The 144,179-nt window shown below is 39.3% G+C and overlaps 3 protein-coding genes across 4 annotated transcripts; 1 reads left to right on the top strand and 2 right to left on the bottom strand.

The window, feature by feature from the left end:
• Positions 1 to 57,610: 57,610 nt before the first annotated feature.
• On the bottom strand, positions 57,611 to 126,010 carry psmd1 (proteasome 26S subunit, non-ATPase 1). The gene is made up of 25 exons (XM_083767467.1): positions 125,860 to 126,010; positions 125,216 to 125,259; positions 124,842 to 124,915; positions 123,229 to 123,398; positions 122,429 to 122,637; positions 121,103 to 121,246; positions 120,352 to 120,578; positions 119,360 to 119,420; positions 118,961 to 119,086; positions 117,901 to 117,989; positions 117,574 to 117,652; positions 117,280 to 117,453; positions 115,004 to 115,115; positions 114,087 to 114,283; positions 112,722 to 112,817; positions 109,086 to 109,150; positions 83,498 to 83,612; positions 79,377 to 79,493; positions 77,552 to 77,654; positions 71,646 to 71,815; positions 62,811 to 62,903; positions 62,351 to 62,437; positions 60,589 to 60,882; positions 59,222 to 59,372; positions 57,611 to 57,808 (listed from the first exon to the last, which is right to left on the bottom strand). Exons 1-24 carry the CDS (start codon positions 125,873 to 125,875, stop codon positions 59,226 to 59,228), a joined length of 3,009 nt encoding a protein of 1,002 aa, XP_083623593.1. The 5' UTR covers positions 125,876 to 126,010; the 3' UTR covers positions 57,611 to 57,808; positions 59,222 to 59,225.
• htr2b (5-hydroxytryptamine (serotonin) receptor 2B, G protein-coupled) lies at positions 95,181 to 105,303 on the top strand (the record flags this gene model as incomplete). 2 transcript variants are annotated; one of them, XM_083766388.1, is made up of 4 exons in its annotated part: positions 95,181 to 95,223; positions 95,727 to 96,359; positions 101,768 to 101,968; positions 104,345 to 105,303. In XM_083766388.1, the coding sequence occupies exons 2-4, from the start codon at positions 96,098 to 96,100 to the stop codon at positions 105,301 to 105,303; spliced, it is 1,422 nt and encodes a 473-aa protein (XP_083622514.1). In that variant the 5' UTR covers positions 95,181 to 95,223; positions 95,727 to 96,097. The 2 variants fall into 2 exon arrangements, with proteins under 2 accessions (XP_083622514.1, XP_083622515.1); XM_083766389.1 differs by lacking the exon at positions 95,181 to 95,223 and having other exon boundaries at positions 95,690 to 96,359.
• Positions 126,011 to 126,840: 830 nt separating the features above from the next.
• On the bottom strand, positions 126,841 to 130,019 carry LOC310860976 (uncharacterized protein C2orf72). The gene is made up of 3 exons (XM_083768201.1): positions 129,111 to 130,019; positions 128,658 to 128,771; positions 126,841 to 128,071 (listed from the first exon to the last, which is right to left on the bottom strand). Exons 1-3 carry the CDS (start codon positions 129,877 to 129,879, stop codon positions 127,980 to 127,982), a joined length of 975 nt encoding a protein of 324 aa, XP_083624327.1. The 5' UTR covers positions 129,880 to 130,019; the 3' UTR covers positions 126,841 to 127,979.
• Positions 130,020 to 144,179: the final 14,160 nt, after the last annotated feature.

The following is a 144,179-nucleotide window of genomic DNA, read 5'->3' as shown; positions in this document are numbered from 1 at the left end:
CGGTATGGGCTATAGCCCATGGTCAAAAATGGGATAAAAAACGTCTAAAAATAGACGTCTAAAACACGTCTATTTTTAGACGTGTTTTAGACGTCTATTTTTTGACGTTTTTATCCCATTTTTAGACGCTCGTCTAATAGCCCATACCGTACGGCATACTATAGCACGCCGTTTTTCAACTTTTTGAAATTTAGAATTTTTTTCAAATCCTCAAAAACGATGGGTTATAGCCCATCGTTTTTTGATTTTTTTATTTCTTTTCAAATCCCATTTTTAGACGCTCGTCTAATAGCCCATACCGTACGGCATACTATAGCACGCCGTTTTTCATCATTTTTGAGGATTTGAAAAAAATGAAGAAAAGAAAACGATGGGTTATAGCCCATCGTTTTTTGATTTTTTTTATTTCTTTTCAAATCCTCAAAAATGTTGAAAAACGGCGTGCAATAGTATGCCGTATGGTATGCGCTATAGCCCATGGTCAAAAATGGGATAAAAAACGTCTATTTTTAGACGTTTTTATCCCATTTTTAGACGCTTGTCTAAATAGTCCATACCGTACGGCATACTATAGCACACCGTTTTTCATCATTTTTGAGGATTTGAAAAAAATTAAGAAAAAAAAAACGATGGGTTATAGCCCATCGTTTTTAGATTTTTAGATTTGACCAGTATAAATGACCTTGACCAGTATGCGGTCCGTGACCATGGACTATAGCCTCTCGCTTTTCCCATTTTTAGACGGACGTCTAATAGCTGGCTATTGCTCAGTGGGATAGTATGCCATATGATATGGGCTATAGCCCATGGTCAAAAATGATGAAAAACGAGGATAAAAAAAACAAAAACGATGGGCTATAACCCATCGTTTTTTTTCAAATCCTCAAAAATGATGAAAAATGGCGTGCTATAGTATGCCGTATGATATGGGCTATAGTATGCTGTACGATATGGGCTATAGCCCATGGTCAAAAAAACGAGGATAAAAAATAAATTCTAAAATTCTAAAAACAATGGGATATAACCCAACTTTTTGAAATTTTGATTTTTTTTCAATTCCTCAAAAACGATGAAAAACGGTGTGCTATAGTATGCCATACGATATGGGCTATAGCCCATGGTCAAAAATGATGAAAAATGAGGATAAAAAATTTAAACAAAATTTCAAAAAACGATGGGCTATAACCCATCTTTTTGAAATTTTGAATTTTTTTCAAATCCTCAAAAACGATGAAAAACGGCGTGCTATAGTATGCCATAAGATATGTGCTATAGCCCATGGTCAAAAAATCAAAAAAGAGGATTAAAAAAAAAAATCAAAACACGATGGGCTATAACCCATCTTTTATTTATTTTTTATTTTTTTCAAATCCTCAAAAACGATGAAAAACGGTGTGCTATAGTATGCCATACGATATGGGCTATAGCCCATGGTCAAAAATGATGAAAAATGAGGATAAAAAATTAAAACAAAAATTCAAAAAACGATGGGCTATAACCCATCTTTTTGAAATTTAGAATTTTTTTCAAATCCTCAAAAACGATGAAAAACGGCGTGCTATAGTATGCCATAAGATATGGGCTATAGCCCATGGTCAAAAAATCAAAAAAAGAGGATTAAAAAAAAAAATCAAAACACGATGGGCTATAACCCATCTTTTATTTATTTTTTATTTTTTTCAAATCCTCAAAAACGATGAAAAACGGTGTGCTATAGTATGCCATACGATATGGGCTATAGCCCATGGTCAAAAATGATGAAAAATGAGGATAAAAAATTAAAACAAAAATTCAAAAAACGATGGGCTATAACCCATCTTTTTGAAATTTTGAATTTTTTTCAAATCCTCAAAAATGATGAAAAACGGCGTGCTATAGTATGCCATACGATATGGGCTATAGCCCATTGTCAAAAATGATGAAAAACAAGGATAAAAAATTATTTCAAAATTTCAAAAAACGATGGGCTATAACCCAACTTTTTGAAATTTAGAATTTTTTTCAAATCCTCAAAAATGATGAAAAACGGCGTGCTATAGTATGCCATACGATATGGGCTATAGCCCATGGTCAAAAATGATGAAAAACGAGGATTTTTTTTTCTTCAAAAATAAAAAAAACGATGGGCTATAACCCAACTTTTTGAAATTTTGAATATTTTTCAAATCCTCAAAAATGATGAAAAACGGCGTGCTATAGTATGCCATACGATATGGGCTATAGCCCGTGGTCAAAAATGATGAAAAACGAGGATAAAAAATAATTTCAAAATTTCAAAAAACGATGGGCTATAACCCAACTTTTTGAAATTTTGAAATTTTTTCAAATCCTCAAAAATGATGAAAAACGGCGTGCTATAGTATGCCATACGATATGGGCTATAGCCCATGGTCAAAAATGATGAAAAATGAGGATAAAAAATTAAAACAAAAATTAAAAAAACGATGGGCTATAACCCATCTTTTTGAAATTTTGAATTTTTTTCAAATCCTCAAAAACGATGAAAAACGGCATGCTATAGTATGCCATACGATATGGGCTATAGCCCATGGTCAAAAATGATGAAAAACAAGGATTCTTTTTTTTTTCAAAAAATTCAAAAAACGATGGGCTATAACCCAACTTTTTGAAATTTTGAATATTTTTCAAATCCTCAAAAATGATGAAAAACGGCGTGCTATAGTATGCCATACGATATGGGCTATAGCCCATGGTCAAAAATGATGAAAAACGAGGATAAAAAATAATTTTAAATTTTAATAAAACGATGGGCTATAACCCAACTTTTTGAAATTTTGAAATTTTTTCAAATCCTCAAAAATGATGAAAAACGGCGTGCTATAGTATGCCATACGATATGGGCTATAGCCCATGGTCAAAAATGATGAAAAACGAAGATTTTCTTTTTTTCAAAAATAAAAGAAACGATGGGCTACAACCCAACTTTTTGAAATTTTGAATTTTTTTCAAATCCTCAAAAATGATGAAAAACGGCGTGCTATAGTATGCCATACGATATGGGCTATATATAACCCATGGTCAAAAATGTTGAAAAATGGGGATTTTCTTTTTTTCAAAAATTCAAAAAACGATGGGTTATAACCCAACTTTTTGAAATTTTGAATTTTTTTCAAATCCTCAAAAATGATGAAAAACGGCATGCTATAGTATGCCATACGATATGGGCTATAGCCCATGGTCAAAAATGATGAAAAACGAGGATAAAAAATAATTTCAAAATTTCAAAAAACGATGGGCTATAACCCAACTTTTTGAAAATTTGAATTTTTTTCAATTCCTCAAAAACGATGAAAAACGGCGTGCTATAGTATGCCATACGATATGGGCTATAGCCCATGGTCAAAAAATATGAAAAACAGGGATTCTTTTTTCAAAAATTAAAAAAACGATGGGGTATAACCCAACTTTTTGAAATTTAGATTTTTTTTCAAATCCTCAAAAATGATGAAAAACGGCGTGCTATAGTATGTCATACATTATGGGCTATAGCCCATGGTCAAAAATGATGAAAAACGAGGATAAAAAATAAATTCAAAAATTAAAAAAACGATGGGCTATAACCCAACTTTTTGAAATTTTGAAATTTTTTCAAATCCTCAAAAATGATGAAAAACGGGGATTTTTTTTTTTCCAAAAATTCAAAAAACGATGGGGTATAACCCAACTTTTTGAAATTTAGATTTTTTTTCAAATCCTCAAAAATGATGAAAAACGGCGTGCTATAGTATGTCATACATTATGGGCTATAGCCCATGGTCAAAAATGATGAAAAACGAGGATAAAAAATAAATTCAAAAATTCAAAAAACGATGGGCTATAACCCAACTTTTTGAAATTTGAATTTTTTTCAAATCCTCAAAAATGATGAAAAACAGCGTGCTATAGTATGCCATACGATATGGGCTATAGCCCATGGTAAAAAATGATGAAAAACGAGGATAAAAAATAAATTCAAAAATTCAAAAAACGATGGGCTATAACCCAACTTTTTGCAATTTTGAATTTTTTTCAAATCCTCAAAAATGATGAAAAACGGCGTGCTATAGTATGCCATACGATATGGGCTATAGCCCATGGTCAAAAATGATGAAAAACGAGGATAAAAAAATTTATTCAAAATTTAAAAAAACGATGGGCTATAACCCAACTTTTTGAAAATTTGAATTTTTTTCAATTCCTCAAAAACGATGAAAAACGGCGTGCTATAGTATGCCATACGATATGGGCTATAGCCCATGGTCAAAAATGATGAAAAACGAGGATTTTTTTTTTTCAAAAATTCAAAAAACGATGGGCTATAACCCAATTTTTTGAAATTTTGAATTTTTTTCAAATCCTCAAAAATGATGAAAAACGGCGTGCTATAGTATGCCATACGATATGGGCTATAGCCCATGGTCAAAAATGATGAAAAACGAGGATAATATATATTTTTCAAAAATTCAAAAAACGATGGGCTATAACCCAACTTTTTGAAATTTTGATTTTTTTTTCAAATCCTCAAAAATGATGAAAAACGGCGTGCTATAGTATGCCATACGATATGGGCTATAGCCCATGGTCAAAAATGATGAAAAACGAGGATAAAAAATAAATTCAAAATTTCAAAAAACGATGGGCTATAACCCAACTTTTTGAAATTTTGAATTTTTTTCAATTCCTCAAAAACGATGAAAAACGGCGTGCTATAGTATGCCATACGATATGGGCTATAGCCCATGGTCAAAAATGATGAAAAACGGGGATATATTTTTTTTCAAAAAATCAAAAAACGATGGGCTATAACCCAACTTTTTGAAATTTGAATTTTTTTCAAATCCTCAAAAATGATGAAAAACGGCGTGCTATAGTATGCCATACGATATGGGCTATAGCCCATGGTCAAAAATGATGAAAAACGAGGATAAAAAATAAATTCAAAATTTCAAAAAACGATGGGCTATAACCCAACTTTTTGAAATTTTGAATTTTTTTCAATTCCTCAAAAACAATGAAAAACGGCGTGCTATAGTATGCCATACGATATGGGCTATAGCCCATGGTCAAAAATGATGAAAAACGAGGATATTTTTTTTTCTTCAAAAATTCAAAAAACGATGGGCTATAACCCAACTTTTTGAAAATTTGAATTTTTTTCAAATCCTCAAAAATGATGAAAAACGGCGTGCTATAGTATGCCATACGATATGGGCTATAGCCCATGGTCAAAAATGATGAAAAACGAGAATAATTTTTTTTTTTCAAAAATTCAAAAAACGATGGGCTATAACCCAACTTTTTGAAATTTTGATTTTTTTTCAATTCCTCAAAAGCGATGAAAAACGGCGTGCTATAGTATGCCATACGATATGGGCTATAGCCCATGGTCAAAAATGATGAAAAACGAGGATATTTTTTTTTCAAAAATTCAAAAAACGATGGGCTATAACCCAACTTTTAGAAAATTTGAATATTTTTCAAATCCTCAAAAATGATGAAAAACGGCGTGCTATAGTATGCCGTACGGTATGGGCTATAGCCCATGGTCAAAAATGATGAAAAACGAGGATAAAAAATTAATTCAAAATTTCAAAAAACGATGGGCTATAACCCAACTTTTTGAAATTTTGAATTTTTTTCAATTCCTCAAAAACGATGAAAAACGGCGTGCTATAGTATGCCATACGATATGGGCTATAGCCCATGGTCAAAAATGATGAAAAACGAGGATAAAAAATAAATTCAAAAATTCAAAAAACGATGGGCTATAACCCAACTTTTTGAAATTTTGAATATTTTTCAAATCCTCAAAAATGATGAAAAACGGCGTGCTATAGTATGCCATACGATATGGGCTATAGCCCATGGTCAAAAATGATGAAAAACGAGGATAAAAAATAATTTCAAAATTTCAAAAAACGATGGGCTATAACCCAACTTTTAGAAATTTTGAATTTTTTTCAAATCCTCAAAAATGATGAAAAACGGCGTGCTATAGTATGCCATACGATATGGGCTATAGCCCATGGTCAAAAATGATGAAAAACGAGGATATTTTTTTTATTCAAAAATTCAAAAAACGATGGGCTATAACCCAACTTTTTGAAATTTTGAATTTTTTTCAAATCCTCAAAAATGATGAAAAACGGCGTGCTATAGTATGCCATACGATATGGGCTATAGCCCATGGTCAAAAATGATGAAAAACGAGGATAAAAAATAATTTCAAAATTTCAAAAAACGATGGGCTATAACCCAACTTTTTGAAATTTTGAATATTTTTCAAATCCTCAAAAATGATGAAAAACGGCGTGCTATAGTATGCCATACGATATGGGCTATAGCCCATGGTCAAAAATGATGAAAAACGAGGATAAAAAATTATTTCAAATTTTCAAAAAACGATGGGCTATAACCCAACTTTTTGAAATTTTGAATATTTTTCAAATCCTCAAAAATGATGAAAAACGGCGTGCTATAGTATGCCATACGATATGGGCTATAGTCCATGGTCAAAAATGATGAAAAACGAGGATAAAAAATAATTTCAAAAATTCAAAAAACGATGGGCTATAACCCAACTTTTTGAAATTTTGAATATTTTTCAAATCCTCAAAAATGATGAAAAACGGCGTGCTATAGTATGCCATACGATATGGGCTATAGCCCATGGTCAAAAATGATGAAAAACGAGGATAAAAAATAATTTCAAAATTTAAAAAAACGATGGGCTATAACCCAACTTTTAGAAATTTTGAATTTTTTTCAAATCCTCAAAAATGATGAAAAACGGCGTGCTATAGTATGCCATACGATATGGGCTATAGCCCATGGTCAAAAATGATGAAAAACGAGGATATTTTTTTTATTCAAAAATTCAAAAAACGATGGGCTATAACCCAACTTTTTGAAATTTTGAATTTTTTTCAAATCCTCAAAAATGATGAAAAACGGCGTGCTATAGTATGCCATACGATATGGGCTATAGCCCATGGTCAAAAATGATGAAAAACGAGGATAAAAAATAATTTCAAAATTTCAAAAAACGATGGGCTATAACCCAACTTTTTGAAATTTTGAATATTTTTCAAATCCTCAAAAATGATGAAAAACGGCGTGCTATAGTATGCCATACGATATGGGCTATAGCCCATGGTCAAAAATGATGAAAAACGAGGATAAAAAAATATTTCAAATTTTCAAAAAACGATGGGCTATAACCCAACTTTTTGAAATTTTGAATATTTTTCAAATCCTCAAAAATGATGAAAAACGGCGTGCTATAGTATGCCATACGATATGGGCTATAGCCCATGGTCAAAAATGATGAAAAACGAGGATAAAAAATAATTTCAAAATTTCAAAAAACGATGGGCTATAACCCAACTTTTAGAAATTTTGAATTTTTTTCAAATCCTCAAAAATGATGAAAAACGGCGTGCTATAGTATGCCATACGATATGGGCTATAGCCCATGGTCAAAAATGATGAAAAACGAGGATATTTTTTTTATTCAAAATTTCAAAAAACGATGGGCTATAACCCAACTTTTTGAAATTTTGAATTTTTTTCAAATCCTCAAAAATGATGAAAAACGGCGTGCTATAGTATGCCATACGATATGGGCTATAGCCCATGGTCAAAAATGATGAAAAACGAGGATAAAAAATAATTTCAAAATTTCAAAAAACGATGGGCTATAACCCAACTTTTTGAAATTTTGAATATTTTTCAAATCCTCAAAAATGATGAAAAACGGCGTGCTATAGTATGCCATACGATATGGGCTATAGCCCATGGTCAAAAATGATGAAAAACGAGGATAAAAAATTATTTCAAATTTTCAAAAAACGATGGGCTATAACCCAACTTTTTGAAATTTTGAATATTTTTCAAATCCTCAAAAATGATGAAAAACGGCGTGCTATAGTATGCCATACGATATGGGCTATAGCCCATGGTCAAAAATGATGAAAAACGAGGATAAAAAATAATTTCAAATTTTCAAAAAACGATGGGCTATAACCCAACTTTTTGAAATTTTGAATATTTTTCAAATCCTCAAAAATGATGAAAAACGGCGTGCTATAGTATGCCATACGATATGGGCTATAGCCCATGGTCAAAAATGATGAAAAACGAGGATAAAAAATTATTTCAAATTTTCAAAAAACGATGGGCTATAACCCAACTTTTTGAAATTTTGAAAAATTTTCAATTCCTCAAAAACAATGAAAAACGGCGTGCTATAGTATGCCATACGATATGGGCTATAGCCCATGGTCAAAAATGATGAAAAACGAGGATTTATTTTTTTCCAAAATTTCAAAAAACGATGGGCTATAACCCAACTTTTTGAAATTTTGAATATTTTTCAAATCCTCAAAAATGATGAAAAACGGCGTGCTATAGTATGCCATACGATATGGGCTATAGCCCATGGTCAAAAATGATGAAAAACGAGGATAAAAAATAATTTCAAAATTTCAAAAAACGATGGGCTATAACCCAACTTTTTGAAATTTTGAAAAAATTTCAATTCCTCAAAAACAATGAAAAACGGCGTGCTATAGTATGCCATACGATATGGGCTATAGCCCATGGTCAAAAATGATGAAAAACGAGGATATTTTTTTTTTCTCCAAAAATTCAAAAAACGATGGGCTATAACCCAACTTTTTGAAATTTTGAATTTTTTTCAAATCCTCAAAAATGATGAAAAACGGCGTGCTATAGTATGCCATACGATATGGGCTATATAGCCCATGGTCAAAAATGATGAAAAACGAGGATATTTTTTTTTCAAAAAATCAAAAAACGATGGGCTATAACCCAACTTTTTGAAATTTTGAAATTTTTTCAAATCCTCAAAAATGATGAAAAGCGGCGTGCTATAGTATGCCATACGATATGGGCTATAGCCCATGGTCAAAAATGATGAAAAACGAGGATAATTTATTTTTTTCAAAAATTCAAAAAACGATGGGCTATAACCCAACTTTTTGAAATTTTGAATTTTTTTCAATTCCTCAAAAACGATGAAAAACGGCGTGCTATAGTATGCCATACGATATGGGCTATAGCCCATGGTCAAAAATGATGAAAAACGAGGATATTTTTTTTTCAAAAATTCAAAAAACGATGGGCTATAACCCAACTTTTTGAAATTTTGAATTTTTTTCAAATCCTCAAAAATGATGAAAAACGGCGTGCTATAGTATGCCATACGATATGGGCTATAGCCCATGGTCAAAAATGATGAAAAACGAGGATAAAAAATAATTTCAAATTTTCAAAAAACGATGGGCTATAACCCAACTTTTTGAAATTTTGAATATTTTTCAAATCCTCAAAAATGATGAAAAACGGCGTGCTATAGTATGCCATACGATATGGGCTATAGCCCATGGTCAAAAATGATGAAAAACGAGGATAAAAAATAATTTCAAAATTTCAAAAAACGATGGGCTATAACCCAACTTTTTGAAATTTTGAATATTTTTCAAATCCTCAAAAATGATGAAAAACGGCGTGCTATAGTATGCCATACGATATGGGCTATAGCCCATGGTCAAAAATGATGAAAAACGAGGATAAAAAATTATTTCAAATTTTCAAAAAACGATGGGCTATAACCCAACTTTTTGAAATTTTGAATATTTTTCAAATCCTCAAAAATGATGAAAAACGGCGTGCTATAGTATGCCATACGATATGGGCTATAGCCCATGGTCAAAAATGATGAAAAACGAGGATAAAAAATAATTTCAAATTTTCAAAAAACGATGGGCTATAACCCAACTTTTTGAAATTTTGAATATTTTTCAAATCCTCAAAAATGATGAAAAACGGCGTGCTATAGTATGCCATACGATATGGGCTATAGCCCATGGTCAAAAATGATGAAAAACGAGGATAAAAAATTATTTCAAATTTTCAAAAAACGATGGGCTATAACCCAACTTTTTGAAATTTTGAAAAATTTTCAATTCCTCAAAAACAATGAAAAACGGCGTGCTATAGTATGCCATACGATATGGGCTATAGCCCATGGTCAAAAATGATGAAAAACGAGGATTTATTTTTTTCCAAAATTTCAAAAAACGATGGGCTATAACCCAACTTTTTGAAATTTTGAATATTTTTCAAATCCTCAAAAATGATGAAAAACGGCGTGCTATAGTATGCCATACGATATGGGCTATAGCCCATGGTCAAAAATGATGAAAAACGAGGATAAAAAATAATTTCAAAATTTCAAAAAACGATGGGCTATAACCCAACTTTTTGAAATTTTGAATATTTTTCAAATCCTCAAAAATGATGAAAAACGGCGTGCTATAGTATGCCATACGATATGGGCTATAGCCCATGGTCAAAAATGATGAAAAACGAGGATATTTTTTTTTCAAAAAATCAAAAAACGATGGGCTATAACCCAACTTTTTGAAATTTTGAAATTTTTTCAAATCCTCAAAAATGATGAAAAACGGCGTGCTATAGTATGCCATACGATATGGGCTATAGCCCATGGTCAAAAATGATGAAAAACGAGGATAAAAAATTATTTCAATTTTTCAAAAAACGATGGGCTATAACCCAACTTTTTGAAATTTTGAAAAATTTTCAATTCCTCAAAAACAATGAAAAACGGCGTGCTATAGTATGCCATACGATATGGGCTATAGCCCATGGTCAAAAATGATGAAAAACGAGGATAAAAAATAATTTCAAAATTTCAAAAAACGATGGGCTATAACCCAACTTTTTGAAATTTTGAAAAAATTTCAATTCCTCAAAAACAATGAAAAACGGCGTGCTATAGTATGCCATACGATATGGGCTATAGCCCATGGTCAAAAATGATGAAAAACGAGGATATTTTTTTTTTCTCCAAAAATTCAAAAAACGATGGGCTATAACCCAACTTTTTGAAATTTTGAATTTTTTTCAAATCCTCAAAAATGATGAAAAACGGCGTGCTATAGTATGCCATACGATATGGGCTATATAGCCCATGGTCAAAAATGATGAAAAACGAGGATATTTTTTTTTCAAAAAATCAAAAAACGATGGGCTATAACCCAACTTTTTGAAATTTTGAAATTTTTTCAAATCCTCAAAAATGATGAAAAGCGGCGTGCTATAGTATGCCATACGATATGGGCTATAGCCCATGGTCAAAAATGATGAAAAACGAGGATAATTTATTTTTTTCAAAAATTCAAAAAACGATGGGCTATAACCCAACTTTTTGAAATTTTGAATTTTTTTCAATTCCTCAAAAACGATGAAAAACGGCGTGCTATAGTATGCCATACGATATGGGCTATAGCCCATGGTCAAAAATGATGAAAAACGAGGATATTTTTTTTTCAAAAATTCAAAAAACGATGGGCTATAACCCAACTTTTTGAAATTTTGAATTTTTTTCAAATCCTCAAAAATGATGAAAAACGGCGTGCTATAGTATGCCATACGATATGGGCTATAGCCCATGGTCAAAAATGATGAAAAACGAGGATAAAAAATAATTTCAAATTTTCAAAAAACGATGGGCTATAACCCAACTTTTTGAAATTTTGAATATTTTTCAAATCCTCAAAAATGATGAAAAACGGCGTGCTATAGTATGCCATACGATATGGGCTATAGCCCATGGTCAAAAATGATGAAAAACGAGGATAAAAAATAATTTCAAAATTTCAAAAAACGATGGGCTATAACCCAACTTTTTGAAATTTTGAATATTTTTCAAATCCTCAAAAATGATGAAAAACGGCGTGCTATAGTATGCCATACGATATGGGCTATAGCCCATGGTCAAAAATGATGAAAAACGAGGATAAAAAATTATTTCAAATTTTCAAAAAACGATGGGCTATAACCCAACTTTTTGAAATTTTGAATATTTTTCAAATCCTCAAAAATGATGAAAAACGGCGTGCTATAGTATGCCATACGATATGGGCTATAGCCCATGGTCAAAAATGATGAAAAACGAGGATAAAAAATAATTTCAAAATTTCAAAAAACGATGGGCTATAACCCAACTTTTTGAAATTTTGAATATTTTTCAAATCCTCAAAAATGATGAAAAACGGCGTGCTATAGTATGCCATACGATATGGGATATAGCCCATGGTCAAAAATGATGAAAAACGAGGATAAAAAATTATTTAAAATTTTCAAAAAACGATGGGCTATAACCCAACTTTTTGAAATTTTGAAAAATTTTCAATTCCTCAAAAACAATGAAAAACGGCGTGCTATAGAATGCCATACGATATGGGCTATAGCCCATGGTCAAAAATGATGAAAAACGAGGATAAAAAATAATTTCAAATTTTCAAAAAACGATGGGCTATAACCCAACTTTTTGAAATTTTGAATATTTTTCAAATCCTCAAAAATGATGAAAAACGGCGTGCTATAGTATGCCATACGATATGGGCTATAGCCCATGGTCAAAAATGATGAAAAACGAGGATAAAAAATTATTTCAAATTTTCAAAAAACGATGGGCTATAACCCAACTTTTTGAAATTTTGAATATTTTTCAAATCCTCAAAAATGATGAAAAACGGCGTGCTATAGTATGCCATACGATATGGGCTATAGCCCATGGTCAAAAATGATGAAAAACGAGGATAAAAAATAATTTCAAAATTTCAAAAAACGATGGGCTATAACCCAACTTTTTGAAATTTTGAATATTTTTCAAATCCTCAAAAATGATGAAAAACGGCGTGCTATAGTATGCCATACGATATGGGCTATAGCCCATGGTCAAAAATGATGAAAAACGAGGATAAAAAATTATTTCAAATTTTCAAAAAACGATGGGCTATAACCCAACTTTTTGAAATTTTGAAAAATTTTCAATTCCTCAAAAACAATGAAAAACGGCGTGCTATAGTATGCCATACGATATGGGCTATAGCCCATGGTCAAAAATGATGAAAAACGAGGATAAAAAATAATTTCAAAATTTCAAAAAACGATGGGCTATAACCCAACTTTTTGAAATTTTGAAAAAATTTCAATTCCTCAAAAACAATGAAAAACGGCGTGCTATAGTATGCCATACGATATGGGCTATAGCCCATGGTCAAAAATGATGAAAAACGAGGATATTTTTTTTTTCTCCAAAAATTCAAAAAACGATGGGCTATAACCCAACTTTTTGAAATTTTGAATTTTTTTCAAATCCTCAAAAATGATGAAAAACGGCGTGCTATAGTATGCCATACGATATGGGCTATAGCCCATGGTCAAAAATGATGAAAAACGAGGATATTTTTTTTTCAAAAAATCAAAAAACGATGGGCTATAACCCAACTTTTTGAAATTTTTAATTTTTTTCAAATCCTCAAAAATGATGAAAAGCGGCGTGCTATAGTATGCCATACGATATGGGCTATAGCCCATGGTCAAAAATGATGAAAAACGAGGATAATTTATTTTTTTCAAAAATTCAAAAAACGATGGGCTATAACCCAACTTTTTGAAATTTTGAATTTTTTTCAATTCCTCAAAAACGATGAAAAACGGCGTGCTATAGTATGCCATACGATATGGGCTATAGCCCATGGTCAAAAATGATGAAAAACGAGGATATTTTTTTTTCAAAAATTCAAAAAACGATGGGCTATAACCCAACTTTTTGAAATTTTGAATTTTTTTCAAATCCTCAAAAATGATGAAAAACGGCGTGCTATAGTATGCCATACGATATGGGCTATAGCCCATGGTCAAAAATGATGAAAAACGAGGATAAAAAATAATTTCAAATTTTCAAAAAACGATGGGCTATAACCCAACTTTTTGAAATTTTGAATATTTTTCAAATCCTCAAAAATGATGAAAAACGGCGTGCTATAGTATGCCATACGATATGGGCTATAGCCCATGGTCAAAAATGATGAAAAACGAGGATTTTTTTTTTTTCCAAAATTTCAAAAAACGATGGGCTATAACCCAACTTTTTGAAATTTTGAATATTTTTCAAATCCTCAAAAATGATGAAAAACGGCGTGCTATAGTATGCCATACGATATGGGCTATAGCCCATGGTCAAAAATGATGAAAAACGAGGATAAAAAATAATTTCAAAATTTCAAAAAACGATGGGCTATAACCCAACTTTTTGAAATTTTGAATATTTTTCAAATCCTCAAAAATGATGAAAAACGGCGTGCTATAGTATGCCATACGATATGGGCTATAGCCCATGGTCAAAAATGATGAAAAACGAGGATAAAAAATAATTTCAAAATTTCAAAAAACGATGGGCTATAACCCAACTTTTTGAAATTTTGAATATTTTTCAAATCCTCAAAAATGATGAAAAACGGCGTGCTATAGTATGCCATACGATATGGGCTATAGCCCATGGTCAAAAATGATGAAAAACGAGGATAAAAAATTATTTCAAATTTTCAAAAAACGATGGGCTATAACCCAACTTTTTGAAATTTTGAAAAATTTTCAATTCCTCAAAAACAATGAAAAACGGCGTGCTATAGTATGCCATACGATATGGGCTATAGCCCATGGTCAAAAATGATGAAAAACGAGGATAAAAAATAATTTCAAAATTTCAAAAAACGATGGGCTATAACCCAACTTTTTGAAATTTTGAAAAAATTTCAATTCCTCAAAAACAATGAAAAACGGCGTGCTATAGTATGCCATACGATATGGGCTATAGCCCATGGTCAAAAATGATGAAAAACGAGGATATTTTTTTTTTCTCCAAAAATTCAAAAAACGATGGGCTATAACCCAACTTTTTGAAATTTTGAATTTTTTTCAAATCCTCAAAAATGATGAAAAACGGCGTGCTATAGTATGCCATACGATATGGGCTATAGCCCATGGTCAAAAATGATGAAAAACGAGGATATTTTTTTTTCAAAAAATCAAAAAACGATGGGCTATAACCCAACTTTTTGAAATTTTTAATTTTTTTCAAATCCTCAAAAATGATGAAAAGCGGCGTGCTATAGTATGCCATACGATATGGGCTATAGCCCATGGTCAAAAATGATGAAAAACGAGGATAATTTATTTTTTTCAAAAATTCAAAAAACGATGGGCTATAACCCAACTTTTTGAAATTTTGAATTTTTTTCAATTCCTCAAAAACGATGAAAAACGGCGTGCTATAGTATGCCATACGATATGGGCTATAGCCCATGGTCAAAAATGATGAAAAACGAGGATATTTTTTTTTCAAAAATTCAAAAAACGATGGGCTATAACCCAACTTTTTGAAATTTTGAATTTTTTTCAAATCCTCAAAAATGATGAAAAACGGCGTGCTATAGTATGCCATACGATATGGGCTATAGCCCATGGTCAAAAATGATGAAAAACGAGGATAAAAAATAATTTCAAATTTTCAAAAAACGATGGGCTATAACCCAACTTTTTGAAATTTTGAATATTTTTCAAATCCTCAAAAATGATGAAAAACGGCGTGCTATAGTATGCCATACGATATGGGCTATAGCCCATGGTCAAAAATGATGAAAAACGAGGATAAAAAATAATTTCAAAATTTCAAAAAACGATGGGCTATAACCCAACTTTTTGAAATTTTGAATATTTTTCAAATCCTCAAAAATGATGAAAAACGGCGTGCTATAGTATGTCATACAATATGGGCTATAGCCCATGGTCAAAAATGATGAAAAACGAGGATAAAAAATTATTTCAAATTTTCAAAAAACGATGGGCTATAACCCAACTTTTTGAAATTTTGAATATTTTTCAAATCCTCAAAAATGATGAAAAACGGCGTGCTATAGTATGCCATACGATATGGGCTATAGCCCATGGTCAAAAATGATGAAAAACGAGGATAAAAAATAATTTCAAAATTTCAAAAAACGATGGGCTATAACCCAACTTTTTGAAATTTTGAATATTTTTCAAATCCTCAAAAATGATGAAAAATGGCGTGCTATAGTATGCCATACGATATGGGCTATAGCCCATGGTCAAAAATGATGAAAAACGAGGATAAAAAATTATTTCAAATTTTCAAAAAACGATGGGCTATAACCCAACTTTTTGAAATTTTGAAAATTTTTCAATTCCTCAAAAACAATGAAAAACGGCGTGCTATAGTATGCCATACGATATGGGCTATAGCCCATGGTCAAAAATGATGAAAAACGAGGATAAAAAATAATTTCAAAATTTCAAAAAACGATGGGCTATAACCCAACTTTTTGAAATTTTGAAAATTTTTCAATTCCTCAAAAACAATGAAAAACGGCGTGCTATAGTATGCCATACGATATGGGCTATAGCCCATGGTCAAAAATGATGAAAAACGAGGATATTTTTTTTTTCCAAAATTTCAAAAAACGATGGGCTATAACCCAACTTTTTGAAATTTTGAAAATTTTTCAATTCCTCAAAAACAATGAAAAACGGCGTGCTATAGTATGCCATACGATATGGGCTATAGCCCATGGTCAAAAATGATGAAAAACGAGGATATTTGTTTTTTCCAAAATTTCAAAAAACGATGGGCTATAACCCAACTTTTTGAAATTTTGAATATTTTTAAAATCCTCAAAAATGATGAAAAACGGCGTGCTATAGTATGCCATACGATATGGGCTATAGCCCATGGTCAAAAATGATGAAAAACGAGGATATTTTTTTTTCAAAAATTCAAAAAACGATGGGCTATAACCCAACTTTTTGAAATTTTGAATTTTTTTCAAATCCTCAAAAATGATGAAAAACGGCGTGCTATAGTATGCCATACGATATGGGCTATAGCCCATGGTCAAAAATGATGAAAAACGAGGATAAAAAATAATTTCAAATTTTCAAAAAACGATGGGCTATAACCCAACTTTTTGAAATTTTGAATATTTTTCAAATCCTCAAAAATTATGAAAAACGGCGTGCTATAGTATGCCATACGATATGGGCTATAGCCCATGGTCAAAAATGATGAAAAACGAGGATAAAAAATAATTTCAAAATTTCAAAAAACGATGGGCTATAACCCAACTTTTTGAAATTTTGAATATTTTTCAAATCCTCAAAAATGATGAAAAACGGCGTGCTATAGTATGCCATACGATATGGGCTATAGCCCATGGTCAAAAATGATGAAAAACGAGGATAAAAAATTATTTCAAATTTTCAAAAAACGATGGGCTATAACCCAACTTTTTGAAATTTTGAATATTTTTCAAATCCTCAAAAATGATGAAAAACGGCGTGCTATAGTATGCCATACGATATGGGCTATAGCCCATGGTCAAAAATGATGAAAAACGAGGATAAAAAATAATTTCAAAATTTCAAAAAACGATGGGCTATAACCCAACTTTTTGAAATTTTGAATATTTTTCAAATCCTCAAAAATGATGAAAAACGGCGTGCTATAGTATGCCATACGATATGGGCTATAGCCCATGGTCAAAAATGATGAAAAACGAGGATAAAAAATTATTTCAAATTTTCAAAAAACGATGGGCTATAACCCAACTTTTTGAAATTTTGAATATTTTTCAAATCCTCAAAAATGATGAAAAACGGCGTGCTATAGTATGCCATACGATATGGGCTATAGCCCATGGTCAAAAATGATGAAAAACGAGGATAAAAAATAATTTCAAAATTTCAAAAAACGATGGGCTATAACCCAACTTTTTGAAATTTTGAATATTTTTCAAATCCTCAAAAATGATGAAAAATGGCGTGCTATAGTATGCCATACGATATGGGATATAGCCCATGGTCAAAAATGATGAAAAACGAGGATAAAAAATTATTTCAAATTTTCAAAAAACGATGGGCTATAACCCAACTTTTTGAAATTTTGAAAAAAATTCAATTCCTCAAAAACAATGAAAAACGGCGTGCTATAGTATGCCATACGATATGGGCTATAGCCCATGGTCAAAAATGATGAAAAACGAGGATAAAAAATAATTTCAAAATTTCAAAAAACGATGGGCTATAACCCAACTTTTTGAAATTTTGAAAATTTTTCAATTCCTCAAAAACAATGAAAAACGGCGTGCTATAGTATGCCATACGATATGGGCTATAGCCCATGGTCAAAAATGATGAAAAACGAGGATAAAAAATAATTTCAAAATTTCAAAAAACGATGGGCTATAACCCAACTTTTTGAAATTTTGCATTTTTTTCAAATCCTCAAAAATGATGAAAAACGGCGTGCTATAGTATGCCATACGATATGGGCTATAGCCCATGGTCAAAAATGATGAAAAACGAGGATAAAAAATAATTTCAAATTTTCAAAAAACGATGGGCTATAACCCAACTTTTTGAAATTTTGAATATTTTTCAAATCCTCAAAAATGATGAAAAATGGCGTGCTATAGTATGCCATACGATATGGGCTATAGCCCATGGTCAAAAATGATGAAAAACGAGGATAAAAAATTATTTCAAATTTTCAAAAAACGATGGGCTATAACCCAACTTTTTGAAATTTTGAAAAATTTTCAATTCCTCAAAAACAATGAAAAACGGCGTGCTATAGTATGCCATACGATATGGGCTATAGCCCATGGTCAAAAATGATGAAAAACGAGGATAAAAAATAATTTCAAAATTTCAAAAAACGATGGGCTATAACCCAACTTTTTGAAATTTTGAAAATTTTTCAATTCCTCAAAAACAATGAAAAACGGCGTGCTATAGTATGCCATACGATATGGGCTATAGCCCATGGTCAAAAATGATGAAAAACGAGGATATTTTTTTTTTTCCAAAATTTCAAAAAACGATGGGCTATAACCCAACTTTTTGAAATTTTGAAAATTTTTCAATTCCTCAAAAACAATGAAAAACGGCGTGCTATAGTATGCCATACGATATGGGCTATAGCCCATGGTCAAAAATGATGAAAAACGAGGATATTTGTTTTTTCCAAAATTTCAAAAAACGATGGGCTATAACCCAACTTTTTGAAATTTTGAATATTTTTCAAATCCTCAAAAATGATGAAAAACGGCGTGCTATAGTATGCCATACGATATGGGCTATAGCCCATGGTCAAAAATGATGAAAAACGAGGATAAAAAATAATTTCAAAATTTCAAAAAACGATGGGCTATAACCCAACTTTTTGAAATTTTGAATATTTTTCAAATCCTCAAAAATGATGAAAAACGGCGTGCTATAGTATGCCATACGATATGGGCTATAGCCCATGGTCAAAAATGATGAAAAACGAGGATATTTGTTTTTTCCAAAATTTCAAAAAACGATGGGCTATAACCCAACTTTTTGAAATTTTGAATATTTTTCAAATCCTCAAAAATGATGAAAAACGGCGTGCTATAGTATGCCATACGATATGGGCTATAGCCCATGGTCAAAAATGATGAAAAACGAGGATAAAAAATAATTTCAAAATTTCAAAAAACGATGGGCTATAACCCAACTTTTTGAAATTTTGAATATTTTTCAAATCCTCAAAAATGATGAAAAACGGCGTGCTATAGTATGCCATACGATATGGGCTATAGCCCATGGTCAAAAATGATGAAAAACGAGGATAAAAAATTATTTCAAATTTTCAAAAAACGATGGGCTATAACCCAACTTTTTGAAATTTTGAAAATTTTTCAATTCCTCAAAAACAATGAAAAACGGCGTGCTATAGTATGCCATACGATATGGGCTATAGCCCATGGTCAAAAATGATGAAAAACGAGGATATTTTTTTTTCAAAAAATCAAAAAACGATGGGCTATAACCCAACTTTTTTAAATTTTGAATTTTTTTCAAATCCTCAAAAATGATGAAAAGCGGCGTGCTATAGTATGCCATACGATATGGGCTATAGCCCATGGTCAAAAATGATGAAAAACGAGGATATTTGTTTTTTCCAAAATTTCAAAAAACGATGGGCTATAACCCAACTTTTTGAAATTTTGAATATTTTTCAAATCCTCAAAAATGATGAAAAACGGCGTGCTATAGTATGCCATACGATATGGGCTATAGCCCCTGGTCAAAAATGATGAAAAACGAGGATAAAAAATAATTTCAACATTTCAAAAAACGATGGGCTATAACCCAACTTTTTGAAATTTTGAATATTTTTCAAATCCTCAAAAATGATGAAAAACGGCGTGCTATAGTATGCCATACGATATGGGCTATAGCCCATGGTCAAAAATGATGAAAAACGAGGATAAAAAATTATTTCAAATTTTAAAAAAACGATGGGCTATAACCCAACTTTTTGAAATTTTGAAAATTTTTCAATTCCTCAAAAACAATGAAAAACGGCGTGCTATAGTATGCCATACGATATGGGCTATAGCCCATGGTCAAAAATGATGAAAAACGAGGATATTTTTTTTTCAAAAATTCAAAAAACGATGGGCTATAACCCAACTTTTTGAAATTTTGAATTTTTTTCAAATCCTCAAAAATGATGAAAAGCGGCGTGCTATAGTATGCCATACGATATGGGCTATAGCCCATGGTCAAAAATGATGAAAAACGAGGATAAAAAATAATTTCAAAATTTCAAAAAACGATGGGCTATAACCCAACTTTTTGAAATTTTGAAAATTTTTCAATTCCTCAAAAACAATGAAAAACGGCGTGCTATAGTATGCCATACGATATGGGCTATAGCCCATGGTCAAAAATGATGAAAAACGAGGATTTTCTTTTTTTTTCAAAAATTCAAAAAACGATGGGCTATAACCCAACTTTTTGAAATTTTTAATTTTTTTCAATTCCTCAAAAACGATGAAAAACGGCGTGCTATAGTATGCCATACGATATGGGCTATAGCCAATGGTCAAAAATGATGAAAAACGAAGATATTTTTTTTTCAAAAATTCAAACAACGATGGGCTATAACCCAACTTTTTGAAATTTTGAATTTTTTTCAAATCCTCAAAAATGATGAAAAACGGCGTGCTATAGTATGCCATACGATATGGGCTATAGCCCATGGTCAAAAATGATGAAAAACGAGGATAATTTATTTTTTTCAAAAATTCAAAAAACGATGGGCTATAACCCAACTTTTTGAAATTTTGAATATTTTGAAATCATCAAAAATGATGAAAAACGGCGTGCTATAGTATGCCATACGATATGGGCTATAGCCCATGGTCAAAAATGATGAAAAACGAGGATAACATTTTTTATTCAAAAATTCAAAAAACGATGGGCTATAACCCAACTTTTTGAAATTTTGAATTTTTTTCAATTCCTCAAAAACGATGAAAAACGGCGTGCTATAGTATGCCATACGATATGGGCTATAGCCCATGGTCAAAAATGATGAAAAACGAGGATATTTTTTTTTCAAAAATTCAAAAAACGATGGGCTATAACCCAACTTTTTGAAATTTTGAATTTTTTTTAAATCCTCAAAAATGATGAAAAACGGCGTGCTATAGTATGCCATACGATATGGGCTATAGCCCATGGTCAAAAATGATGAAAAACGAGGATAATTTATTTTTTTCAAAAATTCAAAAAACGATGGGCTATAACCAAACTTTTTGAAATTTTGAATATTTTTCAATTCCTCAAAAACAATGAAAAACGGCGTGCTATAGTATGCCATACGATATGGGCTATAGCCCATGGTCAAAAATGATGAAAAACGAGGATTTTCTTTTTCTTCAAAAATTCAAAAAACGATGGGCTATAACCCAACTTTTTGAAAATTTGAATTTTTTTCAAATCCTCAAAAATGATGAAAAACAGCGTGCTATAGTTTGCCATACGATATGGGCTATAGCCCATGGTCAAAAATGATGAAAAACGAGAATACATTTTTTTATTCAAAAATTAAAAAAACGATGGGCTATAACCCAACTTTTTGAAATTTTGAATATTTTTCAAATCCTCAAAGATGATGAAAAACGGCGTGCTATAGTATGCCATACGATATGGGCTATAGCCCATGGTCAAAAATGATGAAAAACGAGGATTTGTTTTTTTCAAAAATTCTAAAAACGATGGGCTATAACCCAACTTTTTGAAATTTAGAATTTTTTTCAAATCCTCAAAAATGATGAAAAACGGCGTGCTATAGTATGCCATACGATATGGGCTATAGCCCATGGTCAAAAATGATGAAAAACGAGGATAAAAAATAATTTCAAAATTTCAAAAAACGATGGGCTATAACCCAACTTTTTGAAATTTTGAATTTTTTTCAAATCCTCAAAAATGATGAAAAACGGCGTGCTATAGTATGCCATACGATATGGGCTATAGCCCATGGTCAAAAATGATGAAAAACGAGGATAAATTTTTTTATTCAAAAATTCAAAAAACGATGGGCTATAACCCAACTTTTTGAAATTTTGAATTTTTTTCAATTCCTCAAAAACGATGAAAAACGGCGTGCTATAGTATGCCATACGATATGGGCTATAGCCCATGGTCAAAAATGATGAAAAACGAGGATATTTTTTTTTCAAAAATTCAAAAAACGATGGGCTATAACCCAACTTTTTGAAATTTTGAATTTTTTTCAAATCCTCAAAAATGATGAAAAACGGCGTGCTATAGTATGCCATACGATATGGGCTATAGCCCATGGTCAAAAATGATGAAAAACGAGGATAAAAAATAATTTCAAAATTTCAAAAAACGATGGGCTATAACCCAACTTTTTGAAATTTTGAATATTTTTCAAATCCTCAAAAATGATGAAAAACGGCGTGCTATAGTATGCCATACGATATGGGCTATAGCCCATGGTCAAAAATGATGAAAAACGAGGATAAAAAATTATTTCAAATTTTCAAAAAACGATGGGCTATAACCCAACTTTTTGAAATTTTGAAAATTTTAAATTCCTCAAAAACAATGAAAAACGGCGTGCTATAGTATGCCATACGATATGGGCTATAGCCCATGGTCAAAAATGATGAAAAACGAGGATATTTTTTTTTTCCAAAATTTCAAAAAACGATGGGCTATAACCCAACTTTTTTAAATTTTGAATATTTTTCAAATCCTCAAAAATGATGAAAAACGGCGTGCTATAGTATGCCATACGATATGGGCTATAGCCCATGGTCAAAAATGATGAAAAACGAGGATAAAAAATAATTTCAAAATTTCAAAAAACGATGGGCTATAACCCAACTTTTTGAAATTTTGAATATTTTTCAAATCCTCAAAAATGATGAAAAACGGCGTGCTATAGTATGCCATACGATATGGGCTATAGCCCATGGTCAAAAATGATGAAAAACGAGGATAAAAAATAATTTCAAAATTTCAAAAAACGATGGGCTATAACCCAACTTTTTGAAATTTTGAATATTTTTCAAATCCTCAAAAATGATGAAAAACGGCGTGCTATAGTATGCCATACGATATGGGCTATAGCCCATGGTCAAAAATGATGAAAAACGAGGATATTTGTTTTTTCCAAAATTTCAAAAAACGATGGGCTATAACCCAACTTTTTGAAATTTTGAATATTTTTCAAATCCTCAAAAATGATGAAAAACGGCGTGCTATAGTATGCCATACGATATGGGCTATAGCCCATGGTCAAAAATGATGAAAAACGAGGATAAAAAATAATTTCAAAATTTCAAAAAACGATGGGCTATAACCCAACTTTTTGAAATTTTGAATATTTTTCAAATCCTCAAAAATGATGAAAAACGGCGTGCTATAGTATGCCATACGATATGGGCTATAGCCCATGGTCAAAAATGATGAAAAACGAGGATATTTGTTTTTTCCAAAATTTCAAAAAACGATGGGCTATAACCCAACTTTTTGAAATTTTGAATATTTTTCAAATCCTCAAAAATGATGAAAAACGGCGTGCTATAGTATGCCATACGATATGGGCTATAGCCCATGGTCAAAAATGATGAAAAACGAGGATAAAAAATAATTTCAAAATTTCAAAAAACGATGGGCTATAACCCAACTTTTTGAAATTTTGAATATTTTTCAAATCCTCAAAAATGATGAAAAACGGCGTGCTATAGTATGCCATACGATATGGGCTATAGCCCATGGTCAAAAATGATGAAAAACGAGGATAAAAAATTATTTCAAATTTTCAAAAAACGATGGGCTATAACCCAACTTTTTGAAATTTTGAAAATTTTTCAATTCCTCAAAAACAATGAAAAACGGCGTGCTATAGTATGCCATACGATATGGGCTATAGCCCATGGTCAAAAATGATGAAAAACGAGGATATTTTTTTTTCAAAAAATCAAAAAACGATGGGCTATAACCCAACTTTTTTAAATTTTGAATTTTTTTCAAATCCTCAAAAATGATGAAAAGCGGCGTGCTATAGTATGCCATACGATATGGGCTATAGCCCATGGTCAAAAATGATGAAAAACGAGGATATTTGTTTTTTCCAAAATTTCAAAAAACGATGGGCTATAACCCAACTTTTTGAAATTTTGAATATTTTTCAAATCCTCAAAAATGATGAAAAACGGCGTGCTATAGTATGCCATACGATATGGGCTATAGCCCCTGGTCAAAAATGATGAAAAACGAGGATAAAAAATAATTTCAACATTTCAAAAAACGATGGGCTATAACCCAACTTTTTGAAATTTTGAATATTTTTCAAATCCTCAAAAATGATGAAAAACGGCGTGCTATAGTATGCCATACGATATGGGCTATAGCCCATGGTCAAAAATGATGAAAAACGAGGATAAAAAATTATTTCAAATTTTAAAAAAACGATGGGCTATAACCCAACTTTTTGAAATTTTGAAAATTTTTCAATTCCTCAAAAACAATGAAAAACGGCGTGCTATAGTATGCCATACGATATGGGCTATAGCCCATGGTCAAAAATGATGAAAAACGAGGATATTTTTTTTTCAAAAATTCAAAAAACGATGGGCTATAACCCAACTTTTTGAAATTTTGAATTTTTTTCAAATCCTCAAAAATGATGAAAAGCGGCGTGCTATAGTATGCCATACGATATGGGCTATAGCCCATGGTCAAAAATGATGAAAAACGAGGATAAAAAATAATTTCAAAATTTCAAAAAACGATGGGCTATAACCCAACTTTTTGAAATTTTGAAAATTTTTCAATTCCTCAAAAACAATGAAAAACGGCGTGCTATAGTATGCCATACGATATGGGCTATAGCCCATGGTCAAAAATGATGAAAAACGAGGATTTTTTTTTTCTTCAAAAATTCAAAAAACGATGGGCTATAACCCAACTTTTTGAAAATTTTAATTTTTTTCAAATCCTCAAAAATGATGAAAAACAGCGTGCTATAGTTTGCCATACGATATGGGCTATAGCCCATGGTCAAAAATGATGAAAAACGAGAATACATTTTTTTATTCAAAAATTAAAAAAACGATGGGCTATAACCCAACTTTTTGAAATTTTGAATATTTTTCAAATCCTCAAAGATGATGAAAAACGGCGTGCTATAGTATGCCATACGATATGGGCTATAGCCCATGGTCAAAAATGATGAAAAACGAGGATTTGTTTTTTTCAAAAATTCTAAAAACGATGGGCTATAACCCAACTTTTTGAAATTTAGAATTTTTTTCAAATCCTCAAAAATGATGAAAAACGGCGTGCTATAGTATGCCATACGATATGGGCTATAGCCCATGGTCAAAAATGATGAAAAACGAGGATAAAAAATAATTTCAAAATTTCAAAAAACGATGGGCTATAACCCAACTTTTTGAAATTTTGAATTTTTTTCAAATCCTCAAAAATGATGAAAAACGGCGTGCTATAGTATGCCATACGATATGGGCTATAGCCCATGGTCAAAAATGATGAAAAACGAGGATAAATTTTTTTATTCAAAAATTCAAAAAACGATGGGCTATAACCCAACTTTTTGAAATTTTGAATTTTTTTCAATTCCTCAAAAACGATGAAAAACGGCGTGCTATAGTATGCCATACGATATGGGCTATAGCCCATGGTCAAAAATGATGAAAAACGAGGATATTTTTTTTTCAAAAATTCAAAAAACGATGGGCTATAACCCAACTTTTTGAAATTTTGAATTTTTTTCAAATCCTCAAAAATGATGAAAAACGGCGTGCTATAGTATGCCATACGATATGGGCTATAGCCCATGGTCAAAAATGATGAAAAACGAGGATAAAAAATAATTTCAAAATTTCAAAAAACGATGGGCTATAACCCAACTTTTTGAAATTTTGAATATTTTTCAAATCCTCAAAAATGATGAAAAACGGCGTGCTATAGTATGCCATACGATATGGGCTATAGCCCATGGTCAAAAATGATGAAAAACGAGGATAAAAAATTATTTCAAATTTTCAAAAAACGATGGGCTATAACCCAACTTTTTGAAATTTTGAAAATTTTAAATTCCTCAAAAACAATGAAAAACGGCGTGCTATAGTATGCCATACGATATGGGCTATAGCCCATGGTCAAAAATGATGAAAAACGAGGATATTTTTTTTTTCCAAAATTTCAAAAAACGATGGGCTATAACCCAACTTTTTTAAATTTTGAATATTTTTCAAATCCTCAAAAATGATGAAAAACGGCGTGCTATAGTATGCCATACGATATGGGCTATAGCCCATGGTCAAAAATGATGAAAAACGAGGATAAAAAATAATTTCAAAATTTCAAAAAACGATGGGCTATAACCCAACTTTTTGAAATTTTGAATATTTTTCAAATCCTCAAAAATGATGAAAAACGGCGTGCTATAGTATGCCATACGATATGGGCTATAGCCCATGGTCAAAAATGATGAAAAACGAGGATAAAAAATAATTTAAAAATTTAAAAAAACGATGGGCTATAACCCAACTTTTTGAAATTTTGAATATTTTTCAAATCCTCAAAAATGATGAAAAACTGCGTGCTATAGTATGCCATACGATATGGGCTATAGCCCATGGTCAAAAATGATGAAAAACGAGGATAAAAAATTATTTCAAATTTTCAAAAAACGATGGGCTATAACCCAACTTTTTGAAATTTTGAAAAATTTTCAATTCCTCAAAAACAATGAAAAACGGCGTGCTATAGTATGCCATACGATATGGGCTATAGCCCATGGTCAAAAATGATGAAAAACGAGGATAAAGAATAATTTCAAAATTTCAAAAAACGATGGGCTATAACCCAACTTTTTTAAATTTTGAAAAATTTTCAATTCCTCAAAAACAATGAAAAACGGCGTGCTATAGTATGCCATACGATATGGGCTATAGCCCATGGTCAAAAATGATGAAAAACGAGGATATTTTTTTTTTTTAAATTCAAAAAACGATGGGCTATAACCCAACTTTTTGAAAATTTGAATTTTTTTCAAATCCTCAAAAATGATGAAAAACGGCGTGCTATAGTATGCCATACGATATGGGCTATAGCCCATGGTCAAAAATGATGAAAAACGAGGATAAAAAATTATTTCAAAATTTCAAAAAACGATGGGCTATAACCCAACTTTTTGAAATTTTGAATATTTTTCAAATCCTCAAAAATGATGAAAAACGGCGTGCTATATTATGCCATACGATATGGGCTATAGCCCATGGTCAAAAATGATGAAAAACGAGGATAAAAAATAATTTCAAAATTTCAAAAAACGATGGGCTATAACCCAACTTTTTGAAATTTTGAATATTTTTCAAATCCTCAAAAATGATGAAAAACGGCGTGCTATAGTATGCCATACGATATGGGCTATAGCCCATGGTCAAAAATGATGAAAAACGAGGATAAAAAATTATTTCAAAATTTCAAAAAACGATGGGCTATAACCCAACTTTTTGAAATTTTGAATATTTTTCAAATCCTCAAAAATGATGAAAAACGGCGTGCTATATTATGCCATACGATATGGGCTATAGCCCATGGTCAAAAATGATGAAAAACGAGGATAAAAAATTATTTCAAATTTTCAAAAAACGATGGGCTATAACCCAACTTTTTGAAATTTTGAATATTTTTCAAATCCTCAAAAATGATGAAAAACGGCGTGCTATAGTATGCCATACGATATGGGCTATAGCCCATGGTCAAAAATGATGAAAAACGAGGATAAAAAATAATTTCAAAATTTCAAAAAACGATGGGCTATAACCCAACTTTTTGAAATTTTGAAAATTTTTCAATTCCTCAAAAACAATGAAAAACGGCGTGCTATAGTATGCCATACGATATGGGCTATAGCCCATGGTCAAAAATGATGAAAAACGAGGATAAAAAATAATTTCAAAATTTCAAAAAACGATGGGCTATAACCCAACTTTTTGAAATTTTGAAAATTTTTCAATTCCTCAAAAACAATGAAAAACGGCGTGCTATAGTATGCCATACGACATGGGCTATAGCCCATGGTCAAAAATGATGAAAAACGAGGATAAAAAATAATTTCAAAATTTCAAAAAACGATGGGCTATAACCCAACTTTTTGAAATTTTGAATATTTTTCAAATCCTCAAAAATGATGAAAAACGGCGTGCTATAGTATGCCATACGATATGGGCTATAGCCCATGGTCAAAAATGATGAAAAACGAGGATAAAAAATCATTTCAAAATTTCAAAAAACGATGGGCTATAACCCAACTTTTTGAAATTTTGAATATTTTTCAAATCCTCAAAAATGATGAAAAACGGCGTGCTATAGTATGCCATACGATATGGGCTATAGCCCATGGTCAAAAATGATGAAAAACGAGGATAAAAAATTATTTCAAATTTTCAAAAAACGATGGGCTATAACCCAACTTTTTGAAATTTTGAATATTTTTCAAATCCTCAAAAATGATGAAAAACGGCGTGCTATAGTATGCCATACGATATGGGCTATAGCCCATGGTCAAAAATGATGAAAAACGAGGATAAAAAATTATTTCAAATTTTCAAAAAACGATGGGCTATAACCCAACTTTTTGAAATTTTGAAAAATTTTCAATTCCTCAAAAACAATGAAAAACGGCGTGCTATAGTATGCCATACGATATGGGCTATAGCCCATGGTCAAAAATGATGAAAAACGAGGATATTTTTTTTTTCCAAAATTTCAAAAAACGATGGGCTATAACCCAACTTTTTGAAATTTTGAATATTTTTCAAATCCTCAAAAATGATGAAAAACGGCGTGCTATAGTATGCCATACGATATGGGCTATAGCCCATGGTCAAAAATGATGAAAAACGAGGATAAAAAATAATTTCAAAATTTCAAAGAACGATGGGCTATAACCCAACTTTTTGAAATTTTGAATATTTTTCAAATCCTCAAAAATGATGAAAAACGGCGTGCTATAGTATGCCATACGATATGGGCTATAGCCCATGGTCAAAAATGATGAAAAACGAGGATAAAAAATAATTTAAAAATTTAAAAAAACGATGGGCTATAACCCAACTTTTTGAAATTTTGAATATTTTTCAAATCCTCAAAAATGATGAAAAACTGCGTGCTATAGTATGCCATACGATATGGGCTATATCCCATGGTCAAAAATGATGAAAAACGAGGATAAAAAATTATTTCAAATTTTCAAAAAACGATGGGCTATAACCCAACTTTTTGAAATTTTGAAAAATTTTCAATTCCTCAAAAACAATGAAAAACGGCGTGCTATAGTATGCCATACGATATGGGCTATAGCCCATGGTCAAAAATGATGAAAAACGAGGATAAAAAATAATTTCAAAATTTCAAAAAACGATGGGCTATAACCCAACTTTTTGAAATTTTGAAAAATTTTCAATTCCTCAAAAACAATGAAAAACGGCGTGCTATAGTATGCCATACGATATGGGCTATAGCCCATGGTCAAAAATGATGAAAAACGAGGATATCTTTTTTTCAAAAAATCAAAAAACGATGGGCTATAACCCAACTTTTTGAAATTTTGAATTTTTTTCAAATCCTCAAAAATGATGAAAAGCGGCGTGCTATAGTATGCCATACGATATGGGCTATAGCCCATGGTCAAAAATGATGAAAAACGAGGATAATTTATTTTTTTCAAAGATTCAAAAAACGATGGGCTATAACCCAACTTTTTGAAATTTTGAATTTTTTTCAATTCCTCAAAAACGATGAAAAACGGCGTGCTATATATAGTATGCCATACGATATGGGCTATAGCCCATGGTCAAAAATGATGAAAAACGAGGATATTTTTTTTTCAAAAATTCAAAAAACGATGGGCTATAACCCAACTTTTTGAAATTTTGAATTTTTTTCAAATCCTCAAAAATGATGAAAAACGGCGTGCTATAGTATGCCATACGATATGGGCTATAGCCCATGGTCAAAAATGATGAAAAACGAGGATAAAAAATAATTTCAAAATTTCAAAAAACGATGGGCAATAACCCAACTTTTTGAAATTTTGAATATTTTTCAAATCCTCAAAAATGATGAAAAACGGCGTGCTATAGTATGCCATACGATATGGGCTATAGCCCATGGTCAAAAATGATGAAAAACGAGGATAAAAAATAATTTCAAAATTTCAAAAAACGATGGGCTATAACCCAACTTTTTGAAATTTTGAATATTTTTCAAATCCTCAAAAATGATGAAAAACGGCGTGCTATAGTATGCCATACGATATGGGCTATAGCCCATGGTCAAAAATGATGAAAAACGAGGATAAAAAATAATTTCAAAATTTCAAAAAACGATGGGCTATAACCCAACTTTTTGAAATTTTGAATATTTTTCAAATCCTCAAAAATGATGAAAAACGGCGTGCTATATTATGCCATACGATATGGGCTATAGCCCATGGTCAAAAATGATGAAAAACGAGGATAAAAAATAATTTCAAAATTTCAAAAAACGATGGGCTATAACCCAACTTTTTGAAATTTTGAAATTTTTTCAATTCCTCAAAAACAATGAAAAACGGCGTGCTATAGTATGCCATACGATATGGGCTATAGCCCATGGTCAAAAATGATGAAAAACGAGGATATTTTTTTTTTCCAAAATTTCAAAAAACGATGGGCTATAACCCAACTTTTTGAAATTTTGAATATTTTTCAAATCCTCAAAAATGATGAAAAACGGCGTGCTATAGTATGCCATACGATATGGGCTATAGCCCATGGTCAAAAATGATGAAAAACGAGGATAAAAAATTATTTCAAATTTTCAAAAAACGATGGGATATAACCCAACTTTTTGAAATTTTGAATATTTTTCAAATCCTCAAAAATGATGAAAAACGGCGTGCTATAGTATGCCATACGATATGGGCTATAGCCCATGGTCAAAAATGATGAAAAACAAGGATAAAAAATAATTTCAAAATTTCAAAAAACGATGGGCTATAACCCAACTTTTTGAAATTTTGAATATTTTTCAAATCCTCAAAAATGATGAAAAACGGCGTGCTATAGTATGCCATACGATATGGGCTATAGCCCATGGTCAAAAATGATGAAAAACGAGGATAAAAAATTATTTCAAATTTTCAAAAAACGATGGGCTATAACCCAACTTTTTGAAATTTTGAAAAATTTTCAATTCCTCAAAAACAATGAAAAACGGCGTGCTATAGTATGCCATACGATATGGGCTATAGCCCATGGTCAAAAATGATGAAAAACGAGGATAAAAAATAATTTCAAAATTTCAAAAAACGATGGGCTATAACCCAACTTTTTGAAATTTTGAAAATTTTTCAATTCCTCAAAAACAATGAAAAACGGCGTGCTATAGTATGCCATACGATATGGGCTATAGCCCATGGTCAAAAATGATGAAAAACGAGGATATTTTTTTTTTCCAAAATTTCAAAAAACGATGGGCTATAACCCAACTTTTTGAAATTTTGAATATTTTTCAAATCCTCAAAAATGATGAAAAACGGCGTGCTATAGTATGCCATACGATATGGGCTATAGCCCATGGTCAAAAATGATGAAAAACGAGGATAAAAATTTATTTCAAATTTTCAAAAAACGATGGGCTATAACCCAACTTTTTGAAATTTTGAAAATTTTTCAATTCCTCAAAAACAATGAAAAACGGCGTGCTATAGTATGCCATACGATATGGGCTATAGCCCATGGTCAAAAATGATGAAAAACGAGGATAAAAAATAATTTCAAATTTTCAAAAAACGATGGGCTATAACCCAACTTTTTGAAATTTTGAAAATTTTTCAATTCCTCAAAAACAATGAAAAACGGCGTGCTATAGTATGCCATACGATATGGGCTATAGCCCATGGTCAAAAATGATGAAAAACGAGGATATTTTTTTTTCAAAAAATCAAAAAACGATGGGCTATAACCCAACTTTTTGAAATTTTGAATATTTTTCAAATCCTCAAAAATGATGAAAAGCGGCGTGCTATAGTATGCCATACGATATGGGCTATAGCCCATGGTCAAAAATGATGAAAAACGAGGATAAAAAATAATTTCAAATTTTCAAAAAACGATGGGCTATAACCCAACTTTTTGAAATTTAGAAAATTTTTCAATTCCTCAAAAACAATGAAAAACGGCGTGCTATAGTATGCCATACGATATGGGCTATAGCCCATGGTCAAAAATGATGAAAAACGAGGATAAAAAATAATTTCAAAATTTCAAAAAACGATGGGCTATAACCCAACTTTTTGAAATTTTGAATATTTTTCAAATCCTCAAAAATGATGAAAAGCGGCGTGCTATAGTATGCCATACGATATGGGCTATAGCCCATGGTCAAAAATGATGAAAAACGAGGATAAAAAATAATTTCAAAATTTCAAAAAACGATGGGCTATAACCCAACTTTTTGAAAATTTGAAAATTTTTCAATTCCTCAAAAACAATGAAAAACGGCGTGCTATAGTATGCCATACGATATGGGCTATAGCCCATGGTCAAAAATGATGAAAAACGAGGATAAAAATTATTTCAAATTTTCAAAAAACGATGGGCTATAACCCAACTTTTTGAAATTTTGAAAATGTTTCAATTCCTCAAAAACAATGAAAAACGGCGTGCTATAGTATGCCATACGATATGGGCTATAGCCCATGGTCAAAAATGATGAAAAACGAGGATAAAAAATAATTTCAAAATTTCAAAAAACGATGGGCTATAACCCAACTTTTTGAAATTTTGAATATTTTTCAAATCCTCAAAAATGATGAAAAACGGCGTGCTATAGTATGCCATACGATATGGGCTATAGCCCATGGTCAAAAATGATGAAAAACGAGGATAAAAAATTATTTCAAATTTTAAAAAAATGATGGGCTATAACCCAACTTTTTGAAATTTTGAAAAAATTTCAATTCCTCAAAAACAATGAAAAACGGCGTGCTATAGTATGCCATACGATATGGGCTATAGCCCATGGTCAAAAATGATGAAAAACGAGGATAAAAAATAATTTCAAAATTTCAAAAAACGATGGGCTATAACCCAACTTTTTGAAATTTTGAAAATTTTTCAATTCCTCAAAAACAATGAAAAACGGCGTGCTATAGTATGCCATACGATATGGGCTATAGCCCATGGTCAAAAATGATGAAAAACGAGGATATTTTTTTTTTCCAAAATTTCAAAAAACGATGGGCTATAACCCAACTTTTTGAAATTTTGAATATTTTTCAAATCCTCAAAAATGATGAAAAACGGCGTGCTATAGTATGCCATACGATATGGGCTATAGCCCATGGTCAAAAATGATGAAAAACGAGGATAAAAATTTATTTCAAATTTTCAAAAAACGATGGGCTATAACCCAACTTTTTGAAATTTTGAAAAATTTTCAATTCCTCAAAAACAATGAAAAACGGCGTGCTATAGTATGCCATACGATATGGGCTATAGCCCATGGTCAAAAATGATGAAAAACGAGGATAAAAAATATTTTCAAATTTTCAAAAAACGATGGGCTATAACCCAACTTTTTGAAATTTTGAAAATTTTTCAATTCCTCAAAAACAATGAAAAACGGCGTGCTATAGTATGCCATACGATATGGGCTATAGCCCATGGTCAAAAATGATGAAAAACGAGGATATTTTTTTTTCAAAAAATAAAAAAACGATGGGCTATAACCCAACTTTTTGAAATTTTGAATATTTTTCAAATCCTCAAAAATGATGAAAAGCGGCGTGCTATAGTATGCCATACGATATGGGCTATAGCCCATGGTCAAAAATGATGAAAAACGAGGATAAAAAATAATTTCAAATTTTCAAAAAACGATGGGCTATAACCCAACTTTTTGAAATTTTGAAAATTTTTCAATTCCTCAAAAACAATGAAAAACGGCGTGCTATAGTATGCCATACGATATGGGCTATAGCCCATGGTCAAAAATGATGAAAAACGAGGATTTTCTTTTTTTTTCAAAAATTCAAAAAACGATGGGCTATAACCCAACTTTTTGAAATTTTGAATTTTTTTCAAATCCTCAAAAATGATGAAAAACGGCGTGCTATAGTATGCCATACGATATGGGCTATAGCCCATGGTCAAAAATGATGAAAAACGAGGATAAAAATTTTAAATCAAAAATTCAAAAAACAATGGGCTATAACCGAACTTTTTGAAATTTTGAAAAATTTTCAATTCCTCAAAAACAATGAAAAACGGCGTGCTATAGTATGCCATACGATATGGGCTATAGCCCATGGTCAAAAATGATGAAAAACGAGGATAAAAAATAATTTCAAAATTTCAAAAAACGATGGGCTATAACCCAACTTTTTGAAATTTTGAAAAATTTTCAATTCCTCAAAAACAATGAAAAACGGCGTGCTATAGTATGCCATACGATATGGGCTATAGCCCATGGTCAAAAATGATGAAAAACGAGGATATTTTTTTTCCCAAAATTTCAAAAAACGATGGGCTATAACCCAACTTTTTGAAATTTTGAATATTTTTCAAATCCTCAAAAATGATGAAAAACGGCGTGCTATAGTATGCCATACGATATGGGCTATAGCCCATGGTCAAAAATGATGAAAAACGAGGATAAAAAATTATTTCAAATTTTCAAAAAACGATGGGCTATAACCCAACTTTTTGAAATTTTGAAAAATTTTCAATTCCTCAAAAACAATGAAAAACGGTGTGCTATAGTATGCCATACGATATGGGCTATAGCCCATGGTCAAAAATGATGAAAAACGAGGATAAAAAATAATTTCAAATTTTCAAAAAACGATGGGCTATAACCCAACTTTTTGAAATTTTGAAATTTTTTCAATTCCTCAAAAACAATGAAAAACGGCGTGCTATAGTATGCCATACGATATGGGCTATAGCCCATGGTCAAAAATGATGAAAAACGAGGATTTTTTTTTTTCAAAAAATCAAAAAACGATGGGCTATAACCCAACTTTTTGAAATTTTGAATATTTTTCAAATCCTCAAAAATGATGAAAAGCGGCGTGCTATAGTATGCCATACGATATGGGCTATAGCCCATGGTCAAAAATGATGAAAAACGAGGATAAAAAATAATTTCAAATTTTCAAAAAACGATGGGCTATAACCCAACTTTTTGAAATTTTGAAAAATTTTCAATTCCTCAAAAACAATGAAAAACGGCGTGCTATAGTATGCCATACGATATGGGCTATAGCCCATGGTCAAAAATGATGAAAAACGAGGATATTTTTTTTTTTTCAAAAATTCAAAAAACGATGGGCTATAACCCAACTTTTTGAAATTTTGAATATTTTTCAAATCCTCAAAAATGATGAAAAGCGGCGTGCTATAGTATGCCATACGATATGGGCTATAGCCCATGGTCAAAAATGATGAAAAACGAGGATAAAAAATTATTTCAAATTTTAAAAAAATGATGGGCTATAACCCAACTTTTTGAAATTTTGAAAAAATTTCAATTCCTCAAAAACAATGAAAAACGGCGTGCTATAGTATGCCATACGATATGGGCTATAGCCCATGGTCAAAAATGATGAAAAACGAGGATAAAAAATAATTTCAAAATTTCAAAAAACGATGGGCTATAACCCAACTTTTTGAAATTTTGAAAATTTTTCAATTCCTCAAAAACAATGAAAAACGGCGTGCTATAGTATGCCATACGATATGGGCTATAGCCCATGGTCAAAAATGATGAAAAACGAGGATATTTTTTTTTTCCAAAATTTCAAAAAACGATGGGCTATAACCCAACTTTTTGAAATTTTGAATATTTTTCAAATCCTCAAAAATGATGAAAAACGGCGTGCTATAGTATGCCATACGATATGGGCTATAGCCCATGGTCAAAAATGATGAAAAACGAGGATAAAAATTTATTTCAAATTTTCAAAAAACGATGGGCTATAACCCAACTTTTTGAAATTTTGAAAAATTTTCAATTCCTCAAAAACAATGAAAAACGGCGTGCTATAGTATGCCATACGATATGGGCTATAGCCCATGGTCAAAAATGATGAAAAACGAGGATAAAAAATATTTTCAAATTTTCAAAAAACGATGGGCTATAACCCAACTTTTTGAAATTTTGAAAATTTTTCAATTCCTCAAAAACAATGAAAAACGGCGTGCTATAGTATGCCATACGATATGGGCTATAGCCCATGGTCAAAAATGATGAAAAACGAGGATATTTTTTTTTCAAAAAATAAAAAAACGATGGGCTATAACCCAACTTTTTGAAATTTTGAATATTTTTCAAATCCTCAAAAATGATGAAAAGCGGCGTGCTATAGTATGCCATACGATATGGGCTATAGCCCATGGTCAAAAATGATGAAAAACGAGGATAAAAAATAATTTCAAATTTTCAAAAAACGATGGGCTATAACCCAACTTTTTGAAATTTTGAAAATTTTTCAATTCCTCAAAAACAATGAAAAACGGCGTGCTATAGTATGCCATACGATATGGGCTATAGCCCATGGTCAAAAATGATGAAAAACGAGGATTTTCTTTTTTTTTCAAAAATTCAAAAAACGATGGGCTATAACCCAACTTTTTGAAATTTTGAATTTTTTTCAAATCCTCAAAAATGATGAAAAACGGCGTGCTATAGTATGCCATACGATATGGGCTATAGCCCATGGTCAAAAATGATGAAAAACGAGGATAAAAATTTTAAATCAAAAATTCAAAAAACAATGGGCTATAACCGAACTTTTTGAAATTTTGAAAAATTTTCAATTCCTCAAAAACAATGAAAAACGGCGTGCTATAGTATGCCATACGATATGGGCTATAGCCCATGGTCAAAAATGATGAAAAACGAGGATAAAAAATAATTTCAAAATTTCAAAAAACGATGGGCTATAACCCAACTTTTTGAAATTTTGAAAAATTTTCAATTCCTCAAAAACAATGAAAAACGGCGTGCTATAGTATGCCATACGATATGGGCTATAGCCCATGGTCAAAAATGATGAAAAACGAGGATATTTTTTTTCCCAAAATTTCAAAAAACGATGGGCTATAACCCAACTTTTTGAAATTTTGAATATTTTTCAAATCCTCAAAAATGATGAAAAACGGCGTGCTATAGTATGCCATACGATATGGGCTATAGCCCATGGTCAAAAATGATGAAAAACGAGGATAAAAAATTATTTCAAATTTTCAAAAAACGATGGGCTATAACCCAACTTTTTGAAATTTTGAAAAATTTTCAATTCCTCAAAAACAATGAAAAACGGTGTGCTATAGTATGCCATACGATATGGGCTATAGCCCATGGTCAAAAATGATGAAAAACGAGGATAAAAAATAATTTCAAATTTTCAAAAAACGATGGGCTATAACCCAACTTTTTGAAATTTTGAAATTTTTTCAATTCCTCAAAAACAATGAAAAACGGCGTGCTATAGTATGCCATACGATATGGGCTATAGCCCATGGTCAAAAATGATGAAAAACGAGGATATTTTTTTTTCAAAAAATCAAAAAACGATGGGCTATAACCCAACTTTTTGAAATTTTGAATATTTTTCAAATCCTCAAAAATGATGAAAAGCGGCGTGCTATAGTATGCCATACGATATGGGCTATAGCCCATGGTCAAAAATGATGAAAAACGAGGATAAAAAATAATTTCAAATTTTCAAAAAACGATGGGCTATAACCCAACTTTTTGAAATTTTGAAAAATTTTCAATTCCTCAAAAACAATGAAAAACGGCGTGCTATAGTATGCCATACGATATGGGCTATAGCCCATGGTCAAAAATGATGAAAAACGAGGATATTTTTTTTTTTCAAAAATTCAAAAAACGATGGGCTATAACCCAACTTTTTGAAATTTTGAATATTTTTCAAATCCTCAAAAATGATGAAAAGCGGCGTGCTATAGTATGCCATACGATATGGGCTATAGCCCATGGTCAAAAATGATGAAAAACGAGGATAAAAAATAATTTCAAAATTTCAAAAAACGATGGGCTATAACCCAACTTTTTGAAAATTTGAAAATTTTTCAATTCCTCAAAAACAATGAAAAACGGCGTGCTATAGTATGCCATACGATATGGGCTATAGCCCATGGTCAAAAATGATGAAAAACGAGGATATTTTTTTTTCAAAAAATCAAAAAACGATGGGCTATAACCCAACTTTTTGAAATTTTGAATATTTTTCAAATCCTCAAAAATGATGAAAAGCGGCGTGCTATAGTATGCCATACGATATGGGCTATAGCCCATGGTCAAAAATGATGAAAAACGAGGATAAAAAATAATTTCAAATTTTCAAAAAACGATGGGCTATAACCCAACTTTTTGAAATTTTGAAAAATTTTCAATTCCTCAAAAACAATGAAAAACGGCGTGCTATAGTATGCCATACGATATGGGCTATAGCCCATGGTCAAAAATGATGAAAAACGAGGATATTTTTTTTTTTTCAAAAATTCAAAAAACGATGGGCTATAACCCAACTTTTTGAAATTTTGAATATTTTTCAAATCCTCAAAAATGATGAAAAGCGGCGTGCTATAGTATGCCATACGATATGGGCTATAGCCCATGGTCAAAAATGATGAAAAACGAGGATAAAAAATAATTTCAAAATTTCAAAAAACGATGGGCTATAACCCAACTTTTTGAAAATTTGAAAATTTTTCAATTCCTCAAAAACAATGAAAAACGGCGTGCTATAGTATGCCATACGATATGGGCTATAGCCCATGGTCAAAAATGATGAAAAACGAGGATTTTTTTTTTTTTTCAAAAATTCAAAAAACGATGGGCTATAACCCAACTTTTTGAAATTTTGAATATTTTTCAAATCCTCAAAAATGATGAAAAGCGGCGTGCTATAGTATGCCATACGATATGGGCTATAGCCCATGGTCAAAAATGATGAAAAACGAGGATAAAAAATAATTTCAAATTTTCAAAAAACGATGGGCTATAACCCAACTTTTTGAAATTTTGAATTTTTTTCAATTCCTCAAAAACAATGAAAAACGGCGTGCTATAGTATGCCATACGATATGGGCTATAGCCCATGGTCAAAAATGACGAAAAACGAGGTTTTTTTTTTTTTTTCAAAAATTCAAAAAACGATGGGCTATAACCCAACTTTTTGAAATTTTGAATATTTTTCAAATCCTCAAAAATGATGAAAAGCGGCGTGCTATAGTATGCCATACGATATGGGCTATAGCCCATGGTCAAAAATGATGAAAAACGAGGATAAAAAATAATTTCAAAATTTCAAAAAACGATGGGCTATAACCCAACTTTTTGAAATTTTGAAAATTTTTCAATTCCTCAAAAACAATGAAAAACGGCGTGCTATAGTATGCCATACGATATGGGCTATAGCCCATGGTCAAAAATGATGAAAAACGAGGATTTTTTTTTTTTTTCAAAAATTCAAAAAACGATGGGCTATAACCCAACTTTTTGAAATTTTTAATATTTTTCAAATCCTCAAAAATGATGAAAAGCGGCGTGCTATAGTATGCCATACGATATGGGCTATAGCCCATGGTCAAAAATGATGAAAAACGAGGATAAAAAATAATTTCAAAATTTCAAAAAACGATGGGCTATAACCCAACTTTTTGAAATTTTGAAAATTTTTCAATTCCTCAAAAACAATGAAAAACGGCGTGCTATAGTATGCCATACGATATGGGCTATAGCCCATGGTCAGAAATGATGAAAAACGAGGATTTTCTTTTTTTTTCAAAAATTCAAAAAACGATGGGCTATAACCCAACTTTTTGAAATTTTGAATTTTTTTCAAATCCTCAAAAATGATGAAAAACGGCGTGCTATAGTATGCCATACGATATGGGCTATAGCCCATGGTCAAAAATGATGAAAAACGAGGATAAAAAATTTAAATCAAAAATTCAAAAAACGATGGGCTATAACCCAACTTTTTGAAATTTTGAATTTTTTTCAATTCCTCAAAAACGATGAAAAACGGCGTGCTATAGTATGCCATACGATATGGGCTATAGCCCATGGTCAAAAATGATGAAAAACGAGGATAAAAATTTTTAATCAAAAATTCAAAAAACGATGGGCTATAACCCAACTTTTTGAAATTTTGAATTTTTTTCAATTCCTCAAAAACGATGAAAAACGGCGTGCTATAGTATGCCATACGATATGGGCTATAGCCCATGGTCAAAAATGATGAAAAACGAGGATATTTTTTTTTTTTCAAAAATTCAAAAAACGATGGGCTATAACCCAACTTTTTGAAATTTTTAATATTTTTCAAATCCTCAAAAATGATGAAAAGCGGCGTGCTATAGTATGCCATACGATATGGGCTATAGCCCATGGTCAAAAATGATGAAAAACGAGGATAAAAAATAATTTCAAAATTTCAAAAAACGATGGGCTATAACCCAACTTTTTGAAATTTTGAAAATTTTTCAATTCCTCAAAAACAATGAAAAACGGCGTGCTATAGTATGCCATACGATATGGGCTATAGCCCATGGTCAGAAATGATGAAAAACGAGGATTTTCTTTTTTTTTCAAAAATTCAAAAAACGATGGGCTATAACCCAACTTTTTGAAATTTTGAATTTTTTTCAAATCCTCAAAAATGATGAAAAACGGCGTGCTATAGTATGCCATACGATATGGGCTATAGCCCATGGTCAAAAATGATGAAAAACGAGGATAAAAAATTTAAATCAAAAATTCAAAAAACGATGGGCTATAACCCAACTTTTTGAAATTTTGAATTTTTTTCAATTCCTCAAAAACGATGAAAAACGGCGTGCTATAGTATGCCATACGATATGGGCTATAGCCCATGGTCAAAAATGATGAAAAACGAGGATAAAAATTTTTAATCAAAAATTCAAAAAACGATGGGCTATAACCCAACTTTTTGAAATTTTGAATTTTTTTCAATTCCTCAAAAACGATGAAAAACGGCGTGCTATAGTATGCCATACGATATGGGCTATAGCCCATGGTCAAAAATGATGAAAAACGAGGATATTTTTTTTTCAAAAATTCAAAAAACGATGGGCTATAACCCAACTTTTTGAAATTTTGAATTTTTTTCAAATCCTCAAAAATGATGAAAAACGGCGTGCTATAGTATGCCATACGATATGGGCTATAGCCCATGGTCAAAAATGATGAAAAACGAGGATAATTTATTTTTTTCAAAAATTCAAAAAACGATGGGCTATAACCCAACTTTTTGAAATTTTGAATATTTTCAAATCATCAAAAATGATGAAAAACGGCGTGCTATAGTATGCCATACGATATGGGCTATAGCCCATGGTCAAAAATGATGAAAAACGAGGATACATTTTTTTATTCAAAAATTCAAAAAACGATGGGCTATAACCCAACTTTTTGAAATTTTGAATTTTTTTCAATTCCTCAAAAACGATGAAAAACGGCGAGCTATAGTATGCCATACGATATGGGCTATAGCCCATGGTCAAAAATGATGAAAAACGAGGATATTTTTTTTTCATAAATTCAAAAAACGATGGGCTATAACCCAACTTTTTGAAATTTTGAATTTTTTTCAAATCCTCAAAAATGATGAAAAACGGCGTGCTATAGTATGCCATACGATATGGGCTATAGCCCATGGTCAAAAATGATGAAAAACGAGGATAATTTATTTTTTTCAAAAATTCAAAAAACGATGGGCTATAACCCAACTTTTTGAAATTTTTAATATTTTTCAAATCATCAAAAATGATGAAAAACGGCGTGCTATAGTATGCCATACGATATGGGCTATAGCCCATGGTCAAAAATGATGAAAAACGAGGATAAAAAATAATTTCAAATTTTCAAAAAACGATGGGCTATAACCCAACTTTTTGAAATTTTGAAAATTTTTCAATTCCTCAAAAACAATGAAAAACGGCGTGCTATAGTATGCCATACGATATGGGCTATAGCCCATGGTCAAAAATGATGAAAAACGAGGATATTTTTTTTCCCAAAATTTCAAAAAACGATGGGCTATAACCCAACTTTTTGAAATTTTGAATATTTTTCAAATCCTCAAAAATGATGAAAAACGGCGTGCTATAGTATGCCATACGATATGGGCTATAGCCCATGGTCAAAAATGATGAAAAACGAGGATAAAAAATTATTTCAAATTTTCAAAAAACGATGGGCTATAACCCAACTTTTTGAAATTTTGAAAATTTTTCAATTCCTCAAAAACAATGAAAAACGGCGTGCTATAGTATGCCATACGATATGGGCTATAGCCCATGGTCAAAAATGATGAAAAACGAGGATAAAAAATAATTTCAAATTTTCAAAAAACGATGGGCTATAACCCAACTTTTTGAAATTTTGAATTTTTTTCAATTCCTCAAAAACAATGAAAAACGGCGTGCTATAGTATGCCATACGATATGGGCTATAGCCCATGGTCAAAAATGATGAAAAACGAGGATATTTTTTTTTCAAAAAATCAAAAAACGATGGGCTATAACCCAACTTTTTGAAATTTTGAATATTTTTCAAATCCTCAAAAATGATGAAAAGCGGCGTGCTATAGTATGCCATACGATATGGGCTATAGCCCATGGTCAAAAATGATGAAAAACGAGGATAAAAAATAATTTCAAATTTTCAAAAAACGATGGGCTATAACCCAACTTTTTGAAAATTTGAAAATTTTTCAATTCCTCAAAAACAATGAAAAACGGCGTGCTATAGTATGCCATACGATATGGGCTATAGCCCATGGTCAAAAATGATGAAAAACGAGGATATTTTTTTTTTTTCAAAAATTCAAAAAACGATGGGCTATAACCCAACTTTTTGAAATTTTGAATATTTTTCAAATCCTCAAAAATGATGAAAAGCGGCGTGCTATAGTATGCCATACGATATGGGCTATAGCCCATGGTCAAAAATGATGAAAAACGAGGATAAAAAATAATTTCAAAATTTCAAAAAACGATGGGCTATAACCCAACTTTTTGAAAATTTGAAAATTTTTCAATTCCTCAAAAACAATGAAAAACGGCGTGCTATAGTATGCCATACGATATGGGCTATAGCCCATGGTCAAAAATGATGAAAAACGAGGATATTTTTTTTTTTTCAAAAATTCAAAAAACGATGGGCTATAACCCAACTTTTTGAAATTTTGAATATTTTTCAAATCCTCAAAAATGATGAAAAGCGGCGTGCTATAGTATGCCATACGATATGGGCTATAGCCCATGGTCAAAAATGATGAAAAACGAGGATAAAAAATAATTTCAAATTTTCAAAAAACGATGGGCTATAACCCAACTTTTTGAAATTTTGAATTTTTTTCAATTCCTCAAAAACAATGAAAAACGGCGTGCTATAGTATGCCATACGATATGGGCTATAGCCCATGGTCAAAAATGATGAAAAACGAGGATTTTTTTTTTTTTCAAAAATTCAAAAAACGATGGGCTATAACCCAACTTTTTGAAATTTTGAATATTTTTCAAATCCTCAAAAATGATGAAAAGCGGCGTGCTATAGTATGCCATACGATATGGGCTATAGCCCATGGTCAAAAATGATGAAAAACGAGGATAAAAAATAATTTCAAAATTTCAAAAAACGATGGGCTATAACCCAACTTTTTGAAATTTTGAAAATTTTTCAATTCCTCAAAAACAATGAAAAACGGCGTGCTATAGTATGCCATACGATATGGGCTATAGCCCATGGTCAAAAATGATGAAAAACGAGGATATTTTTTTTTTCTCCAAAAATTCAAAAAACGATGGGCTATAACCCAACTTTTTGAAATTTTGAATATTTTTCAAATCCTCAAAAATGATGAAAAGCGGCGTGCTATAGTATGCCATACGATATGGGCTATAGCCCATGGTCAAAAATGATGAAAAACGAGGATAAAAAATAATTTCAAAATTTCAAAAAACGATGGGCTATAACCCAACTTTTTGAAATTTTGAAAATTTTTCAATTCCTCAAAAACAATGAAAAACGGCGTGCTATAGTATGCCATACGATATGGGCTATAGCCCATGGTCAGAAATGATGAAAAACGAGGATTTTCTTTTTTTTTCAAAAATTCAAAAAACGATGGGCTATAACCCAACTTTTTGAAATTTTGAATTTTTTTCAATTCCTCAAAAACGATGAAAAACGGCGTGCTATAGTATGCCATACGATATGGGCTATAGCCCATGGTCAAAAATGATGAAAAACGAGGATAAAAATTTTAAATCAAAAATTCAAAAAACGATGGGCTATAACCCAACTTTTTGAAATTTTGAATTTTTTTCAATTCCTCAAAAACGATGAAAAACGGCGTGCTATAGTATGCCATACGATATGGGCTATAGCCCATGGTCAAAAATGATGAAAAACGAGGATATTTTTTTTTCAAAAATTCAAAAAACGATGGGCTATAACCCAACTTTTTGAAATTTTGAATTTTTTTCAAATCCTCAAAAATGATGAAAAACGGCGTGCTATAGTATGCCATACGATATGGGCTATAGCCCATGGTCAAAAATGATGAAAAACGAGGATAATTTATTTTTTTCAAAAATTAAAAAACGATGGGCTATAACCCAACTTTTTGAAATTTTGAATATTTTCAAATCATCAAAAATGATGAAAAACGGCGTGCTATAGTATGCCATACGATATGGGCTATAGCCCATGGTCAAAAATGATGAAAAACGAGGATACATTTTTTTATTCAAAAATTCAAAAAACGATGGGCTATAACCCAACTTTTTGAAATTTTGAATTTTTTTCAATTCCTCAAAAACGATGAAAAACGGCGTGCTATAGTATGCCATACGATATGGGCTATAGCCCATGGTCAAAAATGATGAAAAACGAGGATATTTTTTTTTCATAAATTCAAAAAACGATGGGCTATAACCCAACTTTTTGAAATTTTGAATTTTTTTCAAATCCTCAAAAATGATGAAAAACGGCGTGCTATAGTATGCCATACGATATGGGCTATAGCCCATGGTCAAAAATGATGAAAAACGAGGATAATGTATTTTTTTCAAAAATTCAAAAAACGATGGGCTATAACCCAACTTTTTGAAATTTTTAATATTTTTCAAATCATCAAAAATGATGAAAAACGGCGTGCTATAGTATGCCATACGATATGGGCTATAGCCCATGGTCAAAAATGATGAAAAACGAGGATAAAAAATAATTTCAAATTTTCAAAAAACGATGGGCTATAACCCAACTTTTTGAAATTTTGAAATTTTTTCAATTCCTCAAAAACAATGAAAAACGGCGTGCTATAGTATGCCATACGATATGGGCTATAGCCCATGGTCAAAAATGATGAAAAACGAGGATATTTTTTTTTTTCTTCAAAAATTCAAAAAACGATGGGCTATAACCCAACTTTTTGAAAATTTGAATTTTTTTCAAATCCTCAAAAATGATGAAAAACGGCGTGCTATAGTATGCCATACGATATGGGCTATAGCCCATGGTCAAAAATTCAAAAAACGAGAATAAACTTTTTTTATTCAAAAATTCAAAAAACGATGGGCTATAACCCAACTTTTTGAAATTTTGAATTTTTTTCAAATCCTCAAAAATGATGAAAAACGGCGTGCTATAGTATGCCATACGATATGGGCTATAGCCCATGGTAAAAAATGATGAAAAACGAGGATAAAAAATAAATTAAAAAATTAAATAAACGATGGGCTATAACCCAACTTTTTGAAATGTTGAATATTTTTCAAATCCTCGAAAATGATGAAAAACGGCGTGCTATAGTATGCCATAAGATATGGGCTATAGCCCATGGTCAAAAATGATGAAAAACGAGGATAAAAAATAAATTCAAAAATTCAAAAAACGATGGGCTATAACCCATCTTTTTGAAATTTTGATTTTTTTTTCAAATCCTCAAAAACGATGAAAAACGGCGTGCTATAGTATGCCATACATTATGGGCTATAGCCCATGGTCAAAAATGATGAAAAACGAGGATAAAAAATAAAATCAAAAATTCAAAAAACCATGGGCTATAACCCATATTTTTAGCCCATGTTCAAAAATGATGAAAAATGAGGTTCATTATTTTTTCAAAAATTCAAAAAACGATGGGCTATAACCCATGTTTTTTTTTTCTTCATTTTTTTTAAAGCCTCAAAAATGATGAAAAACGGCGTGCTATAGTATGCCGTACGGCATGGGCTATAGCCCATGTTCAAAAATGATGAAAAACGAGGTTAAATTTTTTTTCAAAAATTTAAAAAACGATGGGCTATAACCCATGTTTTTTTTGTTTTTTTTTTCAAATCCTCAAAAATGATGAAAAACGGCGTGCTATAGTATGCCGTACGGTATGGGCTATAGCCCATGGGCAAAAATGATGAAAAAAAAAAATCGAAAATTAAAAAAAAAGATGGGCTATAACCCATGTTTTTTTTTTTTTTTCATTTTTTTCAAATCCTCAAAAATGATGAAAAACGGCGTGCTATAGTGTGCCGTACGGTATGGGCTATAGCCCATGTTAAAAAATGATAAAAAACGAGGTTAAAAAAGAAATAAGAAAATTCAAAAAACGATGGGCTATAACCCATGTTTTTTTGTTTTTTTTGAAATCCTCAAAAATGATGAAAAACTGCGTGCTATAGTATCCCGTACGGCATGGGCTATAGCCCATGTTCAAAAATGATGAAAAACGAGGTTCATTCTTTTTTTTTCAAAAGTTCAAAAAACGATGGGCTATAACCCATGTTTTTTTTTTTTTTTCACATCCTCAAAAATGATGAAAAACGGCGTGCTATAGTATGCCGTACGGTATGGGCTATAGCCCATGGTCAAAAATGATGAAAAAAAAATCGAAAATTCAAAAAAAGATTGGCTATAACCCATGTTTTTTTGTTTTTTTTTCATTTTTTTCAAATCCTCAAAAATGATGAAAAACGGCGTGCTATATATAGTATTCCGTACGGTATGGCCATACCGTACGGCATACTATAGCACGCCATGTTCAAAAATTATAAAAAACTAGGTTCAAATTTTTTTTTAAATGATGGGCCATGTTTTTCGTTTTTTTTCAAATCCTCAAAAATGATGAAAAACGGCGTGCTATAGTATGCCGTACGGTATGGGCTATAGCCCATGTTCATAAATGATGAAAAACTAGGTTAATTTTTTTTTCAAAAATTCAAAAAACTATGGGGGTTTTTTTGGGGGGTTTTTTCATTTTTTTTCAAATCCTCAAAAATGATGAAAAACGGCGTGCTATAGTATGCCGTATGGTATGGGCCATAGCCCATGGTCAAAAATGATGAAAAACGAGGTTAATGTTTTTTTTTCAAAAATTCAAAAAACGATGGGCTATAACCCATGTTTATTTTTCTAATCCTGAATGATGAAAAACGGCGTGCTATAGTATGCCGTACAATATGGGCTATAGCCCATGGTCCAAAATGATGAAAAACGAGGATAAAACAAAAATTCAAAAATTCAAAAAACGTTGTGCTACCCATCATTTTTTTTCTTTTTTTCATTTTTTTCAAATCCTCAAAAATGTGGAAAAACGGCGTACTATAGTATGCCGTACGATATGGGTTATAGCCCATGGTCAAAAATGATGAAAACGAGGATATTTCTTTTTTCTAAATTTCAAAAAACGATGGGCTATAACCCATCGTTTTTTTATTTTTTTTCAAATCCTCAAAGATTATGAAAAACGGCGTGCTATAGTATGCCGTACGGTATGGGCCATAGCCCATGGTCCAAAATGATGACGTTCTCTCTACCGCAACATACTTAAAAGTATAGCGGTGTATGAGAATGGGTGTTGCGGAGGATGAGAAACATTAGCATGTTTTGCTAACAGAGAAGCCTACATACTTACACGTAGCAACCCTATTCTAGCCTACTTAGGTTCATCTTACGGTGGACATGTTTGCCTGAAAAGGAATATTTGAAATGTTTCATAGTTTTAGAAATATAGTGCTTTCAAATTTACAATGGGGCTCAATGGCAGACATTGGCACGTCAAAAATCACTTTCACCTAGAAACTCCATTCACACTTTTTATTATTCAGCTTACTGTGGAGACACATGCTGGAACTTTTTTACTTTTAAATGTTTTATAGTTTCTGAGTTATTAAACTTAAACACCCAATGCATTCTCAATGGCAATAGCACAAACTTTGGCATGCTACTAGTCCTACATACGTACAGCTAGAAACACCATTCAAACCTATTTAGGTTCATCTTACGGTGACTGTAAAGGAATCTTTGAAATGTTTCATAGTTTTAGAAATATAGTGCTTTGGAAATTGGAAATACTCAAGTAAAGTACAAATACCTCAAAATTGCACTTAAGTACATTACTTAAGTACAAGCTTTTCGTACAGCTGCAATGTTGGTGAATTAAATAGGACTTCTGTTTGGATGAATGGGCTGTCTATGGGAAGTTGCACCTAGGTAGAGTACAAACACAGTAAAGAACCTGGGGGTTATCATCTATGAAAAGGCAACACAATGAGCAGGAAATAAAAATGAACCATGTACACATTGAGCAGAGCACTGCAGGGAGTTGAACCCCATTCCGGTAAACCAGAAGTACCACACCAGTGCCTTAGTTTTTGTTTTGTTGTACAGGTCCATTCATTGAAATGTAAATTTCAACGGTAAAGTAATTTCACAATTTACATTGTAGGCAATTATTAATAACGGTATATAAAGAAGAAAAACACAGAAGCACAAAACTTGGATTATTGTCTCCACCAGGCCAAAGGCATGGGGATAGAGTATGTTTTGCACCAGTAAAAATGACCTTCACCAGTATAGATGACCTTGACCAGGTAGAAATGACCTTGACCAGTAAAAATGACCTTCATAAGACTCGTAAATGACCTTCACCACCAGTATAAATGACCTCCAAAATGGTGAAAAACGACATACTATAGTATGCCCTCCGAGATAAGGGTCCATTTGGTTCCATTTGTACACTCTCAGAGTTCCAGACCCATAAGGGTCCATTTGGTTCCATTTGTACACTCTCAGAGTTCCAGACCCATAAGGGTCCATTTGGTTCCAAACTATCATGTAGCTGGGTACCCCCTGGAACTCCCTCAGGTACCCCTGGGGGTCCCCGGACCCCACTTTGGGAACCACCGTCCTAGAGAGTTCATCACCTGATCTCTTTTTAGCTTAGGGCCTACCAGTAGCACCTCTGTTTTATTTTCGTTTAGTTTTAATAGGTTTGCGCTCATCCAGTCGGTTATATCCCTGAGGCAGGCGGTGAGGTGGTTTACTGCATCTGTGTTGTGGGGTTCTATGGAAATGTATAATTGTGTCATCTGCGTATGAGTGATAATTGACGTTGTGCTTTCTAATGATGTTTCCTAGAGGGAGCATGTAGAGAGAACAATAGGGGAGCAAGGTTACTTCCTTGAGCGACACCAAAGGGGACAGCATGTTTGCCAGATACACTGTCTCCCAGGCGAACACAGAATTGTCTCCCTGTGATGTAGGTTCGTAGCCAGTTTAGGACTTTCCCATTTAGACCAACAATGTTTTGAAGACGGTGGAGTAAGATGTTGTGGTCTACCAGGTCAAATGCTGCGCTTAAATCCAGGAGGATTAGCACAGACACCTTCCCAGCATCCATGTTGACTCTGAGGTCACCGACTATTTTTGTCAGTGCTGTTTCTGTACTGTGATTTGCCTTGAATCCGGATTGAAGAGGGTCTAGGATATTGATATCTGTGATAAATTGATTTAATTGTATAAATACTGGTTCCATCATTGATTTTACAATATAAATTGGGGGTCTCAGAGATAGAAATGCCATTAAATGGTGGCCCGTAGACTAATGCATGTCAAACTGGGGGGTCCTTGAAATTATACTGGTTGAGAACCACTCCCTGGCATATCTTTTCAAATGGGGGTCCACGGGCTAAGTAGTGTCAATTTGGGGGTCCTTGACATGAACAAGTTTGGGAACCACTGCTCTAGGACATCTAGCCGCGTGGGTTAAACCACAAGTAACCAGCCTCGGAGTAATAATAGATTCAGACCTCAACTTCACATCCCACATCAACAAAATAACCTAAATTGCATTTTTTCATCTCAGAAATATAGCCAAGATACGATAGCGATACGATAGCCCTTCCTAACACAACCAGATGCTGAAAAAATCATTCATGCTTTTACAATTAGCTTTAGCAAACAAACACAGTAGGCTATAAAGTTACACAACACTGCAACCCACAGGGACGCAAGGCGCCTGCAGCCCTGCACCGAAGTGTACGGGTTTCCAATGCAGTGAGTGTGGAAAAAAAGACTACTAGCGAAAACCAAGCAGTCAGCATTAACAGTATAGATCTCAAAGATACGATACCATTATTCTTACCTACCGTAGGTCTCATGAGGCGAGAGCGGCAAAGAGGCGGAGCCGGCCGCACCGGACATAACTTATACGGTGAGACCGCCTCCTACGGGTCATGTGGGCATGACAATTTTGATATTTGGTCTCGAAGAAGAGGAGATGAGGGCATCATTCGTTGTTATGACCGTAGTGACGGTCAGAGTGAGGTCGATATAGATCTTCCTCTTCCTCTTGCTGTATTGCCAGTTTTGCACAGAGTGTGTGCATAACAAGTGACCAAAATGTGGAGTGACCAAGATTTTGATTGATTAGCATCATCACTGTAGGGCAGGCTACGTTAGTATACCCACCCGGACCCTTGTACCGGTATATCAGCTGTTCTGTGCGCAATACTGTTCCGCTTTGAAGTATAAATGTATCCTTGTCCTAGGGTCACCTCACTATACTAGCCAACACACAAGAGGAGGTTGAATGAACTGAAACCAGCAAACAACAGCTTTGGAGATCTGTTGGGAATTGTCATTGATTACATGAAACAGTCACCCGTGCGCCCAGTCCCAATGTTTGTAAACAAATAGCCTATAGGCCTACTCTGTATCTTGAACTAAAAGTACATACTGTAGGCCTACAGTAGTGAATAACCACTGAAGCCTTCCCGTGTTAATGCCACGCTCAATTCCTCGGCAAAGGCAACGTTTATTTGTATAGAAGGCTGGGTGGAAAATAAATGGACAGAGCTGCCTGCTGGCTTGTGAAAAGCATAGAGGTAATATAGAGAAAAAGCTGCATTGTTGTCCTCAGGAATGATGGCGAAATGTTGAATTTTTGGAATCGTGTGTGCGACTGCTCTTTCTCTCTCCCCGTGTTTATTTAGGATAACATTTCAACCACTTAACTCCAAAATGTTCATTTTTCAGGAAATTTAAAATATAAAATTTTCAGGAAATTAAGAAAAGCTTATGTTTTTCAAACAAAGCAATAGGCCTACTGCCTCATCAAAGTTGGTGTTGGTATTAGTTGTTTTAGCAGACAGTTTGAGGGTCCAATGGAGTTAAGAGGTTTTGTCCGAAGCGCTTTTTACTATTTTTCATCGGTTCAATATTTTCAAAACAACAAACAGATGTAAAGGGTGTTCAATAGCACTGTTTATGTAAAAACAAAATCAAAAACCTCAAAAATGGAGTTAGGTGGTTTCCTCCCAACAGCAACGATACTGTATGAAGGCAAATTCAAAGTGCTTTACATGATAGTAATTGTGGTACTATTTCTCACACTATGAGAATCTTCAGACGTATCATATTGTGAACGTAGCCTCAGGTGGGTCACTAAGGTCAGGAGCGAGCCTTTCTCATTCACCATTAATTATGCATAAAAAGGAAACAGCTGTAGGCCTGGATTTAAAAGTTTATTATACATCATAATCATAGTCTGAGATCCTTTGGTAGTTTGTCTAAAACTATATGTGGGAGGGTAACAGGTACGCTCGCCCCTTTTCCATCTCGCCCCATATACCTAGCTGTAAATAACAAACATAATTCATGTTTGTGATTATTTAAAAGGTATTATCATTGTTAAGTTCACTCTGTATATCCACGGGCATAATAGCATGATGATGCCATTACACAACATGGGCTACATGGAAGAAATGTGTTTAATAAAATGAAATTAACTGCTAGAAGGTCCTAAATTAAATTAATTAAGCAGTCGCCGTCTCTGTGACATGTTGTTCTTTCTATTTAGAGTATAGAGATCGACTACTGTGCAATCGAATAAATCTGTATACAAGATAATTTCAGATTTCAGAGAGGGAGGGAAATACTAAAATAACTGTTAACTAGATTCAAAAAAATTGCGGGGGCGAGTTGGTAAAGGGGCGAGCAGTCTCGTATTCTGTGGGAGACATGATCTGGAATTGAACCTGCAACCCTGACGATGTCTGTATGATGTTGTCAGTGATTGAGGGCAGCAGAGTATTTAACACTGGGCTTGCTATGCTATTAGCGCTAATGCTTCCACTGCTCCTGAGCTCACACAGTTGAGAGGACTGGCTAAGGGTTTCATGTTTTGGAACGGCCCTGCGCGGGGAATCCAAACAGTCCTGCCTGTATTCTCTGAATGCTGATGATGAATGGAGCGACAGGATGAATAGGCGCTGTGTTATGAGCATTCTTTCACACCACAAGATCCCCCCATCACACTCTTTACGGATAAGGAAAGGGGTGGGGGGTGGGGGGGGGGTTAGACCACGTGTAGTAACGTGTTGTACCATGTACAATCTCCTCCAATCCACCACCTCCTCCTCCTCCAGCTCTCTGGCATTTGGTTTATGTCTCTGGTCTGGGTTCCCAGAATGGGCTGGACTTGCTGCATGCCTCTCCTTTTTCACCCCTTTCCTTTTATTTTACGGAGTAGCCTGTGCGTTAAGGGCTCCCCAGAGGCCTGCATGCCCTCCACACTCCGGCGAGCAGCCAGTACGTCATTCCAGTGGGTCACCCCAGGTAGGGGGAAAATGTGCCTATTGCTCCATCTCTAACTATACCACCATTGTCAGGTCTGGACTGCAGCTGGTTCCCCGACAGTCCTTTTCTCATGGTCTTTTTTCTTTTTTTTTACCTCCATACAAAATGTAACGTCCGGGATTCGAACCTGGATGTCTCCCACATGGAAACTAAACGGAGCCAAGCATCGTCCCCACTAGCCTAAAGGGGAATCCCCCCCCCCGCCCCCCCCCCCCCCGAGGATAAGCCTCCGCCCCCGACCAGGTCACCAATGTAACGCCGGGGTGTGAAGGGGATAGGCCTACTGTATTAGGCTTACAGACTCTTCAAGCAGAGGCTTTTAGCCACTCTGCCACCCCTAAAAGGTAGGTTATAGCGGCTTATAGTTGGTATCAGCTGAGTAACATTTTCTATCCCAGTGGTTCTAAACCTGTTCAGGCCGTGACCCCCTAAAATAATCATATTTGAACTGGGGGACCCACTGGGACCCACTGGGGGACGCTGTGCATGAATATATCCCACTATAGGCTGAGGAATACATGCCACTTCACTATTTGTTTAATTATGTTCTCTGTTATCTGCTGTTTACAGGTTGGTTGTTTCATGTGTACATTTAGATGCTGCATGCATGGTGAAGGGTGTGTGAGTAGACGATTGCAATGTGACAATATTTACATAATGCAGAAAACAACAGATTAAGCACAGCCTACTGGAGAGGATGGCTTTGTAGAACTGGAAGAGGCGCCTGGTTTCAGCAGACTTCTGTATAGTAGGCCAAGGAACATACACAAGTAAGACGCGCAAACGCGGGAAGCGAACGCAGCTGTGTGTGTGTGGTTGTTTGTGTGTGTGTGTGGTTGTTTGTGTGTGTGTGTGTGTGTGTGTGTGGTTGTTTGTGTGTGTGTGTGTGTGTGTGTGTGTGTGTGTGTCCACCATTGCAGAAAAAAGCAAGGTGACTGTACTTGGATTGGCCCCAGCCCTTGTTTCATTGATGGATTTCATATCTCCCTTTCTAAAATGTGGTTTCAGTCACTCCCTATGCGCGTGAGTGAGATGCACTTGTGTCCCTCTGCACATAATGGGAAAGATGTGATGCACGCGCGCACGCACGCACAGCACGCATGCACGTTTCATAGAAACCAAGTGCAAAGCTGAGGGACTTGGATAAGGTGATAATTGATGAAGTGCAGCCCTGGGGGAACAATAGTGTTTAGACATAGTAAAATCCTCAGTGTTAATTTACCCATATGGGTAGAATGTGTCCACTGTTATTACAGAGTTAAATGAAGACTGAGCATTTCACTGTGCAGCTGTTCTTAGTCGGGGGTGCCAGTGACCACAGGGAGTATTATATAACTCTTCAGACTGTTTTGACATAGGTTGTCCTATCTGGACTCAAAGGGTCCAGGCGTCTGTCAACACACTCCAAACGTTGGTCATGGGGGCGAGCCAGGGTCGGGTAAACACACAACGCTTGTGGCAACCGACAGGGAACTGGCCGTGCTTCCTGGTGCGCTCAAACAGGTGGAGGCAATAATGTCTCCACTGATGGTGCCGTACCGCCGTTGTCTGCCAATTCCTCTCTCAGCTAAAGAGACGCTCGATGGAGGACTGCAGCCTTGGTGGGTGGAACCGTTTGAGGCCCGCTGGATCAAATATTTGGCTCGACAAACGGAACTCAATCACCTGCATGCGTTTGAAAGAACGGAGGAAAACCAGTGATGTTACAGAGGGCGACCGCAACCAGCCATAAGCCCTGCAGAACTAAATGTGGCAGAGTTACTTCACGTGAGAGCAGCACGCCACTTGTACAGCAGTTCTCTAGTTATAATAGTTAGTTACAATACAGATAGGTACAACATCCACTCGTCCAGTGTACAAGTAACTATGATTGTTGCCAAAGTTCGGATGTTACGTGTGTGAGTGACGTCCACCCACCGTTGACCCACAAGGACATTTTAATATAGGTTTGAGCATATCAGAAGAAAATGCACACATCGATTCATTCAATATGAGTCACCTCCCTTTTCTACTTTCTTCACTGCTAGAACCTAGAAGGTACAGCATGCAATCCACCTGCCCCAGACACCCTCCCGCTCCGGCCAAGAGTTCCCCCTCTTTAAGTGTCAAATGTATTTATAATAGAGACAAATATAGTATCCAACATCCTGTGCAGAAGCAATGAATCAGGGACGGCTTAAATGTAACAGCCCAAGTTCATTAACAGTTCACTAAAACATGAAGTGGTTTGAATACCAGTCTAGACACACATGAAGCAATGGGACCAGAGGCTAAACTGAGCTTCCAGACATTTCCCGACTGAAACAGACATGAACCCATCATTGGGTCCAGTGAATGTCAACAGAGATCATTACTACCTACTGAGAGATGTGTTGCACACATGAGAGCGGCTGAACGGCATGTTGATGATGTCAAACTCACGTTGCTTCACACGGTATACTCGCTCCTCGTGGGAGGTCCTACTGACCTGCACCATCGCTATCTTTTAGCTACGGAAAACGCTACTTCAGCCAAAAGCCACAATATCCCACCCCTGGTTAATATCTGAGGTCACATGCACAGTCAAAACAGCCTGCCCTTCACACAGAGGTCCATATCACGGACCACCAGCGCATCACTCGCTGGCCCCATAAGTCAAGTCAACACTCTGTGGAGCCGACCCTTGTTCTACACGCCTGTGGCTGTACACCCACCCCCGACTCCACAGATACCTTCCCCGGCCATTGCCATGTGGTGGTGGGTGTGCTTGTTTAGCGTTATAAAGCGACAGCGGTTGGTTGATCTCGCCACGCTTTCATCGAGGCTTACTCATCGCCACAGCTGTGCAGACGATGACTCCATGGCTGAAGGCATGTGTGCGGTGCCTGCTCACATGGACCCATCATCTCTTCCTCCTTTCCTTCAATCACCTCCTCCTGTTGGTTTGTTGGTTTCCCGACAGACGGGGCTCCAGTGACTGCCTTTAACTGCACTCCAGAGTCCACGCCGGGCTTGGAATGTCTGACCGAGTGCCACAAAGACACATTTTCGCCTTGTATGGCGTTGTGTGTTGGAAAAACCTCAGGGGAAAGTGACGGCTGGGCATTTTGTTCACGCTTTCCTAAAAAGCAGGGTGAGTAGAGGGTAACTGGGACTAACACACACACAAAAACACCCCTGTATTTGGACTATAGGCCTTCAGGAGTCAACGTGGCATTATTTGTATTCCTGATGTGCAATTTAAATGACAAGAATGTTAATGCAAAATCAGTTGATGGGTGCTTGTGTTTGTCACGAATATAATCAAATAAAGTGTGGCATGTTTATAGTTAGCATAGTCATTCATATTGTCAGTACCAGTCATTAATACTTTGTCAGAAATAAATTAGTACCAGTCATTAAAATAGTCGGCACCATAATCATTAAGCACAGAGGTTCTTAAACATATTCACTGCAGGAAGTGTTTCAGTATGTTTTACTATGTTTAAGACATGGATCAGTCTATAGTCTGGTGTTTGTTTTAAACTGCTATGGATCACTGGGATCAGTCTATAGTCTGGTACGTGTCTCACAACGTTTCAACCCAAGATAAAGACCTGCCATCTCAGGTTTACATGCATTTTGTTTCATGCATACATGCATAGTACTAATAGGAGACCGGAAGCAGGTTGGAGTCCATTCATTCCAATGGAAGAGTGAACGTGAGCACAGCTTCTGAACGATTCAGTGTCACTGTAATAAATGTTGGACCCGATCGTCACAAGCCACACAATATTCCCAAGATGAAGAAAATCGCTACACACTAGTAGCACCATAGGACATTCACGAGATGTTCTGTCAGACACCAGCACCCACTTAGGAGGCCATTTCGCCTCTAGTGACTACAATTGGTTTTCAACCTGACATGATCTGTCTAGTTTGTCCTTACTTTGTTTAAAACGGTCATGGATTACTCTGTAGTCTGGTGTTTTACCCACGATACTGACATGTCGCTGACCATGATACTGACATTTCCCCATAACCAGCATCACCTTCTCTGGCCAGGACCTTCCCCCCCCCCCATCATCTGTCGTCACCAACCTGGGTGTCAGAATGGATCCCCACCTCAACTTTGAGGCCCACATGGAACATCTGCTTAATGTGGGCTTTTGGGAGTTCAACAGGAGTTCCGTAGTTGTAGATGGCAGGGAGGAGGAATCACTACAGCAGCAGCTGCTGGTATATAGTAAGTGCTGAAAATGTAAACCAGTGGAAAAGTACAGGATTAGCAACTCAAATAAACACATGACAACCAGCCTTCCAATATATATCATTTTTTATTTTTATTGTACCAACAGAAAAAAATGAACATTTTAAACAAAAAGTATGTAAAACATGCCCTGTCTGTACAGGGAGGCAACGTGTAGGAGAGAGGAGGGATAGGGAGAAGTGGGTAGGAGAGATGGATGCAAAATGGGGAACACATGCTGGAACATCAGTTGTTTCGTAACACCACCTGAGGAACAGAAAGAACACAATAGTGTTAAATCCTACACTTTTTTTTAATAACCTCAATCTTTGTTTGAAAACAGATTTATTGCCAGTTACACTAAAACTCTCCCCATCACGCCATAAACACACATTTCAAAACCACGTTCCTAATTTTACACACTTTGATTAAAACAATGTCATGAGCCCGACTAGAACCTCTCTGTTGAGTCTGACTAGAATCCTGGTGAGAATTGGCCTTACATTCTTTTTTAAGTGAACCAGTTATTGCATTACTTCAAGTGCACAAGACACAGCAACACAACCAGCCTTCACTAGTAGCGTCTGTCGAGAGGCACCACAACCTCCTAAAGGCATGACAGACTACCGGTATGCAACAATGCTTAAATTGGTTTCCGACACCTCATCCCTCTCATCACACATCACTGAGATTCTGCATGGGAGGTAGGTGATGCCAGTCCAACATAAACACCAATGGATGCCAGGCTTCATTAAGCAACAAGCTTTGTTGGTGAGCTCGCCCTCAGAGCTAGCGTTTAGAGACGCCAGGAATGTTTACATTCTCCAGGTAGTGATGGGTGAAAGTAGGTTGGGCTTTGGAACAGAGGGCTTGCGACGTACCATTACTGTACGTCTTATCTCTGGAAACTCTGAACGCAAGGTTTTCTCTATTCGTCGTACAACAAATATTTAGGGCTTACGTGGTTGCCATGCTGGAACTGATCCTACTCCGATTGTTTTGGTCACAGTTAAATTATTGACAATCAATGCGATGTGAGCTAGGAAATCGGCTATTTTTGCCATTTCCATCATTGTGCAATAAAGTATAAATTATAATACAGGTTTAGTCGATTAAAACAATCTATTACAATATCCGTGTAAACTATTTACATATCTGTAGATCCATATAAAACACGAGCAAGAGTAAAGCTGTACTATGTAACTGACATTTTTACCACAAGGTGGTAAAAATGGCAGATACAGTAGGACCATGTCAGATCCTACTGTAAGTGAGACATGACCTGTGGCACGATCTAAATGTCTCAGTAGAAGAGCAGGGAGACCAAACACAATCAACCCAATTGCTAAAGTTATATTGTAACATACACTACCATACAGAAAGTTACATTTTACTCATAAAAAAGGTGCATAGTGCTGCTTTAAGATTAGTCATTGGTTCTTAATATGGGTTTTGATATACCCGTATTGTGCCGAATATAAGACGACCCCGATTATAAGACGACCCCCATTCCACTCATTTGTGGAAAAAGAAGAACATAATCGGGGATTATTTTTGACAAATAGTCTAGTCCCCGATTTCTTTAGGATATTTCCATTGGGGAAAAATAATCTTATATTCAGGCCAAGAGGGTAATTTCCGTTCATTGCCCTGCTGTACGACGGGTTGTGCGAGACGTGCCTTTTCACTCGTCGATGTACTCGAATGGCTCCGGGGGCTCGGGCTCCTGCTCCTCCTCCTCTATTTTGGGGCCGTGGGCGGAGACTGGCTCCACTAGCTCCTCCTCCTCCTCGCTAGTGTCTCTCATGATGATGATGCCGCCGGTGGTCAGCTGGTGGTACAGACGGAAAACAAAACACCAGCGATAATGTCAGTCACACAGGTTGAGGTAACGGCCAATGTCAAGGCGTACGTTAAGTCGACAAGGGTTAGTGTAAATAAACCTTTTCGTCTGCTAAAGATCTAAAATGTAAATGGTACAAACTGTAGCCAGACAAGGTTCCCACCTTTGCCACAATAAGTGTTTATTTTAGTACACAATTGGAATTTGTCCATTTGGTTCCATTTGTACACTGTTCAGCATCACATTAAAACTAAGAATGTTACTGTGTAATGTCTTCTTGGTTCTCTCAGTCAGTGGCACAAACTAAATCCACAGTTGTTTAAACCCTCCCCCCCCCCCCCCCCCCCTCTCTCAACATGGGACTTGTGCTTATGCAATAGCTGGAAAAGGTATTCACATGGGGCTTAGAGCAGCGTAAACTACCATGACTCAGCCCCGAGAGGAACACAGAGAGAGAGAGAGACAGTGGTTCAGCAAGCTAGTGTGCATACCAAATAGAAATGGATTCATCTGTGACATCATGGGTTCAACTCTGGTTCAAATGCTTTGTGTTGCACGTCACAACCCCACTAGAACAGGTGTTTCCTGACTCTTTTTTACAGGGTCTGGTGCCGGTGGTGGTGGGCCAAATCTGAGCACCTTTGTTAAGTTGCAGTATTTGGGTGCTCGTGATGTTTAATGTAAAACATATGCTTAGAATAGGCAATGTAACGATATATCATATATGTCGATATAAACTGGTGACAATTTAAATCGATTCAGCAGTTAAACTTGCAATCGAGTTAAACTTGTGTAAAAGGTTTCCTGTCTTTTGCTTGCTAGTAGTTACAGACTATTGAAAAGATGATAGTAGTTGGCTTATCTACCTCAGGATTGAAAAGGTTATTATTGTGGTTCAAAATCAGGATTTGTGGAGAAATAATATATAAAAAAAGGTTTCCTGTCATTAATATAGAAAACATACGGTATTGCAAAAGAAAATACTGGATTTGTGTAGGAGAAACCGTAATAATAAATAAAAAAATCTGTCATTTGTCTGGAAATTATTTAATCGTGAAAAATCGTATTGTGAACCTAATATCGCGATTCGAATTGTATTGTGCGTTGAGTGAATTGTTACATGCCTAGTTTAGAATGATTCATCATGGATCTGAGATGCTTATGACTTTGACACAGTGCTTATTATCGATATGATTGAGCGTACCGGTTTGAAGGGCTGGTACCGGCAGGTCTCAGGCATGTTGAGGACTTTGAGCTGGGCTGGCATCACCCTGGCCGGGTTCTCCAGCAGCTGGAAGTTGGGCTCTGGCTCTTTTTTCTTCTCCTTTTCCTTTTCTTTCTCCTTCTCCTTCTCCTTTTCCTCCTTCTTCTCCTTCTCATCCTCTTTTTTGTCCTCCTTTTTGTCCTCCTTTTTATCATCTTTTTTCTCCTCCTTTTTCTCTTCTTTTTTCACCTCCATTTTCTCGTCTTTCTTCTCCTTCTCGGCCTCCTGCACCTCCTGAATGTCAAGCAAACCAGAGAGAAAAGCAAACGGTTTTGTTTTAGAGAATCCATCTAATTTGCTGGGATAACGAGTTTTCACAAGGTTGTTTATTTTTCTCTCGTTATAAATTGATTGTCCTTGGTAGCGAGTGATTTGTCTGCAGCGTGTTGGGTAATTCAGAAAACAATAGTGTATGCAACTCCAGTTAACAATAATCTGCGCGCGCACACACACACACACACACACACACACACACACACACACTTGGAGTAGTGTCTGTAACAGAACAGCTGCATCCAATTGATAACACATGATTGGACACCATCAGGTTAGACCAAGGACTTCTACATAACAACATAACCTGGCCAAGAGGCGAGAACTGGCGAAACGTGAACCCAAGCGACCCGCTTTGTCTGAGCCCATAGAAGAGTCAAGCCAAATAAATCAAGACATGTGTGATGTGAGGTGGTCTGGAAAAGGTCTCTCAGCACCAGGGATGCAAAACTACCATGGTGGAGCTAATCCAACACGCTGCTTAACGTCCCGACAAACTGCACCACTGAAAGCTATATACGTACTGGACCTGGGCTGACAGCCGCTGTCCAATGTGTGCGAGTGAACTAGCCGAGCCTCGCAGCAGATCTGAGGGCAGTTAAATGGGTTGGGATGCCTTAACGGCATGTAAAGACCGACCCTTTTAACCTTAAATGACTTTACCCAGGAATAGTTTTAAGTGATGCCTAAACATTATTTCCCATTTATCTACCAGCATCTTCATTATTTATTTTATTAGTACAATTACATTTTGTGGTTTTGTTTAAGTGAAACCTTGCTTCTTTATGTGTTGTGCATGTGCATTCACTTTATTCTTTGTTGTGTTCTGCTGCATTTTAACAGCATGAAATCGACCTCAGGAATTAGGATCGACTGCACGTGTGTGTGTTTGTGTGTGTGTGTGTGTGTGTGTGTGTGTCAGGAAATACACTTAATGTCAGTGCGCTTCAGTCTGTGGCAATCTGGAGCGTAGCGGTTGAAATATTGCCACCAGTGCTATGAACCACAATATTATATAATCTTGAACAAATTACCACCAGGCAGACATAAAAGCTGTTGCAAGTTGTCTGCAATGGGAAAGTGTTCCCTGTTTTTCAAGCCAGGTAACCTATTGCACCGTAGAAAACTTAATTGGGTGATGAAACGGTCGGTGGCTTGTAAACTTTGAGAGGAAGCGACCACTGTGACCAGTGCACAAACAAAAGCTACTTCCTAACCTTTAACTGTAACACAAACTGAAGACTTTTCACTGATGTGAAAAACAATAAAAAACAAACAAACTAGCAAATAAAATGAGGAAACCAAATACTCTGGGTGGAAGGAAGAGGTGTCGCTTTCTGGTTGGGTTGTTGTGTGTGTGTGTGTGTGTGTGTGTGTGTGTGTGTTGCGTTAGCGTGTGTGGTCTGCTCACGTGTGTTCAGACACTCACCACTTCCATCTTTTCCTCTTCTTTCTCTTTCTTCTCCTTCTCCTTCTTCTTGGCTTTAGCTGTGATGGAGAGAACAGCAGTAGAGACCTGGTAGACAGAAGAGACAATAAGAAACACAGAAAGAGGATAAAGCCAATTATTTAGTTCAAATTTTAGACTATAAGAGTGAACTACATTAAGGTGACATGGATGTTGAAATAATAATTAAGGTGACAGGGATGTTGAAATAACAAATTAATGAAGTTATGAAAACCTCAGAAGAAGCATTTTAAATACACCCAAATGTACAAATAAGTGAGATGAACATGTTTCTTTTCAGGCCATCTGCCTGGTGTTTGATTTTGATTTGATCAAACACCAGGCAGATGGCCTGAAAATCTGCCTGAAAATCTGTGTGGAGACAGAGGGGCCCCGTTTGGCCCCTGAGACAGAGTGACGTAGGGGCATTTATTTCAGTTACCTTCTCCTTCTCTTTCTCCTTGGGCACTTCCAGGGCCGGCGGGTAGGCGAAGGTGGAGGGCTTACAGTTAGAGCGATACTGGACCTTTGGCATCTGCAGGAGAAAGAAAGACAACATTCCATTAAACCGTTAAATTGTGGCGTAACCGTCTGGGCACCCGACTGGTAATCCAGTCGCAGTGTGCCGCGGGTTCGACTCCCGAGCCCGACACGGCCTTTACTGCAGGTCATCCCCCCATCTCTCTCCCGTTTCCTGTCAGCCTACTGTCTGTCCCTTCAAAAAACCAATAAAAAGGCATAAGCCGCAAAAAAATATCTTCCAACGTTCAATTGTCCCAAATAGTGGTACTACAGTGATTATATTATTAAGTTTATTAACCATCAACGATTTGTTTATTGAACTAGAGTAGGTGGTATTTTATATTGAATTTATAGATGTTCAGTGTCACAGTTTTAACATGGCCTACAATTGTATTTTATTTATTTAGCGTTCTATTTCGTCCCTGCTGACCGCCAGAGGCGGTGCTTTAAGCACTGAATACGTCCCTTCGCGCATGCGCAGTCGAGTATTTTATACCAACAATGTCGGTTGACCCCGTGATGACCCGGAGTCGTCTATAACTTCCGGCAGTCATCCGGGGCTCAGTCCCTAATTTCTTCTCGCTTACGCAAGTTGTACATAGCACAGAGTTCTACAGCAGAATTAAACTGCACGATAACAGAACTATTGCTTTGCTACTACTAAGTCGCCGGTAGTCCCGCGACCATTGTTGGTCGGAGCTGTGACGCGTGCGTTCGCCCTCCAGGGACTGCGACTTAATACTACTATTATTGTATCGTTTTCGAGTGGAGCTGGGCTTCACATCGTCTTCTTTCCCCGTGGGAACAAGGTAAGCAGACAACCCCTGTTCGCATAGGCTGCGTGCGCGCTGCTTCCCTGCAACACACACGGTTGCGTGCTACAAACGGCGACCTGAGCGCCCCGTTTTAGCACCCGTCAAAGTTGAACGGATAGCTCGTTCTCTTTGACAGCTTACGCTGTCTTGTTTTCCCACGAAGGCTGCGCCGCAGTGCTGGTGACGGCAAGCGTTAGCACTACCCGCTCCCAGCACGTGAGTCGACGCTAGTATTATTTGTTTACTACTTACCTATACTACTTATACTTATACTACTTATACTTATAAGTGTACTTATCTACTGCTATATTACTCTGCCTCTCTGAGCGAGTCTTTGCTGGCACTGGCCAGCTATATAGCACCGCCGCGTGCTACAAACGGCGACCTGAGCGTCCCGTTTAGCACCCGTCAAAGTTGAACGGATAGCTCGTTCTCTTTGACAGCTTACGCTGTCTTGTTTTCCCACGAAGGCTGCGCCGCAGTGCTGGTGACGGCAAGCGTTAGCGCTACCCGCTCCCAGCACGTGAGTCGACGCTATTATTATTTGCTTACTACTTATACTTATACTACTTATACTTATACTACTTATAAGTGTACGTATTTACTGCTATATTACTCTGCCTCTCTGAATGAGTCTTTGCTGGCACTGGCCAGCTATATAGCACCACCGCGAGGTTACGTCAGTAACCCCGGTTATATGAATTGGCTTGACTGATTTAGTCACTTGTTCTCAAATAGTGTACTTTAATTTCGGCACAGAGCCATTGCCACTTTATAGGTTGGTTTTTCTGAAATTATATATATATAACTATATCATTATATATCATATATACTGGTCTCTGCTAGAGCACCCCTTACCTGGCATAGGCGGCGTGCGCGCCCCCTCCCTCCAGCTAAGCGGCCTTTAGCAGCTACAGTAGCCTCTACTGGCACAGGCAGCGTCCGCGCTCCCTTCCTACCAGTTTACGGCTCCACCCCTAGCGACCACTAGCGTCCGCGCTCTGGGCTACATCTGCGGGTTTCCAATGGACGAACCCCGCCACCACCTGTGCACCTCCTGCCAGGCTCCTCTGCGGCCAGAGGATGGGCATGACCTCTGCCCTGGGTGCCTTGGCCCCCAACATCTGAGGGAGGCACTCGGTGACAACCCATGTCACGTGGACGCAGGAGCGTCCAATCTCTCTCGCCGGTAATGAAGGCTAACAAAACCCTCCCCGGACAGAAGGTACGTTATCGTTTAAAGCGGCGCTATCCCCGCTAAACAGACGTTCATATGATATCATATACTTATCATGGCATAACCTCCTGTGTGTAGGTAAAGGCTGCGTTCGCGCCGCCTCCCTGCTCTGCATACGAGGTCTGTTCGACTGTGAACGCTAGCGCTTATTATAAGCGACTATAAGACTTGCCGAAGGATAAGAACACTGTCATATTACCTTCGTTTGTTAAACACGCTACTTTTTAAGCTTTGTTTAGCCCCTGCTGGTGATGGCAAGAGCCTTGCTGGCCAAAGCCATATACCGATATTGGCAGCATTCAAGCTTAACTGCTTTTGCGAATAGCTGTATTGTTGTTGTTATTATCAGCCCGGTACAGGAGCAGCTTCCTGCGTCCTCCCAGGGTATTGATGTTGCTACCAGTATAGTTTGTAGCAAAATAGTATTAACAGCTACTGGTGTACATAGCCTGTCTGGTTGTTAACCCAGCTGGCCCCCAGTAGTGGGCCTAGCTGAAGCTGCTACCAGTATGTCTGGAGCTCAAAGCTCCATTAACAGTTTTTTGCATATACAGTGGGTGCAACCTGGTTTGTTCCCACAGGTCGGATTAGTGCCCCTGGGTACCTGTAGGTCCTATTAGCCCAGCTGGTCCCCAGCACAGAGTATCTGGCGCTGCTGACAGCGTAGCTCACAGCTGCTACCAGTAGCTTAAAGTTAAAGCTGTTTATGAACAGGCTATAGCTTGTCTTGTTTTTTAGTAGCCTAGCTGGTCTCCAGCATAGCTCTCTAACTGGTGCTGCTACCTGTAGTTGTAGCCCAAGCGCTTATTATACTATTGAAGATAAAAAGCTATCTGTATATAGCTTGCCTTACTGTTTGTTGGCCCAGCTGGTACAGGGCAGGCAGCGTATGCGCTCCGCTCCTCCAGCATACGGCCAGCTTGATGTTACTTACTACTAATCGTTTGTTAGCTCAAGCATTTATTAACAGCTATTGGTGTATAGCTTGTTATGTTCATTAGCTGCAGCTGATACAGGCAGCGTACGCGCTCCCTTCTTTCAGCAGGTGGCCCCTATCGGTGGAGCTATCGGTTGTAGCCTTTTCTCCAAAACTAGCTTGTGTCGGTTTATTTAACCGAACCTGGCTGGGGTAGGCAGCGGTAGCGCTCCCTCCTCCCAGCATGAATGCGTAGTAGTGCACACGTGACTAGTGTATTGGAAGTGTCTTTTGTTTCGCTCTGGACTAGCAAACATAAATAATAATGCACTGGAGTTTGGATAAGCGTCATAGTGCCGTGATAAACGGTCACATAGGAAACACTACAGCTGCTACATAGCAGCGTCCAAACCTTGACTGAAGGCTACTTTATTATCATAAATTATAAGTAAGCCTCCGCCGGGGGTACAGGTAGCGTAAAGCTCCCCTCCCCCACCGCGACCATGCAGGTCGCACAGTCTATCTAACAGCAACGTTTGTGTGCTGTTTCTATGATGCACTTTACATCTGGTTGAATCTCAAAGTGCTGCAATGAGCATTTGCATAAACGTAAATGCATATTCACATGCTGCGGCAGGTATAGCAGCATTCAGTTTTTCGATTAAGTCATTATATGCCGATCTAAGTTAAAGCCTCTGCTGGCACAGGCAGCGTACGCGCCCCCTCCCTGCAGCATATGGCCAACACCTAGCAAACCAGTAGCGTCCGCGCCCTGGGCTAGTTGGGACTGGTGTGCACCGGCCGGTCCAAAGGAACCGGTGCCACCACAACGGAGAGCACCCACTTTCGTACCTCGAAAGCCTCTGCTGGTACAGACAGCGTATGCGCTCCCTCAAGCATATGGCCAACACCTAGCAACCAGTAGCGTCCGCGCCCTGGGCTAGTTGGGACTTGTGTGCACCGGCCGGTCCAGAGTAACCGGTGCCACCACAATGGAGAGCTCCCACTTTTGTACCTCGTGTGAAGCTCTCCTTCAGCCGTGAGCCGACCTTGGTCCTGCCCCGTGTGCCAGGAGGAAAAGGTCTGACCGCTGACTACAGCAGATCCGAGAGGGCTCAGCTATCTGCGGAGTTGGCCCGCATGAGGGCCATGCTCACTTCAGATAACACCTAGGCACCTCGGAGGGTGCCGAAGCGCCTACCTCTCCGATGCCACAACTGACTCGAGGTTGATGTGCTCTCCCCGACAGCTTAAGCTACGCACTTCCATGACTATGAGGAAGATGCAGAAGGCGGTGCCTCCCAGGCATCAGAGCCGGCCTCCCACTTCTCAGCTCATGCGCATAGCCGTGGAACGCATACTAAAGCAGGCAGTCGGCTCCTCCAAGCGCCTTCTTCTTGCTGTCTTCGCCGTCCCCCACGCCTGTACCTGAGACAGCTACAGGCCTGCCGGGCGAACGATCAGGGCCCTCTCCCATCTCTATACCGATGGTGAAATCCTGGTAGCCCTGCCCTGATTGGGAAAAGTGTCCTGAGACAACCCGTTGCGACGTGACACTTTAATAGATTTGAACGCACAAGGCGATAAGGGCTGGCCTGGGTTACATGCCAGCCACCAAGCCTGTCATTGCATCCCTCATTGTGTTCCCCAACGAGGCCCGGCGGCAGAACGCTAGGTGACCTCGACCCCAGTGCAGGAGCACAGACAACCTGCTCACTGGGGCCTCCCGTTCACACTTAATAGTGGCAACGTTAATACTGGCTCAGTCACCTTTGGTGTGTCACTGGAGGCATTGGCGTCATGTCCTCAGAGCGTGGGCGGCTGATGTCCATCGTATCTCTAGCCCGTCGCCAAGTCGGGTTTTCACAGTCAAGCTTGACTGATGAGCCTAGGCCAACTCCCCGTAGTCTCCCTGAGGAGCCAGGAGCACTAGGTGGTTCAGCCGGGCGAGAATCGCCGGAGCGAACCATCCAGGGGGGGAAGACCAGGCTGCAGCTTGCAGGCCTACGACACATCCCGCCTCCCAAAGGGCCGAGCTCCAACATTGATGAAATCATCTTGACTGCCCTCGGAGCTCGCGTATCACCGCCGGCCCACACTAGAGGCCAGCGTGTTCCCTGGCGTCCCACGCAGGGACCTGACTGTGACTGTGACTTTCCGGGCTGTGCAGTGCCTTCTGACGCCAGCCCCCCATATCCGGCGGGTCAAAATGGCCATTATCAGCAACATGACGAGAGCCCTACTATCAGACCAGGAGTGATGTGTCCTCCTGCCCAAGGGCGCAACAGAGGCTGTATATCCTCAGTCACACTAAGGGAAGTCCGATCTACATACTTCCTCGTGACGCAAGACAGACGGGTGTCGACATGTCTTGAATCTGATGGGACCCAACAGGGTTATGAAGTTTATGCCAGTCTACTGGGCCGAACACGGCAATGTGCTGGAGCGGCAAGTGGTGCGCTCCGCTCTATAGCACACATTCTCATACTCATGGGACCTTAACCGGGTACTGGACGCCCTGTGCGGGCCTACCTTCGAACCCTTGGCACAGGCAGAGCTGAAGTGGGTGTCATGCAAGACAGCCCTTCTCCTGGCCATTACATCGGCAAAGCGCGTCAGTGAACTGCACGCTCTGTCAGTCAGCGAATCATGTCTGAGGTGGAACGCAGACGGCTCGGGGGTCACGCTGTGGCCAAACATAGCATTCCTCCCGAAGGTGCTGTCGCAGGCTCACCTCAACCGGCCTATCAGGCTGGCTCGATTCAACCCCCCACCTGGGGAGCTGACAGACAAACTGGAGCTGTTGTGCCCAGTCCGGGCCCTGAGAGCCTACATTGAAGCTACTGCACGCATCAGGCGAGCAGAGCAGCTGTTCTTTTGCCATAGTGGTGTGAACAAAGGCGGCGCTCCCTCCAAGCAGCGCCTGTCCCACTGGATTGTAGACACAATCAGCCACGCCTATGAGGCAAGTAACCTCCCCGTACCATCAGGGGTACGGTGCCACTCTACAAGGAGCATTTCCACATCATGGGCTGCCATGAGAGGGGTGCCCTTGGAGGACATTTGTGCCGCCGCCCCATGGGCTTCGGCAGGCACTTTCTCAAGGTACTACAGGGTGAATGTTGCCACTCCCCACCCAGTGGACGTGGCCCTCTTCCCCGAATCCTCCGGTTCTACCCTTTGAGGTCTGTAATCAGGATTCCTCGTGACTTGGCTGGTATAAGTCATTCAGTGCTTAAAGCACCGCCTCTGGCGGTCAGCAGGGACGAAATAGAACGATAGTTACGTATGTAACTACGGTTCTATGAGTCCTGAATGACCGCCAGAGGCACTCTTGTCACTCAGAATCCTCGTGTTCTCGCGAGAAGATTCTGTAGGGACTGAGCCCCGGATGACTGCCGGAAGTTATAGACGACTCCGGGTCATCACGGGGTCAACCGACATTGTTGGTATAAAATACTCGACTGCGCATGCGCGAAGGGACGTATTCAGTGCTTAAAGCACCGCCTCTGGCGGTCATTCAGGACTCATAGAACCGTAGTTACATACGTAACTATCGTTTTATGGTTTGTTCACTAGTGCATTTTATCACCGTCGATGCCTGGGATCTTGGACTCATCGCGCATCATTCTGGGTTCTTCTCTACCGTCAACCAGTCCAAATATGCATCCATATACGGTCCAGTCCCCACTTTGACCTGCACTGTGTTTGCAGACAGCCTTCTGATCACAGAGCTGCTAATCCTGCATCACAATACCTGTGGAAAGCCTGGTTTCCATTTTTTAACCATCCATCCGATTCAGTCTGCCTAATCCGAAACCATAAGCGGTCATTTCCACACACGCATAGACGCACGCACACAGACTGTTTTTGAAATCTGCCGATTCTCTCGAAACCAGAAATGCAGAGTGGCAAAGCTAACAGAACCCAGTGTACAAAATGGCCCAGACAATAAATGACTCCAGAAGATGGGTTGTGCTGCAGGACATACTGTATTGACTAGAAGGCATTTTCATTACAATTACTCTATAGTTCACCTCATTCTCTTCTGCACAGAGTCTCTTTTGAGCATTGCATTTAATGAGCATTGTGCTGACAATGAGAAGGTGCTCCCTGCCTACGTTGCATCTGATGGCTGCATCGAGCTTCGATTCTCGCTGGTGAATGCACACGTTAACTCACATCTAATGCATTACATTAATGAGAAATACATTCCATGTTGATTGTTTTTTATATTAGGCTATTCACTATTGCCGGGAAATAAATTCACATTCGCTATTAAATGTCATGTACAAAAGGCATATGGTCAGGTGACATTTTTGGAGTTGCCCATGCATCCACTCACTCGCTACATACAGTTTGCCGTCGCCTTTGCTTGTACGATATAACCATATGAATCTACTTAAAGGGAAACTTCACCCCCTTTTTGAAAAGAAAAACGATTGTTTTAATGACGTTTATAACATTTAGAACACTTTCTTGGGGGTCTCTGTTTGTGTGTAACATGTGGTTTTAGATGGTTTAGATTTGAGCAGTGAGCCCAGTGTCTCTGATGTCATGGACACGGGGCTCACTTACTTCCTGGACTACATGTCTCCATAGATTAACAGAGACGGCCCCGGATTTCTCCTCCCATCCACTTGCATTAAGTTGCTCAAAAGCACATGAGGCGATTTCACTCCTCCTTCCGGGTAGGAACAGAGTGCATTCTGGGATGGATTGGGCCAAATCGTGAACGCACTGGCCGTTGACTATCATAGCACGCGTTCACGTATGAAACAGCGTTCACATGTCATCATGAATGTGCACAATGATAGTCAAGCTAGCTCCAAGCTGAAATACCAAATTCGGCCATTATGTCCATTTCGCCTCAGGGTTTCCTCCGGGTGCCGTCTCTATTAATATATACTCTAAGGTTGTCTCAGTAAGACAGCCCTCCCCTATCCACAAGGAGGAGCATATATGTTTTTGCAAAAAGGGGGTGAAGTGTCCCTTTAAGTTTGCTAAAGTTACATTTATTAAGAACATGTGATGCAAAGGAATGACTGGTACAGAATTGTGGCATTTGCGCAGACTAGAATGCACTGCAAAATGACAATAGAACACATTTATATTCAGACACTCCTCCCAATGCTTACTTTTTCAAAACAGTGCACACTAAATGTGCCCTGTGGAGCAGGGCAGAAAGTCAGGTTCATTCAATGCTGTTGTTGGTAGTGGATTCTAATATCAGAGCAGAGGCGATGATTAGATTTCGATATAAAAATAACCAGGAGCCTCGCAGATTGCAGCTAACAACTGCAATCTGCAGACGGACAACAGTGTGACTGTTCTGTGTGGATTAGAACGGCTGGTGGAAAAGCCCTGCAGCGTGACAAATGTCATACCTAAGGTTATTGTCTCACAGAAATCCTTGGCTTTAAATTTGCCAAGAGCTAACTGTGTCCAAAGTCCCCAACGTGTCATGTTGATCCTGGGTGTACTGAACAGTATTATGCGTGTGGGGTCCAGCATCCCGTCATCCCTGGATGAAGGGGATCCCTTTTCATAGATCAGTCTATGAAAAGGGTTTAGTTTCTGGACATGCAATACATTTCGGTTGTTGCTTTGATATAGTGTGTGCTTAAATGGTGACTTACTTTTCCAGCTCCGAACCCTCTCAATACATTTGGAGAATTTCACACACGCAGAATTAGGCACAAATAATATGCACATGCATCTGTGTGCGACTGTGCGTGCATGAACGCTCGCACGCACATACCCACACTAGTCTAGCCAAGCACGTACCTTGAGGTCCTTGTTCAGTCCGATGATGGCGGTGGGTGTGAAGGCCAGCGACAAGAAATGGGAAAGGGGAAACCAGAACCAAAACTGGGTGAAGACCAGCAGACCGACTACTGACGGCATGTGTGTGTGGCCTGTCCTGGACTGAAGAGAGATGGTCACATTACGTCCACCTGGAATGGCGAGAGAAAGAACGATTACAGAATGTCGATGTTACCCATTATGACAATTTCAAGTTGGAACATTTATAGAATTACCTTATATTATTTTACGCAATTACCAACATACATTTTGTGCAACGATGCGCAAAAATAAACCAAAGTAAAGGACTCCATTTCCGTCCACGCTAAACCCCTTATCCCTAAACTTCTTTTTTACAATTTTGAAAAACATTTTTTAATCGTTAAAATAGCCAATCTACAAGCTCACATGTTGATGTAACATGATAGGAATATGGCTGTTGTGTCTGCCTGTTGTACATAAACCACCATCCTTGGAGCTAGGTCCAATTCGGTTGATTTAAATTTGAACGACATCTCTTCCCTCACTTTAAAATGTGAAAAAAGCAGTCTAAAGTGCTGAGCTTACAGGAAAGGCGGGCCAAAAGTAGGGGGGCTTAATGGGTGATCTTCAGGCCAAGCAACCCACTCAGGTTACCATTAGTCATTCACTGTATGACCTGCTGCCTTGGTAAGATTACACAAGCAGAGCAGAAAGTAACCTCCTCCCTGAAAAGGTCACTCAAACAATGACCTGCCAATGCCGGCTGCAGAGATGCATAGATTGAAGTCGTTTCCTGATAAAAGTGTGCACACACGAGAGTGCCAGACAGAGGGAGGGAGAGAGAGAAAATGTGTGTGATGTGCATGCAAGATAGATGAATGTGTGTGTACGTGCACACAGCCACACACACGAGTGTAAGTGTGCACACGTGTCAGAGGAGTTGATTGAAGAGGAGGTGATGAGTAAGAGTGGAGGGCTGCAGCTAACAGTGACACAATAAACAAGAGACCTCCCTTGACCTCCATGGGAGGGAAGCACAGGGAGGGCAGGATGAGAGGGGTGGGAGAACCACCAAGAAAACCAGGGTCATCTGTCCCTTTTTATACACACCAACCCCCGAAAAGGAGAAAACAACGGGTTACTAGGGAGTCGCCATGCTCCGGTCGACACCAATAGATCTCCCATAACCATCGCCCAGTGGAAACGGCCTCCAACGCCAGATCAACACAGACAATAGGGCTTAAATCATTGTCCGTTTCCTCGCTTTTCAGCCCCGCTCTGCCGTTCTGATGTCATGGAAGGGAGGATTGTGTGTCTGCCGGGTCATTCCAAGACTCAGTTTGTGTGTCATCTCCACCAGCCCGGTCCAATGGATTTACTGGGTGAGTCACTCCAGCATGTGTGTGGACATGGCACAACTCAAGTTGATTATGAGGCTCTTAAAACTGGAACGTTTGAGAGCATTTGGCTTAGGAGAGGAAGAGATGGGCTAGAGTCGGTCTTAGGAGAGGAAGAGATGGGCTAGAGTCGGTCTTAGGAGAGGAAGAGATGGGCTAGAGTCTGTCTTAGGAGAGGAAGAGATGGGCTAGAGTCTGTCTTAGGAGAGGAAGAGATGGGCTAGAGTCTGTCTTAGGAGAGGAAGAGATGGGCTAGAGTCGGTCTTAGGAGAGGAAGAGATGGGCTAGAGTCTGTCTTAGGAGAGGAAGAGATGGGCTAGAGTCTGTCTTAGGAGAGGAAGAGATGGGCTAGAGTCGGTCTTAGGAGAGGAAGAGATGGGCTAGAGTCGGTCTTAGGAGAGGAAGAGATGGGCTAGAGTCGGTCTTAGGAGAGGAAGAGATGGGCTAGAGTCGGTCTTAGGAGAGGAAGAGATGGGCTAGAGTCTGTCTTAGGAGAGGAAGAGATGGGCTAGAGTCGGTCTTAGGAGAGGAAGAGATGGGCTAGAGTCGGTCTTGCGGGGAGCTCTTTCGGGATATGTCGAGAAATTTTGGATCAAACATTTTGGATTCAATCGGTAATTGATGAGTCAGAGAGTAGAGACGCTATTTCAAGGTGGTGGTGATTGTGCCTTAATTTCACGATATCATCATGGGGAGAAGTACATACATCAGACACTGATCGGTGGTAAAGTAGTTCTGCCACAAAGAGAAATGATCACCATGGTTATTCTCACAAAACAGGCTGTCCAAAATAGGATAAAAGGCCTGTGTCATCATGGCATCTCGACTCTTACCCAAAATGTCAGAATCATAGGGAAAAAGGTGAACAACATGATATACGGTATAGTCTACCATAATTTCTCCTCAGATGGAACAGGGGGGTGTGTCAGTGTGTGTGTGTGTGTTTCCACACAGGCGACTAAAACTTCAGTATGCCCAAAGCTTCTAGTAGAAAAATAAATAATAAATGTGCTCAATTGTCGAAAAGCAACACGCCAAAACGTGCTTCTCAATCATTTGTTTAATCAAAAGAGTAATCAATAGAAAGATGGTCATGATAATAGATAGTCGCAACTGTTACGAAGGAACGAAGTGTCGCTCCGATCACGACATTATAAATATAAGGCCTAGCATGTTTACAGGTAGAATTAAGCTTGGACCTTTAGTTTGACTTTGACTATTGAACCCACCTGCTTCAAGAGCTCGCATTTCTGTCCCTTACTACTAAACTAAGGTGCGACCTCTCGGCTGTAATTCCCAGACCACATCTCGGGCTCTTGACTTAGAGCCTCGGTTACAGCAACCATATCGGAGCATGAACAAATAGATCAGTGGTGTAGAGACAGAAAGATGAGAGAGAGAGTGAATCAGGCAGAGAGGATGAGAGATGCTAGTGAGAGAGGGTAGAGTGAATCAGGCAGAGAGGATGAGAGATGCTAGTGAGAGAGAGTGAATCAGGCAGAGAGGATGAGAGATGCTAGTGAGAGAGTGAATCAGGCAGAGAGGATGAGAGATGCTAGTGAGAGAGAGTGAATCAGGCAGAGAGGATGAGAGATGCTAGTGAGAGAGTGAATCAGGCAGAGAGGATGAGAGATGCTAGTGAGAGAGAGTGAATCAGGCAGAGAGGATGAGAGATGCTAGTGAGAGAGAGTGAATCAGGCAGAGAGGATTAGAGATGCTAGTGAGAGAGAGTGAATCAGGCAGAGAGGATGAGAGATGCTAGTGAGAGAGAGTGAATCAGGCAGAGAGGATGAGAGATGCTAGTGAGAGAGAGTGAATCAGGCAGAGAGGATGAGAGATGCTAGTGAGAGAGAGTGAATCAGGCAGAGAGGATGAGAGATGCTAGTGAGAGAGGGTAGAGTGCCAGAGACAGAGGATTGAGATCATTAAGCATTGGAATAAGTGAAAAAGAGGGATTTTGGTCACAACCCCAGTGTAATAAGCACCAGAGATGGTGAAATGGATCTTTATTGGCTTCTGCCTGTCACATTAAATACATGTACCCTGGCCCCTCAGACAACACACTCCAGTACACGTCTCATAACCACACAACACTAAAACACCACCATGCCTTAGCTCTGGCATTCACCCAGGCAGCCAGCATGTGTTTCATAGTTCACCCGTCCTGTACCCAGAGTCAGACAGTGCGTTCTTCGCGGTCTTTGTGTGTGTGTGTGTGTGTGTGTGTGTGTGTGTGTGTGTGTGTGCCCATGTTCGTGACATGGAGGTGAGGAGGAAGGGAGTCTGCTATCTGCTTAATGACCCCGTGGTCAGATCTCATCTGGAAGCTCTCACGCAAAAGAGTGTGTGAAAACTGTATGTGTTAGAATGAAAGTTGTGTGTGTGTATTAGAGTTCTCAAACTCTGTCCGAACCCGACCAGGCCCGACCCGACCCGACATTTTAGGGCCGGGTCGGGCCTAAAATCTATGCTAATCAGTAGGGCCGGGCCGGGCCTGGGACTCCATGAAAAAATATATATATATTGAATTTGTTTAGAATAATAAAAATAATAGTTCTGTTCCGTCTGTTTGTGTATTTATCTATTATGAAGATGGTGCTGACTGGCGTTTCACTTTTTCTCTGTGTAGAGTTCTCAAATTCTGCACAAACCCGACCAGGCCCGACCCGACCCGACATTTTAGGGCCGGGTCGGGCCTAAAATCTATGCTAATTAGTCGGGCCGGGCCGGGCCTAGGGCCTGATCAGTTAGGGCCCAGTTAGGGCCGGGCCTTAATTTTCGGGCCCGATGAGAACTCTAGTGTGTATGTGGATTTTATTGATAATATATAACATCAAAAAGCGTATGCAATACGTTTAACAAAAAAAAAAAGTAATGGGATTGTATTTATTTAAAACCTTGAATAATTAGGTTGAACACCATGGGCTGCCATGCTAAGTGGACAGATGGGTGGGCCATCTGAACGCTCTCCAGACTTTGAAGTGGGCCCGGGACCAGAAAGGGTTGAAAAAGCACCACTTCAGATGGTTCTTGACTTGGGGGTAAATTTGCAACACCTGATAGTGTATTTGGACAGCACAGTGTAAACACACAGGCGGATTGCTGCTTTCTGTCTAGCTTAACACAGACTGCGTGTGTGTGTGTGTGTGTGTGTGTGTGTGTGTGTGTGTGTGTGTGTGTGTGTGTGTGTGTGTGTGTGTGGGGGGGGGGGGGGGGGGGAGGGTAGATCATGCAGTGGATTTACAAAAGCACAAGCGCTGTGTGTTTTTGGTAAATTCAATGCATGATCTGTGTGTGTGTGTGTGTGTGTGTGTGTGTTAGAGAGCACATTGTGTATATATTATACACCCATGTGATGATGTGCAGCCCTTCGGGACCTTGCACGCACACACACACAAACACACGCTGTGTGTGTGTGTGTGCTGCTCGACGTGTCCACAAACGCATGCACACACAAACACGGAGGCCATCAGACAAACAGCAATCACTGGAGAAATAGCGACCGGGGCCATATGGCCGAGCTGGAGGCAAGGAGCTGCCAGGCGCTAATGCACCTTAACATGATTTGTTCCAGAGTGAGTGCAGGGTGGTCAGCTGGAGAGAGAGAGAGGGTGTGGGCTGTCCAGGGTTCTGTGTGAGGACTCAGGATTCAAATTGATCCAAGGCACACACACGCGCACACACACACACACACACACACACACACACACACACACACACACACTAGGGCTGTGAATCTTTCGGTGTCCCACGATTCGATTCCGATTCTTGGGGGTCACGATTCGATTCAACTCGATTCTCAATCCAAAAACGATTTTTTTAAAATTCAAAAGCATTTTCTTTCCAGATTCAAAACTATTCTCTATTCAAAATGATTCTCGATTCAATACATAGGATTTCATCACAATCTACTCCAGTCAACTGAAGTGACTGTACTACAGTAACTACAAAATGACTGCAGACATGATGTTAACTGTGATTATTAGGGTAAGCTTACATTTCATGATATCACAGACACCATGTAGTGAAAACTCCTGTAACTGTAACCAGAATTTATTTTTTTGGAAATTATGAATCAATTTTTAATCGCCCATAACGGGAATCGCGATTCTAATTCGAATCGATTTTTTTTGACAGACCTAACACACACACACACACACACACACACACACACACACACACACACACACACACACACTTCACCTTTTTATGTTGTTTCGTAAATTAACGCCGTACTTCGTTGTACAAAAAACGCATGCTTGTAGATTTGCCATTTTCCACAATTTTCAACATGTCCAAATCAAAGCGGTTAAGTGTGTGCTTTACAAATATTGAACCAATGAAACGTATTAACCAGAGCCTGTTGTGACTAAATAAGTCCCCCCCCCCCCACCCACCACAATATACATTTAGTTATACACAAAAGACACTAATTCTAGTCTCACAGTTCCAGACTTTCACAAAACCCAATACCCAATTCAGTTATTGAAAATGAGCCCTTCAACTGACCTGCATCCAGGATACCCTGTGCCAGGATAGCGCCGAACTTAGCCATGACGTCATCGTGTTTGTCATTGATCACCTTGGAATACAGCTGCCTGAACTGGTTCACCTGGGACGAACACAACAGAGACAAAACACAATGTAACTGTCTGCAACGTCCCTCCCTCCCTCCCGTTCCGATACGCTTCATTTGAAAACGTCCATAAAATACAAGCATGGCTCTGCAGGAGGTTAGCCGTTCTGCAGAGACCGTGCTAACAACACAACAATAACACATTGAGGTCAAACCTGTTGGAAAGGGCTAGAAGTTGCAATTGGAATGCTTAAGTTGAACCCTTTATGTGAATCTATGAATACAACACTACACATCCATACTGACATGCTGGATGTGGGCCTTTAAATCTCAGACACCACTTTGACGTTGTGTTAATGTACAGTATATGTAGCTAAGTCCACTGTTTGGATGTAAAGCAGGCGTCTGTCAGAATTTAATCTACCTGAGAACATTTTTATTTGAACATCTGGGAAACCTTTCGTGGCCGACAATGCATGCCAAGGCACACAGCTAGGACTGACATTAAGCCTGGGACTCCCTTATTATCCTTTAATAACCTTAAGAGCACAATGATTTATACATTTAAAACGAAAAAAGAAAGGGGTTTCATGAGGGCCACTTTAGGAGAGGGTAATTCTTGGTTTATTTTCCAAGCTCCATTTTATGTTTCCCCTCTTCATGCTTATTACAGAGTATTCAGGGCCGGTGTAGCATGGCTCGAATGCAGACACGGCTCAGCTTCACGGACAAGCTGAATTCCTATCCGAGAGTTGAGTTATTCCACGAGCCGCCTTGTTTGTGAATCAGTCGGAGAATGGCAGCAAATTCACATTTCTATGTGTAATCAACGGTATTGAGATTAGTGCGTAAGATTTGCCTGCAATGATTAGTTACACCTTCAAACTGATTTGGGGAAGAAGGCCATGATTCACCACAACAGCACTGCAGTGTGTGTGTGTGTGTGTGTGTGTGTGTGTGCGCGCGCGCACAAGAGTAAGATTGTTTATGTCGGCATAATAAACTACAGGTGTACGACATGAAAATAAAAATGGGAGAATAAAAGTCGAGGTGGTGGTTGGTCGGTCGCCAGAAGTGTGTACATAAACAGTACCACGCACACACACACACACACACACACACACACACACCCATCACTCACGAGCCACACCAATCTCATTAACATTGACATTAAGAGTGCTGAGTGCAACAGAAAGAGGGCAGAGCTAGCAATTACACAGGCTGGGGCCAAAGAGTAAACACAGTTGTGGGTATAATGCCTCCTAACTCTTCAAAAGTGCTCTTGCTCAATCCCACATACCACAGTGAGCTCAAAACCACCGTTGTCTGTGAAACATGGGTCTGGCATGTCTTAACTTTATGTGACAACGCCATATAGAGTATGATGCACTGTGCGCCGTTACGGCATGGGAGGGACAGACATCTTCCCTCTGCTCAGTGACATTGCTTTATTAAAACGTACTCGATTCATTTTCACGTGTGCATTTCCAAACTGTTCTTGTTCCTTCCTATTACTCTCCATCGCTAAACTTTAACAAGTAATCTGTAAATAAGTAAGTAAGCCTTGCAGAGTACATCCACCCAGCCATGATGTCGTATGTCGTAGGGACTTGGCATCAAGGGTTGGATTGGGTGTAAAAGTACCAAGCAGGGGAAGCATTGGGTCTCATTTTGATAGTCTTTGGCAGAACCCGTCCAGGGAAACAAACCCTGACCTCTCCATCACAGAGGGACTCAGGAGGATCACGTTATACATACCTTGGGACAGGTGACTTCAGTCTGTTGGATCATGATGAGGGCAGAGGAGATGAGGGCTCCCTGTCTGACATAGTTCACTGGATCATTGGTCATGGGCTCCAGCAGGTTGATCGCCTCCTGAGAGATAAAGGAAAGGGTGATCAATGGTAATACAGATACAATCAAAGGAGAGGAGGAAATACTCTGTTGTGGCATTGCTCATTATCATTAATCATTTCTTTATCTTGCCCTACATTAATTTGTTTCTCCATTTTTCCAAGTTTATGTCTAATATATTGTGGGGTGTCGCTAGGCAACCGACCGCCCAGTGAGCATACTAGCCCAGACAGCCAGTGGGGAAGAGGCGGAGCGCAGCCAAGAAGAACACGCCTGCTCCGCCTCGTCATTGAACAGAAGTACTACCCCGCCTACCTATCAGTTCAAGGCCAAGCGTACGCACCTGTGACACCTTCCAGGGAAGGATAAAAGGGAAGGACTGACTGCCTCTGCGCTCATTCCCCACTGACTTCTAAGAGGGACAGTTTGGGCATGCTCGGCGGTAAGCGATATCTCACCCATTCCCTCACCCCAGGCTTATATCCATGTTAATGCGAGCATCATATTAAAATGCGTCTTTCTCCTCCTCTATAGGTAACCCGCCACCCCGAACGAATCTGTAGCGACTACGACTACGAGAGAGAGAGTTCCACTACCCCAGGGGAACATTGACAGGGAACAAAGTACCTGTCAGCCCGGGGATTCAGAGTGTTATTATATACAGCGCATAGGCGCAGTTAGGGAAAAGGACTCTTAACTGCTATTCCTGCCTGTCTGACAGACGCCAGGAGAGAGAAGGATTTCTGTTATTACAAAGACATTTCTGAGTTTGCATTTAATGCCGCGCTATTGAAAGAGAGTCTGTAACAATAAACGGCCGTGGTGGCCCACTCTGATCCTGCCTTGTGTGTAGGTGTCCACTCAGTGCTCACGATAGATCTAGATCTAGAGACATAGATATAGAGTTGGCCTCATACAAATCTACCACCACTGATGTGGGACAAAATAAAAAAGGTTTCCTGGACTGCTCATGGGCATGTCTGCCAAATGAAGTAGTTGAATAATAAATTCCATTAGACTTAAAATCCTTATTCTATGTGAAAGATGCAATTTCTTAGATGTCAAAAAGACAAATGCTGTTAGCTTTCTTTCGAGGATACATCGTAAAACCCTGGCTCCATGCACGTTGAGGCTGTAAGGAAACAGTCCTTGGGGACACATTCCTGGGGGATAGCGTTGTAGCATATTCACACAGTATAAATCACAGTGACCTCACCACCCCACACATTTATACAGAGCTTTCCTGAGAATTATTCCTCGAGTGCTGTTCCTGGGAGAGGCAAGGCTTGTGGAGCAAGCTGTGCGGCGGCCAAAATGTCGGTTGCTAAAAAACATGCATTTACTTCAGATCTTTATCACGAGGTCCAAGCCAGAGACCATGTTGCCTCTTGCAGAGCCATTATGAAAGCACACTTGATGATACACACAGGGTCATCGGTCAAACAAAAATGTTTGTGGGAAGAGAGGTAATGGGTATGCAATGGCTGTCTCGTCATCACAACGAGACAGCCTAAAGGAACGTCTCCAACCCTCTGGCTGTATTCTCTGGTTTAGTCTGCAGGGTGGAATGATCCCGCCAAGGCCAAACCATCTTCAGTTTCTTCTCATGGTCTGCCGTGTATGAGGAGAGTCTCTTGACTTTAACCAATTCTGACCTGAGATCAGATTCTAAAAATGTCTTCTGACATCCTGACAGTTTTCTGAAAAAGCTATGTTTCTATGTCAGTCGTTCTTAGATTTTAGCAGACCTACAAGCTCGTAGCGCGCCACTCGGTGGCGCGCTACGAGCTTGTAGATCTGCTATTTTTCAATAGCTAAAGCATAACATAATGCGAACACCAAAAGGGGTTCCCGAACAAAATGGGTTAAGTAATTTCTCCACTTCCCCTTTTGTTCTGGGCAGCTGTGGGCCAATAATGACTGTAACGCACACCGCCAAACCCACGGAGGGAGGGAGACACACGCTCAGACGAGGAAAGAGAAACAAATGAGGACAACACAGGGGGAAGTAAAATAAACCGTGCTTTCCCCTCTACCGAACGGCTGGAGATATGGCCCGAGCGTTAAGCCAACACCAGCCTATACCACTTCCTGTTGCTGATTGGTTGTCGGGGGTTTTAATTGCAGGTATTTACTGTCAGGGCCAATCAGCAGGGCAGGTTGAAGCAGAACATGGGGGTGCCCTTTCTTGGCCCTCTCACCGTCATATCTTGCAATGTTCCCGTTTTTTGTGGCGCTCGAGTGAGTTTTCATTCTACAGTGACTGGTTGAAGCGCTCCATAAACAAACGGATCGGTGTGGAACACAAACTGGACCACAGATTCCATTTTTCATTCTTAATACATATTTATAAAGCTGTATCAAATGACCATGTTTTGACATTCAGCTATTTCAAATAGCTCACATGAGGTTGCCCAAATTATACTCTCACCGCCACATGGCGGTGTTGCGTCGTATTTTCAGGGAGCTACACCATTGTGTGATGAAGTATACATTAAACATCTTGACCATTTCTTGGTGAACATATTTTCGCCTAGTAATTCATTTTCAAAGTTGAGGGGGCGATTATTACGCAGGCGTATTTTCGTGGGCGCAGTCCTGTGCAATTGTCGCACGTGTGCTCGTTTTGTGCACACCACGCCCACGAGCGGCAAGACCTGTATTGTGGCGATTGTGGATTTTCTTTTTTACGCTATGCATCTAATCCCCCCCCCATCTCATCCCCTCATGAGCAGCCCTGTCGTTGATCCAGGCGTCACCCGCTCCCCGTTTGAAAAGGGCCTTTAGTCCACGGTCCCCATTTTATCAAATGTTCTCTCTAGGACCCCAATCTGCACTGTAAAATGTTACACTGTGATGCGAGAGCAAAATTGTTCACCTTGTGAATATGAATAATGACGTTTTTTTTGTTTAGTTTCTTTGCTTCATCAGTAAGGCCTGCGTCACAAAACAGTTGCATCATCCAACTGTATTTTGCTCTGAAGACATTGTTAGCTTTGATTTGACAGCTGAAAAAGATAGCTGTTGCTCAGCAACTCCCCGGGGAGGCTGCAGAAGACGACACCGCTCCAAATCACTTTAGATAAGGCTGACAAATGAGCTTTCATTTGCCCGTGTTTAAGGATTTAAGGTCATTTCAGCATCAGTGACGCACGTGTTGTTGTTACCACAAGGGACTACAAAGAGGGTGATGAGGATGAATAGGGAGAAGCAAGGCTGATGGCTGCGGCCAACGCAGGTCATATAACTCTACAAAGACTTTTCCATTTTTCCCCTCACAGCCCATTGAAGAATATTTTAATTCTGGGTTTGAGCATCATAGTGCACTTCAATGACATGTGAATTTCCCTCACAGGATCACGGTCTGTCTATAGTAGTAGGGAGTGAGTCATGATAGTCCTCGACTACCAACTCTTGAGTCACAGGCTTTCTGCCTTCTCACCGTATTGAGACACACATTAATAGGCAGGCTAGACTAGAACTGAATGGCTGGGAAATGGAAATTAAGAGTTTACATGCATGCATAAACTTTCCTTAATGATTATATCTGGTTTCAGTATTCATTTATGATATTGTTTCATACCGATACATGGCCAAAGCATTTCCGGTCTGAATGGGTTCAGTCCATGATTGAGGCTCAAGTGAAGAACAGGCAAAAGACTTTCCTTCATAGCAAGTAGCCGCTAGAAATACGGCTACACGATTAATAACTGTATAATTGCATGTCACAATTTAATTTCCCCGACTTAACGAGAATGTTGGTGCATCAACAACAATGAAACACTTCAATTTATTTAGGACACCTGTTGTGCACCCACAGTCCCACACCAAATTATGCGGCAATAAACTCCTCCACACAGAAAGGCCCTATCGCCAACCCCCGTCTCGGGTATGGGCACTGATGACGCGGAGGAGGGAACACGCCGCCAGTGCCCACAGCGTCCCCAGCGGGAATCGAACGGAAGGTACTTTCAAACCATTTATTGGTCCCACTCCCGGACCCTAAAGAAAAGAGAAGGACTGACCTTATTGCCAGTCCCGGCGCAGCAGATGCCCAGGGCCATGGCTGCTCCACAGCGGACATGGGGGTTGTAGCTCTCGGACAGCAGAGACACCACACTAGGGCATTGTTCTGGAGTCCTACACAAAGACACAGGCAGTGGAAACTGAGAAGATATTCATTGTTAAACCTCTCCCCCCCCCCCCCCCATCCATTCATTGACAAATGTTCTTTTCTGTAGACAAATGATGAAAGGTAGTGTAAAAGGAAAAAAAGGAAAGCTCCTGTGGTACACACTTAACCCATTTTGACCTGAGATCAGAATCTAAAAATGTCTTCTACATCCTGACAGTTTTCTGAAAAAGCTATGTTTCTATGTCAGTCGTTCTTCGATTTTTCAAAAAATAGCAGACCTACAAGCTCGTAGCGCACCACTCAGTGGCGCGCTATGAGCTTGTAGATCTGCTATTTTTCAATAGCTAAAGCATATCATAATGCTAACACCAAAAGGGGTTCCCACCCCAAAATGGGCTAAAGACATTCATGAATCACAAAAACTAATCGATAAATAATTAAAATCACACCTGTGTGAGACAATGGCGTAAAACTGGCCATTCATTGTCAATGGCATTTAATGTTTGTGTTAGGACAGGGGTTTTCAACTGATTGTGAACCAGGGACCACCACCCTGACTTATATCAACCTGGGGACCACTATTGTGTTGGGTGGGGATATGGGCTAAGATTAGTGCTTTTGTAAGTTAACACTTGCTATGCATCCCGTATACATCCCACTGTTTCTCAACCGTTGACTACTCGGTAAAATGTCCTAATGACTCAACCAGACAATCCGGTGCACTTCCCCCTTCTTGTGATTCTAACTCCCTTTTTCTGTTGAATTTCTTGAACTCCAACTTGTCAGTAAATGACTACATGGATGGACTCATCATAGGTCACCAGGTCATTCAGTTCATGGTTTCTCAACTAGTGGAAAGAACATTTAAAACAAATCAACAAATCCTACATTACTAAATGCATGGTAAGGGACCACATGCAATACCTCCACGGACCACCAGTGGTCCACGGACCACCTGTTGAAAACCCATGTGTTAGGACAATGACGTAAAACTGGCCATTCATTGACAATGGCATTTAATTTAGTTTGTGTTTACAGTAACTTTACACACCCCTCAAATAGCAGGTACATCAAAAAAGGAAAAATATAGGAATGTTCCATGCAGTACAGCAGACTTAACCGTTTCAGTTCATAGGACGCCTGAGGCCGTCATAAGGATCCCGAAATATTAGTGCCTACGACGTCTGTGGACGTCCTAGCGACGTCCCAGCGACGCGGGGCGAGATAAGAATATTCAGATTTTTTTTTTGGCTTTTCGCTTTACGTACGCTAACGCTCAGTGCAATTATTAGCTTGTCATTGACTCCCATGTTAGCGCGGCGGAAAGAATGTCTCGTATCTCCTAATCCAAGGCGCTCTCCGTGGTGATGAATGGATCGATATGCTGGCGCTTCATTTCTGCTCCTCATCCGTCTCTCCCGCAAAATATGAACGTTTTTTGGAGCGTAAAAAAATTTATTAAGATGATCGGGGATGTGAGGTCTCTTTGTAAAGTCAACTTTTTTAGTGTTTCCGGTTCATGGCTTTCAGAGTAAAAGCGATCAGACAACTCTGGCACCCCGGAGCTTCTATTTTGATGCACTTTCGGCACTGATTTTGATTCCTTATGCGTTGATTCCATCATATACAATCATGTTATAGAATATAACTTAAAAGTATAGCTCAATTAGGAAATGTCAAGCAAGGTTAGAGAATAACTTTTAAAGCTCTTTGACACATCGATGCAGATTATTCCCTAGTCAAAACCTTGGTAATGAGCAGACATGTTTAACAAAGCACTGAAATCAGGCCTCCCTCGATACAAAAACAAGTTCCACATGAATCACGGATGAAGTTATTTTAGGCCTAAAGTAAATTGCCACGCGAGTGTAAGTCAGACCAATAATTATCCATAATAATTAGCATTATCATGGTGGTTGATCTCGGTCAGGGCCTTCTTTGTAGAGGCTCATCAGTCATCACTGCTGTGGATCATTCTATAAACCGTATCCCGTTGTCACAAAGGGCAGGGCAGGGCAGGGCAGAGAGCTTTATGTCATTATAGAAAAATTGTCAAGGCAACAGTCAGATGCCATCATTGCAAGGCGCTACGGGGCTAAAATGCTGTACTTCAAAAGGCAGTGCGGTCATGGGGCAAATCCAGCACCAACAGTGAACAAACAGTCTTTCATGGGTGTTAAACCTGGAAACACTATTTGTGTAACTTTTTGTGAGTGTGTGCGTGTGAGAAATAAGGCCTGTGATTTATGGCTATGACAGTTTGCCAATCTTCAGGGGGGGACTGAATACGGTGTCCTCAGAAATGTTACTAGATTGAAATATTTGGCTGGAGCTATAATGGAAATACATGGCTCTGTAGCTTACCGCAATGTCTTTCACCGCTGGTATAAACCGGTATGTATTTAACTGCCGACTGAACTGCACATTGAGCCAAGTCATTTAACCCATTTAGGCCTGACGTCGACATTTTAAAAATGTATTATTTTTAATGTATTTTTTAATGTTTCTATATCAGTGGTTCTCAATATTTCATGTGAAGGACCCCCAAAAATATATGAAATTGGCCGCTGACCCCCATCTGAAAATGTGTTGTTTCAGGGACCCCGACAGAAGCAAAGATTTGAGTTAAAAAACGTTCGCTCTGAAAGAGTATATGTTCAAAGCTTTGCACCACATGTTCATGATTTTTCTAAAATAGCAGACCTACAAGCTCGTAGCGCGCCACTCGGTGGCGCACTATGAGCTTGTAGATCTGTTATTTTTCAATAGCTAAATTATAACAATGCTAACACCAAAAGGGGTTCCCGCCCAAAATGGGTTAAGATGTACAGTAAGGGAGGTATGTAACGTAAACCATTCATTTAAAAAAAGCTAAAAAAATAAACAGAACTAATCTGTCAACATAAATTGTCAAGTGAAATAAACAGTGATGGAACATCAAGTATCTTAAAAGAGACTTGAGAGATTGATAATGACCACAGAGGACTTCTAGTAATGTCTTACTGGCTCCAAAACTGTGGAATGCACTTCCCATTGCAGTCAGAACTGCAGCATCACTCCCAATCTTCCGCCGTAGCCTGAAAACCCACCTTTTCAGACTCCATCATGGCCCATAGCACTTACCCTAACCCCTTAGATAGCATTTCTGTTGGCTTAGATAGCATTTGACACAGACTTATAGCATGTTATGTAGACAGCACTATAATTGTATTGTATATAGTCATAGCACGCCATAGTACATATGTATAGCATAGTAGTAAATATGTATAGTTTATATGTATAGTTTCATTATATAGATATTCCACTGTTACTTTCTTAGCTTACGCATGTTTCATGATAAATGCTTTTATGTGATGTATTCCCATGCTTTTGTTCTTGCTTAAATGTAAGTCGCTCTGGATTAAGAGCGTCTGCTAAATGCCTAAATTGTCTTACTGGGGTATGCAGTCTAGAAAAGTTATTTTACAGTCAGAGGAATTACCAGTCAATATTCTGATTAAACTGCCGATTAACCACAAGAGCGTTCTGCCTGTGTGTAGCTCTGTGCAACAAATGGCACCATTCCCACATAATGTACATACAGCACATGGGATTGGTCTCTGTGACTTTGGTGCATTAACCCATTCTGAACGGGCACCCATTTTGGTGTCAGCATCATGTTATGCTTTAGCTATTTAAAAATAGCAGACCTACAAGCTCATATCGCGCCACCGAGTGGCGCGATACGAGCTTGTAGGTCTGCTATTTTTGAAAAATCGAAGAGCGACTGACATTTTTTTAATCTGATCTCAGGTCAGAATGGGTTCATCAGACCAGTGTGTGTCCGGCGGAAACCTCGTATGAATCTGATCTCAGGTCAGAATGGGTTAAAGTGCAACAACAGTAGTATAGAAACATTTCACTTTATTATTATCTATTTACAAAAAAATATAAAGATAGCCAAAAATAAGCTAATGTATACTATGGTCTAGAGCAGAGGTGGGCAACTGTCTGAGATTAACCATAGCCATACATACCATACCTTGGGTTTTCTGTCGAGCGCGGAGCAATTTAAATGAAAATATTCAATCACATTACCAATACATTTGCCGTTTAATCACACTTAGACTCGCTGCCTGGTTTGAACGTGAACCCAACAAATCATTATCAGGAGCAGCACAAGCTCAGATTTCCCCCATTACATCATTCACCTGCATTAATATTCACTGTGCAGGAAAATATGGCAAATGAAGGACATGATGATGTTACCATGTGTTTTCTTCTCGCATGAAGACTTTCAAGGCAAACTACTGATCACCAGTGACAGAATTGCAGCCAGTAGCTATCAAGTTAAATTTATGGACCGGCAGCCGGTTCCCACTTTTGTTTTGTTGCCTACAGACGGCAACAGATGTTTAATTTGCTTTTCTTTTCTTTTGATATGCATAGCACTGTTCTTTCCAGCTTGTCAAGCTTGCCTAGGGCTAGTATATTTTTTTATGATTAAAGCGCAAATAACATGCATTTTAAAACTGCTTTTAATATTTAATATCATCTTGTCTATGTCCCTCAAAGTTATTTCTAATGGTTTGAGCCTCAATCACCACTCTGATATAACCAGTCCTTTGTCATTTCTTTCTGGACTTTGAAAGCAGTTTTAGCTGCAGTACCACAATGTCCTGAGGTGGTGGGGGGCGCTGTTATGCAGATTATTTAATATTTGAGTCATTATAATACTGATGCTAGATCAAACCGGGCTTATTTCCATTCCATGCCAGCTTGGAAAATCAACAATGGTGGAGATTGTAAACGAAGTGGAAATGCAAATTTGGAACTGAAGACTGAAGAAGAGGAGGAATTATACAAAGTAGGGTGACATTGATGACATCACGATGAGGACAAAATCAGTTGAGCTGTTCCTGAGAGCAATTTCCATTAAAGCACCCGATATGATTATGAAAGCTTGATTGTTCAAAATTGGTTATTTGTGGGGATAGAAAACACATATGGGAGCCCAGAAACCCCCACAAAATTAAGGAAAAAGTTGAATTTTATGTTATAGGTCCTTATCGACCTAGTCTATGCTCGAATGAATGTCATTATCATCCTATGAATGGTAAATGGTGCATTTATATAGTGCCTTTATCCAAGGCGCTTTACATAGATTGTGCATTACATTCACCCATTCACACACACATTCACACACCGATTGTGGCGGAAGCATTGCAAGGTACCAACCAGCACATCGGGAGCAATTTGGGGTTCAGTGTCTTGCCCAAGGACACTTCGACATGTAGACAGGAGGAGCCGGGATTCGAACCGCCGACCCATGGATCATTGGACGACCTGCTCTACCTCCTGAGCCACAGCCGCCCCCCTATCCTATGCTCTAAACATTGGTGGTTTTCACTGTCTGGCAATGGTAGATCTTGCAGATCTTGTGTCCAAAAAAGGTTGCCCAAACCTGTTGTAGAGGCTGGCAATGTAGGTAGAAAACCTTGATTACTGCGGAGTGTGGATTTTTTGGATAAAAGCATCCTATCTGAGTGACAAATTATTATACATGTGAAAAGTGTGCTTTTTCCATAAAATAATCCACCAACCATGGTTATTTCCATTCAGGGAACCCCTTTTAGCATTATGTTATGCTTTAGCTATTGAAAAATCGAAGAACGACTGACATAGAAACATGGCTTTTTCAGAAAACTGTCATTTTCAAACATTTTTGAGAATCTGATCTCAGGTCAAAAGGGGTCAACAAACCAGCAAAACTGTACCCTGAGATAACACTAACATTCTAGCCATCCCCTCCAATACTATATGGACCACTGTACTGTACTGTACCGGGTTATATTTCCCATGTCAGAGCCAGCTCCTCTTCCCCACCATCACATTTTCCTGGCTCCAGTCGAACCTATCATCTCACCATGAGAAACATCCTTGTGTGTTCTTCAAATACCTTTGACAGACCCCGACCTCAAGCTCAGGCAGCTGTGTCAAGACTGTTTCCTTAAACAATTTACACAAGGTGATTATCCCCCCCCAACCACCACCGGCATCCACCAACCTTCTCCATGCTGGGTTTGAACCACAGACGGAGGGAGTGGGCTTCACAGACGGTATAACACAGCCCAACAGGGGGAACTCGACCCTCTGGATGACAACACCAGAATTTCTAGTAAAATAAGGTAAAGAGGTTCTAAAGCACTGGTGCTTTTTTGTCTTGAGAGCCACTTTCAAAATGACCAGTTCAACAAGATCCATTGACCAAACTAATTATAATCCCCTTTGCTAAACTTTAGTTTAAATAAGTTACATAAGACTAAATTGGAAATGGGAAATAGAATTGGTAGGATTTCTTGTATGCAACTTTGTACTTTGACAAAAGAAAGAAAGAAAGTTACTATGTTTACCCAGGGTAACTGGACTAAGCTCAATAACTTGTTTACAGCCAGGCCCTGCTCATAGAACATTTCATGGTAGGGGTTCAATGCCTTGCTCAAGGGCACTTCAGCGGTGGTAATTGTAACGTGCCGGTCCGGGGATACGAACTAGCGACCTTCCGATATCAAGACCGCTCCACAAACCGTTCGGCCACCGCTGCCACGTTTGTGTGCAACCCTGCTGCTACTGACGTTTGTGTGCAACCCTCTTGAAAACAAAGTATTGCATTATATATTTATTATATATATATTTTAGGGACATGTCATGTGATCTAATGGTGGATCACGATCTACCTTTAGGGCACCCCTGTTCTAAAGTATGTGTTGTGCAACGTGTGTGTGTTGTTTGTTAAGTCCTGAAGTGAACAGTGAACTTAATGGATTCTGAATGAAATCCCCCAAAGAGAGACTGAAAAGCACAAGGCAAACAAAAGGCTGCTCATTAGTTTGCCCTTGAACAACACACTGCAATCAGTTACGGGCCTCACTCACTCACTCACACACACACCGGAGTGGCTAAAGCTAATGCTGCAGTCAAGTCACGCTACGTTGAGACAAAAACATCTAAGCAGGCAGTAATGATGATATCTTCATTTCAATTGAATGAAAAAACGCAAGATCCAAACTAGTCACATCCACGGACAGGACGGGTAAAGGAATGAGACAAGACATGCGGGGGAAAATGTGGAAAGACGACACAGATGAGATTTCCTCTCCACGAGAAGTTAAGTTGGTTAATCCTTACCTAAATTACTACAAAATGTTAGTTATTGTGAATTTCCAACTGCATAGAGCCTCGTAAGGCAGGGTGAGGTAAGCTTTAAGAATGATATTGGCCATGTTATCTGCTGGTCCTGTAGTGAAAGGAGGCGATAAGACCCACATCGCCTGGGCATGACTGCCGAGCTCCGTCTGGAGAGATTAAGGGTCTTTTGAAATGTCCCAGAAAGGTTTGCTTTGACTGAAATGGTCACTGATACTGTAGGTGTTAAACCAATCCCCCCAATAAAAAAATACATGCTTCTTATACAGAGTCAACACCACAAATCTCTATCCATGGCTTCCCTTTGCCCAAAGTCAGCCAAGATGTCAACCACTGTGCCAAGTCTTCCAGAAAGTAAGTAAACTAACTAAATTAACTGTAAATGATGTCCTTATGTTAATGAAAATGTGCATTGATCTCACTGAATAATGTAAATGAGTGTGATTACCTGCTTTTACTAGTTGTTTAGTTTATTTGCGCAGCAATATTGGGAAAGTTGATTCAAAACAAATGACCTAGTAGAAACTTAAGGGGGAAAACCCAAGGGCACTCCAACAACATCATAATTGATAAGATAAAGTATTCCAGAACTGTGACTGCACAGTTAATAGGTCAACTAACCACATTTGCAAGTTATTTTAGTTTTGAACTCTGTTAACAACATCCATGTAATACCATCGTCGCTCCAACAAAAACAAGCAGGGGTTCAAAACTGGGAGGGATTTCACGTAACCCTTCATCTGAATGCAATAAAACACTAAATTAAGCTCATTGGATGTCTGTTACAGAGTCCATAACACAAAGGGCGTGAAGATAAAGCCCAAAGGGGTTTACACACAAATAACTCACTAAGCCTCCGGGGGAGTCTCATGATACATACAGTCCTTTACGTTAATGCTGCGGAGCATTACCTACCCTTCCCGGAGCCTAAATCTCCACCCGTCCGTTTGGGTTTAAAGGACAACTTTAGTTTTTTTCAACCAAGGTTCATGTTTTAGGTTGTTATTAGAGAAAGTAAAAGATGAGTGTTAATTTTCTTTCATTTGCTGCTTTCTTTTGTTTTAGGGATTTTAGCTGTTTTTGAAAGGGGGGCGGGGGCATTCGAGCATGGGGCTAAATATGTATTTCTTTACAACATTTTATGGTGATTTATTTTTGTATTATTTACTATAGTCCTAATAAACCCCAGGAAATTACATCTGGCCACAGAAGATCACAGGATCTATTGAATGTGATCTACCTACTGTGGGAAGGCTTATACTGTGTGTGTATAGGCTCAATATGTCAGTTTGACACATTCAATAGATCCTGTTATCTAATGTGGTCAGATGTAATTTCTTGGGGTTTATTAGGACTATAGTAAATAATTTAAAAAAAAAAATCGCCATAATATTTTGTAAAAGAAATACATATTTAGCCCCATGCTCGAATGCCCCCGCCCCCCTGTCAAACTGCTAAAATATCCAAAACAAAAGAAAGCAGCAAATGAAAGAAAATTAACACTCATCTTTTACTTTCTCTAATAACAACCTAAAACATCAACCTTGGTTGAAAAAAACTGAAGTTGTCCTTTAACATCTCATCTAACCCGGGCACAGTAGGACTTTATCCGAGCGCAAATGGCAATCGGAGGGAGAATATTTTCAATTTGACACAAGGGGCACGATAGAAGATGCTATTCTGGTGTTCGGATGACCTCTGCACATTTTGAATTAACCCATTCTGACCTGAGATCAGATTCATACGAGGTTTCCACTGGACACACACTGGTCTGATGAACCCATTCTGACCTGAGATCAGATTCTAAAAATGTCAGTCGCTCTTCGATTTTTCTAAAATAGCAGACCTACAATCTCGTATCGCGCCACTCGGTGGTATTTTTAATATTTGTTTTATACCGTGTGTGCCTCCTGGACACCAAGAGCAGAATAGTGGAAACGTGGAGAGACATTTTGTTTTCTTTCTTATCCTACTGCATTTGTCTCCTAAAGCCTGTTTGCAATATGTCTGGGAAGCAACACACACGTACAATTAAGTGGAAGGAACAGGGGGTACAGAAAACCTAAATTAATTATAGATTAATTTTACCACCTGAAAATGTGATAGAGGCTAATTAGTAATGTACAACCACGGCAACATTGCAGATTTAATTAGCGTGCTTCCGGTCCATTTCAAACATGCCATGGAGAGTACCTGGATAATGTTGTCTCCAACAAGCAGGGGCGTGACATGGGTTCACTCTCTAAGAACCAACCAGGATTATTAGAGTCAATAAACTAGTAAATGCACATAAAACATACATTAAAACGAAATTAAATTGAACCAAGTTTAAACCAAGAAATTAATTTAAAAAAAATATATATATAAAAACTAATTAAAAATGCGAAACTATAATAACCTTGGAATGTAAAAAAAGTACTGAACTTTAAAAATAAAAAAAGTTCATGTCTGAGAAAATGCGAGGAAATAAGGTTTGGAAATTCAAAGTCAGCAAGTATACATGGAATAATGACTCGGGTGTTGTATTCGAGTAGTGTTGTGTTGAGTAGTGTTGACACCAGTTCAGTTCAGAGGTGCGCAGATGTGGGCAGAGTGCTAGCAGATGTCAGCAAAGTGCGGTGCACCCTCACCACGGGGCCGTCGCGTGCGTCAAAAAACGAACCGGGGCAATTTTAATGCAGTCACGCAACGCAACACAACGCGGGCAGTGGAGCCACCCTTCATTGATTCAAAAGGGAACATTCCCTGACGGTGACATGACGCTGACGCGCCCGGTGGAGCCCCGGTGTTAGCCTCTCCCGATGCATCTTGGGGAAGGGGACGGGATGTGGGCGGAGGGGACGGGACACCTCTGACCCTTCCTCTAATTAAAAGTTAATCAGTCCAAGTTAGCTTGATGGTTGGCCCAGACGCCAGCAAATTAAGAGCCGAATCGAGTGGTCCATCAATCAGGTATTTGAGAACACTAGACAAGACTCAAGATGCTTCTGGTTCAACCCGTCTATCAGGCTGTGGAAAGGGGAATCCATAAAATAACTCCTCACATAAATAATGCCATCTTTGACCCCTCTAACCTGGACGCACATATGGGATAAAATGCTCAGTGAGTACTGGCAGATTTGTGACACCAGAATTTACTGTTGAGCCTTCCGATGGTGCCACTGCCGCTGGCCCTGAGTTTAATGAAACACCTGTCATGAGGTCCTCATCTTTGAGACCACTATAACGTAACTTCTCTCTCGCACCGCTCCGCCGACATCTTTACAACCCCAACATGAAAGAAAGTGTAAAGTTTCCAACGTAAAGAAAATAACAGGGGTACACAATATGGTGTACTAAGGGTTGACGCCAATTAATAACTCCATCACTATGAGCCCTCAGAAAGGAAGCCACTCATCTTCAGCTCAGGATACCGTACGCTCCAACACCACTATTACCCCGTTTTATGGTTTTTTTCATAGGTTTTTAAAACACCATACAATGAGGGAGCACAGCAGATCATATAATACACTAATTATGACTGCCATTATGGCAGTAATAAGTGCAAAAGAATAAACATAAAAATTTATCAGATTTTAAACACGACTGATGTCAAACGCAAACTGGATTTTGACCTTTTGCTCAGCTGGAGAAATGCAAGCAGAAAGGTGACACTGAGCTTTTACTAGCACTACATGCACTGAAACACACACACACACACACACACACACACACACACACAGTCCCCCCAATTGGCTCTTCTGGGGGAGAGGTAGAACAGAAAGTGACAAATATAAACAGTGGGACGGCTGTGTTGAAGGAAATTACCTCCCAGAACTACTGGCGTATGGCCAACACGGAGACATTCATCTGTTTTCTCCTGAGCATAGACTCGTGCAAGACGAGGGGAGGGAGAGAGAGGGAGGGGAGAGGGGAGGGGAGAGGGGGACACACGGAGTGGAGCCAGTGAGAGAGTGAGCAAGAGAGAGAGAGAGAGAGAGAGAGAGAGAGAGAGAGAGAGAGAGAGATGATCAGAGATGGTGAACGAGAGAGAGGCAGGGAGCAGGAATGGGAGAGACAGAACATGTGAAACTTTTAAACCTGTGATCACAGTAGCCGGTGTCGAATTAAGACTGGGATTTCTTCCAACAGGAGGGAACAAAAGGAACTTCCACATCATGGATGGCTAAATAATGCTACTGGGACCGTATTGAGCTTTTTCCTCCTCTCAGGGAGGGGATTTCTGTGACATGCTCGAATTTTGGGCAAGGTGTAAAATATTTTGAACCATGAAAAAAAAGAACAAAAGATAACAGAGTTTGAGGATTTAAGCACATTTTGGGGGTGCACAGTTCTCTTAACGCACAACACCCTGTTTGCCTTCATTTGGATGCAGCGGCTCTGTTATAACCGTTGAAGAGCGAAGGAGGAAGGCACAAACTTAAAAAAAAGGTAAGAAAACGGCGCTGTCCCTGACTTACTGCAAAAACTAACATTTTATGACATACAACAAATACCATATTTTTTAATAATTTAAATAAATGAATCCTTCCCACCTCCCACTATTTAAACTAACATTTTATGACATACAACACATACAACAAAGCAAAATACAAATACCATATTTTTAAATAATTTAAATAAATGAATCCTTCCCACCTCCCACTATTTAAAAGTAAAAAAAAAAAAAGTACAGTACAGTACTTCTACACTCAATATGTTTATGCACAAATCTAGAATGTGCATCAATACAGTAATGTACAGAACAGCTAGCAAGCTGCGATTACAGCTAATCGCCACTTCCTTTGTTAATTACCTTCCCTGTGGTCTGGAACCAATAATGACTGTACAGGAAAATCCTTTGTCATTTGCTATAATCAATGTCACTCACCATTATAGGACATCACACTCAGAGGAAAGGGGATAACACTGTTTCACTATGGTTTCTTTAACAGAACTGTTTCAACACTGGAGTGTAAAAGTAATCTGATGAACATAAGACTGGAATTGCCTGGATGTGTGAAAAACACAGACTCCTGGCCCACAAATCTCTCTTCGCGGTGGAATTAGAGTTTGGATTATTGCCTGGTTCCAAGGAAGCCCTACTTATCCTGGGGGTCATCGTTTAAAAGCCGTGGATCTTTTAACCGACCAACCAAAGTCACCCACTTCGATTCACCAGGGATCTGCCACCCTGTGCATCGTCCCTGCCCTGGCTCCCGTGCTCCTGCCCACGGGACCCAGTGACCATGCTGACCACGTCTCTGGAGCCAGTCAGAGCAGAGACCCGGCCCGCCGCGCCCCCCTCCTCCTCCTGTGCAGCAGCATGCCCCAGCCAGTGGCGGTCCCACTGGCGCCCAACTGCTCGGGACCCGCGGAGGGGGCTGGGATGCAGCTGCAGTGGGCAGCCCTCCTCATCATCATGGTCATCATCCCGACCATCGGAGGCAACATCCTGGTCATCCTCGCCGTGTCACTGGAAAGGAGGCTGCAGAACGCCACCAACTACTTCCTGATGTCTCTGGCAGTTGCGGACCTCCTGGTGGGACTCCTGGTGATGCCCGTTGCCCTGATCACTGTCCTCTATAGTAAGTTACCATGACCTCCTGGTGATGCCCGTTGCCCTGATCACTGTCCTCTATAGTAAGTTACCATGACCTCCTGGTGATGCCCGTTGTCCTGATCACTGTCCTCTATAGTAAGTTACCATGACCTCCTGGTGATGCCCGTTGTCCTGATCACTGTCCTCTATAGTAAGTTACCATGACCTCCTGGTGATGCCCGTTGTCCTGATCACTGTCCTCTATAGTAAGTTACCATGACCTCCTGGTGATGCCCGTTGCCCTGATCACTGTCCTCTATAGTAAGTTACCATGACCTCCTGGTGATGCCCGTTGTCCTGATCACTGTCCTCTATAGTAAGTTACCATGACCTCCTGGTGATGCCCGTTACCCTGATCACTGTCCTCTATAGTATGTTACCATGACCTCCTGGTGATGCCCGTTACCCTGATCACTGTCCTCTATAGTAAGTTACCATGACCTCCTGGTGATGCCCGTTGTCCTGATCACTGTCCTCTATAGTAAGTTACCATGACCTCCTGGTGATGCCCGTTACCCTGATCACTGTCCTCTATAGTAAGTTACCTCCTGGTGATGCCCGTTGTCCTGATCACTGTCCTCTATAGTAAGTTACCTCCTGGTGATGCCCGTTGCCCTGATCACTGTCCTCTATAGTAAGTTACCTCCTGGTGATGCCCGTTGCCCTGATCACTGTCCTCTATAGTAAGTTACCATGACCTCCTGGTGATGCCCGTTACCCTGATCACTGTCCTCTATAGTATGTTACCATGACCTCCTGGTGATGCCCGTTGTCCTGATCACTGTCCTCTATAGTAAGTTACCATGACCTCCTGGTGATGCCCGTTGCCCTGATCACTGTCCTCTATAGTAAGTTACCATGACCTCCTGGTGATGCCCGTTGCCCTGATCACTGTCCTCTATAGTAAGTTACCATGACCTCCTGGTGATGCCCGTTGCCCTGATCACTGTCCTCTATAGTAAGTTACCATGACCTCCTGGTGATGCCCGTTACCCTGATCACTGTCCTCTATAGTATGTTACCATGACCTCCTGGTGATGCCCGTTACCCTGATCACTGTCCTCTATAGTAAGTTACCATGACCTCCTGGTGATGCCCGTTGTCCTGATCACTGTCCTCTATAGTAAGTTACCATGACCTCCTGGTGATGCCCGTTACCCTGATCACTGTCCTCTATAGTAAGTTACCTCCTGGTGATGCCCGTTACCCTGATCACTGTCCTCTATAGTAAGTTACCATGACCTCCTGGTGATGCCCGTTGCCCTGATCACTGTCCTCTATAGACCGATTCACAGAGGGTTTCCTGGGTGCGGCCATTACTGAGGTGTACCATTAAGTGCAGCAGCACTGATTAGCTACACCTGGTCTACAGAGCACCTACTCCATGTATTACACCTCAGTAATGGCCGCGCCCAGGGCACCCCTCTGTGAATCGGTCTATAGTAAGTTACCATGACCTCCTGGTGATGCCCGTTGCCCTGATCACTGTCCTCTATAGTAAGTTACCATGACCTCCTGGTGATGCCCGTTGCCCTGATCACCGTCCTCTATAGTAAGTTACCATGGAGGACAGGCCACCGTTCATGGACGTAAAACATGGTCACCACAACTCGAAGCAGTGCACCGCTACTATAGTTCACCATCAATCACTATATTCCCCCTTTTCTGATTCTGCTCTTGGTGGCTGCGATTATGAGGCACGCAGGTATAATTAATGTTTAGGGCAAATAAATGCATTTAAAAAGAGTAAGCTTACTGCCTTAGCGTATCAGCTGCTATTAATATGACTAGTAAGTAAATATGTGCACCTTCTCTCCCAATGGAGATTATAGCCGCTATGAAAAAAGACAAACGCCTTAATGAGCCGTGGACAGGAAAGCAAAAATTTGTTCATTTTCAAATAGGATAGACTCTTCGTTTCATTGTTCAGCAGCCCGTCTAATGCAATGCAATGCAAGCAAAATAGGCTTGCAGATTCAGGTTCGAGAAAAATTATAAATCAGACAAAAGCTGGATGCGACTGCGTTCGTTCTCTAAACTAATTACAGCAGATGAATAATAACGAGATAGTGCACCATAAACAGACTACAGTACTTCCTCTGGCAGTTTGATTATGGCATTATATAGGGACAGAGCTAGACCCAACTGGCATCAGGACAGAGCTATAGACCCAACTGGCATCAGGTTGCCAGCCCTTAAGCCCTTGTTCAAAAAAAGGAACATTCTTGTTTTGTTTTAGACTGAGCAGCAGCAGCCACTACTTGCCTCCTTTGTCTGTAGTGTAGTATATACAGTACAACAGCACCACAGCAAGAGTAGTGAGCAACATCATGAAGTGAACATAAACACACACACACACACACACACACACACACACAGAGTTGAGTACCTCACACTGAGGCTGTAGTCACTCCACATGGACGACCACATCAGACTCTGTGTACAAACAGCAGTGTATGCACTGAAGCCTGACGTAAAGGTCATACGTTTAGAAGACCAGCTGCAATTCACTTTTATCAGAGCCTCAAAGTTGTCACCCTTAATCCAATCTGACCTGAGATCAGATTCTAAAAACGTCTTCTACATCCCGACAGTTTTCTGAATAAGCTAATGTTTCTATGTCAGTGGCGCGCTATGTGAGCTTGTAGATCTGATATTTTTCAATAGCTAAAGCATAGCATAATGCTAACACCAAAAGGGGTTCCCGCCCCAAAATGGGTTAAAGGTCAGGAAACACCAACACATCAGCAACAGCGATATCAGGCTGGACAAAAAACATGTACTAAAGCTAAATGCACAAGACTGCAGACGAAGTTGGAGCTTCCAATATTCATGAATAAAAAGGAGTTACATTACAAGTGTGAGCCACTCTGGGTTTTTGTCCTACATCTGCTCAACAGATGAATTCAAAGCTTATAGGCAACACCTTGAACATTTTAAATGGTTCCACTGTTTAAAAGGTGGGTTTTTCTGTCTAGCACTATAACGTGTAACAACAACGTAAATCAAAGAAACTGCTTGTTGAAAAGAATTTGGGTGTTAAGGAGCATTTACACCCACACCCCAGCGGAGAACGCTATAATGTAGAACAAAAAAGAAATGCAGTGGGGGAAAAAAGTGTGTGTTCAATCAAGAACCATTACACCCATGCCCAGCGGAGTGGGTTTATTTCAATCGCCAGTATCGGTCTCGTCTGAAAAAAAATAATTGTAGATGAGTTTGGGGTAGCATCATGAGTACTATTTATTTATTTATCCCCACTTCCCTCAAGAGTGAAAGCACAACTATATATCACAGCACACTATTAAATGCCCTATGCTTATACATGGCTCGAGTGTAGCATCTCAGAGTGCATTTCCAGTCTGGAATGATTGGAAAGCAGCACTACTTAGTCTACTACAAGTGTTTATACTGAGAACCATGTCAAATAAATAAGTTTTGATGCATTTGACAAGTGGTTCTAGATTTATAAAGCGATGTTAATTTGTCCACTAAGTAAGTGTTTATGTTTAAGGACCAGGTCAAATTAATTGTTTTGATGCATTTAAGGCTTGGCAGTTGGCACATCTAAGCAGTAAGCACATAACATAGCAGTGAGGTAACATTTTCTGTACCACCTAATCCAAGGTTAGCTTAACCCTTTAAAATAAGGCTTCTAAATCCTTTTTTTCTGAAAACCATGTTTCTATGTCAGTGGTACTCAACCTTTTTCATGTCAAGGACCCCCAGAATTATCTCTATTGGTCCACGGACCCCCATCTCAAAATATGTAGTTCCAGGGACCCCCCAGAAGCCAATATTTTAGTTAAAAATGTTCGCTCTGAAATATATATTCAAAGATTTGTACCACATTTTCACGACTTTTCAAAAATAGCAGACCTACAAGCTCGTAGCGCGGGCGCGCTATTTTTCAATAGCTAAATTATAACAATGTTTAAAACACCAAAAGGCGTTCCCGGCTTCCCGCCATTGCCAGGGCCCTGAACAAACAGGTGGACAATAAAATATTGTCGGTCTGTTCCGCTAATGAAATCAGCCCCATCCTTTTCAGACTGCTTCCGTTTAAGTGCCATCTTAGCACCATGTTCAGACCTCAAATCCTCAAACTGGAGAATAACAATTTAGCGTTTTTATCCGTCTAATCTTCCCAGAGATGGGAGCTGCAGGCTTGTGAATTATTACCGCAGCAGCTATTATCAATGTTCCATTTAAAAAAGGACGGGAAATAAAATCAAAGACCATTTTCGGGACATGGGGGCAATGCCCCGAAAAACAGATTGAATCAATTATTTGGGGAAAAACAACAGTAAAGGGGTGCTCGATGGCATATTAGTAAAAAGAATAGTAATAAAAGAATTAGCTATTCAGTATTTGACAGAAATCAGTGGCCCTTGGTGGAACATTAATACGCTGGAACAAGGAATTTTCTCAAGCAGTAGTAACAAATAACTGCTAAAAAATATTAAAACATCCAATAAATAAATAAAAAGGTTTTAAGTTCAAACCAGTATGCTACTTATAAATTGTTGTCTGATACTATATGCAGAAACTGTATAGACAGTCACAGCTGTCTAGATACGTTATAATAATTTTATAATTACATACACCCTTGACCAATACAACATATTTGTACTCAAATGCTTAGTTTGTTTATTACAAAAAAGAACTAGACTGGACTCGGAGTAGATGCATTCAAATTTAAAAAAATACAACTACCATTTATGTTGTTCTTTGAATAATGTTTTCCACATTTATATCTAAGGATGAATCATTCCTCCACAGAGCAACAATAAAATAGCAATATGAGATCCTTCCATATTAAAACTAATTCACCTTGACAGGCTTCCATTCAGCCTAGTGCCATTGCCCATTACAAGTAGCACTTAGGAAAAACACATAACACAACAGAATATTATGTAATTATGTCAGACAATGGAGTCTTTTGCAACGTTAATGGGTCAGGACACGAGCCAGTCCAAATTACTTGCCAATTTCATGCCTGGAACCCAAAATAAACACTTCTGTCGACTCAAGCATGGTCTTCTGCACATCTACATAAAGAGCTTTTAGCTCCATAAACAGTCATCAGAGAACAATTCATTCTTCCAGTATCCCATTCCTCACTGAGATAAACAAACACCAATCTTTACATGAGTGCTACTTCCATGCTGTGGACACCGGGGCACATCCTCCATAACTGGTAATGCGCGCAAAGGAATTTCAGTTCAGAGAGAAAATGGGGTGTACTGAGGACATAAGTGCATCAAAGTTAAATCAGAAATGGACCGTCCGCTCCAAGAGATTAAAACAAAATATATATATATATTTCACATGTGCTTTAGAGACTGGATTGTTATTGTCATATAATCCCCTCCTCTCTTATCCTTTTCTCAGATTCTGGGTGGCCTCTTCCAGAGTTCCTCTGCCCTATCTGGCTCTTCCTGGATGTGCTGTTCTCCACGGCATCCATCATGCATCTTTGTGCCATCTCACTGGACCGCTACATCGCCATCAAGAAGCCCATCCAGCACAGCCAGTACAAATCCAGGGCCAAAGCCTTGGCAAAGTGTGCCCTGGTGTGGATCATATCCATAGGTGAGCATGTGCCCATCTTTCAAAACTAAAGCAAATCCTTGCTAGCCAGGCCAGCCACAACATGTCTCCTTCGCCCCTTCAAGTTCACAGGTGGCCAGTTTGATAACATTTCCTTGTGTGAGGGACAGTCTGTTTGATTACTTGACATATGAGCCACAGCAGACCTGGTTTCTAGAGTCGGGGAATAAAAGCCGGACGCAATAAAAAGTAGGTGCTATATATACACACACAGTGCCGGCTTCCAATGGTTAACACACCAGAACATTCTCAGAGATGTCAATGAAGCAAGTCCTGTGGGACAGCTTGTATGAACAACTCTGCTTCAGAAAATCACAGGACAGGACATATTTTTGTCCCACCATCATATTACATCAAAGTGTCTCTAATGTAAATAGCCCATGATAAAAGTCACGCTACCAACAGCTGACTGATGTTAACTTTTGACCCCAATATAAAAAAATATTTAATTAGGCTCAAAACTTAGGAATAAGGGTTTAGATAATGGTTCCAAAAGAAAATAAATAGAATACAAATTGAAATAATATTTAAAAAAAGATTGTAAGCGCAGTCATTGAAAAGAAAGTAATGGAATTGTATGTTTATTTTTTATTCTTAAATTCGTTTTTGATCATTTTTCTCTTTGAGTTTTTTTGTCCAACACTACAATATGCTACTCTACATGACTGGCCAGTGAACCCTTGCATAAGCAGACCGTTTTGCTGGTTGAGATCTGTAAAAATCTGCAAACCATATTAGCTTCCCAGTAGGAAATGAATTTAAGAGACTCTTGAGCTTATTAACAGCGCAGAGGCCTCTGGTTCTCTGGCCAGTGAGTTTCATAGATTGTGGTGGTGTGACATTTTGGCTGGATTCACCCTGGCATTAATGGAGAATCATACAGTACTCAAGAGCTGTCAGAGGGGCCCTTTATGCCTGGGATGATTTAAACTTGACTTCAGTGGTGGAAAGTACAATTGAGGTATTTTTACTTTCCAGTTTTCTTTTCCACTCTACTCAACTACATGTCAGAGGCAAAATATTGTACTTTTACTCCACTATAATTTAAAAGTTGTAGTTACTTTTCTAGTTACTTTGTAGATTTTGATCATCATCGCAAAACATGCATTATCCACTTTAGTCTTATACAACAGGTATTGTACTTTTACTTGGCTATTTGCCAAGCTACAAGCTCACAACGGGTTGCATTGCGAGCTTGTAGATCTGCTATTTTCAAAAGATTTGCATACATATTGAACTTATATTTTGATGTCATACTTTTGTTACTTGTAATTGTAACTGAGTATTTCTAGATTGTGGTATTGATCCTTTTACTTGACCCATTCTGGACAGGAACCCCTTTGTGCTTTAAGCATTATGTTATACTTTAGCTATTGAAAAATAGCAGATCTCATCAAGCTCATAGCGTGAGTGCCGCGCTATGAGCTTGTAGATCTGCTATTTTAGAAAATTAGTGAAAATGTGGCACAAATCTTTGAATCTTACAGAACATACAAAATACAAATACATACTTTTTTTGGGTCCTTGTTGACATGAAATAGAAACATTTTTTTTTTTCAGAAAACTGATTTAGAAGCCTTTTTTCCCTTTTTTCTTTTTAATCGGCCTCAGGTCTAAATGGGTTAAGTAAAAATTGTCAGTACTTTTTCCACCACTGCTAAACTCTGAGCAAAACCAGATGATTGGATGGAGTGGCGGGGAGGGAGCAAAGCACTTAGGATGAAGAGTCCTTATCCCATTCTGACCGGGCACCCATTTTGGTTTTGGCATCATGTTATGCTTTAGCTATTGAAAAATAGCAGATCTACAAGCTCATATCGCGCCACCGAGTGGCGCGATACGAGCTTGTAGGTCTGCTATTTTTGAAAAATCGAAGACACTGTTAGAATCTGATCTCAGGTCAGAATGGGTTAATAATGAAACTGTCAGGATGTAATAGACATTTTTAGAATCTGATCTCAGGTCAGAATGGGTTATTCTGCACATTGATCAGTGACAGAAGATCAAAGCAGGTCGGGGATAATCAGTTGTGTGTTTGGATTAATTCTGCAAACCAAATTCTTTCTCATCTCAGTCTTATGACATAAAAGTTTGAAATATTTATTCAATTACCGAGTCGGGTCACCTAAATTGAAATGCCAAATTTGGACACTTTTGTTTGAGCAATGAAAGACAAAAACACTAAGGAGTGATAAGCCAATAAGGAAACTGGGAATTGACACCATATTAATCTAGCCAAAGCTAACGGAGCCACTATCTTTTTCAATTTAATGAAAATTTAAAAAATATATATATATATCTACGTATCTAGCCATGTTATTTGGCTAAACTAATACTTTTCCACTTTCTCATATTCAGGTATAGCACTTCCCATTCCCATCAAGGGGCTAAAGAACTACCATCTGCCCAACAACGTCACCTTCAACAGCAACCACACCTGCCTGCTGAGAACCGACAGCTTCCGGGAGTTCATCATGTTTGGCTCCATGGCGGCATTCTTCATCCCTTTGACCATCATGATGGTCATCTATCTGCTGACCATCCAGGTGCTGCGCAAAAAGGTCTACTTGCTCAAGTCAAGGGTGACACAACGCTTCACTCGACCCCGACCGTCCGTCTCCACGGTCTTCCAAAGGGAACAGACGGCGTCCACGCCATCGGATGAGAAACTGACTCTGCCGGATGGCCGACCCCTCAGACCGCGTGTGAATTCGGCCACAATGCAGGCCTTCACGGTGGACGACATGCCTTTTCGGCGGATGTCCACTATAGGCAAAAAGTCCATGCAGAACCTCAGTAATGAACAGCGTGCCTCTAAGGTGCTGGGCATCGTCTTCCTCCTGTTTGTGGTCATGTGGTGCCCCTTCTTCATCACCAACATCACCTCCGTGCTGTGCGCCAGCTGTGACAACGACTTGATCGCTCGGTTAATGGAGATATTTGTATGGGTGGGCTACGTGTCGTCAGGCATCAACCCCCTGGTCTACACCCTGTTCAACAGGACGTTCAGGGAAGCGTTCACTCGCTACATGACCTGTAATTATAGCGGCCATGCCAGCGACGGAGAAGAAAGGCGCATGAGGACGCAGCGCGGGGGGCGACATCTGACAAAGATCTCCTTCCGCTCCTCCATGGCGGAGAACTCCAAACTGTTCATGAAGCGGGGAATGAAAAACGGAATCGGTGCGGTGAGCTACCAAAGCCCTCTGAGGCGCAGGCAAGCGCCAACACAGTCCTCTAGCAGAGTGGTGTTGGACACACTGCTTCTGACGGAGAACGAGGACTGTAAGCATGAGGAACATGTGAGTTACGTATAGAGCCTCTAGCAGAGTGGTGTTGGACACACTGCTTCTGACGGAGAACGAGGACTGTAAGCATGAGGAACATGTGAGTTACGTATAGAGCCTCTAGCAGAGTGGTGTTGGACACACTGCTTCTAACGGAGAACGAGGACTGTAAGCATGAGGAACATGTGAGTTACGTATAGAGCGCCAACACAGTCCTCTAGCAGAGTGGTGTTGGACACACTGCTTCTGACGGAGAACGAGGACTGTAAGCATGAGGAACATGTGAGTTACGTATAGAGCCCACTTAATGCACTCCCTTCGGAAAGACAGTCTGAAACAAATCAGCGACACATGGAAATGTAGTAACATGCCTTGAAAGGAGGTCATACAGGCCCTTTTTACATTGAGACAATGACGATCCCTTCTGTGCACTAAGAGGAAACACAGTGAGCTCCGAGTCTGAAGGGGAAGCAAAATTAAATGGCAGCGACCACAAGCAAGTTTTCAAACTATAACTGTGACTTTCAGAACATTAATGTCAATAAGCATCAACATTCTGCAGGAGGATACTCGCAATATACTTGAAAATCCCACATGGCTCAGAATGGATTGTCTTTAAGGAGACTGCCAGACAAAAACGCAAGGAATGAAGAGGTATGACCGTCTGGAAACTCTCTCTGTATTGCAATTCTAATCCTTGGGCCATTTGAACCTGCTATGTACAGTACTATTTCAGATGTATGCTTACAGTGGGCTGCAGAACTAGGGTGGACTCCCGTGACCTTTTCAAATCTCTTCTGCAACATCCTTGATGCATTGCACTCTCAAAATGATATTACTCATTGTTACTGCAAGTTTTTTTTCCCCAGTTTTCTGTATGTGTATTACAGACTTACTGCACGGTTTAGTTTTGGAATGTCAATGATTGGGGTTTTTCCAAAAGTGCTACAGCGTTGAAAGAGAAATACTAATATTGCAAGAAATCCAAAGCTTTGCTGAACATGCTCAATAAAATGTGTACATGCAGAATTTTCAAGTTTTCTGATCACAACTAAATGTCGCTCTTAATCCAGAGCAACATTACGCACCAGACTACTATTTCACATTTATCGAGGCATTATCTTTATGTCTCTTTGAATAACTGGGAATCACTGACGAGGGCAAAGCATGCTTCCCAGGAGAGCTGAATAAACACGCCATAAACCACACAACAGGCAAAGGCTTCTGAGGCTTAATGAAAAAACAATGCGGCTGCAACGATTCAACACAACAGAGCAAGCACATGTCATAATCTATTTAATTAGTGGTAATAAAAATGGGCAAACCAAACAGACTTAGCCTACAGATACAAATGGGCCAGCAGGGCAGTAGGGCAGTGATGCTATCAGTCCGTCTTTATGTATCTTAGCATTGTAAAGGTATCAATTGCCATCATTATACTGCATAGTAGAGAGCTAAATATGTCAAGGCAACAGGGTTTATAAGACGACAGGACAGGGCAACAAATATACTAAACAAATGTCAGTTTTGATTAACAGTCAACCTACTGTAAATATATCGTTTGAATGGGAATCTTCCAGCTGGGAATGAGCCATCCATTTATGTACGGTCGGGGGGGGGGGGGTGCGTGTGTGTGTGTGTGTGTGTGTGTGTGTGTATATATTAGTAGAATCATGTAGATAGAAGACTTGAAATGCCAACTCATAGGAGAAAAGCATCCTATGGTTCCTACCATAAAATAACTTTTATTAAATCAATCAAGTTTTGCAAATTCTGGACACCAAACATTTGAGCTCTGGCTCATTTAAAACAAATGGTCATTATTTCCCCCCTGGAGTGAAGGAGGCCATTAGGGTGTGAACTGGAAGAGGAGCACAGCTGAATTGTTGCCGTTCAGGAGGCTTTCTAAACACGGGAAGGATTTACAGAGGGTTCATCTAGCGGGCTCTATTGATCATGAGCAATATCAGAGCCTTTTTTGGGCTTAAAATGGACGCCCGGGTTTTCGCCTTGCTTGGCAAGGCTGCTCCGTTTAACGCTCCCCTGGATGCCTGATGAGTAAATTCATGTCTGTGTACTAATGAGTGATGACCCCCCCCCCCCCCCCCATAAATACAGAGAGAAGAAAAATGTGCAGTCGAGACAGACAAGAAGGCCCCAGCTGTCCCAGCTTCAGTCACAAAACAACAAGAGCATCTACCGGTAAATTCAACTGTATATACAGCAGACAGACATGTTTGTTATGTTACAGGTCATTGTGACCACTTTGTACAACAGTGACACTAATAAGTTGTGCATCACCAAACTTGTAAACGCCAACTTGACAAAAGGAAACTCATTAAAGATTAATAACACTGCTATTGGTTTTCAGTCGTGCTTATGAAGCTGAACATAAATTATTTTTATTTTAAAAGAAAAGTCCTTGGCGCGCGCTGGCCTAGCGGTCCAGGCACATACAGGCTCTGGCCTGACAGCGTGTCACGTGTTCGAGTCCCGTTCATGAGGACCTTTGCTGCATGTCTTTCTCTCCCCTTCTCTCTCTCTCTCTCTCTTCCTCTTCCCTGTCTATCTTCACTTGAAACTATCAATTAAGGCAGAAAAGCCCAAAATAAATCTTAAAAAGAAATCCCTTATAATTACGTAACATGCCAACACGAGCAGGAGGTACATGGCCCCTCAAGGGCCAGTGCAATGGGGGTTGTGTACATAAATTATAGAGTAAAATGCTTTCAAAGGGTATTGTATATCCCTCTTTAGAAATTCAACATAATTCTTCAACATAACTACCGAATAATCATGTGGAAAATCACTAGACATATGGATTTTGAGGGTGGCTCACCAACTTTTGAGACAGGAAAAAGATCTAGTAGCCAAGGTAAAGTATTTAAGTTAAATTACTACATATGCTACTCACTATTGTAATTTCCATTTCATTTTAACCCTGTGCTTCCTTCTTTTGGTCAAGAAGTGATAAGGAACTCAGTGTATTTTGTGCAAAAGTCAAAGTGGTCAATTTGTACCTTCACAGCGCGTAAATGTGATATGTGCACAGCAACTAATTTAACAGACTACTATTTATTTCCATGCCAACTAACAAGAGCAGCACAAACACATAAGACTAGCCTGCACTAGGGATGGTTCAGAGGAGGATCAAAATCGATTATTAAAAAAAACCTACTGCAGGTGACTTGAATCCTATATGTGGATGGATAACAGATTTTTTTTTCTTCCCACAATTGATACTTTTGTTATGGTTTGTAACAGCCTTAGCGTTGACTATCGATTCATATTGAATTATAGTAATCGATTTTCATCTTAAGACACTTTTACACATCCCTACATCTCTCCCTAGTGCAAATCACTTTCAACTAAAACCGACTGACAACATGCAGTAGCCAGTGCTGTAGTTAATATTTACACATTCTACCCAATCTTTAAAAGGAGAACATGAAAGACTGGTGCCTTTGTAGCAGATAGAATGGCCAGGGTGGGGTGCAACAGATGATTATGGCTAAGACAGATTTACCAGATCTACAAGTCTGAAACGAGAGCGGAACACATTACTGTTTGTTTTGGATGTTTGTCAAAAGGCACGGGGCGGTACAAGCCACCAATAACACCATCTCAAGGATGAGCATCAACTTCATTTGGATAACCATCCTGTGCTATGGGTGGAATGCAGTCTGTGTGTCCCTGCATAGACTGATAAATAAGCTGTCATGGAATAATGTCATAACAGATGTAGGAGGACCCCTAGTGGCCATGTAGGAGCATGACAAGACAAGGCTGGGGTAATGCAATCTGAATCTTACCTGAACATGATGAAGCCGATGGACTCAACGGCAGCCCTTCTGACATCATCGTTCACGTCGCTCACCTTTGAGGGGGAAAAAAAAAAAAGAGGAGACTCGTTTAACCCATTCTGACCTTAGATCAGATTCATACGAGGTTTAAACTGGACACACACTGGTCTGATAAACCCATTCTGACCTGAGATCAGATTCAAAAAAATGTCAGTCGTTCTTCGATTTTTCAAAAATAGCAGACCTACAAGCTCGTATCGCGCCACTCGGTGGCGCGATATGAGCTTGTAGATCTGCTATTTTTCAATAGCTAAAGCATAAAATGATGCCAACACCAAAATGGGTGCCCGGTCAGAATGGGTTAACCAAACCATTTAACCCATTTTGGGCGGGAACCCCTTTTGGTGTTAGCATTAGCACGCTTTAGTGGCATGCTAAGAGCTTGTAGGTCTGCTATTTTTTTAAACTCGAAGAACGACTGACATAGAAACATAGCTTCTTCAGAAAACTGTCAGGATGTAGAAGACATTTTTAGAATCTGATCTCAGGTCAGAATGGGTTAATCCTAAAGCTTAGCAGTCCATTATGGTCATTGTATCTGAAAACATTATCAGACACATTTATTATGTCATCACGAAATTGAACGTGTGCAGTCTGACACCTGCAGGACGTTACGCTGAATCACACATTTTGAATACAAGTTATTGAACGGTTATTTTCAAGTAAAAAAAGAGACGAAAGCAAATCATCTTCCAATTTTAACTGATTTTTTCAACGCCATATTTCCAAGGAGAAAGAATAATTTCATAACTGCAAAATAGTCAAATTTGTTCCCAAGATATAACCACAGCCCTAGAGTACTACTTAACTTTGAATCAAATCAAGAAATATTACAATGATATATTTAGCGGCATAACCACGCAACCCTGACAGCAGCAGATATACAATATGTACGAAGGCGGTGCTCCTAAAGGTCCAAACCTGGAATTCTTAAAGGGACACTTCACCCTTTTTGCAAAAATATATATGTTAATGACGTTTAGAAGCTTTAGAACACTTTCCTGGGGGTCTTTGTGTGTGTAATGTGTGGTTTTAGATATTTTAGATTGTAGCAGTGAGCACAGTGTCTCTGTCATGGACACTGGTCTCACTACCTTCCTGGACTACAATTCCCATAATTCTTTGGTGCACTGCTCCTCCTTGTGGATAGGGGGAGAGCTGTCTTACTGAGACAACATGTAGTCCAGGAAGGAAGTGAGCCCAGTGTCCATGACATCAGAGACACTGTGCTCACTGCTACAATCTAAAATATCTAAAACCATATATTGCACACATAAAACCCCCAGGAAAGTGTTCTAAAGCTTCTAAACGTCATTAACATATATTGTTTTGCAAAAAGGGTGAAGTGTCCCTTTAATGATTTGCTGGGTGTGTACACATAAAAAGCAGCATTGAACCCTTACGCCGGTCTTTACACAACGGGGCATGACAAATTCATTACCATACAAAAACCGCAAGCCAGTAAGTAGTTCATATCATAACACACATTCATAGTTTACTTAGTCGATGCCTCATGCATACACGTTGGGAAAATACTAGTGCAAGACTCGACATGGTTACAAAAAAATATGTTCTTCCCAGCAGAATGGACGTGTTACGTTGTTCTCTATGATGAACCTCCGTTCTTCCCAGCAGAATGTACAGTATGTGTTGTTCTTCCCAGCAGAATGTACAGTATGTGTTATGTTGTATGATAAACCTGTTCTCTCTCTCTCTCTCTTCCCAGCAGAATGTGCAGTGCGTGTTATGTTGTATGATACAGTAAACCTGTTCTCTCTCTCTCTCTCTCTTCCCAGCAGAATGTGCAGTGCGTGTTATGTTGTATGATACAGTAAACCGGTTCTCTCTCTCTCTCTCTCTTCTCAGCAGAATGTCTACACTCTGTACACAAATGACTGTATTAGCCCCTCACCCACTAACATCACATACTTTAAATACTCTGATGACACTGACATTCTCGGACTGCTCCATGACAATAACTCTATTACAGTCTATCAGAATACCATTTCTCATTTCACACAGTGGTGCACTGACAAATATCTAGAGTTGAATGTGGTCAAAACTAAAGAACTGGTCATTGAAACAACAACCCACACTGGACTTAACCCACTCCTCATTAATGGTAAAACAATAGAACAGGTAGACAGCTTCACATATCTTGGACTCACACTGGACAATAGACTTAGGTTTGATCAACACATTACATCTATCCAGTCACGCTTTCAGCAAAGACTCCATGTAATCCGTAAATTAAGATCACTATCTGTTGCTCCTCATCTTCTGCTATTATTGTACAAAAGCATTATTCAACCTGTTCTGTTGTACTGTTCTGCATGTTTCTACACCAGGGTTCCCCAATAGGCGGCCCGCGGGCCATTTGCGGCCCACAGAGCGCCCCCTTGTGGCCCATGAAAGAATTTGTTTTTTTTAAGGGTCCCAGATATAAATGGCATTAAATGGGGGTCAGTAGCCTATGCATGTCAAACTGGGCATCCTCTTCAAATGGGGTCTTGCCCTGAAAATGAATTTTCAGGGCAAGACCTCGACCTCGCGCGTGCAGACTCGGCCCCCAGCCTGGTACGCTAGTCAAAATATGGCCCTTGAGGAAAATTAATTGGGGAACCCTGTTCTACACCATACTGTCCATGCCTAACAGGAACAAACTTTTCAGCATCACCCGTATTGCTTCCAAAATCATCGGACTTCCTACACCCACACTTTCTGATATGAACAATAAGGCCATCACACGACTAGCACTCTCGATATCAAATGACACTGACCATCCTCTGTATCGCTTCTTTAACCTCATGCCATCTGGACAAAGATACAGAACCTTGCCATGGAAAAAGGTCCGTTTTAGTAGGAGTTTTGTCCCCTCAGCCATCGCGGCATTAAACAAACTGCCCCGCCGATAGGATGGTTCTGTACACAGTGGGGAACTCATGTTTTGTTTTTGTTTTTTTGTATTGTCTTGGTGTTATGTGCTCTGTGTTGTTTTTGATGTGGGTGTTGAACAGATTGTGAAGACAAATATCCTTCGGGACAATAAAGATTATTATTATTAGGGATGCACCGAAAGGGAAATTCTTGGCCGAATACCGAATATAGGAAACAGTTGGCCGAAAACCGAATACCGCATATCCGAATATGATTAATATTATATATTTTTTTCCTACCATTGCTGTCATGGCCGTACCTTAAAGCTACCTGATTTATGGCAAAATAAATGGTTATGGCAAAACTTAACTTAAATAATAATCACTATTATGGGTCCATAAAACATTTATTCCGCTCTTTTGAATGCATTAATTGCATACACTATTCTGTGATATATTATCTGCCTATTTGGGCCGAAACCGAATAGGCCGAAAATGCGTTTTTAGCCATTTTCTGCCGCATATTTTCTGCGGCCGAATATTCGGTGCATCACTAATTATTATTATTATTATGTACAGTATGTTATGTTGTATGATAATCCGTTCTTTCCAACAGAACGTACGCGTTACGTTGTCCTGTATGATAAACCTCTGTTCTTCCCAGCAGAATGAAGGCTTATGGGAATGTGGACAGGGAGGAAGTACTCACAGCGACGTGCAGCAGGCGTCGGATGGCCTTGTTGTTCCCAGAACCGCAGTAGGCCATGCCAACGGTGTACATTCCTGAGCGCCTCAGGATGGGGTCCTGGAGAAGGAAAGACGATGAGAGAAAGCAGAGCCTCAACACTCAGGGGTCTGCACACATCACAACGGCCATCAACACAGCTCAATCATTTCCCCCGTCTGGTTCATTTACAGGCCTTTTCTGGCATGGCGTTCAGAGACTTGAAACTGACACGGGGTTGTCTACACATTATGAGGACAGAAGTCAGTAGATCAAAGTTGTGAGCCTCGTGTGCCAAGGATTGCACACTTCTTTTGTTTTGTCACCGTCAAAGGGGGGAAGGGGGGGATGCTAATGCCATAACAAAAATTACTATACTTTTCACGCCATTTAAACGAATATGTTCCACCATCTAAAGATCTTGCACTAGGGCTGTCAAAAAAAATCGATTCGAGTTAGAATCGCGATTCTAATGCCGTCCGATTCAGAATCGATTCTCATTTTCCAAAAATCATTTTTTTCTTCCCCTTGCACAAATGTACCTGTACCTGACAGGTACATTTGTGGGTTTCTGCATAGTGCATTTACTACCAGCTAAGCTAAGCCTGCCAATTGTATTTATTTTACACCTGTTTTAATACTAATGTATTGTTCTGGTATTGAGTGAGAAGAGATTTTGTAACTTTTGTACTGGTTCAAATTTGTGCAAGCTAAATAAATGAGACATGTTCTTACTCTTGGATTTAACCTTTGTGTGTTTAAATCATTCAGTTGATAAAACCTTTACAATTATACAAGCTTTTTACTAAATGTACTCTGCTTTCATGCCAGAAGACTGGAGTAGATCATGCTAAAATTCTATTTAATTGTTTTTAATAAAAATAAAAAACTGCTTTAGAATCGGAAAAAAATCTTTTTTGAATCGAGAATCGGAAAAATCGAAAAGATCGTTTTTGAATCGAATAGTCACCCCAAGAATCGGAATCGAATCGAATCGTGGGACACCTAAAGATTCGCAGCCCTATCTTGCACAGTTATTGATACAAATACATTTTCCATTCAACATCCCATTCTGTATAACGTATTTTCTCTCTCATCTCTTCCCAAAATGATTTTAGAGTATAACATCAAACATTCTTCATCCTGGCTGAAACATTCGTCCCATTTGGACGGCGGGCAATATGAATGATGATTTTTGCCTGGGTTATGGAATTGTTATGTGATCAACTGGTTGATCTTAAAAAAAAATACATTGCTGCCCTCTCTCCCTGCTCTACCATGTCTTTAGCCTAATCTATTTTTAAATCATACAACAGTGGTTCTGTTTAAATAAAAGGGTTCCATCAGCACCTTATCTCTGCAGAGGCTCTCGATGAGGGTGTCGGCCTCCTCCATGCGTCCGTACATGACCATTGCAATGCCGACGGCCAGCCCACGCAGAATCTTCTCGTGCTGGGTCTCCTGGGCATAGCCCACCATATCCTCGATGGCCTGGGCTGACTTGGAGCCCAGCATCACCAGGCCCAGAGCCAAGCCCGCAGCCTCACCTGAGAGAGAACACAGGGACAGACATGGGTTCACATGGGTCATGCTTTTATTGGCTACTGTAGTTTTTCCTCCTTTTGTTTCATTACATTCATATTAATGTATGACATCCACTGGGTGAGTTGCGACTACTGTGTGTGTATTACACGCTTACTAGCATGACTACCAACATGCACCATCCTGTGTGATATTTAATTGCAATTTGACAACCCAAGAAATATAATACAAAGACAAGAACACAACATTTAATTATATTATGCAAACGTCAAGCTCCAGAAAACAGAGCTGAATTAAAGGTCAGTTTTCCTCTGATCTCAGCAGCTTGCTCCCAGAAGCAGTGAAAGCTTTAGTGTGTACTGGGAGTGCAGAGCACTACAACAAATATTTCAACTGAACAAGAATGGTGTCCTCTAAGTTTTCAATAGTTGCTTGGCAACAAGAAGAACCACAACTGGTAGTTTTCCAAGAACCAACTTAGCACAGCTTGTTAAAAAAAACACCAGACAAAAGCTGGAAGATCCTGACTGGCAAGTAGGTTTGCTGATCAAACTAGCCACATTGTTAGGGTGCCAGCTCATCGCAGAGAGGACTCTGGAATTCATCAGTAACTGTGGCTAGTATTAAAATAAGGTTGGTTTCCTGCCTTGGTTAAAAGGGCAAAACTGTGATCATGAAGTGGCATTGTTGTTCTGTAAAGGAAAGTTTATTCCAGGCCTACATACCAGTTACAGCATCATCTTGGTACAGGTTGGACTTGAGCAGGTCATAAACATCCTGTCTGGCTGTGCCCAGAGCTGCCAACCCAAGGCCAAGTGCACCCCCATGACGAACAATCTGTCAGATAGAAAGACACAAACTTAAATATGTATATTTTATACACATCAAAAAATATATTATTTTCTCTTTTAAAGTGCTGGTAATCTTGAACTCGCTTACTCCAGCAGATAACATGATTACCTAGCATGTAACAAAGACACGCATTTACATTAGGGCTGACCTTCTATTACATTTTTGATGATCGACGCTTCGATATAAACAAAAATTCGATCTTCGACGCTTCGATACCCAACGGGGGGGGGGGGGGGGGGGGGGGTGCGCGCGATGCGAGGCGCGGCGCGATGCGAGCAGTGACTCTTTGGTTTAAACAACGCTATAGCGGAGAGAAAGGCATGCTTGGATTGGTATAATTTATTTTAAACGATAAGCCTTTAGGGCTGACCAATGAACTATAGGCTTAAAATAAAACAGCGATATAGCTGCAGAAGATAGAGAGGAGTGCATATTGGATTGGTCTTTTATTTAACAATTAAACAGCGCCTGAAACAGGCATTACCTCTCCATCAAATAAAAATATATATAATCCAAACTCCTGTCAATTGTAAACGAACGGTAACATGAATGAACTCTTCAAGCCTGACACTTGTCAGAAATAAAATCAACCATGGTTAATTTGATTGATCATAAAGTTAATGTGACTGTGAGTGTGCGTATGGGAAAAAATATATAAACTTTACAGATTATAGATCACTTGGAATTATAACAATCTGTTGAGTATTGCCTGAATAATGCCACTAGTGAAATCCCATTTTTATCGACAAGCGATGCCGATGGAGAAATCCCACATAGTTAAATTACCTCATAGTCATGCTGCATGCGCTGTTGGTCGATGAAGAATTATAATCCAAGGTTTGTCAATCATATTATGGTTTATGGTTGAAAGTAAACCATAATAAGTAAACTTTAAGAAGAGATCTGCAGTCATTGTGCTGCAGAGCGCATGAGAGCAGCTCCGCTTGCTAATTGAGTTGACATTTGCGCAACTTCACTGCATGGCATTACAGTAATTAGTTATTTGCCAGCACCTGCTCCAATATAGGCCTAAATCAAACTTTTGTAGGCCTGTAGGCCTACAGGCTGAAACAAGTGGAGCATCACCATCGGCGCACAAAAAAAAACATAATTAAAAGAAAAAAACACAGGAAAATAGGCTACATAATTACAATAATACGATCAGGTGCAATTAAATGCCAAAGAGAAAAGGTGTTTTGGTCTGGGTCTGTGGGAGCTGCTCTGCTGCATGGGAGTTCACAGTGATGGAACAGGTCAGTCTTCAGACAAGAAAAAATAAAGATATCGCTGGCAACGGCAAAATCAATTCTCTGCATCGCCAAAATAAATCTATAGGCCTAGTTTCATTCGTGCCATTATACTCAGCCAATATGCACAACGCAGTGCATGAGATTGCAGATCTTTGAATTGGCGCGTCGATAAAAGTTGAGATTTTATAGTGGCATTATTCAGGCAATACTCAACAGATTGTTATAATTCCATGTGATCTATAATCTGTGAAGTTTATATTTTCATTTGGGTGTAAGTAATGTTTTTATATGACTTATAAAACATGGTAGCCTATATTTAATGTCCACTGAGCTGTGGTGCGCTTCCTTGTTTTTTTTTTTTTAAGATATTTTTTTTGCGGCTTACGCCTTTTATTGATTTTTGAAGGGACAGACAGTAGGCTGACAGGAAACGGGAGAGAGATGGGGGGATGACATGCAGTAAAGGCCGTGTCGGGTCCGGGAGTCGAACCCGCGGCACACTGCGACTGGATTACCAGTCCGGTGCCCAGACCGTTACGCTACGGCCTGGGCCCGCTTCCTTGTTTTTAACACGGGGAAAGAGGAGGCGTTGCGAGGTGCTGCGAGGCGCAAGCATGGCTCGCGGACCAAATGGGGCCGTCTCGCGGACGGACCAAAAGCGGACGCTTTTTTTTAATGACTATTCGATTAAAAATTTAAAAATCATTTCCTGTGCGTATCGATTGAACGTCGATTAATCAATTTTTTTGGGTCAGCCCTAATTTACATTTTGAAGCACAATAGCACGTACAAAAAACAAATGGGCCAGCAGGCCATCATCACAAAAACAATTATTTGCCGTGATGTTGGGACTCAAATTTAAATTGAAATGAACCATTTCACCCCCCCATTGCACTCACATCATTGCTGGCGTTCTTGAGCTGGCTGAGCAGATAGTCGATAATGTCTCCTCCGTGGTTGGCGTGGATCAGACCCAGGGCATACAGGCCACCTCCCTCCTGATAGGCTGAGCCAGGGGAGGTGTCTTTGGGCAGGTAGGTAGCCATCAGCTGGAGTGCCTCTTTCTCATGGCCCTATGGAGCATTTTAAATTCATATTTTAACAAACCTAGAACGTCTGAAGCCAAAGTATGAGCTTAAACATTTTGTTGGTTACAATAATTCTGTAAGGAAATAATAAGAGGTAAATATTACCTTATGAATGACACCAAGACTAGCTGTTGCTGTAAACTTGGCCCAGTTGGTGGCTCTTGCTAACCACTCCAAGTTTTCTCTGCGATTATGTACAAACATTGTCTGCATGTTAGCAACAGTAGGGCTTCGTCAGAACAAAACGATCATTAGTCTTGATTAAGTGAATATTTTGTAACTTCAACATCTTCACTCAGTGACATCAACTGCCGTAAGCATTATGCTTTAAACTTAACAAATGTGTCAAAAGAGCAAATATACAAGTTACTTTTCAACCCAAGCTGGTAGAAATGTGTCCTCTTATGCTCCCCAAACTAATATTTGACTCACCTTAGAAACTGGTCACTTGTGGTTCCTGTGTGCATGAAAGAGTTGGCTATCACTGTGGCTGTGTGGCACACTGAATTTCGAACTGCATCCTGCAAGGAGGATGATTAAAAAAAAGGAAATTGTAAAACATTTTAGTCAGAAACCACTTTTAACAAATCACCTTTGTTACAAATTGCTTTACAAAACAAGAACATAAGCCAGAGGAGTCTTTATAGCCCTAACCACACCAAAGGGTCAAGGCGGTTTTAGCATTGTCCCTGCGGTGTGTCTTGTTGCACGTTGACACTAGTGATTCAATGCATGGAATTCAATGGCCCAAACCGCACCAAAGGGTCGAGACGGTTTTAGCGTTAACTCCTTGCAACCGTTTGGACCCAAGGAGTTGCATGGTGACCCTTTTTGTGGTTAGGGCTTTACATGCACATTTACACGCAACATCTTTATTTCAAATTTGTCACAAAAATGCATAGTCACCAAGATATGAAAGATGAGTACCATTTCAGCTTACGGTGTTCAAGACGTCTCCACACGTCTTTATAATTACACCCGTAGAGGGCCCATGACGTGAGAGGACATCTTAGGGCCTTTTTTAAATTAAGGATATAAAACCGGATCACAAAAATCTATTTTTTGACTGGGCCATTGCTAGGTAACGCCTTGTGCAGCGGTTCAGCGTCATGTTTTGCGCAGCTGTTCACTTCCTTGTTTACGGCAAGGAAGCTCTGAGAAGGAAGAGAAAGTGTCCATCAAAGTGTCATGGCGCAGCCCAGTCACGTGACCACTTCTCTTCCTTCTCAGAGCTTCCTTGGTTTATGGCCCGACAAGAGATCAGATGTGACAGCGCAAGGTAGTAATGGACAATTATACCTCCCGGTTTGGGGGGGAAATGGAAGGCGGGCTTTTCAGAGTAAAATCTGCCTCATCTGCTGGGCACTCTAGCGCCTTTATTTAAAAAATGCCGGCGCACTGGAAGTATGGCCCTTATTTCAAACTAGCTCATCCAACATACAGTCATGCAGAAACAAGACGACTTAGTTCCAACATAAGGCCATTTCCTTACCTTTGTATTTTTGAGGATCATCAGGTCTGTGTTGTTGTTTCGGATCAGGAACTGCAGGTGTAGCTCAATAGCCATTTCTCCGCTAAGGATTTTGATCATCTTGGCGTTCTGGTCCTTGGGCTCATCCTTAGCAAAACATGTCATTTTGAGCGTTGGATTAACAGTACAATACAAATTTCTCAGGATATTTTAAACAAAATGAGATTTCATTCGAATTTCTAGTTAAAAACTAGAAATACTGTATTTATTTCTGACATTTTCTATATAAAATTAGAGCTTTTAGATCAGTTATGTCACAATGTAAAGTCATACTGTAGAACTTTACATTTTGTAATATTTTCGGCGACACCAGTTGTGCTACAGTACATTCCTTGTGTTGTACCAATAAACATGTTTTACCGTGTCTGCTGGCTTTCCAGCAGGGGAGCTCCCTGCCTTATCGTCCATTTCCATTGCATCACTGCAACACACAAATCATAGTGTATGTAGTCATGAATTCATAACGACACAGTAGGCCAACAGAAGTGCTCAAATAGCCTGAAAAGCTCAGCGGCTCACTTAAAGAAATATCTCAATATCTTTATTGTTCAAACTACAAACGACATCCCCAAGCTTTCAGTCTTGAAGTCAGCACAAAGAAAAGAGTATCCTTTTCCTTGTGTAAAGTGAGGTTTGCCCACCGTGGCTTCCACACGATTGTCCATTCATTTCCATTACATACGTTACGAGACATGATGAATGCATTGTGTTATTGTATAAAACAAATTCAGTCACAAGATGTATTTATATTGGCCACATGACGTCTCATGTAGTCATTTAGTGCCCGAGACTTGGCAGGCAAACGATTTATTGGCTGCCATATGACGCCTAACCTGACGCTGCCAGATGAGGGCGGTATTGGGTAACCATGTTTCCCAACACAGCACTCATCTGGGATCTCTCAGGGAGTTGAGCTGACAAAAATCCGTTCCGTACCGAACCAATCAGCGTGAGCTAAGGGCGGGATATGTGCGAAACCAGATGTGAAGCTATATAGACACGTCAATATGATTGGTTGTGTTTGCACGCCCACACGGTGATAGACAGACGGTCCCATCCAATCATCTACCAAGTATCTTGAAAAAAAGGAACAGCCCCGTCATCGAATTTGCTTCCGCGATCCCAGATCCCAATAAGCTGTGAAACAAATTTGTGTAGCAAGCTTCTTGGATCTGGCAGCGTCAGGTTATATGACGCCATCTTCAAAAGCCATGTATTGCGCCCCTCAAGGAGGACACTTTTTGGAGATAAGAGGATCCTAGAGGACATTACATGGTTATGTGGGAATCCAATCAGAATGTGGGTATTGCCCTCACTCCGCAGGAACACACACTCCATCTACCACAGCCTACCTGTCTTTGTCTGCGGTGGGCACGGTGCCGGTGTTGGTGGAGCCGGGCACGGCGGGGATGGGTGTGCCCACGGTGCGGAGGTTCTGGATGACGGAGGAGAGGAACTGCTGGCTGGCACTCTCGTACAGGTCGAAGCAGATCTGGTAGGCCATCAGCAGGTTGTCCTCCTTCACCAGCTTCTCCAAGATATCACTCACAGCCTGGGGGTCGTCTAGGAAGATCAGGCACTACGGGGCAAGACGAAAGAGAATGAGAGTAGGGGCCAGCAGAAAGAATGATGAGGTGCATGCCAGTAAACACATGGGGTAGAGGGGAAGATGTTTAAGCGACCAGCGACAGAGAAGCCAAAATTATTTAACTACAGAGAGACAGAGCATTACCAATTAGCTTAACAGTAACACACAGTACAAAATAACAGTCTAAAACACTTTCATTGCTAGAACTGGGTGGAAACAATTCGTTTTAAATAAACAGTATTGCAAAACCAATCTTTAGGGCAGTCCTTCATGTTGAAGCAGACATGATTGGTTTTCAAAGCAGTAGGTGTAGGTTTGTTTATTCTCGCAGCTGTTCTAGTAACTTCAGTACCTTGCATTTACATATCGGCAGGCAGAGATCTCCAACCATTTGGCAACAAAAGACTAGCTCCCATGTGAGCATAACGTTTATTTTTACCTAAATAAACGCTTTATTTCAACCAAACACAGTTGCAGACAAACAACAAGTATAAGTTCCATCAGCAGGTTTTTACCTGGCAGACATTAATAAAGTCGGGCTTCTCCAGGTTCATGTAGAGTTTGACCAACACTCGGAGCACTTCGTTGCGGAACTTCTTGTTCTGCATCAGGGACATGCACACCTTCAAGCTGTAGGCGAGCAGGCCGCTTACATCAGTCTGTGAGAGAACAGGAGAAAATCGTCAAAGTGTGTTAGGATTGATGGAGAGATTATCCAATTAAACCCAACATACAGTATTTAAATGAAACAGTCCCCCAAGTGTCTATAGAGCGTCGCAGTCCCGCCCACTTTCATGACGACGCCAGGCCCAGGAAATAATTCCCAAGGCATTTTCCCCATAGACATTTCAAAAAGTATTTATTTAAAGACCTTTTAAGCGTCATACTCGAGTCATGACACAATATTTTGGAAAGAAAAACAACAAAATGTTGTAACCTTTTTTCTTCTTTCTAATTATTTGTTCGGCCCAAAACTTTGCGTTTATTGTCCGCGGTGTACTGTAAACGTCTTTAAATAAATAATTTTTAAAAAGTCTATGAGAAATATTTACGGGGAATTCTTTTCCGGGTCTCTCGAGCGACTCCGATGCTCTATAGGGTCTCTCCATTTTCCACTCTACACCAAATAGGACTGTCACAATTACAAATTTAAGTTGACAATTAATTGTCACAAATAATTGTGATCAAACTATTTAACTCCATTATTGCTCGCTAGGTGGCAGCATAAACCTGTGCCACCCACCGTCCGCTCTCATTCTACGATCCACTATTCATTTCTGGGTTATCTGTGAGGTGGGGGCTGTTGTTGTGAGGACATTGATCGTTAGCCGTAAGCTCATACCTCTTAGCTCTCGTCATAAACAGTTACATGTCCTTAGCGATGCGAGACAACGTCACAAATCATTTACGATCGCCTGGATGTGCGACAGCTCACCATGGACAGTGCTCGAAGCTAAAATCCCGTTATAATGGAGGCTCAATGGAGCTGGATTTAAAAATCCCATATCTGGTGAGGACGGGGGCTCTCCATAGCAACCGGAGCAATACTAAAAGGTAAATTGACGGTCGCAGCTTTCATATAATGGTGTATACGGGGTGTCACGCATTGTAAGCTTGTAGATCTGTATGACAAATTTTGGACAAAATAATTTGGATTATCTCAAATAATTGCGATTAGACGATTATGTAATAATTATGACAGGACTAACGCCAAAAACATTTGCTGAATGTTTATTGTTCGCCCCAGAATAGGGAAGCTAGGGTGCATGTGGTGAATTCTTGTCAATAGTATTAAAAATCTACGCTGCTCTTTCACTGGTGGTGAAAGAAGGACAACTCACTGATTCCAAGATAGTCTTCTCAAAGATGTCAAGCCGCCTGGTTTCAAGGGCAATGCCAATTGCCTGCTTGTACTTGTGGTCGCCCAGGCAACGCAGGAACATCTTGTTGACAATGCCCTCCAGGCGCGGGTCGATGGTCTTCTTCTCCTCATCTTCGGGCATCTCCGCATTTTCAACCCGCAGCTTTGTGTAGTGGTCAATGCATTTGGCTAACAGAAGAACAGATAACAGTATTAAAGAAGTGCCCGGCGTTTATATCCACTAAACAAATGCACACTGTTTTTTATAAGGGTTAGGGTTAGGGAAAATAATCACACAAGATCATTGCAACTTAAAAATCACAAGAAAAAGCCATGTTGGCAGAGTCTATCAATCAAACTCCTGTCAGTACTGCTCTGTTGAGGGTGGAGCTTGCTATTGAAGGGCTGCATTTCCATTGCTTTAATTTATGTTCATCATATTCCTGTAGGTTGATAGACTAAAGGGGCTTTTCACATGGGAAGGAAGGGACTGACATGCCATCATGCAATTCATTTTTCAATGAGAGGCAAGGGGGCAGGTAGGGGCGTTGGGTCAATCTGACAGGCGTAGCGACATGAGCAGGTGCACGTCTTCTCAAATCAAATCAGTCATGTACAAATAACGTTATCTTATTTTGTTTATGTAGAGATGCTAGGTAAAATACAGACAAATGTAAGCATTATCACATCTGATAATATAAAAACAAAACTATATACTGTATGAATTAATCCAGATAAAGAGACAAGATACAACATTGTTCATGTTGTCTGAACACTCACCAATGATGGTCTCCACATACTCCGACTCATCTGTGACATTGAAGAGGTCCCCAGCGCCCAAAGCGTAGTTCAGCGACTCTTCAAATGCCCCGAGATGGTAAAAGACCTTGGAGGCCACCAGGGCAGCAAACTCTCTGCTTCGAAATGACTCATCCTCATACAGGACCTCGCTGAAAACGGGAGATTATAACAGTTCACATTAGAGTAGCCAAACAAACAAATACATTTGATAACAAAACCTGTGGCCTTTTGGATACTAGGTTATCAAACGGTGCACAGCACACCGGTCCTTGCGAGGTGCCAGTCAACGGGATAAATACTAATAATGAAAAAGATGGTGTAGTCGGATTAGTCGCACACTCGTAGCTGTTCGGGTTTAATTAATATTTTCCCGAATTTGGGACGAATGTCGGAGCACGGGAAAAAAATTATAGAGAGAGAGAGCGAGAGCGAGAGCGAGAGAGAGAGAGCGAGAGAGACTGTGCTTCGTCTACCGGTACATTGTGTCAGAGCTCAGGCTGACAACGCAGTAGGCTACATCGGAGCATGTTCGTTTAATAAATTGATTTGCAGCTGCATTTGATGAGACGTAGCAGATACATCTCTCATCAATGCAAACTGCAAAACCATTATGTTTCATCACTGCTGGCATGCAAGGAATACCAGGCAAGTTATTGTTCCAGGGACCTCCCCAGAAGCAAAGATTTAAGTTAGAATGTTCACTCTGTAATATATATTCAAAGATTAGAGGCACATTTTCACAATTTTTCAAAAATAGCAGACCTACAAGTTCATAGCGCCTCGGTGCCGTGCTATGAGCTTGTAGATCTGCAATTTTTCAACAGCTAAAGCATAACATAATACTTAAAACACCAAAAGGGGTTCCCGCCCAAAAAGGGGATATATTCTCTAATCTAATCTATACTATATGGACATCATTATAGCATATTGTTGGGGCTGTGAGTCTGTGTGTGTTGCCGTCCCCTCTCTTGCATCTGTTCTTCTCTCAGTCTCGGCCGCTGCATGTTGAAAAATGATGGGAGGGTTCAGATTGGATATTTGACCACTCACAGATCAGGGGAAAAACCATGCTCTGGGTGCAAACTCCTTTAGTGTCATTTCTACAAGAAAAAAAACAACCTCCAGGACGACGAGTCCAGGTGCTGCCACACTTACTAAAGAGCCGCGGACGTTCTCTGCTGACCGCAGCTTCTTTTCCGGGTTTTTAGACAGCTGGTGGATGGAAATTAAGCTCCACCTCCGCGGCTGACTGCCGCGGAGGAGAGCGTTTCCGGGAATCTGTCCGTCACGGCAGTCAGCCACGGAGGTGGAGCTTCTTTTCCATCCACCAGCTGTCTAAAAACTCTGAAAAGAAGCTGCGGACAGCTTCTTCTGTCCGCCACTGTTTTCCACGCAGGTGTGGAAACACTGTCCCGAAGCCATTTCCCAGGTAGGAAATTACGTGTGCACGGTGCGCTGTACCCGGGAAGCCTGAATCCCGGGATTGAACCCTAGTAGCTGCCAATGCCAAACGTTTTATTGTGGACACAGATAAGAATAGATGAATATTAGATCTGAACAAGAACTATTTAACTCTTTTGTCGCCAACTTACATTTTGTCAACAGATCCAGAAATCTCAGCCCAGAAGTCATTGACAATGACATCAAGCTTTTGCAGAGCAAACTCCTGCAATCAAACACAGAAACACCAGTCAAGCATTGTTTTTCTTTGCATTTAGTAGTAGAGTCAAGAGTGTGTGTGTGTGTGTGTGTGTGTGTGTGTGTGTGTGTGTGTGTGTGTGTGTGTGTGTGTGTGTGTGTGTGTGTGTGTGTGTGTCAGTCATTCTGGTTTGATATATTTTTTGTAGTGTGGATGGCAATGTCTCACTTATAAATTCACTGTAGTGTAAACCATGCAGGTCGCCCAAAACATCCTTTATTCGTTTTTGTAAGTAAGGAGGGAAGGGAACACACACAAAAAGATTACCTTGAGCTGAGGCTCCTCCTCGTCCAGGAGCGAAATAATCCCAGCTGAAATGGAAGTGAGGCATTTAAATATCTAATTGAATTACTCAAATTTAACAAACTTTATTGCATCATAATCTGCCGTCCTGTGAATCATAACAACAGACTATAGCAGCAGACCGTCACAGCTCAGTGTGTCAGCAACATCATTACCCTGGCCTGTACTAAAACATTCACATGCTGTATGTTGTTTGACAGCAGCAGCATTATCATTATGTTAGCAACGGCCTTATCCTATAATATTAAAACGTTCACAAAATATAATGTGAACGTTTTAGGATATGATAAATATGTTGCTAACACAATGCGCTGTAACGGTGACGGTGTGCTGCTGCTGTCACCCTGCTACATACATCGTGCTTTTAACTTTAGTTTATATGATATATACAGTAAGAAAATCAAAATAAACCAGAGTATTTGCGTAAGCAACTAAATAACGGTGTATTTCTGGGGAATGTAACGGTAATACTCATTGTGTTTCACTAGCTAAACTGAACTCCTTGCTGTGTGACTCAGCTAATTCAATGGCCGTTAGCGGTGTTAGCAAAAACGCTAGCTACAATATTAAATAAATACCGTACATCTAATATAATGACTATCTCTTACCGGCGGATGTTATCATGTTTGGCTCGTCAGTCCCTCCTCAACGCCACTGTTGTCCCGTTTTGGGGCTTTTAAATTCTCACAGGAGAAACAAAATGTTGTGTGTGAAAAGAGTGGCACCAGATTACAATTACAGCCGCTGTTTGACGCTTGCTTTTTGTTTAGCGACTAGCGAGCGACGTAAATTCCTCTCAAACGGACCCACAGTTTGGAGGACCGATGCTATGCCTGATGGAAATAATTATAAACTGCATTAAATCGATTAAATCTCACCCACATTCTCACAACAGGGTAAGCCGCAACGAGTCTGTTAGAGGGCGAATATATTTACGTATTTCCTCTGTTTGTTTGAAGATAAATATGAATCAGTTGTTTTACCTGTCTGAATAGGTCTGAAGTGAACCATAAAACTAACATCCATCATGTATCCAAGCACTTGCACATTTGTGGCAACTAATATTCTTTATGAAAATATATATATAACTCTGTTTATTAACACTCTATCATACTCTATCTGGCTATTGGTGGCTATTTTTAATGCAATCCCATATTCTATATTTCAGAGCCCAGGTGTCCCTGACTCCTGGTGCCCACCTCTCTGCTCCATAGCTCTAATGCGTTGCATTTATCTAAATGCAACGCATTAGAGCTATGGAGCAGAGCTCGTGCCCACCTATCCTGTATCTATTCATTGAGACATTTAAAAGCATATGGGATCTGGACAATCATAGTTATTTTACATAAATATAAGGAAAGTTCTATGCAGCCTACATATATATCCTGCTTCGTGAATATGAAAGCAACTGATTATGATACACTGCCAAAACAAATGTAGGGATTCTGGGATTATCAGTCATCTGCCGAAAACATCAGTAGGCTAAATCCTCTCTAATATCTTGTGCTTTTTCTTTTTCAAATCTCTTGTGTGACATTTGTAATTGATCTTCCACACAGGTATTTTTGACATGTTACAACAACACAATTCAAATGTTTATTCCAGAATTAAAAAAAACAAAACCAAAAAAAGATATGGTATCCAGTACAGAATCATAAATACATATTAACAGAATGGTCAATGTCTATGATGGCAAGGCTTATTAGGTCCAACACCAAATATCAAAGGCACAAAATAGTTCATATTCATAGGCTAAATTCATATACATCATAGGTAAACATTGAAATAAGTGTCTCTAATACTGTATGCCCATTAGTTCTCCCTTAAGGAAGAGTACTCCAGTTCAGTCCTATAGCTGCTGGATAGGGTGAAATATAACTGAAACATTATTTGCTAAATAATGTTGTGTGATATAGTGTTTGATGTAGGGTTATCAGGTCATAGACGAATAACTGATTAAGTCAGTTTGGTCTTAGTCAAACAAAGACTCACTGTGTTAGTTGATTAGTCACTTACTGTACTTGTTTCAATGCTGAATGAATTATCTCTCAGTGGCCGGTATCCACCGTGAAATAAATATTAAAATGTTAAATCAATATTAAAATGTTATATTCTCAATAACAGGAAAGGTTTGTTCTCCACTCGTTTGTTTATTGCTTCAACGTTTAGATCCGGCTGGATCTTCTTCAGGAAGATCATTCCTGAAGAAGATGAAGCAATAAATAAACAAGAGGAGCAGAGACAAAATCAGTGTTGTGGACTTTATTCCTTTCCTGTTGCATCGCTGTTTGTCCAGCACCCATGGGTACGATTGGATGGCCTTTGTCTATTCTCAATAACCTCGTCATCAACCTGAAAAGGCTCGTTTCGGCACGATTGTACGCAGCAAACACAATTTTACAGATTTGTCGACTAAATCAGTTAATGAACAACAATCGTCAACAAATTCCTATGATTATTAGTAGAGAAATGCTTTAGTCGAGGACAGCCCTTTGCCTTGAGTGACGTTACACTTTGACAAACTATAACTAAAGGCTTTTGTCAAGTGGTTTGTTGTAATTTAAATAGTAGAACAGGTCTTGTGACACCTAAAACACCTAAAGCATGTCTGTCTACAATGTGACGACGGCACAGAATCCTCAAAATGTTCACACTTCACAGTGTGTGATCCTTGAGTACACAGACGTGACAGGGTGAAAGTTAAGCAAATCAGTCTTATGTGGCACTGTTAACTATCACTGTCTGCTCCACAGACCACAGATCCAGGAGACATGGAATCGGTTCTGAGAGGAATGCCCTCCTCTATACTTCCCGTGTCACCTGAAAAACAAACACACAACCATTATGTTCTAGTACCGGTATTAACGTGAAGGAAAATGGGACTATCATTCTATTAAATTGGGACGACATAGTATATTATTTGGGCATCTCCCCATCACCGAAATGACATAAATGACTTAAACCAATGGCAAAATTAGTACAGGCTTAATCAGATATTCCACAATATCAGGAGCGGACACATAACTGAATAAAGAAGGCACTGGAGCAACTCAAATGATTTGGAGCCTTTTTGAGGGGCACTAGCCTCTCACTCGTGTGTGTGTGTGTGTGTGTGTGTGTGTGTGTGTGTGTGTGTGTGTGTGTGTGTGTGTGTGTGTGTGTGTGTGTGTACACCACGGAAATGTGATGATTCGATTGGCTGAGCACGGAATGTGATGATGTATGATGATAAGAGCGCCCCTCACTTCACACAAGTGTGATTTTCTTCCTGTGCTTTGCACCTCCAATCATCAGATTTGCTGCAGCGCCTTCTTTATTCAGGCAATTAGTACACTCATAAATAGGGATTTTTACATTTTACAGAATGTCTGCAGGGAAATATTTCACAAATAGGATGTGCTTTTACCTCTTCGCCTATTGGTTGAAGGGCTATTGGTTTGGCCACTATGTCTTCTTCGAAGAGCCCAGGAAAAGCATTGGAATGGCCAGCAAAGCGTGTTCCCTCTATCCTTGGTGTCATCTGAAAAGGCAATAAGAAACATTTAATTTGGCAGGTCATCCATATGAGCAGATTTTTCATGAATGGCTCTTATTGTTTTCGTGGTCCATTGCACCCGAGCCTGGGAAAACGTATACACAAATATGACAGGTCTTGTGAGTGTCATGGTTGAATAAATTGACCTACATTAGACTAGCTCAAAGCTATGATAATTCAATATAGCCTAGTCAGTGTATTTAACGGGTAGTCGGGTACACACACACACACACACACACACACACTGACACACACACACACACACACACACAGAGGTGCTAAGATAACGCTTTGACCGTTTTATATTAGGCCTACACATCACACCTGATGCCTGGGATGAATAGAACACTTTGCAGGCATTCGTCTTGATGGCGAGTATTTTGCTCTCAGTCTTTGGAATGAAACTTCCGACCCAGATTGCATCAGAAGAATGTTTCCGAAACACTGAGCGGATCAGGCGCTCCAGGAGTCCCACGCAGTCGGTGGTCTCGACGCTCTCCGCCGCGGCGCGTATTAACCCCATCAGTGCAGGCGGCGCACCGGCGCGTTTAGTGCGAGCCCTCACGTCCTTCAAGATCTCTTCCACGCACAATTCGTTTGAGGCTGAGCCCCCCTTGAGAAACTCCTGCCTGAACAGGAATACTATGATCGGACAGTCTATTGTTCGCTTCTGGCTACAGAGGTTAATGCTTGTCGCTGTGGTCCTTTGAACTTTATTTTCCTCCCCCACCGACTTGGCTCTCAATGCCAAATCCATTGGCCTCGTTGACACGGCAGCCACTTCGCTCTCTGCGTTCAAAGCCTTGGTACCGACGTGGCAAACGCAATTTTCACTGACATGATCACCGGCACCAGGGGGTTTTGGAGACTCAGGGAGCTGCGGTCCATTGCTGCTGCTGTTGGCAAGGTTAGCGCCGGCGTCTTCTGCTGGAAATATGCTGCGGACAAACTCCTGCAACAGTCCAGCTTCGCCTTCCTCCTCGGGTCTGAATGCGTTGCTTACCAAATAAATCCTCTCCTTGCCACCGATTTGAGCAATAACCTTTTGGAATTCCTGCTCGGAGTGCCGCGTGTCAGCTGGGCTGCTCGCCATGATATAGCCTACTCACGACTACTATACACTCGAGTAATTACAACGTAGGCAATCACTGCTGTGCGATGCGATCGTCTATCAATTAGACTTTGTTTACAAGGAAGGACCCCCAAATGACAATTCCATCCGCCCTGCTCCGTGGACTCTATGCCGATAGTGGTTCACTTAGTTCTCAGGGTCGGAGGAAGTACGGATCGACAGAGGGAGGGTCCAGCATGAGGATAAGGCTATATTTATCCCTATTGGCCAACCCAGCTGCCTGTATAGGCGTGGTCATACAGGGCTAAGAATAAAGACAGGACAGAGTAGACTTGTTAATAAATGTGCTATGTGCAATAGAGATGTTGATGTTGACAGTTAGCTCTGGTCCATATAGCCATAATAGACAGTAGTGGTAGAGCCTAGCAGTAGTATATCCTAATAGCATGATACATTTTTAGAATAAGCATGCTATAGCCGCCCTAGGTCCTACTGCCTGTCTGTCTTACAGATAAAACTGTTCAAATCTCTACCTGGAGGGGAGAGAACAGATGGGGAGGTGAACGGAATACTGTGAGCTGTGGCGTTCCACAAGGAAGCATACTGTAGGGCCTTTACTGTTCCTAGTATATTTCAAATGACATGACATCAGCTTGTGACTGCAACTTGTTCTTGTTCGCTGATGACTCGGCACGGCACTGCTGCTGGTCTCAGACAGGAACAAACTGGAGGTTGAAAAGGCCCTCAGCTCTGAACTCGGTAGAATCTGCACTTGGCTCGCTGATAAACTATCTTTACACCTGGGAAAAACTGAATCCATTCTCTTTGGATAAAATAGTAATCTCAGCAAGGCCGGCGGGTGACAATATTAGTCAAGGCAGGATTTCAGAGAATGTGCTTATTTAAAGTGCTGAAGGCAAATCGTGTTCATTTATGGCATACATGTTTTCTAGGGGTATTAAGGTCTGCTGAATCCAAATCTGCTGAATGCCAAACTCAAAAATGGATGCTAAGCCCTCAAAATGGACCATTTAAAGATGGCGGCCACCATTATGCTGAAACATAATATAATGCCTTAGTATATTTTTGACTAAACAAGGTAGAAATATAGACTGAAGTGTCATTTATGTTTTCATATATGGGGAATACAATTCAATATATCACAAAAAGATGAAATTGTTTAGGTTCCATCCTGGAGGCAAATCTTTCTGGTGATACAATGGCCACCAATGTAATCTCACCCGTGTGAAGTGAGTGGTGCAACTCTGTGTGGGGGTCCCCAGAAGTTACAGACCGAGTCAGAGTTACCGTGCGGGGGACCCCAGGGGGTCCCTCTACTGCAGTGTAGGCCTACTGTACTGTCAACACCCCAAATCATCACATATACAGTTAGTGTGTGTGTGTGTGTGTGTGTGTGTGTGTGTGTGTGTGTGTGTGTGTGTGTGTGTGTGTGTGTGTGTGTGTGTGTGTGTGTGTGTGTGTGCGCTAGGCTGCGCAACAGTGACACTTGATTGTGCAAGCAAACCAAACGCAAGCCGTCTATAGGAGTTGTTAGGTAGGGATAGGTCGAGCCTGGCTCATGGACTATTCACATCACCATGGTGCATCGGCAAGAATGGGTATAGACAAGGAGATTCCGTTTGAGCCTTTATTTCCATTGCGCACACACACATTTATATTTGAGCAAGGAGGTGGTGAGGCATCACGGTTATGGTTTTTGAACTATGAAAGATAGAAACACATAATTATTATACAATTCAACCACATTTAAACAATACACCAAGTGAATATTCTCTTAAGTCTGTAATCATTGCATTTCCCTGACGTTCACAATAGGCCAAGCACATGTGCATTTGCATTACACAAACATATCTATACTATGAGCTTCAATGAGCTTCAAGGCAAGCAAGTAGCTACAAACACACCTATACTATGAGCTTCAAGGCAAACATGTAGCTATAATAGACAGTATCTCCATCACAAGCCCAATAAAGTACAACATATGCATTCATTAAGTTAACTGAACTCACTTTAGTGACGCATAACCGTGGCCGTGGATAAAGAATTGGGTAAAACTGGCTGATGGTGAAGAACTGGAAGATATGGAGCCCTGGGGACGCGGGAATCTGAATGATAAGGCATGGACTGGCGAGGGGCTGGGTGATGCGGAACTATTTGGTTAAAGGCTGAGGGAAGTGTTGCCTCTGCTCCTGCAGCTCCTGTTGAGCCACCTCCTTGGCCATCTGAATGCCCTGCATCATCTCCTGTTTGGCCTTCACCTGGGCCTCCTCCATCTCTGCCTCCAGCTGGTCAAAGCCACCTCGGCCATGGAGAAGGCAGTGTTTGTCACCATGCAGTGGCTGGCTGCCGTCAGACCCTCCTATGGCCATCTCTACACCATCTGTGAGGATCTCCGCAGGCAGGTGAAGAAGATGGGAGGCTTTTTTCAGCTTCTCATTCAGGGCTGCGAGTCTGAGATCTCGTCCATGGTGACGGAGGCCCAGAGGAAGAGCGGTCAGACGCTGGACGGTGCTCTGCGGGCGCTGTGCCAGCTGGCAGCGATGACGGGCACCGCGCTGAACACTGCGGTGCTCGGCACATGAGCCACGCGGAAGCTGTCAGTGGCCACGTCACTACTGGAGGGGACCAATAAGGGTGTCCAGTCCCTTCTGAAGGAGGGGCTTATTATAAACAATGACATGCTGAGGGAAACCCAGCTGTTGTATCCAAGGAACCCGGTCCTGCACAATCTGAAGTCCCAGACCGTAGACTTGGCCTGTGCTCTTCAGCAATACATCCACTGTCACATGTCGGAGCAGGAGGTCAGCCCAGAGAGCGCGGGGGAGGAGGACCTGGAGCTCCAGCTGCAGAGTCTGGGGAACACAGCAGCCAGACTGTTCCAGTTCAACCAGGCTGTCAGACAGCTGCACCACTCCCTCTCCACCAGTCTCGGAGGTAAAGTCTGGGAGTCTGACATGGGCATCTGCACGCACGCCATCTCCTCCTCTGCCAGGGCGGTAGACGAGCACATCAGCGGTGGCCTGACCAAAGGCACGACGTCTTCCTCCGTGTCCTACAGCCTGCGGCTGCCCTGCGTCAAGAGGGTCCTGGACACGCGCGACACACTCCACACAGCCCTCCAGGCTCTGGCCAAAGCCACCTTTAACCAACCGGGGGAAGGGGAAACCAGAAGCTCTGCCAGCTCGGAGAGGAGCTCCGGCGTAGACTTCATATTTTTGTAACTCCTCAGTTTGGATGTTGTATTATTTGCAACTCTCAAGTCTCTCTTATAACTTGATGGTGGCTAATTGGTACAATTCAACATCGTCTTCCTGCTGTATCCAATTGCAAACCAGTACAATTTTACCTTTACATGCTTTTTCCTTGCTTTTAACCCTTTATTTTCCCAATAAAGTTTAGTGTTTTGTATATTATATATATATATATATATATATATATATATATATATATATATATATATATATATATATATAATATATATATATATAGTACTGTGCACACTTTAAAATACAGTGATGTAAATGTCAAAGGAGGTCGCCGAGTCTCATTGTTGGCGCTTATTAGGCTTATTGGTACATTTTATTTCTGCGTAAAGCGGTCTGGTCGGTGCAGTCTGGGAAACGGGTCTCGTGCTGGACCGGTGCCGGTGATGGACAGAAGGACTTTGAGTTTGCCAAAAACGAACTGCTCTCCTCTCAAAGAGCCCAGCTGGAGGCTCAGCACTTGTTAGGTAGGGATAGGTCGAGCCTGGCTCATGGACTATTCACATCACCATGGTGCATCGGCAAGAATGGGTAGACAAGGAGATTCCGTTTGAGCCTTTATTTCCATTGCACACACGCATTTATATTTGAGCAAGGAGGTGGTGAGGCATCACGGTTATGGTTTTTGAACTATGAAAGATAGAAACACATAATTATTATACAATTCAACCACATTTAAACAATACACCAAGTGAATATTCTCCTAAGTCTGTAATCATTGCATTTCCCTGACGATCACAATAGGCCAAGCACATGTGCATTTGCATTACACAAACATAGATACTATGAGCTTCAAGGCAAGCAAGTAGCTACAAACACACCTATACTATGAGCTTCAAGGCAAACATGTAGCTATAATAGACAGTATCTCCATCACAAGCCCAATAAAGTACAACATATGCATTCATTAAGTTAACTGAACTCACTTCAGTGACGCATAGCCGTGGCCTGCTGAGACTCCAGAGCAGAGGGCTCTCAGCTGGTTGCTGCTGCTGCTGCTTCCAAACAGGGACTGAGAGAACAGGCAGCCTTATATACGAGGCCACCAATGAGCTGAGTGAGGACAGCAGTGATTGGTGATTGGCAATGAGTAGGAGCAGGTGAGGGGGGTGGATCCCACCCATGGAATAGGCCAGGGGAGGGTTGTTGCTGCTCACCAGGATGACTCTTTTCTACAGGAGTGGTTGTTGTTAAAACCTATGTTTGCCTAGATTTCTTTGCTTTTTTTCCCCAATTTATCTGATGAATTTAGCTTAGTCATACCAATGTGTTACTACTTTCTATTCTATCTTTGAAACCAAAGTTTATTTTTTTTTTCCTCAAAAAAGGTAGGCAAAGTAAGCCTCGGGCTTCAGCCTACACCTTTTCGGTGCCACTTGTATAAGTGGACTCTAATGTATGTATGTATTTTTGCTTTTTCAAATGGACCGAAATAAAGATTTACTACTACAGCCATTAAGACATGTGAATCCCTTGACTCCTTCAAAACCGCTAGCCCCTTCTATATCCAGCTTTTAGTGTATGTTCACAAACTGTGTCCAGTGTCCTACACAAACTCCCATTGACAATGAATGGAGAATTTTATGCATTTTTAACTGTATTGATTTAATCTTTCTTCTTCATAGAAGTGTATAGTTTGTACAATGCAACATCATTAAATGTTCTGATGAATTGAAAATGGAGGACCCTTATGTAAACAAGTCTTTGTGCCTTTTGTGGATCTATCCTCAAGTAACAGTTTTTATTATTGACCTGTACTTTCATTTGAAATGTACCTATTCGGCATACTGTGAAATAAAAAAATCAATCAATCAATCAATGAACAAAAATGCAGTTTGATAAAGTCATGTAGTGACAGAATGTCATACGTAGTTCTGAACATCTGATTGTTGCTGCTATTTTCCTTTTCCTTGGTAGAAATAACATGCTGACAGTAGGCATGAGGCAAGTTTATTTGTAGCACATTTCAACAAGGCATCCAAAGTGCTTTACATATTGCATTGCATTGAGACTTGAGAGTGAGACTCTTAACAGTCCACACCAACAATTCACAACACCGTTAGTTGCAAATTGCAACCAGTCGCAGCAGTCTGAATTGACCTGTTGCAGGTCAGTGCAGTTTTCGGATTTTGTTGCAAGTGGTTGCAGTTGCAACTTTGTTTCGTTCATGCGTTGCTATTGGTGTGGATAAACACAGCATACTGTACAAGTACATGGGCAACTGGCGACCCAGGGGCACATGTGGCCGGTATACTGATGACAAAGAATACAGAAACAATGCAAATCTTAACATAAAATTGAAATGTATAATAACATTACAGTGCAGAAGAAATACAACACCTCAGTAAAAGGCATTGCAGTGGCAAGTCTTTGGGAATGATTTACAATATGTTGTAGCAGACCTGCAGTAGCCTATTGAGAAGTTTAACTTTGGGATTGTGGGTGGGGGGTGGGTGGGATAGGGCCGGGGATAGGGCCGATTCATACTCCTATTTTACCGCTGTTTCGGCGCTGTAGTGCCGAAATGATTTCGGCTCGTCAGAAGAGCCGACTTTAGTACGGTTTAGTACGGTATGATTATGAATCGGCCCTAAGTAGGCCTACTTTGGGGAGCACAGGGAAGTGTATTGGAGTAAGATGTAAATTGCAGTGGAATAATATTGAATGTAGACACTTAATTAGTCTGCCACTTACAACGTCTGATTTTGACAATGGGAACAAAGATCAAAGAAAATAGTGAATGCATGTTTTCACTCTCCACTGATCTCTCATGAAGATTCAGACTGCAGAGGACCCGGGGCTTCACATTATGAAATCTCAAGGTGCAGAGTTCACTCTCTTTACTCCCAATATTTGCATTGAAAAAAATCCATTCTTCCCTCCAATGTTATAAAGGCCAGGTTTCTGGGAAAACAAAGAGTGAAACATCATAAATAAATGAGGACTATTGGGCTGCATGACCTTTTTTATTGTGTAACTTTTTGTTTTGATTTTAGCAAAAGTGTTGAGTGAGAACAGCGCTTGCCAAGAGTGTGCTGCTGCTGCAAAAGTGTTATTTTATGTTATGGAATAGTTTTGTCTAATCCTTTAATCAACAAACGCTTAAGGTGCCATTAAATGTACCTTTCAGTGAGTTCCTTAAAATATAAGTTACATTTAACTCTGTAAGTGTGTGTGTGGGCCATGAAGATACAGTACATTGTTTACTGTGGAATGAATGATAAACCTGACAGTCTGACTAAAGCTAATAGAGATCAGTTTGTGACCTTTAAACAGCTAGCCAAATATCTCTCTCTCTCTCTCTCTCTCTGTGAACATACTGACCTGCATGTATTGGGAAAAGAGTGTCTGAGGATCCAGAGATTCTTTCGGTCCAGTGAGAGAGATGCGGAGACCTAGCCGAACTGGGAAAAAAATTGATATACATAAACACGAAAAAGATCAAATAAATAAATAGTAGCTGCAGTATCATGTAAGGCACCTTGCAGAGGCAGGCATGGATATGTCTCTCTGCGGATGTCATGGTTCATATGCTCCCACAGTGGAGACATTGGATTGTGTCTCATTTAAAGTCTAAAACATGTCTCATATTCATTACTCAGTAAATAGTAAGTAATAGTAGGTAATGACCCTAAAAATGTACACTTTGACACTAATTTTATTATTATAGCTTTAAAAAGCAAGGCAACACACGCACACTGTCTTCAAATGCAGCTAGTGAACCAGCAACGTTTCGGCCTATACAGCCTTCATCAGGCTATCTTTATGTTCCATACCAAAGGAGACCTTTGCATTGTGACTTGAAGTTAAAAGTGTCTCAACTCCTCCACTACAGTGTTTGTTTTTGTCTGCACCGATTACCAGAGGGGTGGGGCTAGGTTTAGTTAATTAATAATAATTTACTGCACCAGGAGGGCCCAGATAAGCATATTATCAAATAAAACACAATGTCATGATCTAAAGTTAACAGTCTGTCTGGTCCAGTGTGGTGAACCGCACAGATCTGTTATACATTTATTACCGTTTAATAAATATGATAATAACAACTTTGCTGCGGAGATTACATTATGTCCTTTATACAGTGGTGGAAAAAGTACTATTGTTTTTTTGTTTTTTTTTTACTTAAGTAAAAGTATCAATACAGCAATATAGAAATGATATTGTATTCAAAATTGATTTGAGTAAAGGTATGAAAGTATTGTCAATTTGGCATCAAAATATACTTAAAGTACCAAAAGTAAATGTACTTATTATGCATAAAATGTCTAAAAAGCTTTTGAAAATAGCAGATCTACGAGCTCAACACGTCACATCGCGACACGTTGTGAAGTAACTGAAGTTTTCAAATAATTAAATTAATGTACTAAAAAGTACAATATTTGCCGCTGAGATGTATTGCACTAGAAGTAAAAGTACTGAAAATTGGAAATGCTCCAGTAAAGTAAAAACACCTCAAAAGTGTACTCAAGTATACTTGAATACATGATGTAGGCTACTTGTAGTTACTTTACACAGCACAGCCCTATGATAATTATGATGATGACTGTTGCTCAACCTGTGATTTTCTTGTTGGACACCAGATCCCTCAGAGCAGACAGCTGAGATGTAGGCAGAATGGACAGTGGACCGTCCTCTTCAGTGCCAACGGAAGCGTCCTCTCTGATGAATCTGCCTCGGTGGCCGTCATGTCCTGTCACATTGTTGACATATCCAACATGCTGCGATGAGGGAAAGGCTGAGGAGTGAAGATTACATGACATGACATTTCAGATTGGATAATACTTAACTGGATATAATATAATAGTTAACTTGACTGGAATATACCCCATGGTATACACACGCACGCACACACACACGCACACACACACACACACACACACACACACACACACACACACACACACACACACACACACACACACACACACACACACACACACACACACACAGCATCGCTCAGTTCAGTTGGGTCTGATTTTTTATTTTATTTATGAAATACTTGGAATAGTTTTTAATTGATGAAAAGTTGTGACTTTCTTAGTTTTAATTCACTGTCAGGCTACTGAGCCTATAGGGCTCCAATAGTACAACTATAGCCAATCTACATTGACACATTGTGAGCTTGTAGACTGGCCATTTTAACTATTCAAAAATGTTTTGCAAAATAGTAAAAGGCAAAGAAGTTTAGGGTGAAGGGGTTTAGCGGTGACGAAAATGGAGCCCTAGGTGCCCCAAGCCCAATAGCCGCTATAGGCCAGCATCTCGGCCAACACAAATCTTCTCTCTGGGAGCCCCTGACACAGAACATTTTCAATTTGTGGGTCCTGGTCACAAAAAAGTTTGAGAACCACTGATTTAAAGTGCATGGTCAAAATGGAAAATCAGAGTCTCTTGTGCAAGTATAGAAAAAACAGTAGCAGATATAGAATCACGGTCTCTTGTGCAAATATTAGACATGTACATTTGCCAGTATAGCAGCAGTACATATAGATATTGTATAATCTCTGCTGTTGCTTCACACTGGTGCAGTAAAGAGCTGACCTGTTGACATGGTGGGTTCCAGGAGGACTGCTTGTTCCTCAGAAAAGCCTAAAAGAAAAAGAACAGCCTGTAACTTCTACTCTTTCTGGTAAACCAGCAGAATCTGACAGAAGAGTGTTGTCTCTCGTACTCTCTCCCCACCCCCGCTTATGGACCACAATGGAAACAAGCCTACCAGGGATCCTTTTAGCATAACCTTTGACTGTACTACCTGTATAGGCTACTGTTAACACTTGTTAATAAAGTACTCAATCAATCAATCAATCAATCAATCAATCAAATTAGTGTGTCGCAAGTAAAAATCTCCTTTTTTCCTACATTTAAAAAAAAATCTTATTACAAAAGATTTAGATTTAGGTTAAAAAAAAAACACAACATTTCGTCAATTTAAAACTAGTTTCAAAACGAATAAATGAAAATAATAAATAAAATCTGAAAATCAAATAATTGTGTGCGTGCGTGCGTGCGTGCGTGTGTGCGTGCGTGCGTGCGTGCGACTGTGAGTGTGTGTGTGTGTGTGTGTGTGTTAGGCTGCGCAACAGTGATAGCCTACTTGGTGGTGAAAAAACGCTATTCCCGTGCTCGGACGGACCCAGCCAGCCAAGGACACACACCACAAAGTGTGAACCACTGCCCTGGCCTGAAGGCTGTTTGTCTCTCTGACCCATATTTCTACTGGTGAACTAGTAGCACTAGAATCTGAGACGTCAGCTTCAGCACAATAGCTTCACAATTTCACTAATCCTGTCACCCAGTCACCCAGATTCACAATGAAGGTTGTGAAATGGAGATGACTTCAATGAAACGTGAGTTGAAAGTTGAAAATATAACACGTCTATTACTTTGTTATGCCTTATTTTATATTTAACTTATACAATTTTATTTAAAATAGCTATTCCATGTTTTGTTGCTGTCACTTTGCAACCATATTTAAAAAAACTAATGCTACTAACCCTCATTCTAAAATATATCTATATTATTATTATTATAATAGAAATGTTTTGTTTTTTAAGGTAAAAAAATATTTGAAATTAAGGCTGGGATAAGCGCTGGATGATTCTTCATACTGAAATATGATCAATGGATTTGTATAACAAAAGTAACAACAAAATTGCACACATTGCGATTAGACACGTTTTCGTTTCAACCTGGTGTCCCAATTTTGTAAATATGGATTACCGGCAAGTGGTTAACTAAATATAATTCCTTACCTTTTGCAAGGTAACTTCCAGAAAGTAGCAAACACAACACTAGATCAAAGCCAACAGTAGTAAGGGTTCTGGTAAGAGCCATGCTGAGAAGACAAGAGTGAGGTAGAAAAGTAAGTAAGGATACCGTCTGAAACTTTGCTACACAGTGTAAACCCTTTTCACACAAAACACAATAGATCAGGACTGAAATAATAGGTATTGGATTTCAGCAGGCCTTTGTCTCTGTTGGATCTCACAAAAAGAGGGAGTGGTTATTTATACTCATGGGCCCACCTATGAGTAAACATTTACAAAAATCACAAAAGCATTATCAGAGTTTCACAGAGACTCGAGTGGATCGAAGACCGAAGTGGAGTTCTATTGTGAGTGAGAAAATGTAGCCTTAACAGTGAGTGTCATTACTGTGACAATCAAACATTTTATTAATTCTACATTTCCACCAAAACAAGCACTTTTTTGGTTCCAGTTCTGAACCTGAACACTCTAAACTGGGACTGGTTCAATATCAGGCAGGAAAAAAAGAACCACACCGGTTCAACCCCCGGTGGAAAAGGGGCCTGAGAGTGTGTTTGCACTGGTACCACTGGTACCACTGGTACCAAGCACATTGGAACTGGTACACACTGGTACCAAGCACATTGGAACTGGTACCACTGGTACCAAGCACATTGGAACTGGTACACACTGGTACCAAGCACATTGGAACTGCATCTCTCACCATGAGAGCAGGTAAGAAATGAGAATAGCTCTGATTAAATAAGTGCCAAGAATGTCACAACCCAATGTACAAATATAAACAGAATTAAGAAGAGCTTGTTGACATTGGGTCATTCGGTGAATGATTCACCGTCGACTAATGCAGCATAGACGCTGTCAATTTAATTTAAATAATTCTCCATCCTTCTTTTTTCAAAGCATCCATATAGACCCTATAGCCGCCCTACTATACATTAGGAGGCCAAAACAAGATGTTATAACTAGAGCTGGGACTCGATTAAAAAATGTAATCTAATTAATCAGAGGCTTTGCGATTAATTAATCTAGATTAATCGCATTTTAATCGCATATCAATATTCAACCCGAGAACAGCGAGAAACCTTTTTTTTTATGTTTTTTGGTATCCCAGTGAATCAACGAATAGTGACTACAGGATACCACTCATTTTCAACATTTTACTGTCATTAATATACCTGTTGTGGAAATAATAATAAAAAGTCACCCCATTCTGTGTTGCCTAGAACTGGAGGTCTGAAAAAAAATAGTAACAGTAACAAGTACATCTCAGTGACATCACAAAGCTGTACTTACTTCATATTGTTACTGTTTTTTGTCAGACCTCCAGTTCTAGGCAACACAAAATGGGGTGACTTTTTATTATTTCCAGTTTTCAGTACTATAGAAAAGCGCCCAGTGAGAAACGTTCCGCGGTGGAAAAAAAAGGTGCGATTAATTTATCTGTAGTTAATCGCGATTAATTTTTCTGTAGTTAATTAATCTAAATTAATCGCAATTTGTCCCGGCCCTAGTTATAACAGGAAAAGAACATGTTCACATCCTAAGCCTATTACAGAACGTAAGAAATAATGTAAAGAGAGCACAGCCCTGTAGGGTTTCTTTTGCAATAATGAACATCTCTTTGAATTATTCTATTTCTTAGGCCTATTTTATTTGTGAAAATTAGTAGGGATGCACCGATATGGAAATTATACTGATACCGATATATGTTTATTTAGTTTTTGTCATTTTTATTTCCCCCTTTTGTGCCAGGGAAACAAATACATCTTCAATACATGAAATAACTGTTCAGAATCTACAGCTTGGTAAACTGCATATATTATCTGCCAGATCACCAACACACCAACAGAGCCAACGCAAAATGCATGCTTATCAACAACAGATAAATATAGGCTACTGCCATCAATGTCAGATGTTTCTGCCGATACTGATATTGACCAATAACGTTGAATATCGACCGATACCGATTATGTGGCCCATACATCGGTGCATCCATAACAATTAGTAAATAAACACAAGGCTTATTAGTAAATAAACACAAGGCTTAATTATGAGAAATTAACGTCAATTAATTTCATTATCTCATTCTCATGTAATGAATATAACAGATTTTGAGTGACTATGTGTTCACATCTTACCTTGCCTAGCATACTCATAAATCTAGGAAATTACATATGGTAGTTCAAGTCCATGTTTTATTTTGTTACAGCATTGGCTATAGCATTGATTAACATTGCTATTAATTTGCACCTTGTAGTGTGGTTCTGCATAATTTCATAATCCATGAATTCCATTACCTTATTCTCATGTAATGTAGAACAGGTTTTGAGTGACTATGTGTGTGTTCACATCTTACCTTGCCTAACATACTCATAAATCTAGGAAATTACATAATAGTTCAAGTCCATGTTTTCTTTTGTTACAGCATTGGCTAGCATTGATTAACATTGCTATTAATTTGCACCGTGTGGTGTGGTTCTGCATAGTTTGTGGTGTTAGAGTGCCACCCTGTGGTCAGTTTGAGTGTTAACATGTTCATTTTCATCACATGGGGTTTACCTGAATCAGAGTGGGCAATTTATGTTACAGTAGGCTATTTGTTTTTGTCTGCAATGATCACCCAGATGATCTGACACAAATATTTACCTGATGGTACCTGATTTATGTGACAGTGTGATTTGAGTCTGACTTATTAGCCAGGCTATGCCCCACCCCCTTCTCTCTACCTTCAAAACCGCACAAAACCAGTTTAGACATTTTTTTCTCATTCCCTCCCCTGGCCCCCACATGTAAAGCGTCTTTGTGTACATTTATGAAAAGCGCTATGTAAGTCCCGATATATTATCATTATTATTATTGAGGGCAAAGCTGCATTGACTATCTTGAAAGCCAATCCCATTTTTAATTGCTTAACACTATTGTAAAGGCAACTTTTCAACGAAAGGATGCCAGTGAGGGATATGGTGTGAAGCTCTTTCCAACGCGTGGTGATGATGACAGTAAATCAGGTCGTCTCGTTGAGTGCATTTAAAAGGTTTTATTTTGCTTGCAGGGTGGATAAGGCATAACATAAACCGGGTACTTAAACTTTAACTTAAACAATACCTCGTGATGCAAAATAAACAAATGATAACTCAAAACAACTGAAAACAAAACAAAACACGCACGGTTGAAAAACTGTGTGGCTTCCCTGTGGCGTTTCCCAAAATCCCTGCTGCCGTACACCTGTGACACATACAAGTAGGCTGTGCCTGTGATTGACTGAACCCGCCTATTCCCAGGTTGTCATAGCAACTTCACAACAAATTAACCACAGAATAAAATGATCAAATTGGCTACAACAACTATGTCTTCTACCCTGAGCCATCCTAGGCTAGCAATCTTTGATTAACCTGTTTTTTTAAAATCACCTTTGATATTGATGCCATGCATGCCTGTGTAATGACTTAATTTCACCCTGCACTCTGTCAGACTCAGAGACTATATTCAGACCAGAAAGACCAGAATATATAGTCATGAACTCCTATGCGGAAAACCCACAACAGAGGTTTCTCTTCTTTCCGCGTTCTTTCAAATAAGACATAGGCCTACTGTAGGCTACTGTAGCTACTGTGTACACTACTGTGAAAACAATTTCATCTGCCAGGAATGAGGAAGGTTTTATGTCATATATGTCACCGGTAGGTGTTGGCACGCTGACAGAGCACACAATGAAGTCGATTTTGTTTTGATCTTTTGGATTCACAGTGAAGGAAGGTATAGCCTATACAGTACCTGCAGTGTTTGTCAAAAGATTCTGACATCAAAGTTTAATTTAGTTTGAGTCATATTTTACTTTTAGTCATCTGAAAAGTTTTAAAATGCCATAGCAACCAAATCACCCAAACGTCTTTTATTCCGGAAGGAAATACATTCAATGATGGAATAGTGATGGAATGTATAGGCAGTCGAATATGGATGGATAGAATATGAAAACAAATAAAAACACTCGTCTGAAGTGAGGGCCGCTCCTGTCATCAAATTCATACATCATCATACATCACATTTTGATAATACTGTTAATAAATACTTATACTCGCTATGGGGTACAGTACACACATTGCTCAGCCAATCAAATCATCGCCATGGGGTACACACAATCACACAAAGCTGGGCATAGGAACAACCCCTCAAAAACTAAACTAAACAATTGAACCATATCAAGACAAAAAATGTATGAATAAGGAGACAGATTTTAGGTGTGCATGTCCTTAATGCTTTAGCTGACTGA

Source organism: Protomyctophum parallelum (genome assembly GCF_964188405.1).
Source record: "Protomyctophum parallelum genome assembly, chromosome: 6".
Classification (NCBI taxonomy): Eukaryota; Metazoa; Chordata; class Actinopteri; order Myctophiformes; family Myctophidae; genus Protomyctophum; species Protomyctophum parallelum.
This window is presented reverse-complemented; position numbering and strand designations above follow the sequence as displayed.

Bases quoted from the DNA above. Each gene is read 5' to 3' on its own strand.
- psmd1 (XM_083767467.1), bottom strand. The intron at 117,990-118,960 runs GTAAGGAAATGG...TCCTCCTTGCAG, and splicing joins TGATCCTCAAAAATACAAAG to GATGCAGTTCGAAATTCAGT. The intron at 114,284-115,003 runs GTATGTAGGCCT...GTTCTCTCTCAG, and splicing joins CCAAGATGATGCTGTAACTG to GTGAGGCTGCGGGCTTGGCT.
- LOC310860976 (XM_083768201.1), bottom strand. From the start codon at position 129,879: ATGGCGAGCAGCCCAGCTGACACGCGGCACTCCGAGCAGGAATTCCAA. The intron at 128,772-129,110 runs GTGTGATGTGTA...TTGCCTTTTCAG, and splicing joins CTATTCATCCCAGGCATCAG to ATGACACCAAGGATAGAGGG. The intron at 128,072-128,657 runs GTAAAAGCACAT...TTTGTTTTTCAG, and splicing joins TTCAACCAATAGGCGAAGAG to GTGACACGGGAAGTATAGAG.